The 144,179-nt window shown below is 35.1% G+C and overlaps 5 protein-coding genes across 10 annotated transcripts in view; 4 read left to right on the forward strand and 1 right to left on the reverse strand.

The window, feature by feature from the left end:
- Nucleotides 1–12,022: 12,022 nt before the first annotated feature.
- Nucleotides 12,023–27,755, forward strand: LOC128214782 (mucin-4-like). The gene is made up of 8 exons (XM_052921425.1): nt 12,023–12,103; nt 16,681–17,041; nt 17,315–17,513; nt 17,571–17,709; nt 17,943–18,434; nt 25,675–26,035; nt 26,308–26,702; nt 26,937–27,755. The coding sequence occupies exons 1-8, from the start codon at nt 12,041–12,043 to the stop codon at nt 27,444–27,446; spliced, it is 2,520 nt and encodes an 839-aa protein (XP_052777385.1). The 5' UTR covers nt 12,023–12,040; the 3' UTR covers nt 27,447–27,755.
- Nucleotides 27,756–35,968: 8,213 nt separating this feature from the next.
- Nucleotides 35,969–41,093, forward strand: LOC128219683 (uncharacterized). 2 transcript variants are annotated; one of them, XM_052927593.1, is made up of 2 exons: nt 35,969–36,086; nt 39,500–41,093. In XM_052927593.1, exons 1-2 carry the CDS (start codon nt 36,063–36,065, stop codon nt 40,466–40,468), a joined length of 993 nt encoding a protein of 330 aa, XP_052783553.1. In that variant the 5' UTR covers nt 35,969–36,062; the 3' UTR covers nt 40,469–41,093. The 2 variants fall into 2 exon arrangements, with proteins under 2 accessions (XP_052783553.1, XP_052783562.1); XM_052927602.1 differs by lacking the exon at nt 35,969–36,086 and adding an exon at nt 36,321–36,515.
- A 7,700-nt stretch (nt 41,094–48,793) lies between these two features.
- On the reverse strand, nt 48,794–51,525 carry LOC128214789 (pituitary homeobox 2-like). Its single transcript, XM_052921438.1, has 4 exons — nt 51,517–51,525; nt 50,658–51,009; nt 49,665–50,056; nt 48,794–49,453 (listed from the first exon to the last, which is right to left on the reverse strand). Exons 1-4 carry the CDS (start codon nt 51,523–51,525, stop codon nt 48,794–48,796), a joined length of 1,413 nt encoding a protein of 470 aa, XP_052777398.1.
- Nucleotides 51,526–57,260: 5,735 nt separating this feature from the next.
- On the forward strand, nt 57,261–91,516 carry LOC128206932 (rab11 family-interacting protein 4A-like). Of its 4 annotated transcripts, XM_052909676.1 has the most exons (17): nt 57,266–57,508; nt 60,188–60,287; nt 60,785–60,873; nt 62,677–62,840; nt 65,594–65,662; nt 66,096–66,146; nt 69,684–69,719; nt 70,672–70,753; nt 71,248–71,351; nt 71,903–71,914; nt 74,360–74,450; nt 75,172–75,300; nt 76,585–76,701; nt 80,260–80,406; nt 82,227–82,259; nt 84,249–84,383; nt 85,711–91,516. In XM_052909676.1, exons 1-17 carry the CDS (start codon nt 57,380–57,382, stop codon nt 85,822–85,824), a joined length of 1,602 nt encoding a protein of 533 aa, XP_052765636.1. In that variant the 5' UTR covers nt 57,266–57,379; the 3' UTR covers nt 85,825–91,516. The 4 variants fall into 4 exon arrangements, with proteins under 4 accessions (XP_052765659.1, XP_052765636.1, XP_052765644.1 ...); XM_052909699.1 differs by lacking the exon at nt 66,096–66,146 and having other exon boundaries at nt 57,261–57,508; XM_052909684.1 differs by lacking the exon at nt 71,903–71,914 and having other exon boundaries at nt 57,267–57,508.
- A 5,827-nt stretch (nt 91,517–97,343) lies between these two features.
- LOC128207750 (uncharacterized) overlaps nt 97,344–144,179 on the forward strand; it is a 61,937-nt gene continuing 15,101 nt past the window's right edge. Inside the window, exons 1-64 of one of the 2 annotated variants that reach the window (XM_052910879.1) lie at nt 97,344–97,626; nt 99,414–99,528; nt 100,894–100,987; nt 101,563–101,689; nt 103,791–104,061; nt 104,499–104,696; nt 106,048–106,256; nt 106,684–106,811; nt 109,320–109,665; nt 110,171–110,304; nt 110,679–110,812; nt 111,082–111,246; nt 112,178–112,434; nt 112,776–112,906; nt 113,228–113,325; nt 113,506–113,703; nt 114,558–114,769; nt 114,996–115,150; nt 115,375–115,505; nt 115,777–115,968; nt 116,434–116,657; nt 117,117–117,274; nt 117,498–117,637; nt 118,280–118,474; nt 118,819–119,027; nt 119,697–119,806; nt 120,001–120,131; nt 120,339–120,530; nt 120,850–121,043; nt 121,357–121,466; nt 122,336–122,433; nt 122,935–123,132; nt 123,447–123,607; nt 124,174–124,292; nt 124,576–124,700; nt 124,996–125,190; nt 125,552–125,736; nt 126,060–126,193; nt 126,618–126,712; nt 127,099–127,292; nt 127,770–127,909; nt 128,248–128,375; nt 128,703–128,876; nt 129,454–129,671; nt 129,874–130,007; nt 130,384–130,502; nt 130,902–131,102; nt 131,400–131,580; nt 131,941–132,087; nt 132,787–132,926; nt 133,091–133,201; nt 133,798–134,050; nt 134,479–134,794; nt 135,825–135,942; nt 136,600–136,790; nt 137,075–137,213; nt 137,904–138,108; nt 138,499–138,609; nt 138,936–139,107; nt 139,248–139,367; nt 139,665–139,748; nt 140,196–140,392; nt 140,859–140,873; nt 143,626–143,790. In XM_052910879.1, coding sequence (XP_052766839.1) covers nt 99,463–99,528; nt 100,894–100,987; nt 101,563–101,689; nt 103,791–104,061; nt 104,499–104,696; nt 106,048–106,256; nt 106,684–106,811; nt 109,320–109,665; nt 110,171–110,304; nt 110,679–110,812; nt 111,082–111,246; nt 112,178–112,434; nt 112,776–112,906; nt 113,228–113,325; nt 113,506–113,703; nt 114,558–114,769; nt 114,996–115,150; nt 115,375–115,505; nt 115,777–115,968; nt 116,434–116,657; nt 117,117–117,274; nt 117,498–117,637; nt 118,280–118,474; nt 118,819–119,027; nt 119,697–119,806; nt 120,001–120,131; nt 120,339–120,530; nt 120,850–121,043; nt 121,357–121,466; nt 122,336–122,433; nt 122,935–123,132; nt 123,447–123,607; nt 124,174–124,292; nt 124,576–124,700; nt 124,996–125,190; nt 125,552–125,736; nt 126,060–126,193; nt 126,618–126,712; nt 127,099–127,292; nt 127,770–127,909; nt 128,248–128,375; nt 128,703–128,876; nt 129,454–129,671; nt 129,874–130,007; nt 130,384–130,502; nt 130,902–131,102; nt 131,400–131,580; nt 131,941–132,087; nt 132,787–132,926; nt 133,091–133,201; nt 133,798–134,050; nt 134,479–134,794; nt 135,825–135,942; nt 136,600–136,790; nt 137,075–137,213; nt 137,904–138,108; nt 138,499–138,609; nt 138,936–139,107; nt 139,248–139,367; nt 139,665–139,748; nt 140,196–140,392; nt 140,859–140,873; nt 143,626–143,790 — 10,192 coding nt within the window. In that variant the 5' untranslated portion in view covers nt 97,344–97,626; nt 99,414–99,462. The remainder of the gene's footprint in view (nt 97,627–99,413; nt 99,529–100,893; nt 100,988–101,562; nt 101,690–103,790; nt 104,062–104,498; nt 104,697–106,047; nt 106,257–106,683; nt 106,812–109,319; nt 109,666–110,170; nt 110,305–110,678; nt 110,813–111,081; nt 111,247–112,177; nt 112,435–112,775; nt 112,907–113,227; nt 113,326–113,505; nt 113,704–114,557; nt 114,770–114,995; nt 115,151–115,374; nt 115,506–115,776; nt 115,969–116,433; nt 116,658–117,116; nt 117,275–117,497; nt 117,638–118,279; nt 118,475–118,818; nt 119,028–119,696; nt 119,807–120,000; nt 120,132–120,338; nt 120,531–120,849; nt 121,044–121,356; nt 121,467–122,335; nt 122,434–122,934; nt 123,133–123,446; nt 123,608–124,173; nt 124,293–124,575; nt 124,701–124,995; nt 125,191–125,551; nt 125,737–126,059; nt 126,194–126,617; nt 126,713–127,098; nt 127,293–127,769; nt 127,910–128,247; nt 128,376–128,702; nt 128,877–129,453; nt 129,672–129,873; nt 130,008–130,383; nt 130,503–130,901; nt 131,103–131,399; nt 131,581–131,940; nt 132,088–132,786; nt 132,927–133,090; nt 133,202–133,797; nt 134,051–134,478; nt 134,795–135,824; nt 135,943–136,599; nt 136,791–137,074; nt 137,214–137,903; nt 138,109–138,498; nt 138,610–138,935; nt 139,108–139,247; nt 139,368–139,664; nt 139,749–140,195; nt 140,393–140,858; nt 140,874–143,625; nt 143,791–144,179) is intronic. The other variant, XM_052910886.1, reaches the window with a different exon arrangement.

The raw sequence follows: 144,179 nt of genomic DNA on the forward strand, positions 1-144,179 counted from the left end.
GTTTTTCCATATTTGGGCTGTGTGACCTAGATTTTGAACCCGAATGACCCATATTCGAAATTGAGCTAGAAATCATCGAAACAACCTTTCTGACAAATTTCCAGTTCTAAAAATATTATTTTTAAACTATGTTAATCGTTAGAAATTTATTGGTGTGTTTTTGCCATATTTTTGCCGTTAATGGCAAATTTGTAAAGCAAAAAATTCAAGAACCCATCACTTGCTCGTAATATTTTCGACCTTTAATCTTTAGTTTATAGACCCATGTTATTAATAACCTAAATCAATTAACAAAAATCAAGTCTCTCATTTCTGATAATAAGAAACGTTTGAATAATAAGAGCTCATGATTGCTGAAACAAAGCGACTATTATTCACTCATCACAGTTCTGAATATTGCCAGCAGTTAACAGTTTGCGCGAGCAAACGAGTTCACTCAAAAAGAGTGACAAGGACATTTGGCCAAGCCCATTATATAAGTGATGAATAATTCCAAGCCAAATCAGAATCAATTCATTCTAGTTGAAACAATTAAAATCGAGGCAAACAGATTAGGAAAAAAGCTGAGAAAATTGTGAAAAATCAAAATGTACGAACATGTAAGTAAAATTATTTTGTTTCACTTTCGCATTTATTGTTGGTATTTTTTTAAGTCAACGTTTATTGGCAAACGTCATATAATTAATTTGTACAAAATATTAACTAAGAACTAAACAAATACATCTCTTTGCTAGCCAGTGCGCATGTGCACATTTCTAAATAATCCACTAACAAACAATGAATGACTGAACAGTATTTTCTTACAAAACTTGTTCTCAAAATACCTTGCTTGTTACATTGGACAGATAGCGTATTAATCGATTAAAAATTATCAAAATTACCAATATTTCTAACAGAGTTAAAAAAAACAAGCAATCGCATGGTTCCGCATTATTTGGTAAAAGGCGACTCTACCTTTGCAACTAATTTGACATATAATACGTCTCTTATAATTATTTTAAAGAATGTGTTATGTGTAGATATGTGTATGTATTATAATGTTAGACTGAAATAAACTATGAATCTTTATAAATGAGTTGGGACAAATCCAATGGTTAAATATGAATTTGATTGTCCCCAGATCCAACAGTTTACCAGGGGCCACACTGAACAGCCCAGCAATGGCGGCCTTTCCGCCTTAGACGGGTTTCCGCGGAAGGCTTCCACAATCGTCCAAACCATGCCGGAACTTTCAGCTGCCAGGACACCTGATACGGATACCCTGACGCTCAAAGCCAAAAGCATTTGTCCTGTCTTGCCAGGAACAGGAGGTTTCACTCACAACGTGACGCGCATGCTCAGTGAGACCGGCGAAATGGGGCACCACGAGGGGAAGCTCTCAAGCAAGGACGCACGTGCAAAACGATTTTCCCCATACAGTACCTCCCACTTCCTGTCTTACAGACAAAATATGTTGCAACAAAACACCAATAAACAAAATGGTAAGCTTTTGAATTTTTTAAAAGATAGAATACTTTTCAATTGCTAAGGGCGTATTTTCTACTTGACGCTCGCAAAATATGTACATAATCCATTATATAACTGACTACCATGGTTTGCATGAATTGCGGGATATGATTTTTTTAATTTTCAAATGTAATTTCCCGGCAAGTTTCAAAGAAATCAGCTGGTTAGTTGTCATGTGTAGGTACACATGTAATGAATGAGTAACATCTAAAGCATCGAACATTATCACAAAGCTGTTACCCCTTTTAGTAGAACATCTGGAAGGCGCCGAACAGTACGGAGCGGAAGACGCAGCCATGACAGATTCTTCGATGACCACGCAGGGTTCCGCCTCTCCACAATCGTCTGCATCCACGTCATCTCCTTCCGGTATCAGTTTAACATCACCCGGAAGTGGCGTCGATGCAGCCTCTAGCCCGGAAACTGAATTCACTAGCCATGAAATACAGTCAACCAGTCCTGAAACAGATTCAGTTAGCCCGGAAACGATACAAGAGACCAAAAGGAAAAAGCTCGTGCGCACGTGTTACACGAATGAGCAGATTCAGATCCTGATGAAGATGTTCCACGAGAATCCCTACCCAGACTCAGAACAGATGGAGGATATGGCAAAAGAGTTTGGAGTTCCGGACAATAAAATCAAGGTTCGTCGATCCATTAAATGTATAAACTATCACTACATTAAAATCAATGTTGTTTCTACGTCCCCCTTGTCTAAACTAGACAAAAGGCATACTTTAACCTATTTCATTTTCTGTATTTCAAACCAGTACAAGTGAACTAAAAATGTGTACGCATACGTAAACAAAATATATTAAAAAAATAAAGCTATAGATAAAATTACAATAAAAGTCAACTTATGGTGTTGTTCTTTCAGATCTGGTTTCAGAACAAGCGTGCCCGCTGGAGGCGCCGCGTCAACAACTCTATGAACAGCTACACGGCTGGCCTGGTTCCCAGGACGCCCGCAATGTCGCCCGTACATCCCTACAGCTACATGACTCCCGGTCACATGGTGGTGACTTCTTCCCCTCAGCATGTGGCCTCCGGCTACTTTAATCCGTGGATTCAAAAGAGCTCCATCAGTCCGAACAACAACCGCAGTGCCCAATTTCCGGTGAACCCTGCCCAGCCACGTCTTTCTCCGACGCCGACGACGCTCAAATCGGCTTCTCTGTCTAACATGGCGTACCCATCAGTAACCATGACACCGGGCACTGTTTCTCCATTTCCATCTGATCCGACGCTTTACCCGATAAGGACGTCATCGCATCAAGAGATGGCGTCACAACTTCCGTCAGTTTCACCAAATAATAACTCATACTTGTCGTCTACAAATTTATCATACCCGAGAACGTCACCACACCAAGTAATGGCGTCACAATTACTGTCGGCGACGATTTCACAAAATAACAACTCTTACTTATCGTCTGCTTTATTGTCGTACCCGAGAACGTCACAGGTCACTCCGTCCTACCAGTATTATGGACAAGGAGTTTCCGGTTACAGTGGCTATGCAAATCCTCCGGCAGTCAATTGAATGTCCGTGTACATAATCAACTTGATACATGTGACATTACATTTTATTAACGTAAACATTATTTAGTATGTAGTTTGTTTCTGCATGTGCTTGTTATCTATTGTTGTTGTTGTTGTTGTTTCAATTTCAAATTTTATCATTGTAATTTTGACCGTCCAATTCATGTTCAATCCATTGACACTGAATCACTGAAAGATGTGCTCTTTCATCATTTAACAATGTACCTTTAATATTATAAAATAAACATGTGAATAATTATTATCTTCGTTGTATTAGATTGTTGCTCGCTAGGCATATATAATTTTAACCGTACATTGGAATATACCATCGTGGAATCGACATAACAGTTTTAACATTTGATGGATTCATGCACCTACCGGCTCATCAACCCAGCCTTGTTAACATTACCAAAGAACTAGCTACGGAGCTGCGTTATGCACATGAGTAGCTGTTCAAGTAGCGCTTTAATGAATAGTAAAAAAAACATGTTTTTCGGTTAAGAATAGTGCGAATGAACTGCTTATTTGCGTAATTACGCAATTTATTTAAGTTTTACTTTATCCATTTGTATTGAGTCACGGTGCTCTTTCATCATCTAACTATGTACCTTTCGTTTTCTTATCTTCGTTGTTCGATAGGAAGTTAAACAAGTTAATAATCTAGAAGTTGTATTAACTAGCGGTGGATCATTTATGCAAGTTACGAAACTAGGGGTCGAGATTTATCCACTCTTTGATGGCGCTAGATCGTTATATCATAGTTCCAATAAATATAATGTTTAATATTTTTATGGATGCGTATCATCAGATCTTAAATATGGTTCTGCATTATGGGGTTATGTGAATTCTGGCGTTGTAGAAAGAGTCCACAAGATGTTCTGTAAATAGGTGTTAAATGTGAAGCAGTCTACCAATACTTTGGCTTTGTACTGAGAGTTGGGCAGGTTTCCTTTGTACACTGAAAGACATATTAGAATAGTTAAGTATATGTTAAAACTTGACTTAGCAAAGCAAGATCATTGTATTTAAAATGCTATATTGCAGGATCAAATTTATAGTCTTCAACAAACTTGGTATGAAAAGTTCAGAAGAGCATCTGGTCTTTATATTGTGAATTGTGTGATTAAATTAAGGACTCTATGTATAGTAAGCTTCTATATAAGTCTATTAAGATAAGCTATGATACTAGAAGTTGTAACATCAACAAAAAGCACAGACCAGGCAAACCTTGGTGGAGTAAGAAACTGTATGGTATAATATGTGTACTGCGGAGAAAGCTTGGCTTGGCTCTGTTTGTTAAAGTGAATAATGTGTATTAAAGACTGATTATATTAGAAAATGCTAGAAAATGTTTTGACAAAGAGGTACAGAGAGCTAAACGATTCTACTGGAACAATATGCAAAATGAAATCTGAAACGAGAATGTTACAAGTTTGGGAAATCTATTGGTAAAATAGGAATTAACCAAGAAAGGATGAAGCGTATTCCAATGGAAACTTGATGATGGTTCTATATGTCATGATGTTAACGTTGCACATGATAAATGGAAATCAAGTTTTAGTACTTTGTTCAATACGCATAATTATGATGTCTCAGCGCTAAACACTAATACTCTAAGAGATGATGCTCAGTTTTCATTTTATTCAAATATCTCTGTTATGGTAGTAAAAAGGGCTATATACAAAGCTGAAACGGATAAAACCATTGGTGCAGACAATATAATTATACTGTGAAGCTTTAAAAATGATTCTGCAATTTTGTTCATGCATTCCTTATTTAACGTTTGTTTCAATTTTACTACGGTGCCAAGTATTTGGAATAAATGTATCGTTAACCCAATACCGAAGTCATCAAGTACGGACCCTAGAGATCCGTCATCATATAAAGGAATTAGTCTTGCATCATCGCTGTATAAAATTAGTTGTACTGTGTTAAATGATCGCCTTGGTTATTGGGTTGAAAATCAAAAGTTATTAGAGGACGAATAGGGCGGTTTTCGTAAAAACAGAAGTACAATAGACCAAATCTCTAGTCTTACTAGCATAATATTGGTACCAGGAAAAAAACGCAAAACTGCTTTACTGCTTATATTTATTTTAAAAAAGCTAATGATTTTATACACAGGGATAAGTTGTGGACAAGGTTATTTGGACTGGGTATATCTGGTAAAATGCTTAAGTCTGTTATGTCGCTCTATTCCTCGATCAGTTCCTGTGTATTTGTTAACTCTCTTTGTACAGACTGGTTTAATGTTTCTAGTGGCAAGGTTGCATCCTGTCGCAAATATTGTTTAATCTATTTTTAGATGACCTAGTTAAGTACTTAAAAAATAGATGTTGGGATTTCTATTGAAGATGAGAAAATGTATGTTTTATTATATGCATATGCCATTGTTCTACTAGCTTCAAGCGAAGCTGATTTACAGGTACATTTAACTGCTTTAACTGATTGGTGTAATATTAATGACATGACTATTAATACAACAAAAAGTAATATAGTTCCCATTCGTACTCAATCTGTACAACGTACACATTTCAACTTTTATATGAGCCAATGACAGTTTATATGCAGTTGATAAGTATACTTACCTTGGCATTATTATCAATGAATTTCTTGATAATAATGTGACTGCTGAAGCCGTTGCTCAGAGTGCTAGCCGTGCACTCGGGCTTCTTATTGTTAAATGTAAAATCGTTGGTGGTATGCCGTGTGACGCATACTCTAAATTATATGACTATTGTTTGGCCGTTCAGTTACGGTGCATCTGGGGTGTAAAATCGTTTTCCTAACACACCTAACGATGCTGTTTCAGACGAAATGGCATGTGTACCACCGATTATCCGTCAGTGGAAGTCTATAGTCGGACATTGGTCTAGGTTGTGTAATACACCTGTGTCTCATATTAATAAATGAATAGCACTTTGGGCAAACGGCATTCACTGCTGTTAGCCAATTATATGATAAAATGATGTCAGCGTATGTCAATGATTGGCACGATTCTATAAATAGACCAAATGATGTGGAAGGGGTGGAAATAAGTTAAGAAACTATTGCAAGTATAAAACTAACTTTTTTGTTGAAACTTGTAATTTGATTATGCCGCCAAAAATAGGGCAGCCTTAAGTAAAATTAAATGCGGGGTAGCCCTTATCCGAGTGGAAATGGGCCGATATGAAAAACTTGCCCTAAATAATCGTCTTGCCCTTTTTGCAACTCTGTTGAATCAGAAATCCATGTGCTATTCTAATGTAGGTTGTATAATTATAATATACGAATGCCATTGTTAGAAAAGGCGAACACAAATAATCCATTATTTCGAAGTGTGTCCGATATAGAAGTCTTATATCTTAGCAAATAACATGTAGTAAAGACTTTGTGCCAAAACCTGCAAACGATATTCTTAATTATGGGATGTTTTATTTGTGTAAGTAATGCTGCTGTTATTTTAAAACTTAAATTATTGTGTCATTTTACGGTTTATAATTTACACGTACCTCAGTAACAACCCATGTATTTGATTTAAATGTTTTAAGGCTTTTAATGACATATAATATATTTAGGTATGTGTCAATTGTTTTATACACTAGGCAGAACAGAGCAGGGAGACATCTCATTTTTAGGAATGTTTTCATAGAATAAAAAGTCTGTCAACAAAGTGTTATTGATTTATGTTCTAAAAAATATTATTTTAAAAACTATGTTAAACGTAAGAAATCTGTTGGTGTGTTTTTGCCATATTTATGTCGTTAATGGCAATTTTGTAAAGCAGAAAATTCAAGAACCCATCACTTGCTCATAATATTTACGACTCTTTAAACCATAGTTTATAGACCCATGTTATTAATAACCTAATTTAATTAACAAAAATCAAGTCTCTCATTTCTGATAATAAGAAACGTTTGAATAATAAGAGCTCATGATTGCTGAAACAAAGCGACTATTATTCACTCATCACAGTTCTGAATACTGCCAGCAGTTAACAGTTTGCGCGAGCAAACGAGTTCACTCAAAAAGAGTGACAAGGACATTTGTCCAAGCCCATTATATAAGTGATGAATAATTCCAAGCCAAATCAGAATCAATCCACTCCAGTTGAAGCAATTAAAATCGAAGCAAACAGATTACGAAAAAAAGCTGAGAAAATTGTGAAAAATCAAAATGCACGAACATGTAAGTAAAATTATTTTTCACTTTCGCATTTATTGTTGGTATTTTTTCAAGTCAACGTTTATTTGCAAACGTCATAATTAATTTGTACAAAATGTAAACTAAGAACTAAACAAATATATCTCTTTGCTAGCCAGTGCGCATGTGCACATTTCTAAATAATCCACTAACAAACAATAAATGACTAAATGGTATTTTCTTACAAAATACCTTGCTTGTTACATTATACAGATAGTGTATTAATCGATTAAAAATTATCAAAATTACCAATATTTCTAACAGAGTTACGCAATCGCACGGTACCGCATCATTTGGAAATAGGCGACATACATTGTTCACTAAATATATGAACCTCTACCTTAGCAACTAATTTGACATATAATACGTCTCTTATAATTATTTTAAAGAATGTGTTATGTGTAGATATGTGTATGTATTATAATGTTATAATGAAATAAACTATGAATCTTTATAAATGAGTTGGGACAAATCCAATGGTTAAATATGAATTTGATTGTCCCCAGATCCAACAGTTTATCAGGGGCCACACAGAACAGCCCAGCAATGGCGGCCTTTCCGCCTTAGACGGGTTTCCGCGGAAGGCTTCCACAATCGTCCAAACCATGCCGGAACTTTCAGCTGCCAGGACACCTGATACGGATACCCTGACGCTCAAAGCCAAAAGCATTTGTCCTGTCTTGCCAGGAACAGGAAGTTTCACTCACAACGTGACGCGCATGCTCAGTGAGACCGGCGAAATGGGGCACCGCGAGGGGAAGCTCTCAAGCAAGGACGCACGTGCAAAACGATTTTCCCCATACAGTACCTCCCACTTCCTGTCTTACAGACAAAATATGTTGCAACAAAACACCAATAAACAAAATGGTAAGCTTTTAATTTTTTTAAAAGATAGAATACTTATCAATTGCTAAGGGCGTATTTTCTACTTGACGCTCGCAAAATATGTACATAATCCATTATATAACTGCCTACCATGGTTTGCATGAATTGCGGGATATGATTTTTTTAATTTTCAAATGTAATTTCCCGGCAAGTTTCAAAGAAATCAGCTGGTTAGTTGTCATGTGTAGGTACACATGTAATGAATGAGTAACATCTAAAGCATCGAACATTATCACAAAGCTGTTACCCCTTTTAGTAGAACATCTGGAAGGCGCCGAACAGTACGGAGCGGAAGACGCAACCATGACAGATTCTTCGATGACCACGCAGGGTTCCGCCTTTCCACAATCGTCTGCATCCACGTCATCTCCTTCCGGTATCAGTTTTACATCACCCGGAAGTGGCGTCGATGCAGCCTCTAGCCCGGAAACTGAATTCACTAGCCATGAAATACAGTCAACCAGTCCTGAAACAGATTCAGTTAGCCCGGAAACGATACAAGAGACCAAAAGGAAAAAGCTCGTGCGCACGTGTTACACGAATGAGCAGATTCAGATCCTGATGAAGATGTTCCACGAGAATCCCTACCCAGACTCAGAACAGATGGAGGATATGGCAAAAGAGTTTGGAGTTCCGGACAATAAGATCAAGGTTCGTCGATCCATTAAATGTATAAACTATCACTACATTAAAATCAATGTTGTTTCTACGTCCCCCTTGTCTAAACTAGACAAAAGGCATACTTTAACCTATTTCATTTTCTGTATTTTAAACCAGTACAAGTGAACTAAAAATGTGTACGCATACGTAAACAAAATATATTAAAAAAAACAAAGATATAGATAAAATTACAATAAAAGTCAACTTATGGTGTTGTTCTTTCAGATCTGGTTTCAGAACAAGCGTGCCCGCTGGAGGCGCCGCGTCAACAACTCTATGAACAGCTACACGGCTGGCCTGGTTCCCAGGACGCCCGCAATGTCGCCCGTACATCCCTACAGCTACATGACTCCCGGTCACATGGTGGTGACTTCTTCCCCTCAGCATGTGGCCTCCGGCTACATTAATCCATGGTTTCAAAAGAGCTCCATCAGTCCGAACAACAACCGCAGTGCCCAATTTCCGGTGAACCCTACCCAGCCACGTCTTTCTCCGACGCCGACGACGCTCAAATCGGCTTCTCTGTCTAACATGGCGTACCCATCAGTAACCATGACACCGGGCACTGTTTCTCCATTTCCATCTGATCCGACGCTTTACCCGATAAGGACGTCACCGCATCAAGAGATGGCGTCACAACTTCCGTCAGTTTCACCAAATAACAACTCATACTTGTCGTCTACAAATTTATCATACCCGAGAACGTCACCACACCAAGTAATGGCTTCACAATTACTGTCGGCGACGATTTCACAGAATAACAACTCTTACTTATCGTCTGCTTTATTGTCGTACCCGAGAACGTCACAGGTCACTCGGTCCTACCAGTATTATGGACAAGGAGTTTCCGGTTACAGTGGCTATGCAAATCCTCCGGCAGTCAATTGAATATCCGTGTACATAATCAACTTGATACATGTGACATTACATTTTATTAACGTAAACATTATTTAGTATGTAGTTTGTTTCTGCATGTGCTTGTTATCTATTGTTGTTGTTGTTGTTGTTGTTTCAATTTCAAATTTTATCATTGTAATTTTGACCGTCCAATTCATGTTCAATCCATTGACACTGAATCACTGAAAGATGTGCTCTTTCATCATTTAACAATGTACCTTTAATATTATAAAATAAACATGAGAATAATTATTATCTTCGTTGTATTAGATTGTTGCTCGCTAGGCATACATAATTTTAATCGTACATTGGAATATACCATCGTGGAATCGACATAACAGTTTTAACATTTGATGGATTCATGCACCTACCGGCTCATCAACCCAGCCTTGTTAACATTACCAAAGAACTAGCTACGGAGCTGTGTTATGCACATGAGTAGCTGTTCAAGTAGCGCTTTAATAAATAGTAAAAAAAACATGTTTTTCGGTTAAGAATAGTGCGAATGAACTGCTTATTTGCGTAATTACGCAATTTATTTAAGTTTTACTTTATCCATTTGTATTGAGTTACGGTGCTCTTTCATCATCTAACTATGTACCTTTCGTTTTCTTACCTTCGTTGTTCGATAGGAAGTTAAACAAGTTAATAATCTAGAAGTTGTATTAACTAGCGGTGGATCATTTATGCAAGTTACGAAACTAAAGCTGAATAGGGGTCGAGATTTATCCACTCTTTGATGGCGCTAGATCGTTATATCATAGTTCCAATAAATATAATGTTTAATATTTTTATGGATGCGTATCATCAGATCTTAAATATGGATCTGAATTATGGGGTTATGTGAATTCTGGCGTTGTAGAAAGAGTCCACAAGAAGTTCTGTAAATAGGTGTTAAATGTGAAGCAGTCTACCAATACTTTGGCTTTGTACTGAGAGTTGGGCAGGTTTCCTTTGTACACTGAAAGACATATTAGAATAGTTAAGTATTTCTTCAAACTTCACTTAGCAAAGCAAGATCATTGTATTAAAAATGCTATATTGCAGGATCAAATTTATAGTCTTCAACAAACTTGGTATGAAAAGTTCAGAAGAGCATCTGGTCTTTATATTTTAAATTGTGTGATTAAATTAAGGACTCTATGTATAGTAAGCTTCTATATAAGTCTATTAAGATAAGCTATGATACTAGAAGTTGTAACATCAACAAAAATCACAGACCAGGCAAACCTTGGTGGAGTAAGAAACTGTATGGTATAATATGTGTACTGCGGAGAAAGCTTGGCTTGGCTCTGTTTGTTAAAGTGAATAATGTGTATTAAAGACTGATTATATTAGAAAATGCTAGAAAATGTTTTGACAAAGAGGTACAGAGAGCTAAACGATTCTACTGGAACAATATGCAAAATGAAATCTGAAACGAGAATGTTACAAGTTTGGGAAATCTATTGGTAAAATAGGAATTAACCAAGAAAGGAAGAAGCGTATTCCAATGGAAACTTGATGATGGTTCTATATGTCATGATGTTAACGTTGCACATGATAAATGGAAATCAAGTTTTAGTACTTTGTTCAATACGCATAATTATGATGTCTCTGCGCTAAACACTAATACTCTAAGAGATGATGCTCAGTTTTCATTTAATTCAAATATCTCTGTTATGGTAGTGAAAAGGGCTATAGACAAAGCTGAAACGGATAAAACCATTGGTGCAGACAATATAATTATATTGTGAAGCTTTAAAAAATGATTCTGCAATTTTGTTTATGCATTCCTTATTTAACATTTGTTTCAATTTTAGTACGGTGCCAAGTATTTGGAATAAATGTATCGTTAACCCAATACCAAAGTCATCAAGTACGGACCCTAGAGATCCGTCATCATATAGAGGAATTAGTCTTGCATCATCGCTGTATAAAATTAGTTGTACTGTGTTAAATGATCGCCTTGGTTATTGGGTTGAAAATCAAAAGTTATTAGAGGACGAACAGGGTGGTTTTCGTAAAAACAGAAGTACAATAGACCAAATCTCTTGTCTTACAAGCATAATATTGGTACCAGCAAAAAACGCAAAACTGCTTTACAGCTTATATTTTATTTTAAAAAAGCTTATGATTTTATACACAGGGATAAGTTGTGGACAAGGTTATTTGGACTGGGTATATCTGGTAAAATGCTTAAGGCTGTTATGTCGCTCTATTCCTCCGTCAGTTCCTGTGTATGTGTTAACTCTCATTGTACAGACTGGTTTAATGTTTCTAGTGGCAAGGTTGCATCCTGTCGCCAGTATTGTTTAATCTATTTTTAGATGACCTAGTTAAGTACTTAAAAAAAATAGATGTTGGGATTTCTATTGAAGATGAGAAAATGTATGTTTTATTATATGCATATGCCATTGTTCTACTAGCTTCAAGCGAAGCTGATTTACAGGTACTTTTAACTGCTTTAACTGATTGGTGTAATATTAATGACATGACTATTAATACAACAAAAAGTAATATAGTTCACATTCGTACTCAATCTGTACAACGTACACATTTCAACTTTTATATGAGCCAATGACAGTTTATATGCAGTTGATAAGTATACTTACCTTGGCATTATTATCAATGAATTTCTTGATAATAATGTGACTGCTGAAGCCGTTGCTCAGAGTGCTAGCCGTGCACTCGGGCTTCTTATTGTTAAATGTAAAATCGTTGGTGGTATGCCGTATGACGCATACTCTAAATTATATGACTATTGTTTGGCCGTTCAGTTACGGTGCATCTATCTGGGGTGTAAAATCGTTTTCCTAACACACCTCACAATGCTGTTTCAGACGAAATGGCATGGGTACCACCGATTATCCGTCAGTGGAAGTCTATAGTCGGACATTGGTCTAGGTTGTGTAATACACCTGTGTCTCATATTAATAAATGAATAGCACTTTGGGCAAACGGCATTCACTGCTGTTAGCCAATTATATGATAAAATGATGTCAGCGTATGTCAATGATTGGCACGATTCTATAAATAGACCAAATGATGTGGAAGGGGTGGAAATAAGTTAAGAAACTATTGCAAGTATAAAACTAACTTTTTTGTTGAAACTTGTAATTTGATTATGCCGCCAAAAATAGGGCAGCCTTAAGTAAAATTAAATGCGGGGTAGCCCTTATCCGAGTGGAAATGGGCCGATATGAAAAACTTGCCCTAAATAATCGTCTTGCCCTTTTTGCAACTCTGTTAAATCAGAAATCCATGTGCTATTCTAATGTAGGTTGTATAATTATAATATACGAATGCCATTGTTAGAAAAGGCGAACACAAATAATCCATTATTTCGAAGTGTGTCCGATATAGATAAGTCTTATATCTTAGCAAATAACATGAAGTAAAGACTTTGTGCCAAAACCTGCAAACGATATTCTTAATTATGGGATGTTTTATTTGTTTAAGTAATGCTGCTGTTATTTTAAAACTTAAATTTATTGTGTCATTTTACGGTTTATATTTTACACGTACCTCAGTAACAACCCATGTATTTGATTTAAATGTGTTTAAGGCTTTTAATGACATATAATATATTTAGGTATGTGTCAATTGTTTTATACACTAGGCAGAACAGAGCAGGGAGACATCTCATTTTTAGAAATGTTTTCATAGAATAAAAAGTCTGTCAACAAAGTGTTATTGATTTATGTTCTAAATAATATTATTTTAAAAACTATGTTAAACGTTAGAAATCTGTTGGTGTGTTTTTGCCATATTTATGTCGTTAATGGCAATTTTGTAAAGCAGAAAATTCAAGAACCCATCACTTGCTCATAATATTTACGACTCTTTAAACCATAGTTTATAGACCCATGTTATTAATAACAGAACAGAACAGAACAGAACAGATATTTTATTAGACTTATACAATTGTACATCGTCTTAATACATATAGTTATACATAAGTTCATGTCATTTCTCTAAACAAACTAAGAGGATTTTTTAACAAATTTAAGGCATGTTGTCAAGCAAAAGTCAAGAATTGATTTCTAAGTAACTAACCTTATAGTATGTATTACTTGATAACATTGGCAGTGAGGACAATTATCTTTAGTAGTGTACTTATGTCATGTTATTAATTATTGAGTTGCGTATAACAAATGCTTGTTTCATATATTTACAGACATTCATAATTTCAGTCTTGTCATACGAAGTCAGTAATTTATGAAACTTAAAAACAGATGGATTTACATAATACAGTGGTTTTATAAAAAGTTTACGTATTTGCGAATAGCACCTACAAACACAAATGAAATGAAATTCATCTTCAATATCTAAGTCATTACAACATAGGCAATAACGTTCATTGCGAGATATATTGTTGCGTGCATATCTTCCGGTTTGTATTCTCAACGGATGTACAGAAACTCTAAGCTTGACAAAGTATAAACGTAAATTTTTAGGCGCTAAATCTAGATATTTTTCATACTCGAAAGAGGTTTTAAATAGTCTATACATGTCTAAAACAGTACTCTTACTAATATTTCCGTACCACTCTTGTTTAAAAGTATCTATCACTCTACACTTAAATTCGCATATGAATGTGTTAACACATATAGCACTTGGGTTATCAAATACATATGCAAATCCATAATCGTTTAACAATTTTTTAACATTAGAGACCCAGTTTACACACCCTTTATTACAATCATTAATAGCCTGGGTGTAAACATATTGGATAATAATATTAGTACTACGATTAAGTTTGAAAAAGTATTTTATAATTCTGACATACCTATTGATATATAAGGGATATCTCCCGAGTTCTCCATATACTGTAGCATTACATGTGTTTATTTTAACTTGCATCAATCGCTTACAGAATTTTAAATGTATACGTTCTATTTCTTTTGACTTAGTATAACCCCATATTTCACATGCATAATTCAATATCGAACCAACAAAAGCATCAAATAATTGACAAAACAGTTTAGGACTTAGATCATATTCTTTGCATTTATATAATAATATATTCATAGCTTTAAGGGCTTTCCCAACCAAATGCTCTTGGTTAAATGTATAACTTCCAGTATAATTTATTACAGTTCCTAAATAGTTAAAGTTATCAACTACTTCGATAGTATGACCATTATATAACCAATTCTCATCTTGACGTAGTCCACCGCGTTTATGAAAAACCATTATCTTAGTCTTAGATGTATTTACTTTTAGACCCCATGCATTGCAATACAAATAGAGGTTATCTAAATGGGATTGGACTTCCTGTGGAGACTTGCCTAAAATGGCCATATCATCTGCAAATAGCAACATAATCAATACAATATCATCAATATTTAAACCAGAATTATTGTTATCTTGCATGAATAGTTCTAGGTCCTCCACGAACAAAGAAAAAAGTATCGGGGACATAACCTCCCCTTGACGCAGGCCTACAGCGTAACTAAAATAGTCAGAGTAAGATGCACATGATTTAACACCTGACTTAACATTTACATATCTTTAACTACTCTAAGTAGTTTACCTTTTATACCAGTATTATATAGTTTTAGCCATAATGCATTGCGATAAATACTATCAAAGCATTTAAGCAAATCAACATAAATTACATATAGTCGTTTATTTTCATTAATATACTTTTGCACAATAGAAATAAGAATATAAATAGCATCAACAGTTGAGCAACCTTTTCGAAATCCGAATTGCGCATCCGAAATAGTGGCATTAGCTTCGCAAAATGATTCGATGCGTTTGTTTAAAATTGTTGTAAATACTTTTGAAAAACAGCTTACAAGTGTAATTCCTCTATAATTGTTAACGTCATCAATAGATCCTTTTTTATGTAAAGGAATAATTACACCTTCTGTCCACTTTTCCGGATAGAAACCCGATGATAAAATGCTATTAAATATGTCACAACAGTGGCTAGATAATATATCAACACATTCAATAAAATACTCATTTAAAATACAATCGCTACCAGTCGATTTATTACGTTTCAAATGTTTAATTGCGCAATTTACTTCGTTGACTGAAATAGGTTCATCTAACTCTGGAAATGTTAAGTTACTTTCGTCAAAGTCGTGATTCGAACAAAAATTTTCAGCCTCAGCATTATTACAATCAGACGTATTGTTACTAAGATTTTCAAAAAAAATCTTGATAAATAACCTAATTTAATTAACAAAAATCAAGTCTCTCATTTCTGATAATAAGAAACGTGTGAATAATAAGAGCTCATGATTGCTGAAACAAAGCGACTATTATTCACTCATCACAGTTCTGAATACTGCCAGCAGTTAACAGTTTGCGCGAGCAAACGAGTTCACTCAAAAAGAATGACAAGGACATTTGTCCAAGCCCATTATATAAGTGATGAATAATTCCAAGCCAAATCAGAATCAATCCACTCCAGTTGAAGCAATTAAAATCGAAGCAAACAGATTACGAAAAAAAGCTGAGAAAATTGTGAAAAATCAAAATGCACGAACATGTAAGTAAAATTATTTTTCACTTTCGCATTTATTGTTGGTATTTTTTCAAGTCAACGTTTATTTGCAAACGTCATAATTAATTTGTACAAAATGTAAACTAAGAACTAAACAAATATATCTCTTTGCTAGCCAGTGCGCATGTGCACATTTCTAAATAATCCACTAACAAACAATAAATGACTAAATGGTATTTTCTTACAAAATACCTTGCTTGTTACATTATACAGATAGTGTATTAATCGATTAAAAATTATCAAAATTACCAATATTTCTAACAGAGTTACGCAATCGCACGGTACCGCATCATTTGGAAATAGGCGACATACATTGTTCACTAAATATATGAACCTCTACCTTAGCAACTAATTTGACATATAATACGTCTCTTATAACTATTTTAAAGAATGTGTTATGTGTAGATATGTGTATGTATTATAATGTTATAATGAAATAAACTATGAATCTTTATAAATGAGTTGGGACCAATCCAATGGTTAAATATGAATTTGATTGTCCCCAGATCCAACAGTTTATCAGGGGCCACACAGAACAGCCCAGCAATGGCGGCCTTTCCGCCTTAGACGGGTTTCCGCGGAAGGCTTCCACAATCGTCCAAACCATGCCGGAACTTTCAGCTGCCAGGACACCTGATACGGATACCCTGACGCTCAAAGCCAAAAGCATTTATCCTGTCTTGCCAGGAACAGGAAGTTTCACTCACAACGTGACGCGCATGCTCAGTGAGACCGGCGAAATGGGGCACCGCGAGGAGAAGCTCTCAAGCAAGGACGCACGTGCAAAACGATTTTCCCCATACAGTACCTCCCACTTCCTGTCTTACAGACAAAATATGTTGCAACAAAACACCAATAAACAAAATGGTAAGCTTTTGAATTTTTTAAAAGAAAAAATACTTTTCCATTCCTAAGGGCGTATTTTCTACTTGACGCTCGCAAAATATGTACATAATCCATTATATAACTGCCTACCATGGTTTGCATGAATTGCGGGATATGATTTTTTAATTTTCAAATGTAATTTCCCGCCAAGTTTCAAAGAAATCAGCTGGTTAGTTGTCATGTGTAGGTACACATGTAATGAATGAGTAACATCTAAAGCATCAAACATTATCACAAAGCTGTTACCCCTTTTAGTAGAACATCTGGAAGGCGCCGAACAGTACGGAGCGGAAGACGCAGCCATGACAGATTCTTCGATGACCACGCCGGGTTCCGCCTCTCCACAATCGTCTGCATCCACGTCATCTCCTTCCGGTATCAGTTTTACATCACCCGGAAGTGGCGTCGATGCAGCCTCTAGCCCGGAAACTGAATTCACTAGCCATGAAATACAGTCAACCAGTCCTGAAACAGATTCAGTTAGCCCGGAAACGATACAAGAGACCAAAAGGAAAAAGCTCGTGCGCACGTGTTACACGAATGAGCAGATTCAGATCCTGATGAAGATGTTCCACGAGAATCCCTACCCAGACTCAGAACAGATGGAGGATATGGCAAAAGAGTTTGGAGTTCCGGACAATAAAATCAAGGTTCGTCGATCCATTAAATGTATAAACTATCACTACATTAAAATCAATGTTGTTTCTACGTCCCCCTTGTCTAAACTAGACAAAAGGCATACTTTAACCTATTTCATTTTCTGTATTTTAAACCAGTACAAGTGAACTAAAAATGTGTACGCATACGTAAACAAAATATATTAAAAAAATAAAGCTATAGATAAAATTACAATAAAAGTCAACTTATGGTGTTGTTCTTTCAGATCTGGTTTCAGAACAAGCGTGCCCGCTGGAGGCGCCGCGTCAACAACTCTATGAACAGCTACACGGCTGGCCTGGTTCCCAGGACGCCCGCAATGTCGCCCGTACATCCCTACAGCTACATGACTCCCGGTCACATGGTGGTGACTTCTTCCCCTCAGCATGTGGCCTACGGCTACTTTAATCCGTGGATTCAAAAGAGCTCCATCAGTCCGAACAACAACCGCAGTGCCCAATTTCCGGTGAACCCTGCCCAGCCACGTCTTTCTCCGACGCCGACGACGCTCAAATCGGCTTCTCTGTCTAACATGGCGTACCCATCAGTAACCATGACACCGGGCACTGTTTCTCCATTTCCATCTGATCCGACGCTTTACCCGATAAGGACGTCACCGCATCAAGAGATGGCGTCACAACTTCCGTCAGTTTCACCAAATAATAACTCATACTTGTCGTCTACAAATTTATCATACCCGAGAACGTCACCACACCAAGTAATGGCGTCACAATTACTGTCGGCGACGATTTCACAAAATAACAACTCTTACTTATCGTCTGCTTTATTGTCGTACCCGAGAACGTCACAGGTCACTCCGTCCTACCAGTATTATGGACAAGGAGTTTCCGGTTACAGTGGCTATGCAAATCCTCCGGCAGTCAATTGAATGTCCGTGTACATAATCAACTTGATACATGTGACATTACATTTTATTAACGTAAACATTATTTAGTATGTAGTTTGTTTCTGCATGTGCTTGTTATCTATTGTTGTTGTTGTTGTTGTTTCAATTTCAAATTTTATCATTGTAATTTTGACCGTCCAATTCATGTTCAATCCATTGACACTGAATCACTGAAAGATGTGCTCTTTCATCATTTAACAATGTACCTTTAATATTATAAAATAAACATGAGAATAATTATTATCTTCGTTGTATTAGATTGTTGCTCGCTAGGCATATATATATATTTTAACCGTACATTGGAATATACCATCGTGGAATCGACATAACAGTTTTAACATTTGATGGATTCATGCACCTACCGGCTCATCAACCCAGCCTTGTTAACATTACCAAAGAACTAGCTACGGAGCTGTGTTATGCACATGAGTAGCTGTTCAAGTAGCGCTTTAATGAATAGTAAAAAACATGTTTTTCGGTTAAGAATAGTGCGAATGAACTGCTTATTTGCGTAATTACGCAATTTATTTAAGTTTTACTTTATCCATTTGTATTGAGTCACGGTGCTCTTTCATCATCTAACTATGTACCTTTCGTTTTCTTATCTTCGTTGTTCGATAGGAAGTTAAACAAGTTAATACTCTAGAAGTTGTATTAACTAGCGGTGGATCATTTATGCAAGTTACGAAACTAAAGCTGAATAGGGGTCGAGATTTATCCACTCTTTGATGGCGCTAGATCGTTATATCATAGTTCCAATAAATATAATGTTTAATATTTTTATGGATGCGTATCATCAGATCTTAAATATGGTTCTGCATTATGGGGTTATGTGAATTCTGGCGTTGTAGAAAGAGTCCACAAGAAGTTCTGTAAATAGGTGTTAAATGTGAAGCAGTCTACCAATACTTTGGCTTTGTACTGAGAGTTGGGCAGGTTTCCTTTGTACACTGAAAGACATATTAGAATAGTTAAGTATTTCTTAAAACTTCACTTAGCAAAGCAAGATCATTGTATTTAAAATGCTATATTGCAGGATCAAATTTATAGTCTTCAACAAACTTGGTATGAAAAGTTTAGAAGAGCATCTAGTCTTTATATTGTGAATTGTGTGATTAAATTAAGGACTCTATGTATAGTAAGCTTCTATATAAGTCTATTAAGATAAGCTATGATACTAGAAGTTGTAACATCAACAAAAAGCACAGACCAGGCAAACCTTGGTGGAGTAAGAAACTGTATGGTATAATATGTGTACTGCGGAGAAAGCTTGGCTTGGCTCTGTTTGTTAAAGTGAATAATGTGTATTAAAGACTGATTATATTAGAAAATGCTAGAAAATGTTTTGACAAAGAGGTACAGAGAGCTAAACGATTCTACTGGAACAACATGCAAAATGAAATCTGAAACGAGAATGTTACAAGTTTGGGAAATCTATTGGTAAAATAGGAATTAACCAAGAAAGGAAAAAGCGTATTCCAATGGAAACTTGATGATGGTTCTATATGTCATGATGTTAACGTTGCACATGATAAATGGAAATCAAGTTTTAGTACTTTGTTCAATACGCATAATTATGATGTCTCTGCGCTAAACACTAATACTCTAAGAGATGATGCTCAGTTTTCATTTTATTCAAATATCTCTGTTATGGTAGTAAAAAGGGCTATAGACAAAGCTGAAACGGATAAAACCATTGGTGTAGACAATATAATTATATTGTGAAGCTTTAAAAAATGATTCTGCAATTTTGTTCATGCATTCCTTATTTAACGTTTGTTTCAATTTTACTACGGTGCCAAGTATTTGGAATAAATGTATCGTTAACCCAATACCGAAGTCATCAAGTACGGACCCTAGAGATCCGTCATCATATAAAGGAATTAGTCTTGCATCATCGCTGTATAAAAATAGTTGTACTGTGTTAAATGATCGCCTTGGTTATTGGGTTGAAAATCAAAAGTTATTCGAGGACGAATAGGGCGGTTTTCGTAAAAACAGAAGTACAATAGACCATCTCTCTAGTCTTACTAGCATAATATTGGTACCAGGAAAAAAAAACGCAAAACTGCTTTACAGCTTATATTTATTTTAAAAAAGCTAATGATTTTATACACAGGGATAATTTGTGGACAAGGTTATTTGGACTGGGTATATCTGGTAAAATGCTTAAGGCTGTTATGTCGCTCTATTCCTCCGTCAGTTCCTCTGTATGTGTTAACTCTCTTTGTACAGACTGGTTTAATGTTTCTAGTGGCAAGGTTGCATCCTGTCGCCAGTATTGTTTAATCTATTTTTAGATGACCTAGTTAAGTACTTAAAAAAAATAGATGTTGGGATTTCTATTGAAGATGAGAAAATGTATGTTTTATTATATGCATATGCCATTGTTCTACTAGCTTCAAGCGAAGCTGATTTACAGGTACTTTTAAATGCTTTAACTGATTGGTGTAATATTAATGACATGACTGTTAATACAACAAAGAGTAATATAGTTCACATTCGTACTCAATCTGTACAACGTACACATTTCAACTTTTATATGAGTCAAAGACAGTTTATATGCAGTTGATAAGTATACTTACCTTGGCATTATTATCAATGAATTTCTTGATAATAATGTGACTTCTGAAGCCGTTGCTCAGAGTGCTAGCCGTGCACTCGGGCTTCTTATTGTTAAATGTAAAATCGTTGGTGGTATGCCGTATGACGCATACTCTAAATTATATGACTATTGTTTGGCAGTTCAGTTACGGTGCATCTGGGGTGTAAAATCGTTTTCCTAACACACCTAACGATGCTGTTTCAGACGAAATGGCATGGGTACCACCGATTATCCGTCAGTGGAAGTCTATAGTCGGACATTGGTCTAGGTTGTGTAATACACCTGTGTCTCATATTAATAAATGAATAGCACTTTGGGGAAACGGCATCCACTGCTGTTAGCCAATTATATGATAAAATGATGTCAGCGTATGTCAATGATTGGCACGATTCTATAAATAGACCAAATGATGTGGAAGGGGTGGAAATAAGTTAAGAAACTATTGCAAGTATAAAACTAACGTTTTCGTTGAAACTTATTGTAAATTGATTATGCCGCCAAAAATAGGGCAGCTTTAAGTAAAATTAAATGCGGGGTAGCCCTTATCCGAGTGGAAATGGGCCGATATGAAAACCTTGCCCTAAATAATCGTCTTGCCCTTTTTGCAACTCTGTTGAATCAGAAATCCATGTGCTATTCTAATGTAGGTTGTATAATTATAATATACGACTGCCATTGTTAGAAAAAGGCGAACACAAATAATCCATTATTTCGAAGTGTGTCCGATATAGATAAGTCTTATATATTAGCAAATAACATGTTGTAAAGACTTTGTGCCAAAACCTGCAAACGATATTCTTAATTATGGGATGTTTTATTTTGTGTAAGTAATGCTGCTGTTATTTTAAAACTTAAATTATTGTGTCATTTTACGGTTTATATTTCATACGTACCTCAGTAACAACCCATGTATTTGATTTAAATGTTTTTAAAGTTTTTTAATGACATATAATATATTTAGGTATGTGTCAATTGTTTTATACACTAGGCAGAACAGAGCAAGGAGACATCTCATTTTAGAAATGTTTTCATAGAATAAAAAGTCTGTCAACAAAGTGTTATTGATTTATGTTCTAAAAAATATTATTTTAAAAACTATGTTAAACGTTAGAAATCTGTTGGTCTGTTTTTTGCCATATTTATGTCGTTAATGGCAATTTTGTAAAGCAAAAAATTCAAGAACCCATCACTTGCTCATAATATTTACGACTCTTTAAACCATAGTTTATAGACCCATGTTATTAATAACCTAATTTAATTAACAAAAATCAAGTCTCTCATTTCTGATAATAGGAAACGTGTGAATAATAAGAGCTCATGATTGCTGAAACAAAGCGACTATTATTCACTCATCACAGTTCATAATAATGCCAGCAGTTAACAGTTTGCGCGAGCAAACGAGTTCACTCAAAAAGAGTGACAAGGATTTTTGTCCAAGCCCATTATATAAGTGATGAATAATTCCAAGCCAAATCAAAATCAATCCACTCCAGTCGAAACAATTAAAATCGAAGCAAACAGATTAGGAAAAAAAAGCTGAGAAAATTGTGAAAAATCAAAATGCATGAACATGTAAGTAAAATTATTTTTCACTTTCGCATTTATTATTGGTATTTTTTCAAGTCAACGTTTATTTGCAAACGTCATATAATTAATTTGTACAAAATGTTAACTAAGAACTAAACAAATATATCTCTTTGCTAGCCAGTGCGCATGTGCACATTTTCTAAATAATCCACTAACAAACAATAAATGACTAAATGGTATTTTCTTACAAAACTTGTTCTCAAAATACCTTGCTTGTTACATTGGACAGATAGTGTATTAATCGATTAAAAATTATCAAAATTACCAATATTTCTAACGGAGTTAAAAACGCAATCGCACGGTATCGCATCATTTGGAAATCGCACGGTACCGCATCATTTGGAAATAGGCGACATACATTGTTCACTAAATATATGAACCTCTACCTTAGCAACTAATTTGACACATAATACGTCTCTTATAATTATTAGCTCCACTGGCCGAAGGCCATGGAGCTTATGTCGTCACAGATTCTCCTCTGAAACGGTTCGGCAGATTTTGATGAAACTTGACAGTAATGTTCCTTGGGTGGTCCTTTATTAAAATTGCTCAAATGGTTCTGGTCCATTGCACAATATGGCCGCCACAGCTAAAAATAGCAAAATCTTTAAACGACATCTCCTCTGAAACGGATAGGCAGATTTTGATGAAACTTGACAGAATTGTTCCTTGGGTGGTCCTTAACCAAAATTGCTCAAATGGTTCCGGTCCGCTGCACAACATGGCTGCCAGGGCAAAAAAATAGAAAAACCTTTAAAGAACATCTTCTCAGAAACCGATGATCAGATTTTGATGAAACTTAATAGAAATGTTCCTTGGATGGTCCTTTATCAAATTTGCTTCAATGGTTTCGGTCCACTGCACAAGATGGCCCCCAGAGGTAAAAATAGAAAAACCTTTAAACGACTTCTCCTCAGAAACCGATGATCGTATTGCAATGAAACTTGACAGAAATGTTACTTGGGTAGTCCTTAACCAAAATAGCCCAAACAGTTCTGGTCTGCTGCACAACATAGGCACCAGAGCTAAGAATAGAAAAAAAACATTAAACTACATCTTCTCAGAAACCGATTATCAGATTTTGATGAAAGTTTACATAAATGTTCATCGGGATGCCCTTTAACCAAAATTGCCCAAATGGTTCCGGTCCGCTGCACAACATGGCTGCGAGAGTTAAAAATAGAAAAACCTTTAAGGACTTCTCGTCCGCAGTCTTCACGACATTTTAACCTACTAGCCAGTTGGACTAGCATAATGGCATATTTTACTAGTCCGAATGACAATCTAGTAGTCCGACTATTTTGCCACATTATAAAACTGTATGCTTGAGGTAAATACCTATTTCAATTGAGCAGCTTGCAGTTTGAGTAAACATTTCTTTATTATGATGCTCATGCAGTGATAGGGAGTGACATCCTTCTGTTGGGAATAGTGCTCCTTGTTTTTCAGAACCTATGGGTACTATGTAAAAACAAAAGGCATCTTGCTTGAATAGACTGTTATAATATCAACATGGTTAGAAAAGAAATGCCATGCTTTAATAGCTTTGATTACATTTTACTACTGAATTACCTCCCTTTAATAGAAAAAAAAATAATGTCTTAATTTTTCACGTATAGCATCTTTAAATAATTTTTAAACAATAATAATTTATGAGTAAACATATAAGCATAAAGTTCTCACAATAAGATCAATTTAAAAACCTTACATTTATACATAGGAAAGTATATATAGACTGAACATTAATTTTCGTTTAAGTGACATTCTGAAAGTTTATGACACAGCTGACATTATGAAACAGCTATTTTTAGTAACTTAAATGGCCGAAAAGTGTAAGTGAAACACCAAGTCGATTCTATCTCGTCAGTTCTTGTTCAGGTTAGATATTTGCTTCATAATCTATTCAGATTAAATGTTTATTAATTGTTTAACTTTTAAGCATTATTTTGGGTCGATATTTATAGTTTAAAGGAAAAACTTATATCTTAAACAGCGACAACGTGTCGCGAGTGGCAAAAGACCCGACATCACATCAGGAGTGAAAAAAGATGGTCTTATGCAGGACTAAGTGGATGCGTGTTGAATGCTGCTTGTATAAATATATTTTGATAAACAGTAACTAGTGATTAAAATCGATATCACTTAAGTTAAAAACTAAAAAGACAGTAAATGCTTATATTACTTCAGGTTGAGGGTTCTTTTCTGTTGTTGTTGGTTTTTGTCGGTTTTTAGTGACAGCGATTATTCGGAACGTCTCGTCGATTTCCAGATAATTTCCCGCGGAAAAACAAGCATGGCTGCGAAAAGAAAACGTGAAAATGACTCGGTAACGGGTTATTTAAAAGACGTGTCGCCATTAAAAGTCGCAAAAAACAATAATAAATACTTCTTCGCGTCAATTCAACCATCTAATACTACTGTCAAGAAGATTATCTCATTCTCACCATGGCTGCCAGAGCTAAAAAATAAAAAAAACTTTATACGACTTGTCGTCGAAACCGATGACCTTTTTTCGATAAAACTTGACAGAAATGTTTGTTTGGTGCTCCTTTACTCAAATTGCCCAAATCATTTCGGTCCACTGCACAACATGGCAGCCAGAGCTATTAAAGTAAAACAATTTTTTAAATAACTTCTCCTCAAAAATTGATGATTGTATTTCTATGAAACTTGACGAAAATGTTCGTTAGGTGGTCTTTGCTTGAACCTTTTGGCCAGTGGAGCACAGGCACTGATGTGCCTCTTGTTTTAAAGAATGTGTTATGTGTAGTTATGTGTATGTATTATAATGTTAGACTGAATCTTTATAAATGAGTTGGGACAAATCCAATGGTTAAATATGAATTTGATTGTCCCCAGATCCAACAGTTTATCAGATGCCACAGAGAACAGCCCAGCAATGGCGGCCTTTCCGCCTTAGACGGGTTTCCGCGGAGGGCTTCCACAATCGTCCAAACCATGCCGGAACTTTCAGCTGCCAGGACACCTGATACGGATACCCTGACGCTCAAAGCCAAAAGCATTTATCCTGTCTTGCCAGGAACAGGAAGTTTCACTCACAACGTGACGCGCATGCTCAGTGAGACCGGCGAAATGGGGCACCGCGAGGAGAAGCTCTCAAGCAAGGACGCACGTGCAAAACGATTTTCCCCATACAGTACCTCCCACTTCCTGTCTTACAGACAAAATATGTTGCAACAAAACACCAATAAACAAAATGGTAAGCTTTTGAATTTTTTAAAAGATAAAATACTTTTCAATTGCTAAGGGCGTATTTTCTTCTTGACGCTCGCAAAATATGTACATAATCCATTATATAACTAAATACCATGGTTTGCATGAATTGCGGGATATGATTTTTTAATTTTCAAATGTAATTTCCCGGCAAGTTTCAAAGAAATCAGCTGGTTAGTTGTCATGTGTAGGTACACATGCAATGAATGAGTAACATCTAAAGCATCGAAAGTATCACAAAACTGTTACCCCTTTTAGTAGAACATCTGGAAGGCGCCGAACAGTACGGAGCGGAAGACGCAGCCATGACAGATTCTTCGATGACCACGCCGGGTTCCGCCTCTCCACAATCGTCTGCATCCGTGTCATCTCCTTCCGGTAGCAGCTTTACATCACCCGGAAGTGGCGTCGATGCAGCCTCTAGCCCGGAAACTGAATTCACTAGCCATGAAATACAGTCAACCAGTCCTGAAACAGATTCAGTTAGCCCGGAAACGACACAAGAGACCAAAAAGAAAAAGCTCGTGCGCACGTGTTACACGAATGAGCAGATTCAGATTCTGATGAAGATGTTCCACGAGAATCCCTACCCAGACTCAGAAAAGATGGAGGATATGGCAAAAGAGTTTGGAGTTCCGGACAATAAGATCAAGGTTCGTCGATCCATTAAATGTATAAACTATCACTATCACTAAAATCAATGTTGTTTCTACGTCCCCCTTGTCTAAACTAGATAAAAGGCATACTGTAACCTATTTCATTTTCTGTATTTTAAACCAGTACAAGTGAACTAAAAATGTGTACACATACGCAAACAAAATATATTAAAAAAACAAAGCTATAGATAAAATTACAATAACAGTCAACTTATGGTGTTGTTCTTTCAGATCTGGTTTCAGAACAAGCGTGCCCGCTGGAGGCGCCGCGTCAACAACTCTATGAACAGCTACACGGCTGGCCTGGTTCCCAGGACGCCCGCAATGTCGCCCGTACATCCCTACAGCTACATGACTCCCGGTCACATGGTGGCGACTTCTTCCCCTCAGCATGTGGCCTCCGACTACTTTAATCCGTGGATTCAAACGAGCTCCATCCGTCCGAACAAAAACCACAGTGCCCAATTTCCGGTGAACCCTGCCCAGCCACGTCTTTCTCCGACGCCGACGACGCTCAAATCGGCTTCTCTGTCTAACATGGCGTACCCATCAGTAACCATGACACCGGGCAATGTTTCTCCATTTCCATCTGATCCGACGCTTTACCCGATAAGGACGTCACCGCATCAAGAGATGGCGTCACAACTTCCGTCAGTTTCACCAAATAACAACTCATACTTGTCGTCTACAAATTTATCATACCCGAGAACGTCACCAGTCGGCGACGATTTCACAAAATAACAACTCTTGCTTATCGCCTGCTGCATTGTCATACCCGAGAACGTCGCAGGTCACTCCTTCTTACCAGTGTTTTGGACAAGGTGCCCCTAATTACAGTGGCTTTGCAAATCCTCGATCAGTCAATTGAATGTCCGGGTACTTGATACATGTGACAATAAATTTAATTACCGTAAATATTATTTATTATGTATTATTATGTATTTTGTTTCTGTCTGTGCTCATTGTTATATATTGTTGTTGTTGCAATTTCAAATTGTTATCATTGTAAATATGACCGTAATAGTACTGTTTAATCCATTGATACTGAGTCACGGAAAAATCTACCCTTCCATCATTGAACGATGTAACTTAACTATTATAAAATAAACATGAAAATCTTTGTTGTTTTAGATTGTTGGTCGCTAGGTCTACATACCTTTTGACCGTACATTGTAATCTACCATCGTGGAATCATTATAACAGTTTTAACATCTAACGAATTCATGCGCCTACCGGCGTATCAACCCCAGTGCTGTTAGAATTGTGGTGGTCAATAGCCAAATTTACACTACCAAACTATTAGCTACGGAGCTGCGTTTATGCACATGGGTAGCTGCTTCGGTAGCGCTGTAATGAATATGCATAAAATGTTTATCGGATAAGAATAGCGCGAATAAGCTGCTTATTTGCGTAATTACGCAATTTAATTAAGTACTATTTTATTCATTTGTACCGAGTCACGAACACAGGTGCTCGTTGATAATCTGACTATGTACCTTTCGTTACATTTTCTTCGTTGTTCTTACGAAAGTGAAAAATTAAAATCCTTTGAAACATTTCAAATATAAACCCTCTTTAAAACACAAGGTAAGGACCTTAACGACACTAAACGAGAGATACAAACGTACATACGCCACAAACAGACACACGCATCAAAATAGAACTCGCTAATGACAAATGCAGTTACATTTTTAACTTTATTTTTACATATTTCATTGAACCCTCAAATGCTATATATATCTCTCCATCATCATGGAATGATAATTGTTCCCGACTGTTGACTAAAAGGACCCGGGCTCGGTGCCCGGTGTCGGCAAATTATTATTTTTTAATTAGATAAAACATGATACCCGTTTTTGTAATTATATTCAAAAACATGTTGTCAAGTTTTAACTTATCACTTTCATATGTTTTTCTCTTCACAAAAATGTGCTTATTGGATTTAATTAAACAGAAACTAATTGTCCTTGAATGTGTTATTTTAAAAATTTAATATTTTCACAATAATATCGTTGTGAAATATATCAATCAAACATGTAATTATAGACTTTTTATCCGGTTGTAAATTAACGATATTGTTATTGTTAGATAGCATGAGGTCATAAGAACATTTGTATGAAGATCTAGTAACTTTTGTTTTGATAGGGCAATTTTGTTTTTATTTCTTAAGGTAGATTACTAGAATAAACCGGCGCAGTCCGCAAGTGTTGTGTGCATTGCGTTGATGATTCGGATATGTGACCTTCATTTTCTTTCTAGGAGCTGACAATAAATGCAATGCTCATTTCCAAGTCTCAGAACAGTGATCTGACCTTGAAACTTGTGAGCTTTTTATAAAACATTTTGACTAAATTAATGTTCGTTTATTTGTTGCAAATTAGAATGTAATATAAATGTAAACGATGTTACGCAAGAGGTGTATGATAAAAATGGAAGTGAATTATCCAGAGTCTTTGTTGGCAGTGCAGAAGTGTATTAGGATGTTAAATGTCGACAATAACGGTTACAACGGTAAATCTTATTAAAATTGGGTTGTACAATATAAGTACTATGATTGCCTGACAAAATTTCAACATGAATCATAAATCAAACACAATAGTATACAAATTCTGAGTTATTAAAAGGCTAGGACTGTTAAATATTTATATCAATTTTATGATTGATTTATTAATAGAAATTATGTTATAATTGTCACATGCCATGCATTATTTCTATACATATTGTTGTGACGATGAGCTTTTTATGCTTAAGTCGAATAAAATTTCTGTTCTGTTCTGTTCTGTTAATTGTATAATTATTTCCAAAATGCAAACCAGGCATTAGTCTGGAGTTCCTTCCCCTTACACCATTGTACTGCACGGACTATCAGTAAGCTGAGAACCAGACAAACCAGGCATACGTTAATCATAAACAGACAGAAACGATAATCAAACTGGTGCAACCCCTGATTGCAACTATCTAAAATGCGCAAATATTACAAAATATTAGCTCAGAACTAGAGTTTAAAACGGTACATATAGAACAACAGGATTTTAAATTGTTTGCTAATATCTTTTTACAATTTTAGTAATGTGTTTTAAATCCTAGCTGCAAACAGGAGTGTCCTTAAATCAAGATTTGACTGTGATATACATTTTTTATGACTCAATAGTACTTTTAAACATGCTTATATTTATGTCCGCCTCTCTATGTCATGCCGCCAATACAAAGGACCACAATGGAAATAAGGGCTTGCCCTTTTTTGTGTTATCCTTGGTGTTGGTGTGTATATCATAGTTTTCTCGTATGTGATATAGTATTTAATAATGCTCATTATTTTATCCTATGTTATGTTGTGAACTATGTATATGCTTCCTATGCCGAAATAAGTTAATATAGTGTTTATGTTCACGAATATGATACATGGAAATTTGGAAACATATTAAAAAGTACAGCTTTATTTTGTTAACACATTTAAACATACAATCCAGAACATCACACAATGGCGATTGGGAGACTGGAGACTTTAATATTCAAATTGACAAAAAATGAGACATAAAGATTTATAATTTAAAGCAGATCTCGATTGATATCAGACAATTAAGCTGTCTACAAAAAAAGAACAATGTATAATTCCGTTTATATCAGAGAAAAGAAAACCATGGTTATCAGATAAAACTAGCTGAATTAACAATAAAAAACAAACAAACAATATAGCTGAATTAACAATAAAACAAACAAAAAAATATATCAATTAAGACCGGCATCTATAATTGAACTTGCTTATCACATACATTAAATAAAAGCAGATCAGTCGATTGTTTTCAAGTTAAAAAATATGGTACAATACAATGAAATACATACATATAACATCAATATACGATTTATGGAAGTTATTAACATAAATTTATTATGAGTTAGGTTCATTTATGGTGTTTATTTGTTAAAGGTGTTAGGTAATCTTTAAAATGATAAGTATATGCTTCCCTGTGTTACCGTCAATTTCACCTAAGCTTGATTCTTAGTAATTCATTTATATTGCACTGTATTTATTTCAACAAAACTAACAAAGAAAATTTACACAAAACCAATGTTAACTTTGGTGTGTTTAATATCATTGGTCGTGGTTTCTTGTACGCGCTGGGTTGGTGAACTTGATTGAAATACATGGTAGTTGAATTCCTTGTGAATATTAAACAGGATTTATTAGGATGCAAAGTACCAAAGCGTCGCGAATGTTGGTGAAGCAAGACTTAAAGAAAGCGGATGCAGTTAACTAACATACCAAGTTTGATGTACCTGGATACAAGCATGTTCAGTTATTAGATGAAAACGGATATTCAGCTCAAGGTCACCACAACTTCGATCTTAGCCTAAATGACTTAAAAAAGTTAGGACGCTGGTCATGTTTGAATGAAATCTTCCAAGTTCGAGGTTTCCAGGCCTATCCCAATTTCTGTTATTGAGGACACTGTGTATTTTCAGCTTACGGTCACAAAGACCATGGCATTTGGTCCATTGACCATAAAAGCAAAGGGGCTCATCTATTTAGGATCAACCTGCCTAGAACATTTAGAGGTCACCGGGCAATTAAAAAGTATTCAAAATATTGATCATAAACGGATTTTCAGTTTAAGGTCTTCACCAACTTGACCTTTGTTCCAATAGCCTTAAAACATATGGTTCATCGACAGGTTATGATACATCTCACTACCAGGTTTCAGGGCCTTTAGCCAAAGCTTTCAGAAATTGAATGTTAACTGTTGGGACGGACGGGAGGAAAGACGACCAGATTACTGTATGCCACCCTTATGGGCATGTAAATCCCAGGTGTGGTAATACTACCAATCATAAACTTAAGGTGTAAAGTTTTTAGTTATGTGTCAAGTTTGGCACAAGCTTCAGATTAATAAGGGGAATAGTATACTTTTCCAGTTTATAACGGGTAAGATAATAGGTCCATGTATAAGGCAAGATGGTCCTATATCGATCTCCTGAGTAAATCTTAAATATCTATAATTAAAGGATGATATATATTGAGTGACCTGAGCGGTATGGCTGGTTATCCAACTTGTCCATCATAGTATGCCCACATAACCTCTGACCAAATTTGGTGATAATTGGACAAAGGCTGCTTAAGAAATTTCTAGGACAATACCTTTTTAAGATAATTTCTTAAAATGAAGGGCAATTACTCTCGAGTGATATGGCTGGTTAAAGACATTGTCCATGACAGTATGCCCATTCAAATTATGATCAAATTTGGTCATGATTGGACAAAGGATTATAAAGGTTTTGATCCGACAACATATCGGACGCTGCCCAATAGCATGCCCAACTGCTTGTAACCCGCAGGTGAAACTATAATAAGTTGCTTTTTTTAAAACGGTTGTATAAAACAGAACATTAACAATATGTATTTCCTAAAAGAGTTACAAAGGACTCTTACAATATTTAAATCGGAGTAATATATCTTGCCGCAAAAGTACACCTTGTAACTGTGAATTAGTTCATGAAGTTTGAAGTTGATATCTTCAAAGACTGCTAAACAAATTCATTATAAAAAATGTATATATTAAAGATGCACTCCTATTCCCAAATAAGATTCACTACAATTAAAACAATTGTTTCAATTTACCAAAAAGGATGAATAAATGTCGAAAACAATGGTTCTTTTGAAGGATACCGAGTTTAATTTGAGAGAAAGGTACAGAAAACAAGGTTTTTATACCTTATGACACGATAGAAGATCACTTTAAATCTTTTAGCATTCACCAATCATTTAATATTTTTGCGTTTTTAGCTTTTATATACACGGTTACAATCTTGTTATCAGGCCTCAATATTTTTCATAAATACATTATTTAGTTAGTAGTTAAAAGTTTATCTTTCAAAATTTATGTTTGTTATACATTGTGTATACATTGATTTTCAATAAGAGTGTCACTTTAATAATATTGATAAAAGGGTCACACTGGAAACCTTTTTTTGAAAATAATTTAAAATCCGGCCAATGATTTCTCAAAAGGATGTTTTTCAAAGTTTTCGATACATATAGTGGTAACTAGCACCGCCCTTGGCAACCATGTTTTTTACGAATTGACATGAGGTAAAGGGATTTGACAGAGAGCTAAAATGAAAGTGATTATGACAAGTTTAATGTTCTTCATTATAAAAAAATGAGCATTAAGGATAATTTACATAAATTTCATATGATTTATACTCAACAATTAGCAAGAATACAATGTTCCGACTCTGATTAAACTACTTGATCTGTATTGAGAGGAATGTTTGAAGCACAACAGAACAGAACAGAACAGAACAGAACAAAATGCTTCTTATGTTAACCATATACAGCAAATCAATTAATCAATATAAAGTTTAAAAAATACAACATGACCAATATATATATATATGAAACATCTCTTCTAAAGCGTGTTAGTTGTTCATACCGGGAGGTCATCTTCTGTTCCAGCTGAGCGTTCTGTACTGTTGATCAAAACATATCGAGTGGACATACCCCTAAAAAGAAGAAAACTACTTAACAAGTTTAAATATAAAAATGTGATGTCTTTTTTCAGACTCGAAACCTAAAGAAGACACCAGTGATGTTGTACAATGATGTTGTGCTTTTTCGAACAGTTAGTTAATTTCCATGAAACTTTACTGTCTTCAATAACTTAAAGCGACAGTCCGCAAAAGTAACCGTATTTCAAAAGTTTTTAATAAGTTCCACATTGTTTCAGACCGACTGAACCGCAATTATTTTTTAAAAAATCGCTTTAATAACTTAGATTTAACAAATTGAAAATTGCCGAAAGTTGCTATTTTTAGACGGCAAAAGAGAAAGTAGGTCTACGGTTTTTCCGACTACTCTTGGGGGCGATACTATTTCCCGGTCCCGGTCTCCTCCGGTCTCTGTTTTATAGTAGCTATCGGGCGTGATCAAAAAGGTGTTAATGACCGCGGGGGGTAATAGGATTACAAAAGATTACAGTTGATTAAAACATTAGATATTTGATGATAATTATGTCACTATTTATTTCAAATTTTATATCAATAAAACATAAAATAAATTTAGGCAAAGATAAAAACATGAAATATGCACATGTACTGAAATTAATGTCATGAATAACAAACACATTGAGTGTGTGTTTTTTTCATATTAAATTCAGTTATAAGTATACTATTGATAATAGTAATACAAAAAATAACAATGCTTGACTACATGTAAATCAGATATGAGTCGGATATGCAAACATGGAATTTTTCAATTGTAATCATTTATGCTTAAAAATTTTTATGTCGGGGGGGGGGGGGGGGGTAAACATAAAAGGAAGAACAATAACATAACATAACATAATTTAAAAGGTGCAATTCTAAGTTACTTCATACTCTAGCCGTCCTCAATCTTTTATGCAAAAAACATGAGCATTTGTACTGCATCGCATCTTTCTCTACACCTTTAACACGAATTGCATAAATAGTGTATACCTATAACAAATTGCATAAATTAAGACATTATGTTTATATTATGAGAATTATAAGACCGGATGAGACCGGATTTTACGAGGAAAGACCGGGAAATAGTATCGCCCTGCGCATGCGCAAGAACTTTGGAATCCCACTGTTTTTTCTATTTATATAACCGTTAACTCTCGGGGGCCGATAGTTAAGAAGAGATATTGAAAATGACACGAAAAACTCATTTCTAGGTCGATTTGAACCAAAAAAATTTTGGATTCGTCAGTCAGGAATGCTTATCAACACATAGATGAATTTTAAATGTATTTAATTTCACTTGTGATCATAAAAAACTACATTTTCACTTGTGGCTTCGCCACTCGTGAAAATATGTTTTTCTATGACACTCGTGAAATAAAATACGATCTTACACTGAAATAAACAAATATCCTCTATATCTTTCATGCTTTTCGATGAGATATGGAGTTTTATGAGTGAATTAACAACAGTGAAAATATCAATTCCATATTTTCACTGCAAACTAAAGAGTTAAAATATCAATTTCAAGAACTACATCTTATCCATTGCAGCTACTCTCATTTGATCAAAACTCAACACATCACTTTTGAACCAGAAAATGTTGCCAAAAATAATGATCTAATTTTTGAAAAAAGGAAGCATGATTTGAAATATATATATAATTGAAAAAAAAACTTACAGTTTATTAGAAAAATGGTAATCCTGTTTTTGAAACGTGTTTTAAACTTTGAAGCTGAATGTTCAAAAATTTGCTTTCATACAAAACAAATTTCAGACGAAAACAACTGCTCGGACATAAATACGATGGTACATGCTTATCTCCAATCATTTATCTTTTGAACTGTTTTGTCTTTGCAATACAAATTTTCCGGAAAAATCGCACACTAATTAATAGATGCTCGGGCGGTGACCATGCTTTCGGCAGTCTCCTAGCGCTGATCCCGTGGCGGACAGCCTATTATATATATCATCATCGGTAGCAGCTCCAGCTGCAACATAAAAATACGGTGATACTCATTATAATCATTATAGCTTGATGTAAAACTATGCACTCTACTTAATTATACACTACCAGTACAAGATCATGATTTGATATAGAGGAGGCGTACAAAATAGCTTCAAAAAAAGAAACTTTTATGATACCCCATCCCCCCACCCCCCGTTGAATATTGTTTGAGGATGTTGTTCGTTATCCTATAGCGGTTTCAGGGGTCACGGTGAGTACCTATGGCATGGAACACCTCTAAAATTGCTGAATTTACCTTTACATGATAATTGGAAGAAAAACAAATCCAAAATCTTCACCAGTTTAAACCAATATTGGACATATCCAATTAATGTGATCATACATGTGTATGCATACCGGACTCGTTAATGGTTTTAATAACCTTCGCCTTTACAATAGGACGAGGGGCTGGCATGCCCTGGTTGGCCATGTATGACAGGTAATTGGAAAGGACAATTATGTCGTCATGAACAGGTTCTCGTCCCCCCCCCCCCCCCCCCTCTGCTGCCTTACACATTGCCTTCCTTTGCCATAACATGCTCGTGGGGCGTTGATTTTGGCGAACCATATTGCAATGATGCCCCTTTCAAATTATGTTCCTTCCTGCGCACGACAGACACCACCAGGTCAATGTCATCCTTACTGTTTGAATTCGTGTATTGGTAAGACATACTGATCTTAAAAAACGCAAATAAACTATCAATTAGTGTGCACATTTTAACAAGGAAAACAACTATATTGTAATGTTGATATAGTGAGTGTTTCAGTAAACTCCCTTGCTTTAAAAATGTGAGAAATCCACTCTATTTCTGAAACTAGAAAAAGCCAAAAACAGAATTTGCAGAAAACAGAAATGGTTTTCACGCCAAATGCTGCACAATACAAAAACAATGGTATGATTATTTTATTTATACTTTATATGAATTTTTGCATTGTGTTTTGTAATTGACGATAAGGTACAAACTTCGTAAAGTAGGTCAAGATACCACTGTCGAAATAGTTGCTCAATTTTTATCTAATGATTTGTTTATAAAGGTTGTTTTTATCAAACATATATCATTGTTTTATTTTACGATAATACGGTTGGCTGGTCCGTTTTGGTCACATGATTACCAATGTTACAAACATTGAATTCTGTTCCTCGCGACGTCCATAAAGCTTTGCATGACGTCTCGTGAATACATGAATGGAATTATTCCTGGTTTCGGTTGAATTGAATGGTTGTAAAATAATATATCACTCTCAGTAAACACTCTAGTGGGATTTTTGCATTTATTTTACATTAATTGGTATTTACTGAGTGGTGAGGAAGGCTTAAAAGGGTAAGTTGATTTATGAGCATATACATGTATCTCTATTAGGCAAATGATATATATGTATAAGTTACAGTTTATTTTGGCGATTTAAAGAAAAGAAAGCGATTATAGCGAGGCACCTGGTAGAGAAAGCTCGTTAAAATTCAACAAATTGAAGATATTTTAAATCAACTGGGATGACATTTTATCATTCATTGTATGCGGTTTTAAACTACGTTTTATACTTCCTGGTCTGTGAGAATAAATATCAACAAACAAAAGCACATTCAGAACGGTTTTGTGCTTACTTTGTTGTATGCATTATAAAGAAAATAATGAAAGAAGTAGAGGATCTCATGTAAATGCTTACCTTTTATTTGAATATTGTTACATAAATATATTGATAGTGTGCTAAATTCGATTCTATAAATGATTGCACATCATTTTAAAATTCGGGTTCATATAAACGTATGTCTCAACTGCCTCCAGAAAACCGAGCTGTCAATTATAGTTAATTGTCGCACTTGCAGAGGGAACTATGGAAAATAGACGAATGTATCGAAAAATAAAGACTGACAAAATAAACACTACGAAAATAAGTATTAATATTAACCGTCGGATCTATTCTACATGATATTGAGCTTTAGCAATTTGGACCATTGCCCCATAATTATGTGTGAACACAAAATAAAATAATAAACATACATGTATAACTAAATGCGTTCCTTAATTACACGGGAGGAGTTCATAATCATATGATATCATGGAGGTGTAATGTTAAGTTCAGGGGATTTTTAAATAGATCATAGCTTAATACCTTTTGTGGATATTACGTATAAAGAAAATGTCATTAATATGTTTTAAAGGAGTTATAGATGATTTGCGAAGACGATTCATTGCGAGAACTCTTGCGAATAAACTGAAAAGAATTGATTGTTATGATCGTGACTCTGTCTCACCTCCTTATTCGCGTTTTGTTTAAAGGCATTCTTTCATTATGTCGAACGGTACAATACAATTATCGAATAGATCAACTGTTTTTAATTGGTGCAAAGATTAAAACTGCTTGATTGTGTAATATATTATGATTGCGTTTTAATGACCATTGGTGCGAAACAAAAAGGTCGCCTATAATATATTTGTAATGTTTACATGATTGATAGTAGGGGGTGAAGTACATGTTAAAATATCGATATTTAGAAGTTATTTAAACAATAAAAATAATATCAAATAAGTACAAAGTAGAGGTGAAATATGGCGAAACAATACCCCAGTTACACATGGTTACATGCAACTAATATTTAAACTAAAAAAAACGAACGTACTTTGAAGTATAAAAATTCAATAATAAAAAAAATAATATCTTTATGATCGAATTAATTTTAGGCTTGAACTAAATATAGGTTAGACTTGCATTATGATTTCATTGCATGATGTAAGGAAAACTATAAAGTATTCTTTTAGACAATTCATCAACAATGTTTTCTGCTACGGTGACTTATCGTTTTCTAAAGGTGAATCCACAAAAACGTGACAAACTGTTAAAAATGTTCATAAAATGAATTGTGTGTTCTCTTTAATTTTGCTTAGGAAAGAACAAAAATATTTTCTATATTCTTGCCGTGTTTGAATATACATGGAAACCAGTTAAATAAGACTGCTGACAAAAAATAGATCGCAGATGATTTTTACATTAAAGTTAAAACCCGATATTTTATGCATTTTTCTTAAAACGTTAGTAACGGTTGACAGCAAACTTATATCATTGGTTTGCAAAAAAATCTCTTTCCAAGACAAAAAATAAAAAAAGTTTTAAAATGGTGTATCTATGAGAGTGCAGCTTTAAAGCAAAATAGTTCTTGAAAATTTCATGACCTGTTCTTTATTAATAACCAACTTAAACCTATTCAAATATGCAAACAAAATGTTTTGCTGTCTTGTTTAAAGAAACAGAGTTTAAAATTCCAATTTACCTATTTCAACCTGCAAGTAATAAAATTTCATTACTTTTTAATAAAAATAGAATGTAAAATGCTGTACAAATGTGTTAGCTTATATGTAAACAACGAAGAAAAACAGAAAAAAACGTGTCAGTGCTTCTGGGTGGATTGGAACCACTTATGATTAAATAATTAGAGAGAAACAACAAAGTTGGTATATAACTACGATAAAGTGTCTGATAAATTCGTGTTGCTTTATAAAAATAGTATGAGAAACACCAACGATATTCCAAGCTGGTCCACTGACTTTCTATATGTTTATGAGTAGATAAGTTGGAAGACCATAGCATCAATGTTGTTTAGTGAAAAATCACTGTTTTATGTTATTGTAAAATACAGTTTTTGTGTATAATAAAATGAAGTGTGGCGAACCATTGAGAGTGTTGAAACTAAGCTACTAAAAGCATGAATCATTCAGCAAATGTCGATTTGCTCAAATATCATTTTTGAGGACCGTAATTATCATACAAATTATCGTCAACGGCTTTGTTTTGTAGTGCATTTTATTATTATTTTCTTGAAATTACCCTAAGTGGTTTCGAATCCCAATAAAACCAACTGAATTCGTTTCTGCAATTTTTATATAATATAGTAAAATAATGATAAAAAGTGTTTTCAGATGAATAACAGGAAAACTCTTTAAACCGAAAACTTATTTGTTAAAAATGAAAATCCTTGGCATTCAAAAAGTCACGTGAGGACGTTATGCGCACTTAATTTAGATCAGCTCTGGGTTTAGTCGCAATTTGTATTTGCGATAAATGCATTTCTCATCATTTTGGGGGTGAAAAAAGATTAAATGAGAAGAGTAGTCATTTGGATATGCATACAAATGAATAAGTTTACATCGCAAACACATATTGAGATTTTGAGAAATGTATTAATGTTCTGAAAACATATGCAGTAAATCCACTGGTTTCTTATTCACAAGGAAATTATATAGTAAATTCTAACTCTCATGTACATTATTTCGAACGTATAGCTATATTGGTACATACTTATATGTTACAGATGTCGGACAGTCTAAAACAAATCTATAGAAAGGCAGCTAAGGTTTACAAGAAAGATAGAGAGTCATATGAACGGTTTGCCAACTTGCTTTTAGACAGTACTGATGAAGGTCGAGAATCGTTTGTTCCCGGTCTGATGGCGGTGATTGACGATGACGATTTATTCAAAGCGACAGCAAACAGTTTTGTTTCGGATGCAAAGCGACCAGAAAATGATAAACCATACAGAGAGGCAATGCAAGCGATGTTGAACTTACAGTTGAGAGAAAGCGACAATAAATGTCTTAAGCAACGCGATGTATCAGCAGTGGCTGTTCATGAAAAACATATGTCGGCTATTAAGGAAAACAATTTCGTTAATGCTGTCAAACATCTTCCTCTGGATCAGTATGAAGCATTTCAAAATCATGCACTTACCCATGTTTGCAAAATGCAGACCGTTGTACAAAAGGCTAGATCATGCAAACAAGTAACAAGGGTAGCATTGGCTGCTAGTGTTCTTGCTAAAGACGTATTACTTAATATTCAACGTTGGTGGAAAGGTGAAATATCAGGTAAAAGATGCGTTAAGAATATACTTGATTGCGGCGTTACCGTTGCAGCCGGCCTTGTCGGTGGTGCCATAGGTGAGGTTTTAGGGGGTGCAGTTGGTGGTGCGGTGTTTGGACCAGTTGGAGCAGCATGTGGGGCTATTATTGGAGCTGTTACCGCTGGTGCAACTGCTGCAAATTATAGTAAAACTATAACGGATGCTTTAACGAGCTCTTTTTTTGACCTACCAAAATCGGAAGCGCTCGAAAACGCGTATCGTTTCCTTGACTGTTCTCCATCTGCTAGTAACAGTACCATCAATTCAAGGTACCGAAAACTTGCTTTACGTTTCCATCCGGATAAAGGTGGTGATAGACAGAAGTGGACTCGTCTTCAGTATGCAATTGAAATAGTTCGAGAAGCTCGGGAAGAAAAATAAAAGATTCTGTTCCTGTCTTGTTTACGTGGGGTTCAAAGTTTCAGATGCGAGGACTTTGGATTGATGTACATGTATATAACTGAACATGCTAAAACATCGATATAACAACTATTGGTATAAAAGTATTAACTGTCATAAACCAGAAGGAATATATTTACTTAAAACAACCAATATTTGCAAAATAAGACTGTATTAATGTATTGAAATATTCTTTGACCTAAACAGGTCCCTATATTCATTTGCATTAAAGTGCATGTAAAGTATTTTATTGTGAGTGCAGTTAGCATGTATCTATATGTATTTACATTGTAATATTTAAACTGTTTGTGCATTTGGATAACTTTGAGCATATCGGGCTCTTTGCTGAAGGATTGCCACCTGCAAAGCATGTACAATCATAACACTGTTATGTATTTTGACCAGAAGATTGCAGTTATGTGATAATGTGATTTAATGGTGAGTCTGAAGCACCTTAGGCTCCTGATATATATTTGCACTAATCACTGACTTTTGTTTATACAACAATAGATCGTTGTTAAATGACAATCTGGCTGTTTTTAGAAAACAGGAGAAGATAATAGAACCTTATCATCGGTACCTTCTATAAAATCTTTTTTGAAGTGTTTGAAGTGTTTTTGCAATAATGAAACTGACGTTCCTTTTGCCCGTTAAGTCTTCTCGCTCATATTGGGTAAGAAGTAATTGTTTGTCGTGGGATAGCCTCCAAACTCCGTAGCACATCTTAACCCATATTGTTTTGTGTACGGGGGGTTTATCCTTTTTTAAGCGATGAACGATAAATGGTAGAACGTAGTAAAAATAATGTTGGATACTTTATTTCTTTCAAAAGTTAAAGATACCGATAGCAATGGCATCATAATGCGAACTATGTTGTTGTTGATTTTAGATCTGGTTTAAGAATATGCGTGCTCGCTGGAGGCGCTGCGTAAACGAATCCATGATCAGCAGGCCGGTTGGCTCCATTCCAATGACGCCTGTAATGTCGCCCGTACATTCCTACAGTTATATAGATTCCAGTTATATGTTGGGACCACTTCCCATCAACTTGTGGTCATCAGCTACTTTAATCCCTTATTTCAGACGAACTCCATAGTTTTAATCAACAGCAGACGCGCCCAGTTCCGGTGAACCCTATCCAGTCACGACTTTCGCCAATCCCACGTTTCTGCCCAACCAGACGTACCCATCCGTTACCATGACACCGGGCACTGTTTCTTCTGTCTCACATCTGCTCCAATGATTTACCCGATACATGTTCCTCCCGATTGTTTGTCTGTATTTCCCGATTATTTGTCTGTATTTCCCGATTATTTGTTTTTGTCTGTAATTTATAGGCGTCTACATGTCCCTCCCGAATTAGTGTCTGAAGTATCCGATTGTTTATTGTATTTCCCAGGTGTCTTCATACCCTCCCGCTTTTGTGTCTTTTTTCCCTATTGTTTCTCTGTATTTCCCGGGTGTCTACAAGTCCTTTAAGCGTGTCAGTCTATGTAATCAAGTTATCAACGCATATTTCTCAAATGTTTACATGTATTTCCATGTCCCCTACTGTTTTTCCCGAGTTTCTACTTGTCCCATCCCGAGATTTGCCTGTATTCCCTATTGTCTGTCCGTATTTCACGGTAAAAAGCATGCCCTTCTCGAATATATGTATTTTTTCCCCAATTTTCTGTCCGTAGTACCCGAGCTTCTGTCTGTTATTCTCGATTGATAACTGTATAAGCCATATGTTGACATGTCCCTCGCGAGTGTCTGTCTGTACTTCCCGAGTGACTTTATTTCCCATTTACAAAGTGTCAACCCGTATTTTATAAGATATTTTTTCATTGTCAGTAGACAACGAAAAATGCATGTTTACCCCTGATATAAAGTACAGATAAACACTCAGAAATATAGATCAGCACTTTTATATAATACAGATGGACACCGGGAAATTCAGTGTTGCCCTTGTATATAATACAGGTATGCACCGAAAAATACAGTGTTGCACCGATAAATAATACAGGTAGACACCGAGGAAAACAGTGTTGCACCGATAAATAATACAGGTAGACACCGAGGAAAACAGTGTTGCACCGATAAATAATACAGGTAGACACCGAGGAAAACAGTGTTGCACCGATAAATAATACAGGTAGACGCCGAGGAAAACAGTGTTGCACCGATAAATAATACAGGTAGACACCGAGGAAAACAGTGTTGCACCGATAAATAATACAGGTAGACGCCGAGGAAAACAGTGTTGCACCGATAAATAATACAGGTAGACACCGAGGAAAACAGTGTTGCACCGATAAATAATACAGGTAGACACCGAGGAAAACAGTGTTGCACCGATAAATAATACAGGTAGACACCGAGGAAAACAGTGTTGCACCGATAAATAATACAGGTAGACACCGAGGAAAACAGTGTTGCACCGATAAATAATACAGGTAGACGCCGAGGAAAACAGTGTTGCACCGATAAATAATACAGGTAGACGCCGAGGAAAACAGTGTTGCACCGATAAATAATACAGGTAGACACCGAGGAAAACAGTGCTGCACCGATAAATAATACAGGTAGACACCGAGGAAAACAGTGTTGCACCGATAAATAATACAGGTAGACACCGAGGAAAACAGTGTTGCACCGATAAATAATACAGGTAGACACCGAGAAAAACAGTACTGCACCGATAAATAATACAGGTAGACACCGAGGAAAACAGTGTTGCACCGATAAATAATACAGGTAGACACCGAGAAAAACAGTACTGCACCGATAAATAATACAGGTAGACACCGAGGAAAACAGTGTTGCACCGATAAATAATACAGGTAGACACCGAGGAAAACAGTACTGCACCGATAAATAATACAGGTAGACACCGAGGAAAACAGTGTTGCACCGATAAATAATACAGGTAGACACCGAGAAAACAGTACTGCACCGATAAATAATACAGGTAGACACCGAGGAAAACAGTGCTGCACCGATAAATAATACAGGTAGACACCGAGGAAAACAGTGCTGCACCGATAAATAATACAGGTAGACACCGAGGAAAACAGTGCTGCACCGATAAATAATACAGGTAGACACCGAGGAAAACAGTGCTGCACCGATAAATAATACAGGTAGACACCGAGGAAAACAGTGCTGCACCGATAAATAATACAGGTAGACACCGAGGAAAACAGTGCTGCACCGATAAATAATACAGGTAGACACCGAGGAAAACAGTGCTGCACCGATAAATAATACAGGTAGACACCGAGGAAAACAGTGTTGCACCGATAAATAATACAGATAGACACCGAGGAAAACAGTGTTGCACCGATAAATAATACAGGTAGACACCGAGGAAAACAGTGCTGCACCGATAAATAATACAGGTAGACACCGAGGAAAACAGTGCTGCACCGATAAATAATACAGGTAGACACCGAGGAAAACAGTGCTGCACCGATAAATAATACAGGTAGACACCGAGGAAAACAGTGCTGCACCGATAAATAATACAGGTAGACACCGAGGAAAACAGTGTTGCACCGATAAATAATACAGGTAGACACCGAGGAAAACAGTGCTGCACCGATAAATAATACAGGTAGACGCCGAGGAAAACAGTGTTGCACCGATAAATAATACAGGTAGACGCCGAGGAAAACAGTGCTGCACCGATAAATAATACAGGTAGACACCGAGGAAAACAGTGTTGCACCGATAAATAATACAGGTAGACACCGAGGAAAACAGTGTTGCACCGATAAATAATACAGGTAGACGCCGAGGAAAACAGTGTTGCACCGATAAATAATACAGGTAGACGCCGAGGAAAACAGTGTTGCACCGATAAATAATACAGGTAGACGCCGAGGAAAACAGTGTTGCACCGATAAATAATACAGGTAGACGCCGAGGAAAACAGTGCTGCACCGATAAATAATACAGGTAGACGCCGAGGAAAACAGTGCTGCACCGATAAATAATACAGGTAGACACCGAGGAAAACAGTGCTGCACCGATAAAAAATGCAGGTAGACACCGAGGAAAACAGTGTTGCACCGATAAATAATACAGGTAGCCACCGAGGAATACAGTGTTGCCCTAGTATATAATACAGGTATGCACCGAGAAATACAGTGTTGCCCTTGTATATAACACAGGTAGACACCGAGGAATACAGTGTTGCCCTTGTATATAATACAGGTAGACAACGAGAAATTCAGTGTTGCCCTGGTATATAATACAGATAGACACCGAGAAATACAGCGTTGCCCTGGTATATAATACAGGTAGCCACCGAGGAATACAGTGTTGCCCTAGTATATAATACAGGTATGCACCGAGAAATACAGTGTTGCCCTTGTATATAACACAGGTAGACACCGAGGAATACAGTGTTGCCCTAGTATATAATACAGGTAGCCACCGAGGAATACAGTGTTGCCCTAGTATATAATACAGGTATGCACCGAGAAATACAGTGTTGCCCTTGTATATAACACAGGTAGACACCGAGGAATACAGTGTTGCCCTTGTATATAATACAGGTAGACAACGAGAAATTCAGTGTTGCCCTGGTATATAATACAGATAGACACCGAGAAATACAGCGTTGCCCTGGTATATAATACAGGTAGACACCGATAAATAAAGTGTTGCCCTGGTATATAATACAGGTAGACACCGAGAAATACAGCGTTGCCCTGGTATATAATACAGGTAGACACCGATAAATAAAGTGTTGCCCTGGTATATAATACAGGTAGACACCGAGAAATACAGTGTTGCCCTTGTATATAATACAGGTAGATACCGAGAAATTCAGTGTTGCCCTTGTATATAATACAGGTAGATACCGAGAAATTCAGTGTTGCCCTGGTATATAATACAGATAGACACCGATAAATACAGTGTTGCCCTGGTATATAATACAGGTATACACCGATAAATAAAGTGTTGCTCTGTATACACCTAGAAGTACAGTGTTGCCCTTGTATATAATACAGGTATACACCTAGAAATACATTGTTGCCCTTGTATATAATACAGGTATACACCTAGAAATACATTGTTACCCTAGTATATAATACAGGTAGACACCGAGAAATACAGTGTTGCCCTGGTATATAATACAGGTATACACCTAGAAGTACAGTGTTGCCCTTGTATATAATACAGGTATACACCTAGAAATACATTGTTACCCTAGTATATAATACAGGTAGACACCGAGAAATACAGTGTTGCCCTGGTATATAATACAGGTAGACACCGATAAATACAGTGTTGCCCTGGTATATAATACAGGTATACACCTAGAAGTACAGTGTTGCCCTTGTACATAATTCAAGTAGGCACTCAGGAAATAAAAATAGAATGGCAACAAGGGACGACATAGGAACAGGAATCAATAATTTGTCAATAGGTTGATGCTGGAAACCTGCGATCCTGACGTCTAACATTTATTAAGCTGCATTTTATATAAGCTTAAAAATGAATGGCCTACTTATATTAGCTAAGCACTTTTTGTTCGATCAGTGTGTTTGCTTATTAAATATGAGAAGCTGCCTATCAGTAGTAATAACATCGTTAAAGTGAAATTTGCAGTTGCACATACATTTTGGCAAAGGCTTAGTATATAACCCCGCGGAAGATCCCGGATATTTTTTTTAATTTTGACAAAAAGCGATTTGGCATACAGTGCTTACAGAGGGAAGGGTAAATTATGCTGACCCATATGCACACTTGTGACCCGAGATGATCCATATTCACACTGGTGACACGAGATGACCCATGTTCACACTGGTGACCCGAGATAACCCATATTCACACTTGTAATCCGAGATGACCAATATTCACACTTGTGACCCGAGATAACCAATATTCACACTGGTGACCCGAGATAACCAATATTCACACTGTTGACCCGAGATGACCCATATTCACGTTGGTGACCCGAGATGACCCATATCCACATTGACGACCGGAGATGACCCATATTCACACTGGTGACCCGAGATGACCCATATTCACACTGGTGACCCGAGATGATTCTTATTCACAGTGGTGACCAAATGATCCATATTCACTCTGGTCGTAAATATGAGGACGACAGATATTCTGACCGAGTTCCATGAAGATTAGTTCGCATATGGTTAAGGAGCTTACAAAGCGAAAAAATATAAGCGTACAATTTATTTTCTTTAGTTTCTTGTAGGGAGTAAAACATACATCCTTTGCGACATGTTTGGTGTAATAAGAAGGTGACCAAACTTTACTAAAAAAAAATTTATCAGATTTTATAAGTCCGCAATTCACACATAACAAGTATGTCCACATGAATTCCAATCAAATCTACCGCCAGATGAAACAACCAGTCAGTATCCATACAATATTATTTTCCAGAAGTAATCACATCCTTTGAAATATTGAAGGTAAATAGTTAGATATTTCATAGTTAAAATAAAACATTTATTCTCAGCTCTTCTATGTTACATGCAAGCACTAACTTGTTCAAATAAAGGGAAATAATAAACAACACAAATTGATAGTCAAATGAATTGCTTACTTGTCGAACCTTCATCTAGAATTACCATTTTCTTTCAAAAGAATTATATAATTTGACTGCTTATTGTGACATAAAACTGAAATGAAATAACATAATATCTAAGAAACATAATCAAATACTCATTTAAATGAAAATGGCTACAGCTTACTTCCCCTAAATTAAACTGACCTCTAACAAGTTTACTATAATTTTGAAATGACTGGTAGTAAATAATTTCTAAAACGATTAATACCTTCGAAATTCAAATGAATATCTATATGAAAAACTACAGAAACAAGCTCAGTTGCAAAAACTTTAAACATAAACCCCGTTTATGGCACAGGGTAAACGCCAAAGACATACAACAACAAAAAACTCACAAACAAGAAACACTGAACAACAGCACAAAACTCAACAAACAACACAGTGTATATAAACTATATAAAAAATACTAGGTATGTTTATCAAGGATTGTTAGGTACTGCCTTGGAACGGTCAGTAAAATGTAAAATTACTGGTGGGTTTAACCACATTACGTGCACAAACCTCAAACTTATCCCAACAGTCCTGAATTAAGTAAAAATGTAAAAAGTAAATCTTATCAAAGTATAGTGCTTCAATGATTAGGGATCACAACCTTATCAGCAGACGAAGGAATACAATTCAGAGTACCTAATCACCGGTGATGAGAAAAAAAAAGTCACGTGACCACAAATGCAAACGCCAGTAGTATTTTGGCTCGATTGATCGTCAATCAAGGTAAGTTTCTTATCGATATTTTTGTCATTTTTGTTCAAGTGACATAGCGCAAAAAAAGAATGCATTGTTTTGTCTTTTGATCGGTTCATCACCGGTGCTAATGCAAGATACGATGTTGTTATTGTTTGAAACTTTGAAGTCCTCAATCTAAACGAGCAAACATATATCTTTTAACTCCTCCTTTGTATCAAAATGGCCTATACGACCTGACAAATTAAAATCTCAAATCTTTGATGATATGACCTTTTCTAAGTATGAATTTAAACCGTTAATAAAGCATTTAGACGTCATCCAACGGTCGAGGGAGCACTGAAGAAACCATCACACGAATGTTTAGATAACGGGATCTAATTCCCCCTATTAGATCGGCAAAGGCACTACCCATGAATCGAATGCTCTCGCCCATAGCCACTATATCTGTACCAACATGAATCAAAATAAACCTAAATTGAAGCAATCTAATTTCAGCAATTAGTCCCGCCAGCCTTGAAATAATTATCCCCTGAATTGAATTTGGGTCTACATCCTCAATTGGTGATAAATGCTTGATTATGGAATCTCCAACAATTATACCCCTACGGGCTTCTGAAAAACACATACAAGAAAACATGATCTTATGGGCACTGGGGTTGATACGCCGCTGGGCGCATGAAATCGTCAGATTTTACAAAAGTTATGACGATTCCACGATGGAAGATTCCGATGTACAGCCTTAAAACAACCTTAAAACAACGAAGATAACATTTACATTTTTATTTTATAATGTTAAAGGTACATAGATCAATTACCAAAGAGCCCATCTATCCGTTACTCAGTATCAGTGGATTATTGGATAAACAGTACTCTTGACGGTCATATTTACAATGATAAACTTTGAAATTGCAACAAAAACAACAATAGATAACAATGAGCACAGACAGATAAATAAATACAAACATGTAATGAATAGTATCTACGTTTACATGCAATGTCACATGTATCAAGTTGATTCAGTGCCCGGACATTCAATTGACTGCCCGAGGATTAGCATAGCCACTGTAGTCAGGAGTACCTTGTCCAAAATACTGGTAGGACGGAGTGACATGTGACGTTCTCGGGTTTGACAATGCAGCAGCCGATAAGTAAGAGTTGTTATTTTGTGAAATCGTCGCCGACAGTAATTGTGAGGTATTCACTTGTTGTGGTGACGTTCTCGTGTATGATACATTTGAAGACGACAAGTAGGAGTTGTTATTTGGTGAAACCGACAGATGTGAGGCCATCACTTGATGCGGCGACGTCCTTATCGGGTAGAGCGTTGGAGCATATGGTAATGAAGAAACAGTGCCCGGTGTCATGGTAGCTGATGGGTATGTCTGGTTGGACATAGAAGCAGATATGAGCGTCGTCGATGTCGGCGAAAGACGTGACTGAGTGGGGTTCACCGGAAGTTGGGCACTGCTGTTGCTGTCCGGATTGATGGAGTTCGTTTGAATCCACGGATTAAAGTAGCCAGTGAAAACATGCTGAGGGGAAGAAGTCGCCACCATGTGACCGGGAGTCATATAGCTGTAAGGATGTACGGGCGACATTGCGGGCGTCATGGGAACGAGGCCAGCCGGGTAGCTGTTCATAGATTCATTGACGCGGCGCCTCCAGCGGGCACGCTTGTTCTGAAACCAGATCTGAAAAAAAATACACAATTATTTTACTGATTATGTTTTGGGGCATATATAAGTATGTTCAAAGTTTGCTTATGCATACACATGTTAGTTCACTTCTTCTTCTTTTTTATACTGAAAAGAAAATCTTTGTTATAGCCATTTATCTTTGACAATTTTAACAAAGATGGACGTTAAAACAACATGGTTTATTCCTTTTAATGGATTGACGTACCTTGATCTTATTGTCTGGGACTCCAAACTCTTTTGCCATTTCCTCCATTTGTTCTGAGTCTGGGTAGGGATTCTCGTGGAACATCTTCATCAGGATCTGAATCTGCTCATTCGTGTAACACGTGCGCACGAGCTTTTTCTTTTTGTTATCTCGTGTGGTTTGCGGGCTGATTGAATCTGTTTCAGGACTGGTTGACTGTGTTTCCTGGCTGGTGAATTCAGTTTCCGGGCTAGAGACGACACCGACGCCACTTCCTGGTGATGTGAAGCTGCTACCGGAAGGAGAAGACGCGGATGCAGACGACTGTGGGGAGGCTGAATCCTGCGAAGGCATGGAAGAATCCGTCAAGGCGGTGTCCACCGTCCCGAGCTGCTCGGTGCTTTCCAGGTGTCCTACTAATATAAGTTATAGCTTTGATGTTCGATGATTTATTTATTTAGATGTTACTTAGTATATGAACACTGAAAATCGGACAACGCTCTATTCAATTATTCGAAATGATTGGAGATGCCATGTCGACCTGTCACCAAGTTCATATTATCAAACCTGATTCATTAAATAGAAATGTTGCCAAAACAATAGTTAAGATAATGTTTTATAAACAAGACAGTCTGACACTATTAGGGACTAAATCTCTACAGAAATTGGTCATTTATTATTGCATTTTTTTCGTTTAGTAATTAAACAAAAATTCCTTACCATTTTGATTTATGATGGTATTTTTTACCTTAATAACGGTACACATTTTTTTCAATCGTAATCGAATAATGTCGGCTTTGTAGGCAACCGATCGGTTCTTATTTCAATATATTCTGGATGATCGTTTATTCTCTACTAGGTATGGACGAATTGCAATAAAAATCACATACCGCAATACATGCATACCATGGTATGCATATACAATGTATGTTATTTAATGTATTATGTACATAATTTGTAATGAAGCAAAAACTAATGATTTTTTACTCTATTATTATAAATTCAAAAGCTTACCATTTTGTTTATCGGTATTTTGTTGTAACATATTTTGTCTGTAAGACAGGAAGTGGGAGGTACTGTATGGGGAAAATCGTGTTTCACGTGCTTCCTTCCCTGGGAGCTTTCCCATTTCGCCGGTCTCACTGAGCATGCGAGTCACGTTGTGAGTGAAACTTCCTGTTCCTGGCAGGACAGGAGAAATGTTTATGGCCTTGAGCGTCAGGGAATCCGTCTCAGGTGTCCTGGCGGCTGGTAGTTCCGGCATAGTTTGGAGGATTGTGGACGACTTCCGCCAAAACATCTCGTCCAAGGAGGGCACGCTGCCATTGCTGGGCTGTTCTGTGAGGTCCCTGATATACTGTTGGATCTGGGGACAATCAGATTTATAATTAATAGGACATATGTTTATTCTCAACTCATTAATATGTGTTTCTATGATGCAAAGGTAGAGCATGCACTACATAGCACATTCATGCGTGTGTTCTCATGTGAAAAGGTAAAGCACGCGTTCATTTATAGTGCACAATGTGTGTCTAAATGATGATCAATCATGCGATTGCTATATTTAAACTTTATTAAAATAATAGTGCTTTTCAATACTCAATTTATACCATTGAGTCCAATGTAAAAAACAAGTATATAACGAACATGTTTTGTGACAAATTACTATTTAATCATTCATTGTTATTAGGTTTGTTAACAAGAATTGTGCTCTAGCTAGTATTAAGAGATCATTTCTTGAATTACTAATGAGCTCTTAGTAGTTCATACTGCATACTGATTATTTTGATGACGAATTACAAATACACTTTGCCTTGAAAAAAAATACCAACAGTTTATGAGGAAGTGAAAAAGGGGGGGTGGGCTTATTTACCCTCGCCATCGGGTTATACCCATTCGGCGAGCACGCTACGTTTTACAGTATTTCCACAGATTTAATAACATTTAAAACATCTCGTCTTTAATCGTAGCGTGGGTGCTTTGGACTGTATATATATAAATATTCCTACACAGTATGTATAAATCTCCAGGGTTAAAAATTCAATATTTAAATAATATCTTAAGTATCTATCACATACGCATTAAAATCAAACACTTTAAATACATCATATACAAACATTTTAGGCTCAGCCTACATTTTAAAAAAGATGTCTAAATTTTAAAATTCTTTACAAGTGAAAAACTATTTTTACTTACATGTTCATGCATTTTGATTTATCACAATTTTCTCAGCTTTTTGTCCTAATCTGTTTGCTTCGATTTTAATTGTATCGAATGGAATGAATTGATTTTGATTTGGCTTGGAATTATTTATCACTTATATAAGGGCTTGGACAAATGTCCTTGTCACTCTTTTTGAGTGAACTCGTTTGCTCGCGCAAACTGTTAACTGCTGGCAGTATTCAGAACTGTGATGAGTGAATAATAGTCGCTTTGTTTCAGCAATCATAAAATTATATTATTCACACATTTCTTATAATGAGAATTGAGAGACTTGATTTTTGTTAATTGATTTATGGTAATCATTATGAGCAAGTGATTGGTTGCTGAATTTTATTGTTTGTATTATTTTATTTACAATATTGGCTGTCTTTTTTCCAAGAACGTAATTGTTAGGATAATTTAAAAAGGATAATATTTCTGTGTGTTTCGTTGGCATTTTCCGTAGATAACGTTTCGAAAAGGGCAATGAAAGCTGTCCTAAAAAGTAAGAGATGGGCATCATGTCAATTAAAATATAGGAAATGGTGGTTACAAATTTACGTTTTCGATGACAGAAACTGTAATATACGGAAACATTTAGAGTATGTAAAGAACATTCATCCGGTATGCTTCACGAGCATGTTCACGAAATCAGAAACAGCTTGTACATCAAGCCCAAGGTGGAAAGAACAATTACATCAGACACGTTTATTGATATACATAGCATCAATGACAATGGATGAATGATATTCAAAAATTGTTATGACTACATTTAAATTACCAAAAAGTGTATGTGTGTTTTTCAGAAAGATGTCCAGTAGGACAGATATCGTTTAAACAACAGAAAGTTATGTTGCCAATTGTGTTTCTTTTCTGTGATTCTTGTAATATCCCTCTTATTAATCCTTTATAATGTTTACCCAGATGACGTCATGTGTATATCCTCAAATCACGTGTTCGGTCTACATGTTACCAATAACGAAGGGAAGCAACACACTTTAAACTATTTCACGACGGCAAATATAATCAAAAAGATGTAAGTATATATTGGAATTTACTTATAAAAGGTCATGGCAGAACACATAATAGTTTAATTTGTCAGGTCATATTTGGCAATTTTGTTACAAAGAGGAAGTAAAACGATAGCTGTATGCTCATTTTGATGGAGCACGGAGAAGAAATGAATACAACTTAATCATGTTTTAACAATTAACTAATTACATATAAATTCACATATAACAAGTATATATCGAATTATGTTAACTCACTCTTAAAGGTGACCTATAGGCCCATGGGGCCGGGTGTACTCTCACTGTATAAATTATGTTATTTATTTATTTGTATGATACACATGTCACTATAATAAACAATCTACTACTACTATAACAAGTAAGGATTCCAATCAATGCAACAGCAAATACAACTGTCATTACAACAAATTACATGATCGATGACCCATGATATTTATTAATTTAACCAACACATGCAAAAATAGGCATAGCGCAAAAATGTATATAAATATTGTTACAGTATATTCATTTACACACAATAAAACCTATTATCTCGAACATATTATAGCAGCACATTTTACCTACTTACAAGATCACTAGCCATATAACATAAAATTCCCTGAAAACTTTACTGGAATTTAAATCCATATCTTGTCCAGTGAGTGCAACCATCCCTGAAATTAAAACCCCTTTTCCGTAAGGACAAAGGAAAGAAAGCCTTTCAGAAAACTTCCTTATACTCACTCATTTGCGGATCATCATGTTTTGGGGCCACATATTTTCCTTCTCTTACTTTGTCATGCAATGAATATTGTAGATATGACTTATTTACCCCTGACCGCCAATGCCCCACATTCAGAATCACATCGGCCGGCAGTCCCAAACACTCTCCTTTCATTATGGTCTTGTACCATATAAAGCGAACTATAAACAAGCTAGACTCTGTAACCAACACATCTTATGATAATACGTAGATCTTTTAAATCTCTATTAAAAGTAGGAACTAAATTTGATTGTCTTGCCATTAGAAAAAAGGCAAATTAAAATAAACACCATCAGGATCTGACACATTCATTACGTCTAACAATGTTAAACTGATTTTAGGAGTCATAGGCTCCGCTCTCTTAGCCATATGTAATTTATCTCTACTTAAAACTTCTTATGACAAATTCACCAGAAAATTATAAATATGATCTATGTAAGCACCTAACAAAAGATGCATGGTTTTTACAACACAACACTACAATAATTTCTTATGGCTTCAGCTAACTCAAAAGAGCGACTCAAAAATGAGAGTATAATTGTAATGTTTCTGTTGAAACTGGTCAAAATGTTAGCCCAAAATATGTAGAAAACTCTCGATTTGAATCCTTAAATTAGTTTTAGTGCCTGCCGCATAAGCCCTTTAATTAGAGCTGATCAAATCCCCTCGCAGCTGCTTCATTTCAGCCTTTGTGATATATATATATTGCACGTCACATTAAAATCATACATCACTTTTGAAATTAACATGAAGAATCAGACAATTTACCACTGATTCCAAATACAAAAGTCTTTATTCTTCAGTAGCTCAAAGTCCTTAAATTTGAAATCATTGCATATGTTCTTATGCCACCTGGAGAAATCTCTATATCAACTATCCTTTTCTCACTCGAAGACAGGTGCTTTGCCTAAACCTCAAACTCATTTACAGAAGCAAAACAACAAATTTCCCTTATAAACAATCTTGTAAGAAGAGACATCTAGTCTTTCCTACATTTAATGCAATAAAAACTGCCTGATTATCACACGTCATAAAACTCTTATTTTCAAACTTGTTGCCCCACAAGTGTAAATAAATCACTTATCATGAACAACATTTCTCGAGCCTCTAGAATTAAATAGCAATAACATCTAGCATAACTCTTCTAAATATAGATAAAATTATTATATGCCTTTAAGGCTTGTTCATTAAGCATTTTATCAGCATCATTGAAAGTACCATTGTAGTTAAATAATACCCAAGTACGTAAAACGGTCAACTATTTCTATGTTCTGACAATTCAATGACCAGACAAAATAAGCTATTTTTTCTTTTGAAAAATGCATAACTTTGTTTTATAGAAATTAATTTTTAATCTCCACTTACTTGATTAATTGTTTATAAAACTAAGTTGTAACTGTATGCTATTAGGATCGGTGGTTAATAAGGCAATATCATCAGTAAATAATAACATATATAATGACAATTATTTAACCGATCAATATCGTTACGGATGAGGTTGTTGAAATCTAAACTCTCTCGAATATCATTGATAAAAGGAAATAGCAGTGGGGAAAGGGGTTCTCCTTGTCTCACCCCTAAGGACACATCAAAGAAAGTTGAATTTGACATGTTTTCAATATATTTCACACCGTGACAAGATTTAACATTTCGGTGTATTGGTTTAAGCATATTTATATACTAGATTGGATTTTTTTCCCACAGAGCATCTTGAATTGACAGTGTCGAATGCCTTTTCGTAGTCAATAAAGGCGCAATAGAGTTTTATTTCATTTGCTTATACATTTTGTATAACAGTATGAAGAATAAAAGAGATTCACCAGTACTACAGTTTTCTTTAAATCCATATTGAGCATCATCAAATTTGGTTTCACTTTCGCATCACTTATTTATACGATTGCGTAATACTTTAGCCATAATAATTACTTGTGTTATGCAACAAAATATTTAATAAAGAGAGGAAGAACAATAGGTCACTTTTGAAACATATCTTAAAATATACAATTTTAAGTCACCACGTACTTACGCTTGTCTTCCGCAAACTTCATATATTTTCTTTTTAATAAAATTACATGAGCATTGTTTACTGTAATCGCATCTTAGTTAACATCTATGACAAATTTCATAAGACCGGATAATACGAGGCGAAAACGGGAAATACAATTGGAACACCTCGGCCAGTATCAAACAGAATTGACTTCGGAACACCTCGGCCAGTATCAAACAGAATTGACTATCTCGAAGCTTGCCGAAGTTGGCCGAGATGCTAAGACTCAATCGTTACAACTCGGCCATCTCCGGCAAGCTTCAATTCCCAATTCTGGCCGAGGAGTTCCAATTGGGTACGATTGCGGGAAACATTCGGAGCTCCTCGGCCATTTTATCGAAAACAACCTCGGATGTATGCCGGTACATCTGTTGAAGTAGTTCGTAAAATTTTGAATTATATCATTGGTTAAATGTAGTGTTTTAGAGTTGTATTTATTGATCTAAGTTTAAATTTATTGTCATTAAATTGTATTATAGCAAACATAATGAAGAATCCCAAGAGTTAAGTCACAAAGTTTAACTGCTAAATAAAATTACTACGCGATCTACTTGCAGCAGACTTAAACGTACCACTTTTTGAGTGTGTAAACCATCCAAATACATCCGAGGTTGTTTTCGATAAAATGGCCGAGGAGTTCCGAATGTGCGGGAAATAGTATCGTTGGTAGCACACAACAGTTTCCATCCTAAAATTATTTCAAACGTGGAAGACTCCTCCAAATATCTTTGAGAAAATAATTATTACATATTTACTCTCTATAACAACCACGAAATGATATCTAATCTATATATTTTAAAAATGGCACGATAGCAAAGCGAGCTACAACACTTAGAGTGCGAGCGAAAGTTTATGCATTTCACAGCCTAATATATTATACTTTTAGTGTGTATATATTCTATATATAATATACTCCCAGCACTTTAACGTACACTCATGTATTTTCTTCTCGAAAATGTTTACATACGGTATTGACAATTAACGTGTATATCGAAGTCCTTACATATTGTCAATTTTGGGTAGCTAGTTTTCTTATGGAATCCGAATCCAGTTTGCTCTATGCGTAAATATTATAACTGGCATCGGCACCCGAAATACCGCGCTTAAATGGCCCGGAATCTAAATTATGTTTGATCAATATATTGTCTTAAATAATTACAACGTATTTGAAAATGTGAAAATCGCAACTAATATACACAAATAATCATACAATTACGATATGCCACGAACCTATAAACCAGGTCAATATGTATGTGGCCAGATATCTTATCAAACTAACTATTATTATAACCGAAATAAAGGGACACTGTTGATGGCGAGGTTTGTAATACCTTAAATCAGAGCTATTTTTATTTTAGCTTTTTTTTCATAGTACATGCTGTGCATATATGCATTCTATTTAAACACGTCACAACTGCATTCCATCTGAAACAGTCAACCAATCAATAGAAATAGTCCCAGGTAAATTGACACCTGTCAACATGCTGTATTAATACGCCGTTATAATAATCTGTGTCACCTAAATAACATACTATATTTCGACCGCGATATAAAAAGACAAACAAATACTGGTTAAATAAAAAATCGCTGGGTATAATATGTTAAAATATAAATACTGTCTTCATATAAGGAACAGTTTTGTGGGAGATTGCAGGCACTTCTTTGTTTTATTCATTGACTTCCTGTTGTACAGGTAAATAGTAATCAATGGACGATGGAGGTGGATTTTACTGAAAAAATAAAAAGTGTTTTTGACGTTTGTGATACAGAAGGAACTGGATATATAACTGTTGATCATTTGAAAGATTTAGCTAAAGAACATTTTGGGGCTGACAACGAAGAGGTCAGTTCAGTTAAATTCGTGTTATGTTAAATTTAGTCTTTTGTTAAAGTGAGTGCATCTGTTAGTTTGCCAGGTGGGTGGGGAGTACTATTGTTTATAATGAAATGAAGCTGTGTTTTGTATTACAAATGATGATTTATTGCTTGATCATTTAAGGTTATTTATTGTTTATTGAGAAATGACTGTCAACTACATTGTATATCTGTTAAACTTCATTTGATAGATATATAACATACTTGTGCATGAATGTTTTCTTGGTTGATAATCATGGATTACATTGTGTTTTTGTGGTATTGCTTGTAAGAGCCCAAGAAGCAGTGGGGTTTTACAACACACATTCTTGTGAAATGAATGATCACCAACACTTACAGCTGTTACTAAACTTTTAAACATGGACCGCTACAATAATGAGCGATCAGGGATACTTTTTTAATTATTTTGACATTTCTTATGTATCCCTGTAACGCTACAACTCTCTACCATTTAACACTGGGCGAAAGAATATATAGTAATATAATGCATCAATGTTGAATAATAATAACAAAGTTGTTCAAAATATTCCCGACAGTGATCTAAACTGGATTTAATTTGTCATTAGAGTCTATATTTTCACACTTGTATATTCTTGGTCATTAATACTGTAATACATGAACACAACCTGTCAGATTTGTCCCAGATTTACAGATATCGAGATACTTGTTAAACAATCGACACATGAAGTGTTTTATGATATCTGAACATGTTTTTTTTTTGCATAATGACATAAATAAAAATGTGTTTAATAGTAGGCAATAATATTTTCGTAGGAATTTGAATTTAATGGAGATAATTTTAAAATTGTGGGTGACGATTCTCTACACAAGGACTTTTGGCTACTTTTTGCTGGGATGGTGGATGTCACGAGTCTGCCATAGTAAAATAAAATCATCAAAAGACTCATTGCCGGCCATTTAGATGGACTAAACATGGACCATACGCCAAAATCAGCGATAAGATGGGCAACTTATCTGTTTGTACAATGTATAATAATTGTCTGCCTTGCCGTCCACATTTTTATTAAACATTTAATGCCAATAAAACACATTAAATTGACATTTTTCATTTATATTTGAATTGTATACATAGCTTTATAATGAAAACATCTATTAAATTTCAATGTAATAATACTTTTCTGAATGAGGATTATAGTAGATGGCAGGGCAGGCTTTAGTACAGACAATGGGGTGGTCTTATCTCTGAAATAGGGTACAGCTCATTATCATCCGATCAAGAATTTTAGTTAGAAAGTATGTCAATGTCACAAAATCAATTGCAATTTAAAGTCTTACTTGCACTTTAAAGTATGATTTGTCTGACGTGAACATTCAAAATATTAATTCCAAAATAAAATTTTACTGGCTAAATTTCCGGGTCAAGGGGAAGAGGACGCACAAGAAAAGTTGTACCCCTCAACCATCAAATCCTAAACATGTCACTGTTATTAGTATTTAAATGATCTTAACGATACAATTATCAGTTAGAGTGTGATTTCATAAAACACAGTGCAATGTAGTATTACACTGTGGAACCAGCAGAGATATAATCATGTTATAACATGCTTGTACTGCTCAATTTCCTTGTCTTCCATAAGAACAGATTGATCAGTGATAAGATAATGAGATTACAATTTGAGAATGAAAGGCCACATTATCTAGAATAAGAATTACAAATGTCATTTACTCCATGTGGTAAGAGGTCAAGCCTTGATCTAAAGGCTGTTAAAAGCTTGATTAAGGTTTATTATTACTTTATACTAGCTAATCTTTTAATCTTTATAGACCATTTGTGCTGTATAAACTGTTTTATAGTTTGTTTTTGCAGACGCAGGGCGCTATTTATTTAGGGAACAATAGATATTATGGCGTTGATTGATCAAATTATTCAGCAAAATTGACAGAGTAAAATATTTCTATGTACCAGAGCCTTTTAAATTCAGTTCATTAATTCATTAAGTACAGGTATTATGCTGCTGCAATAAATCTCTGTCTGTGGTTCAAAAGTTTGGTGCTGCTTGAATGTTCCTACCAGCCACTTTCAAGAACACAACCGTAACCTTTAAAACTGTTTACTGCTTTAATGAATTATAAACAATCGCACTGTTGAACAACAGTGAAAACTTTCAAGTGCATTATAATATAAACATTGTAAGATCTAGACAAGCAATGTTGACTTTCACAAAATTTTGCAGAGCAAATTCTAAACATGATTACTAATATTTGTGTAAAACCATGCTTTGATGTTATGTGCATGAGCAAAGTTATTTTATTTTTGCATGTGCAAGGACAAAGCTGCTTTATGTAAGTAAAGGGCAAAGGATGAAACACAAAACTTCCCGGTTTCGTAATATTTTAGGCAACACTAAAGATCATCCAGTACCTGAACCTGGAGTGAAATGTTTCCAAATAAAGGCCTCATGTCATGTGTGTGATGATAATGTACCAATTTGCTTTTATTATTAAATAGTCCTACAATTGTGTCTACTGTTTTGGTCTGTATGCATGCTAACTGCATGGAAGTCAGTCCACATTACAGTTGCTGAATCCACAGGGGAAAGGTCAATGAGCTTTCTCTCTTTCTAGATTAGCTACTTAAGGCTGTGTTTTTTTGTGAAACTGATTCCAAGTTTTTTCTGTGTTTCAGGAGACTGTAGGTATTATCCAGCTGTTGGACCCGGAGGGGAGAGGTCGTGTCAGCTTTCAGGACTTCTGTACAGGCGTACAACAGATCCTCGAGGTTCAGGGTATGTACACATTATGCCCTTATATAGGTCAGGTCTACCTATGTAGATCAATTCACAATGTACATGATAATAAATCAGATCAAGACCGCCATTGATATTTAGCTTCTTTGTTTAAACTTTATAGAATATATATTGAATCCAAGTCTACATGCATTTGTTTGTCCATTGTAACAATCATCATATTACTAATAAATCTCTTCATGTTATTCTGGTGAAAGCAAAATTATTGCTCATCTTCATTACATACCCGGTAGTTGATTGCTTAAATACGGTAAGAACGAGGGTGAGGTGGGTAGCATAGTGGTACAGATGGTCATATTTCTCACACCTGATGTCATGTGTTTGAGTCTACCGGGGGGGGGGGGTTATATACTGAATCTTCTGTATTTTCTAAGGCAAATCGGTAAATGAATTTTTAATGAATTATTTTAAGTTTTTAAACCTAAAAGCTAAGCTATATATCTTTTTTTTATAATTATTTCACTTATATACTTCAGCATCATCAAAGCAGTCCACACCCACAAACTCTGGAAACCACTCAGACTTCATCAGCTCATTTCACGTCACGGAGCATTCAACACCTGAGGTAAGAGAGTTGAAGAGTTAATGCAGGGGCGTAGCTAGATTAGTACAGATGAGCAGGCCCTTCATACATTGAGGGTCTGGGGCTTGCTACTCCTGGATTTTGTGTATTCTATGTATGTAGAAACCTTTTACTGCATACATTAAGGGGAAGAAACACAAATTCTGGAAACGATCAACCGCCCTGGCCTACAGACCCCATATGGAGTTATGCCAGCATAATAGCCTTTAATGGCCACATTACAGTTCTGCTCTGTGGTACATTCTTTTTCAGCTGAACTGTTTTTGGTTAAAGAAAACGATAGGGTGGTCAAAGACATTAATATTATGATAATATCATGTTAATATCGTAATTGTCGTTAATGTAAATCATTGCCATGCTCTTGCCAAAACTGGTGAAGAAGCTAGGCTGTTTGAAAACAGTAATAATACACATAATGTACCAGTACCAACAATATATAATATGGGTAGCTAAGTTCCATTACTGTAACTTGAATACTGGTATTTGTTGAGTTAAGCCCCTTCTTCTGCTTCAAAAAACTTACAGTTAAGTTTAAGAAATATGCTTGCTGATATTAAAAAAGGTAAATGAAAAAGTGGAAGTCAAACATATTTGAAACCAAGTCAAATGCACTAGCTTGAGCTATATGCATGATCATGTTGTCAGGGAATGGGAATGTGCTTGTCAGTTTCAATGTGCATGTAAGTGAGTTTTGCATGCTTACAAGTACCAGATGTAAAACCTTGTGAATAATTGAAAATATTCTATCAGATCGTCACTGGAAACTGATCCTTTCCCGTATATATGTACTGGTAGTCAGAACGATAATAAGAACGATAATAGATATATACAATCGATCCATGTTCATACAAATCTGCCTTTCTGTACTTTGGTATTAAATTAAATAAATATATCTGAATCATTTTCAAAGATAACTTGCATAATGAATGATTTGGGAAAGTACATTTTTGTTGTTTTAGCTTCTGACTTCATTTTTTCACCTAATGTAATTACTTGATGGTTGTCATTGATTTTTAATTACCAAGGTGTGTTTTCCAATAACCAACTTATCTACTGGGAGTATTTTTCAAAAACAATGCCTTTGGCCATGAATGCTTGCAAAAACAGATATAATGCAATTACCAAGCATTATCTGATGAATATTATAACATATATAATATTATATATATAATTTGATATTGTATTTTATTGATAAAACTTCTACCTTGGGGCCAACTTGGTGCAACAGAATAAACTAATATAGCCAAGGAAAACAGAACGAACTGTGCAATGGTATTGATCACTCTTTAGATTTTCACATCTCAAACATTCTCTGTGCCTCTTTCTCCGATTATTGGGATAAATTTCAAGCTTACTTGTTGCATCCTTCCCAGAAAATTCCACTTGTGTGTTGGCATTGTGTGACATTTAGATAAAACAAATAATTCGAAGGGCGTATTGAGTGACATGATATATTACCTTGCAAATGAATTTAGATGAAATCTGACAGATTTTTCTCTGGAACTGAATGAGAGTTTATTAATATAAAATCGATCATAACTGAGAAAGTGAAAGAATTGAGTTAATGACCTGTAAATACTGGGTGTCATTATTGCCATGACATCGGAGAATGAAAAGGTAAGTTGTGCTGAGTACGCTGTTTTATTCTTCATATCTGTGATGCTGTCCTTGTAATGAGTTAGTTTCTTTATTAATCAGATATTAAATGTCACACTGTCTAAATTATATAAGAACATGCGTATTCAATATGGTTTAGTTTTCGTAAATAGTTATCCTTAACTTCAGGCTCAAGACACATCGGAAGCCAGTGCCTTCACATATAACGAGTACGACACCAACACAGATGAGGATGGGGGCCAGTTGTTGATCGACTTCTCCACCCCCGAAACATCAAGACGCCACCTTGCCCCCTCCCACGGTCATAGCAGCGGCAGGTCCTCTGTTACAAGGTTAGTGAATAGGCTAATATTCATTAAAGTTGAGCAAGGCAAGGCAAGAGTAGCTTGCATAGCTTTTTTTACTGACTATATCTAGTGAATGTAGTTCTGATTTTAGCAAAAGAAAAAAGTGAGTGATGTTACTTTACCCCAAAAGTCATTGAATGACAACATTTTGTGCACAGATAATGGTAGATGGACCAATTATTGTTAACAAATGAAACAAGTATTATCTCAGACATTGACACACTGACATAGGCATGGAAGCTAGGCACCATTTTAAAGACATAAACATGGAGGCTAGGCACCATTTAATACAGGCATAGCCAAGGAAGTTTGGCACCATTTATAGACATAGCCTTTGAAGCCGGGCACCATTTAATATAGGCATAGCCATGGAAGTTTGGCACAATTTATAGACATAGCCTTTGAAGCCATGCACCATGTATAGATTCATATTTTAAATGGCAATTGATCATCTTAAAGACTTTTACAGATGCTTGAAACTCATAACTGTATGACATTTTATGAACATTGATTTTGTGCTGAGCATTTGATTTAGCAGCTCATTAAGTTCCTGGTACTCGTTAAATACCTTGATTACAGTGAAAATCTAGGGTAAAACATGGACAAATTATTCATAGTTTTCAATTTCTTTCCCTTTAGAAGTACATGAATGAGGGAATGCCAGTACATTGATAAATATATGTTTTTCCATGGCTGTGATGAAATGAATAAATATTTATTTTAATGTTTTTTATTTTAGTAATGTCAGAATGAAAGTTATATGTTTTTGAATGATTATGTTGGTTAATAACACACCCATGTCTCTTTTTGATCTTTGAATATATATAATTATGACCTCATATTTGTGTAAAGCAAATTAAATTGATATCAAATTTAACGATATTACCGGGTACCTGTACTGGAACTAAAGAATTTGAAACAGGTTTTACTTAAAATGTTATAAAGCTATTCACATGTTCTTGTTACAGTAAATTTAATATATAACAATGTGTGGATACATACCACTTCAAATGAATGGACTTCTGAATGGACATATAAGTGTTTGGAGATATTTCTCTTGTTTACTGTCAACAAAATTTAACCAGCGTGATAATATGTCAGTTTGTTTCAAAATTTATAAAAACATTTACATAAATTAATAACATATTACTTGACCATATACGATAAGTTGGCAGATAGCTTAAAAAGCTGCTGATTTTACGATACATTAATCTTCATGTGTATTGTTTACTTGGTTGATAACCCCAAGGCTCATACTGGTTCGAGAGATAGCGAGGCTTATTTAGTGGCTAATGGTGATACAGAGGACTTTCATCTGGACAAACCGTTATTTGTATATGCTGCAGGTCAAATATACAATTTGATAGTCCATCTTTTGGCTCTGTATATCAATGGTTTGTCCCTGCCTTCCTGACATTCTTGGCAGTAGAGACAAACATGCCTAGACAATTAAATTAAAATTAATGAATGTCTGAGTTCTGAGTTCTAATTAAGCTCAAGCCAGGATTGTGTTTTAGGAATAGGAGACTGATTTTAGAGTAGCTGCATTTTCATTAAATTATGTAGACCTGAAATCTACCAAAAACTGCCAGAATTAAATTTCTATTGGGAATTCATGCTGTAAAAGTACTCAGGACCAATAAAAGATGACAATTGCATTAAATATGTGCACTTTTTTGTATAAAATAAGGTTTCTTTTATGGCTCGAGGACATTTCCATTTCTTATTAAATTAATTGCCTCCATCTATGGGGGTATAAGGGGGGGGGGGGTCTGAAAAAAGCATTTTTGTCTTCATCATTGACCTGTTGCAAGATTTTGGCATACAATACAAAACATATAAGATATCTATATATGAAACATGGTAAAAAGTCATATTCGCACAAATTTGCCTATATAACAACAGACCGGCATCTGCTTACGTTGCTGCTGGGTTTTCTCAGTAATATGCTGGTATTCCATGTGCAGGGTGTCCCTTTTCAGCATCAAATTTCCATATATGTTAAAAAACAAACAAGTTAAGTTCCATGTGTCCATGTCAGCTTGTCCAATTGATGTCTGCCTAAATTGCTCACTAGCAGAGGTGATGGCAATTGACAGAAAGGAATTGTTTTGAAAAATACAGAAACATTATTAAAAAACTTTTTATGAACAATTAATGAACAAAAATGCAGAATAACATAGTCATAAAACAAACAATATGGTGAAGGCAACTTTTAAATCTATCTTTGCTCAATATGAATGTTTCTCTACATGGAAATAAAATGACTTTTAAATGATCAGATGAAATTTCTTCTTAGAAATATGATTTGCTCTATTCTTTTGGCAGATACTATTTGACTTCCGTTTTAAAATGCGGGCGACAGATGCAGAATAATGGTATAAGTCTTCTTGGATATAATCTGTCTCTTGAGCGCTTCAACTAAAAGACATTCCTTAGACATTTGAGTCTATGAAGAGGATCAATACATCACTTGGTTCCTCTGGGTGTTTCTATATGTTGTTATGGCTTGTTATTTCTGAATAAATCAAAAAAGAATCTAGCTCATTTGACACAATGGTGTCAATGAATTGTGGCGAGTAATACCATCCATTTATGGCTACTTCAATGTCTAATGTCCACCACTGTCCAGTCATAATTTCATTTCAATCAAAGGGACAGTGGAGGTAAAAAATTCTTTTTTTTAATGTTGATAATTATGAACTATATTGAATTGCGTCTTGTTTTGTGTTTTTCAGTAAAATCGATGACTACGAAGATTATGGAGTAGTTGATCTCGAATCAGATTCTTCTGACGCTAATTTATCGTAAGTAATACCCACCTGTCATGTCTTACCTGTATAAATCAGTGTCACTTCCTTACCTAAAACAGAGTCTTACCATCTCTCCTTATCATCATGCTTTTAAATTGTTTTCTTTTGTATGGCCGTAAATGACAAGAAAAATCCAAATATTTTATCAAAATTCTTTTTAATTTTTCAGTTTCATGTATAGTCAACTTTGTGAAAACAGTGTTAAAGTGATATATATCTGCTATGTGCATACTATAGTTTCTTGCTGTAAGGTCTATTACATGTGTGTATATATTCTTGAAAGAAAAGTTCTCGCTTCATATATCTGCAATATTGAAGCAAAAAGTCATGCACTTGTAACAAACATGGCAGAATTAATTAAGCTTGCATTCATTTCTCACTTCCCAATGTCTGGTCGCCCCTCTCCATTGTTATCTCCCTTTTGCAGCTGCGACAGTTGTCACCGGTCCCGACGAAGTCCCAGACACAGACATAAAGGGTATGGTAGAACGAGTGCAATTGATCATCACCTTTTCCTTAGAAATTCTTAAGTAGAAATTGGTTTTGAAGCAATTTGACAACATGTCGAAAAGACGTGGTGTCTCAGTCAGTGATCAAAGTGTCCTCCATTTAAACCGTTTAGTATTAAAGGCCGCTCAAAGCTTATTTATTATATCATGTTAATATATTTGCTTATTGTCTGATTTCAATCAATTTTTGCATTGCATGCTTTGCGAAAGAATGTCAATAATAGCAATGTGAAGTTCAAAATTTGTTGATAACCAAATTTTGACTTTTTCGATTGACGTTGATGACATCCTGAGAATTCCATTATCATAGTGGCCATATTGAAAAAATTGAATTTTTAAATAGCTGTGATTTCTTTATCAAAGTTCAGGGACCTCAGTTGTCTGCATAATAAGTAGTAATTATTATGATTAAACGGTGTGATTTTCATGACACTTAATTCTTCTTAAGGTACTCTTTTGCAGGCTTGAATTTAGAAAAAAGAACCTGTGTCAGTTAATATTCAATACTTACTGACATTTGTTCAATTATCTCGTTTTATAAGGCAATTTTAATGTCATATAGTTATAAAAGATAGAATCTTAATTTTCACCCTGTCCATTACAAAATATAATTATAACAACCTCTGTACTACCACGAAATACATAAATTACGTAGTGTGAGATCCATTTCCATTTGCATACAGTGGGTCAATTACCTTAACCAAGACTTAGTATTGAAAGTTCAGCGATTATTTTGTGGTATTGATCCTGTGGTATTGAATAATTGATTAACCAACATTCTGTTTTTGGTCTTTATTGGTGATATAACTTAACTCGGTAAATAGAGGTTGTATTATCTTTGTCAATAATTGTTCAGGTTAATTATAAAGCATACTGTTATGTGTATATCTGTGGGTTAAAAGAGAATATATTATACTTAATGTTTTACAAAATACACCAAATACAACTTAAGAACATTTCTTGTCTAAAATAATTCTATATTATTATCATATTGAATGTTACTAAACACCAATTAACCTATGATATACAGTGTTAGTTACCAAACTAGGCTATTCTATATTACAAATGTATATTGCCGGTTACACTGGAGAAATAGCAAATGTTTAATCGCAATTAAAAAAAATTTGAATGTAAATATAAGTATTGATCACTCTTTTCTTGGGTTAATGTGTATGAATGCAGTAGGGGAAGTGAGCATATGACCAAGAAGCGCTTCATTGAATTTTGCTCACGTGCCTCTCTGCGATCATTCAGCATAAACACAAGAAAAAATGCGATCAATCCTTAATAAAATATTCTTTTTATGTAAATATCTTTTATATCAAGCCTGCATTATGTTTTCTGGTGAAAGTCTGTATCGTAATTTGGCAATTCCTGTAAGTGATTATTCAGTTTTAGCTGATCTGTCTTAAACTCAATGAAATAAAGCATGCTTTTTTAAGTATAATTTATTTTTTACTGTTTCTTACATGTTATAGACGTTCAAAATCTCGAGACATGGTGTAAGTGACTAATGCACAAGTGTGAGGTTTCCAATACAGGAAGGGGGAAGAATTGTTTCATATATAAAATATAAGAAACTGTCCTCTGAAAGCATATTTTGTTTGCCTTTCTGTTTTATCGAAGAAAATAACCTAGATATTGTGATTAGCCACTGTGTTGTTGTCAGCGTCATTGTACAAAAACATAAACCTTGCCAATTGTTTAATTGAAAAAGGACTAAAGATCATTATTAAAATAAATTTTAATTATCTTTTTCCCAAAGACAATAAACACAATAAGAGCTCATATCAGCTTTTACAGCTTTTTAGCTAGGCCCAATTTTGATTGCATAATAAACAGACGAGCATAAATGGCATCTTCATGCAGTGCTCTTGTTTCGGAGGTGTGACATGTTAGTACGGAAGAAAGGTTTTGTATTCTGTGTGACATAGTTTCTTCTTCCTAGTTTGGTCTATCGGGTGCACAATGTCGTGTTTCTATAATAATATGGGGCATATTTGCTTGGAGATAACTGATAAAATCATTTGCTTCATTTATGTCTTTTTTGTGTGGAGATAAAGGCAGGCACATGATACTGTCACAAATTAATCTGTAGCCAACAAGGCAAATAATAAGTTTCTGGTTTCAATTTCAACGGTAAACATTCCATTTGATACAATATACTTATGTGATTTTAGGTATACATATATATTCTAAATATCTGATAACCAAAGCCAAAGGCTAATTACATTTACTATCAGATAGGTATATAAAGAAAGAAGATAATATATACATGATCAAGAAGGTGGTGTACTGAATCAATGGGCATAGCATAGCTAGGCCAGTTCTTATGTATTTGCACCATGGGGTCAGGGGCCTTGCCCTCTTTTCCATCAATTGACAATACTGTTCTTTCACTTTTGCAACTAATGTGACACATATTCATATATCTGTGTCACTAGATACAAACAAGAAGTCATTGAAAATAATCAAATCATATTTTGAGGACTTTTAGTATGACCTCATGTACATTAACTTAAAAAAATTGGTATGATTTAACCTGTCCTCTGACATAATGTCCTACGCCCTCTTACTGTCCAACTAATTAAACAATTTGTACCTATAATATGGACAAGGTGGGGAAACTATAATAAGTATAGTGTGTTTATGTAATGACACCCATATCTATACCAGAATCAACTGTCAACATTAAAACTATAGACAAGTACAGGGTTTCTGTCATTTATTTTCCCAGGCGACTGCCCTTTGGCTACAGCAATGTTCATTAGACATTTTATACACTCATTTATTTTTTTGCTGCATTCAAATTAATTGTTTTAAGAGATTGTTAATGTTTGGGTTGTCATTTCAATTGTTTGTTAGGGCCCTTTCTATGACTAGTAGTTGTAAGTTGTGACATTTACAACAATAATAATATTCCCTGTGCTTTTGTTGCCTTGGTTATGTTGTTTTATAGTATAAATAAATGAATTCTAATCATAATTATAAATCATATTCATTTGATACAGTATAATGGTTTCTTATATGAACACTGTTTTCTGAGTTTTGTTCAAATAGTTTTCATCATATTTAGAATATTTTAAAGCAAAATTTCCATAAATTTATTGAATAATTACACAATATAATGTTTCACAATCTATTGACACCCAAGTAAATTGCCCTATAAAAAGGAGTATGAGTAATAATTTAACGCCCTTATTTTATCAGTAGCCAGTGTGTTTTAATGTATATTTTGAGTACTTCTTATGGTTTAATTTACTACATAATCATTTGATTTTAATGCTTCAATAATTCACTGCACGTATTTGAGGGATGTTTATACTAATAATTGAAATAGAAATTAGTCAAGGGAGACAACTTGTGGAGATGCAGGTACAGCATTAACTCAAATACATGTTTATATTGTTGGTTAAGAAACCAGGAAATAAGCTAAATTTAAAAGCTTACTCACATGTACGGATGTACAGATGTGTGTGATTAATTATTTCTTCTCTGTGTTTCAGTCCCAACAGAAGAATTTCTTCAGCAGTGTACGCTAGGTAAGCTCTTGAAAATACATTTAACTGGCTTAAGCACTTCCATTTCCTAGGGAAAAGTTTTAACTTCAAAGTATTACATGATGTTTTGATAAAAAGCAGACTTGAAATCAGGGGCGTAGCTTGTGTAGTAGAGATGTGTCTTCTTGCTTAAAAAGAGGGTTAATAAGCAGGCATCACGAAAACTGTCAGTCTGACTGCCTTGACCGGTATACTGTGACTCGGTCTGACTTAATTTGTAATCGAGTTGGTCCATCTGTCACCAACAGCTTCCTCTTCTAGATGTTAAAAATAAAGAAAATCTAATCTTTATCAATTATCAAACACTGCTTAAAAGTAAGAAATTTTGTTTAATAGATAATCTTTTTGTCAAAGATACTGTTGATTAACCATTTGTTTAGAAATCAGATGTTGTATTCAGGAGTGTAGATGTTGGAATGCCAGTACCACACCAAGTCAACACCATGCAGCATTTGCCTCCTTTTAGCAATATATTACCAAATAATGTAAATTAATGTGTATATTTCGTGCAATGTTTTGATACTGGCATCAGTAATATTTAATTTCAGATCAAAACCTGGCAGAAATAACTGGTTAATATCTTTATATCTTTTTACTTGTTGTCAACATAAAATTAGGAACTATTTTAGGCTTTGAAAAAGCAAGTTTTCAAACAAAATATTGGAGGCAGTCGGTCCGAATGACCGACACTTTTTCTGAACTTTCACCCTGTCTGCTTAAGCCATAATGATTCCCTTGGGAAATTTTCCATCAGAGGAGTTATTCTGGCTTTCGGAAAATACCACATTTTGAGAATTTATGTGCAGTCAGACTGTTTCAAGCCAATAGTGCCAACTAAGCCTGTCCTTTTTCTCACAATGTTAATTATTGAAGTAAACAATGAATACTTGTCTGTATTGTCAATATGATCTGTTCATCATTCTCTTGATTACAGTCAATTGGCTCGTGGAGCGCGAAGTCCGCACGAGGATATTTATGATGACATAGATGGCAGTTTCCAGGAACTCACAGATAGGGTATGTGACTTAGGAGGACTCCTTACATAACTCAAGTACTATCAAATTATGATAACACAGCAATACACATTGTGCTTATCAGTGATACTGGTGACTGGTGACAAGGAATGGTCTAGTGGAAAGGGGTCTTCATTGCACCATGCTTTCGAGTCCGACCATGGGTACTTTCCCTTGGCCTCTCAAGAAGGTCAAAAGAATGGTTTCTACCAAGGAAACGGACATTAGTGTTTCCTTTCACCTTATAATTGTCTTCACAACTGAGCTAAAATAAAGAAGTGTATGCTATAAACCTAGTTTTTAATTGTAAAAACTCGAATATGTGCTTCAATATGATCAAAGTTGGTTTTCATACCTTCAATATTGAAACTGTCAATGTGTGATGGAACCTTATTCCAGGTTGGGGTGCACTTCATTGACAATAATGTCTTAAAAATCAGACTGCTCCATGGCCCATCCAAGCACCGCCAAAACAAGTTGAAATGTTGTATTTCCAGATAAAATCCCTTGAAAAACAACTTGTAAAAGTCTCAGATGAGAAGAGCAATGAAGACAATATCAAACATCGCTTCAAAGATGAAAACAGCATTCTTATTAAAAGGTAAATGACTTTTGGTAAAAACATTCTTAAATGCTAACTACAGGCTTCTTTCTATTATGATGGCTGATGTTTTGTAAAATGGAAGCGAACTACTGTAATGTTGCTATAAGATAAATACAGTTGAACCCTGTTAGCTTGAACTTGCTTGGCAATTCTCGTTGTCTCGAACTGGATGTAAAGGACCGATTTGTTTCCACGGAAGGTAAGCAGTTCAGCTTGGCTCAAATTTCCCGAGGCTCGATGTATTTTCGCCTTTCCCTGGGAGTTTGAGCCATCAGGGTTTGACTGTACAGTATATTTTGTTTTGAGGATTTTTCTATGTTCTTTGGTGTCGATGATTGTAAACAATAACATTGTAATTGTTAATGTTTTAGGTTGATAACTAAGTGCATGATTTTGCAATGCCAGTCATTTTTCCATGTAACTTGTTTGTCCGAACTTTTTTACCAATTGAATTGGACGGATCCAAAATTCATGTATGTCTGATCGTGATTTGTCATGTATGCTGAAATGTTTTAACTAACAGTTTGTTTGTATGAAATTTACAACAGTGTAGTTGACAGGTAAGAATATATTGTAGAAAAAAGTAACACATTCTGAGCATTGTCACTGAAAGTGAATGGTTTACCAAGTGTAAATCACCCGGTATTATCCTTGTAACTGAATATTATTCTCAGCACTATCCTGTGCTTATGTGGAGGTATTCTAGAAATGGAGCGTGGGTGTACATGTGGGCAGAAACCTTTCTAAAGGTTATTAAAATGGTTAATGCCATTTTGAAAAAAAACCTGAAAGACTGATGGTAACAGGAAACAATTGGTGTATTGAAAGTGAAATAAATGGGTTCATTGTGTGAAAACCACTTAAGAAGATGACAATGCTCAGACAGTGTGTTAGGGTGGTTATGCAGTGTTGGTTGTGGTGAATGTATTCAGCTAGCTTGAATTTTCTCTTTTTTTATAATAATTTATCTTTTTTTCAAAGAAAAGGTATTTTTATAGCCTTGGAGTCATTATTGGCTTTGGTTGTGGCATCTTTCAGGAAAAGAGTTATCTTTCGCCATTAGTCAGAAAATGTTTAAGATATTCAAAGAAAACTTGGCAAACATATTGGATTCATATTCATAAAGCATGTTTCCTAACTTAAGTCTTTTTTTTATAAGTTTAGTTTTCTATTATCATATGAGATAATGGTTTAATTATAACTGAATTCCTTCATTATCATTGCATTTATTGAAAATACATGCTTAAATTTTAAAAATATATATATATAATTCTTTAAATTTGTTTTTGAAAATTTTGAGAAATTGACTTAAGTTAAAAAATGACTGGAGATGTTTTATGAATAACGACCCTGGCCCTTAACTCAGGCAGTAATAATTATAAAGTTATATGTCAACTGAAAAACAACAAACATTAGTGTGCTTTGACCTTTGCTCCACAGTGCTCATGTTTCATAGATGACTCCTACTTATCTCTTCTTCTTTAGTTACCTATTACTTGCTTTAATTAATTGATACTATCGAACAAGTTATTCGCTGTACACTCTTATGAATATACTGTACCTTGACTTTGAACACTTTTGACACAAAATCAAATTGAATTTTTTGCCAAATGCAATATGCATGGATATTTATGTTCTGTATGTTATGTTTATTGTTGTGGTTTCAATACCTTCGTTTTATTCTTATCACATTTTATATGCTTGTTGTTGTTTTTTTAACTCAATATCTGCTTATATTTCTTATGCAGTTATTGAGTTATTGCACGAAGGTGACAATATGATAAATTTGCCTGTGGCTGTCAGGGCGGCGGCTGCCGTAATGGGGTAGGGGACTGTGTCTAAGATTTTGTCTATCATTAACTTTAGAAACCTTTGTCCTGTCAACACCAGACTTGGTCAGAATGTGTATAGGCATTATATCTTGGATAAGTTCAATACCTAGCCTAATCACTTAAAAATTATTTCCTGTCTGTTATAGAAATTACCTACAATGGTCTTGTCCGCTCAATAACTTAAGACTTTGTCCAATCTTCACGTAATTCTATATTTGGTCAGAATGTGTATTGGCATAATATCTCAGTTTAATAATCAGCCATGTGGCTCTAGTCGCTCAACAGTTATCACCCATTAATTATAGAAATTAGCTCAAAATCGATCTTGTCGGAACAATAATTTTAGAATCTATTGTCCAATCATCACTGGGTAAGAATGTGTATGGGCTTTATATCTTGGACAAGTTCCATAACCAGCCATATGATTCTATAGTCACTCAAGGGTTATTGCACTTAATGATATTAATAACCTTATAACCAGCCATGTTGACTCAGTCACTCCTGATTGAGTTATGACCCTTGATTAGTCAAAAACTGTATTTACAGTGTCTGCTTTCTACAAACAACTACTTTTCTTCAAATTCACAGTCCTATAATTAGGATGTGTGTATTTTGGTACAGTTCGCTCTTATATTATTTTTACATCTTTGTTTGAAAGAGTTAAAGATCTTTTACATTGAAAAAATCAACACAACAAATCCATGCAGCTTATATACTAAAACATTTTGAAATCACTTTATTTCTTTTGTATTATCACAACCTAATATCACATTTATTCTTAAATCATTCAACTTTGTTCAGGTTCAAGTTTTCTTTCTACAACATTAGTCATATACACTCTCAGTTGTTAATGTGTACTCTTTAATAGCTTTCTCGACAATGACATCAGAAGAAGCAAAGCAGACAGATTATTATGTCAAAATGTCTATATCCTGGAAGATAACCATATGCTTAACTGCATTTTAAAGAATAATTATATATGCAGAGTTATTTATTGCCAACAAAATAATTATTTTAACTAAAATTTAAAAATTTCACCAGATTATTTTTTTAAATCAAATATTAAAAGCTTGATTATGCTGGTTTAATTATAGTTGATGCCTAATGGTGAATTTAGGTAAAAAATTTTAAAGGTTTGACTTTCGGGATGCATGTTTTTTGTTGATGTTTCAGAATCCACTCCCTAGAAGAGCAGCTCAAAGACATGGAGGTCAAGTCTGACGATCGGGTCCGTGCAGAGCAGCGAAAACTGCACGATATTGTGGTGAGTACTGTTAGATCCGTGCATCAATATATCTTATGGGCTTATTGGACATCATCATCACCACTGCAGTTAGAGAGGGGCACACCCTTGAAACATTCAAGTTTACATTAAGACAATATCTGAGAGGAAAGTATTAAAATACTCTCAAAATTCATCATTTCCGAATTTTTAAAAAATGTGGGGGGAGTACACCAAAACTCCCCTGCCATCATTTTAAACCATATAAATTTTTCTGAGGGTCAGAAGCATGTTAAAAGTTACGCCCCTAAGTTAGTCCCCCTTTAATGTAAATGCCTGGGTCCACCCCTGATCATGGGGTCAAGTCTGACACACTTATTGCACAGAGTGACAAAAACAATCCTCTTGGGCACTGTTAAATTGTCTATGGATTGTACCATGTAGATTTAACAATGAACATCAAGGTGTTCCCCACATTGCTTTGAATATCTGAAATAATTGTTAAAGTCTTGCTAAATTGCACAGATTGGAGCAAGTATAACAGTAGATTGCTTACCTGCAGTGACTTCGCTCTTAACAAGCAGTTCAAGGCTTTTTTCCAGTGTTAAATATAAGGAGTTAAAGATTTAAATGTTGCTGGGTAAAACCTTTTGCATCTTACACCAAGCTTCAAAATTCCACTTTCAGAAATATCTATGTCACCCCTATGGTGTGTTCTTTTCATTATGACTTAATCATTATAACCTTTGTATGTTTTATGCAGGCAAAAAATGTGATCGAGAGTGAGAAGATGGATTACCTCACCCTGCGACTGCAAACCGTGGAAAATGAGAATGACCGGCTCAAGACCGACGTGGTGCGGTTAAAAAATGAAAACGACAGGCTCCGAATGGTAAGTGCTGATGAAAATAATGGTTTCTTATACAGGGGGGATGGGCAGTATTCTAAACAAGTACTAAACATGGTAATATGATAAATAATATGATATTCAACATCCAGGATTGGAATTATTGAATAAAGTGTATAAAGTGCCTCTCCTTGTATCAATTTTACACTTGACAGTTAAGGCAGGTAGTATTTAGATAAAACAACATGTACAGTACCACTGCATGTAACAAGCCATAAAGAGGACTGATTGTGAGACAGCAAATATAAATCAATATTATACTATAATATTTTATCTTTAATTGGATTCTTTTCTTAATTGAATTCAAATAAAACTATGGAACCACAAAAGTATGAAAGAATGTACAACATGGTCTAAGTTACCATATATCTGGCTACATTTGAAAAATTGTAAAAGGGATTGTAAATATTTCTTTGAAAGAAAAAAAAGGTTCACTAAGTTGAAATTTCACATTTTGAATTATCAATGCCCAGGGTACCTTTCATCAAAGATCTAAGTTGATTTTAGTTGTAACAGTAATTATCTAATTAATTTATTTATCTTAGTGTCATAGTTTCATTAATTCACTACATATTTCAGTGAAATATTTAAGTTGAGGAAATAAACAAAAATTAAGATAATAAGAACCACAAGCATAAACTTTTTCGGGAAATCGGGTCCACTGATGTGTATGCATGATGACATAATTTCTAATATGTAATATAATAATGCATGTTTCTCATGTGTTCTGTCGATTTTGACCTGTCATTACATCAAATGTCAATATTGTGTATATGGCCCTTGTTATAATCATCATTGATTTTAACCTCAAATCATATTTCAATGGTTATTCATATGGAACAGTTTTATACTATTTCATAAACAACTATAAGCTGATATGAGTAACTCCTAACTCAGTTTCCTGGGTAGATATCAGTTCTAGGGCTCATTATGAGAGGCCATGAGAATGTGGTGCTGGTATTTCTTGGACATGTGACCCCTTAACACTCGTTTTATAACTGGCATTTCGTTGTCTAGTGGTAAGACAATTGACTGTAATCATCTTCCGGGAGGGACGTTAAATGGGGGTCCTGTGTGACAGTGCTAAACACTGGTGAACGTTAAAGAACCTGGGTAGCTCTTGCCAGGGTTACATTCTGTCTGTGCACTTTGCTCCAAAAACCTTATATGACTAACAATCTTATCTGAACACTTGGGCAAGGACCGAGTGGGAGAATAAATAAGCTTACACACACACTTCATAACAGTTCATTTCTTACTCCTCCCCAGGACAAGATGGAGGTGTCAGACCGCCTTGCTGCCATGGAGGAGGATTTTAACAAGGTGTCCGCAGAATACAACGATATCATGTCCAAGTTTGACCGGGAACAGGTCATGACAGGAAATGTAAGTATGACTGGCTCCCTGTAGAGTTATTGCGGTGGAAACAGAACTGAGAATAATTACATTTACATCACATCATAGTAAGATGATACATCAGGGCACGACAATGGATACATGGCATCTATCATTGGTAGAGTAAAGTGATACAATCACTTGTCAATCAGCTTTATTGATAGTAAAGGTTTGTACAATAACCAGTATAATAATCATCTCTAAATGCAGCGATATCTTAACTAGTTGGTGGGCCTGTATCAGAAAATATTATATAAGAAAATAATTAGGAAATATTATAAAAGGAAATATTTCTTTGATGGTAATGATCAATTAGGAGCATTTGCAGAAAATATTATATTAGAAAATAATTAGGAAATATTTTAAAAGAAATATTTCTTTGATGGTAATGATCAATTAGGAACATTTGCCAACCAACCAGTGAAAGATTGCGTTACTGTTTCTAAACATAGCATATAAGGCATATCTGTGATAGAAAACACAAGCTAATATTCTCACTTCTGTTTCCGCAGCAATATTTCCCTTGATTTTGCCTGGATTGTTTGGTATTGTTGTTTTTGCTTTGATATTGAGTCGGTGTTGTAAGCTGTACAAATGGGCTCTATTGTTTTTACACACTTAAGGGAAAACTAAAAATTTGTCTGTGCACACTGACTTTGTTTGTGTCACATTCACTATCATGGTTCAGTCTTATATCTCAAATTACTAAGAGTTTGTTTAAAGTGACACTCTTATTCCAAATGAATACATAAACAACAAACATAAATTTTTACTGATAAACCTTTAACTACTTACTAAATAATGCATTTATGGAAAATATTTACCACTGATAACAAGAATGTAACTGTGAATTTAATAGCAAAAAGTGCAAAATATTAAATGATTGGTGAATGCTAAAAGATTTAATACTGTGGTCTACTATAGTCTCATAAGGTAGAAATACTATGTTTTATGCTTATTTCTTTCTACCGTAGTTAAACTCAATATCCTTCATATGAATCATTGTTTTTTTGAAACATTTATTCATCCTTTGTGGAATATTAAAACAACATTATTTATTGTGGTAAATCTTTTTGGGGAATAAGAGTGCAACTTTAAATCTATTTTTTTATTGTTTCGAGTCATATGCAGCTGACTATGTTATGAGTCATTATTATTGATATAATTATTATAAATTACATGTATTGGTAAATATATTGTTGATGCCCTGTTCTTGTAAACATGAGTGTACAGCATTTTCTTTGGTTTAATTAACAGATGGCCTCTGGGAAGGTATATTTGGTTTGCTTCTCATATTTTCTGTTGTGTGACCTCGTCTGCATTATATCGAGACTGATTTGAATAACTGTCTACACGTAAAATGATACAATTTCATACCTTTAATGATATTACTAGGAAAAAAGGCAGTTGGTGCATACAAATGATATCAATTAAAAGTATACCATTATAAGGCATTATAGCAGTATTTTCTCAAGAACTTACTTGAAGAGGTGTCAGTGATAATGGGGCAGGTTAAGAATGGGTGTCTCATTCCTTTTGTTAGATTTCTTTTTCGCTTACCTTAGTGCAAAGTGATTAAGAGTGAGCTATTGTGATATTTCACTGTCTGCCGTCCATTGTCCATCCATCACGATTATCTCGTTCTCTACCACTTGTCCAATTTCAACCAAACATCTCACAGCAGTGTTCCTTGGTTGAACTTGGTTTACTTCCAAATCCCTTCGTAAAAGATGTTCTATGCAGAAAATCTCCTCGAAAGAAACAGGTGGCCGAATTTCAGCCATTAACAAAATTTATGTAAAAAAATCATGCTCATCAGCTATTGTTTGTCATTTTTACACAAGTCATTTGATATGTTTTTCACATCAGTCGGAGATTTATTGTCGTGTTCAAGGGGAACTACCTCTGTAGGTTTATCAAAGTAATCAAAGATAGATTGTCTCCCTTCCAATGGTAAACGTCAACTCAATTTTAAATTCTGACTTGTTTTCTCTTCCTATATACCTTTAATCGTTTAGCTCTTCTGTTACAGTAGCTTTTAAAAATTCAACTTCCTTAACTCTGTAATTTAAATATCCATTTCCTATAATTTCAATCTAGAATCAGAATTGCACAATGATCAAACATATAGAGTATACAAAAGGTTTGAGATTGCTTATAATTTGTAGATGCTTGCTTACAATTTCGGAGTCACTTCCTTAAAGGAAACGCTATAATTTATAACGTTCAGTCTTTATATCTTTAGGTGTTTTACGCTTGATACAGTTGAAGAATAACAATTAAGTTGTAGATGGTTATTTAGGGGGGCAACTAGTTTTCTATATTTAAATAGATGAAGGTTGCAAAGTAGTTTATGAGAGCTTAGTGTGTGTATTATTGAAGATTTACTTCAACCTGTAGATATTTTGTCATACATTTTGACATACAGAAAGGAATTAATTTACATGAGCTAGAATTTAAACTGCAATTTTGAAATGTATAGTTTTGTATTGTAATTGTTACTACTGTTGGATAAATTTCGAACAGCTTGTGCTTTATTTAGTGCGTGGGTTTAAAAATACACATTGCACTATAGTGCAGATTTATTGAAGACCATTGCATGCCTATATAAGAATATTCTAAAATGTTGTAGTAGACTATCCATGATATGTGTTATATCTTTCGAATCATTGCGCAGATACAGATTTACAAAAGATACTAATGAAACTGCATTGTTGCGCCATTAATGCAAATAATAAGCTTAAAATGTTAAGTATTAAGTTGGAGTCAATTTTGTTTGACTTCAGGTGCCATGATTACGAGCTGTTTCTCATCTGAATTCAGACTGAAGTGGCAAAAGTGCAAATCCTTATTTCATTGTAACTTTCTTTCTAGTTGAGTCTTAATGATGAAATGTGCTGAATTGTATTACTTTTCAAAATTTTACATTTAATCTCATTTATTATGTGGAACGAATTGAATAAACATATTTTTTTGTAATTTTATATAAGAATTTTCCTGAGTCTGAGCCAAGACTTATGACTATGATTTCACAATCTTGTTCCCAGATACTTTCTTTTTTTTATCTAAAACATAGATGACAGCAGGCACAAGAACCTGAACAATTATTAACCCTTTCCCTGATACATACGCCATTCTACTCCTCTATCGATAGCCTGATAGATACGCTTTTCTACTCCTCTATCGATAGCCTCATACATACGCTATTCTACGCTCTATCGATAACCCGATAGATACGCGATTCTACGACTCTCATTTTCAATTGTCAAAATAAACATCATCAACGATCAAAAACGCCTATTAAATGTTACTTATATCACTAATGATACAGAATAAAGTGAATTATGCAATAAAATAACCTTGTCATTATGTAAAGTTGTTGAATAAATTAATCCATTCGCGACATGAGTAAAATCCATACAACAGCACTAAAACATCGATGTTTTCTTTCAGACACACTAGCATATAAATACAGATTTTTTGTTAATTTTGTTAATCTCTATTAAATGCTAGAATGTTTGAAATCAATCCCATAATTCCTCATTTCAGCTATTGGATGAGCTACAGAAGGAGCTAGAGGACCTCCGTCGGTACAAGATTGAGTGTGAGCACCAACACCGACATCCCGCCCGCTCTCCGTCTATCTCAGAGAACGGGCACACACCTCTCCAGTCAGAGATGCAGAAACTTAAGGAGGTATGCTACACCCATTGTTGTCATTTTACACTTTTGAATCTTGTCTTAAACTGACTTAATCAGCTATTATGTGTAAATTTACCATTAAACTTGCTATACATAACAAAAGGATGCAACTACAAGTTAAGATAATAATTTTATATTAAAATATTTTACTGTATGTTTTAAGTAAAAATAGGAATGCTGTTAACGAAGAATAACACTGAATTAATTTAATTCAATTAACATTCGGAACTCTTAGGCCATTTTCCATCAAAAACAACCTTGGATGCATACTGATCCCTCTATAGGTATTGTGAGTGAATAAGCCAAGTAATGCTGTTTGTTTTTTGAAAAAGAACTTTCAAATCAACTGAACAGTGAAAAAAAGGTGTTGAAGCAAAAATACAACTGTTGTTTATTGTTTCCGCCCTGATCTAGTATACAAAACTTTTTTTTTAAAGTAACGACATCACACAAGAACCTGTTTTTTTTAATTAATTGTTTTTGCATATTTATGACTATCATTAATCAGCTGCGTTAACCAAAAAGTAACAGATAATGTGTATTTTATAGCTATAATACACCTACGCATTCAGGGTGTAACCATTTTAAGGGCTTTTGAAGGTGGAAACAACCCCACAAAGGTGTATAGTGCTATAGTAGAGTTTTTCTGAACAAAAATATTCAATAACGATGATGTTTTTATTCTGTTTCATGGATAGTAATCTTTCCAACCAGATAAAAGAAAACGCAAATTTCAAATTTATGTACTATAATATTGAACGGTTTGGTCTTTTCATAGTGGTAACATCCGTCATTCTTTGGTGGTTTTTGTATTTTGCAACACCAACTCTCAAGTTCAGTTTAATGAGAGTTAGAACAGCATTGCAAAATTTTAAAAATTGTCAATCAAGTGGCGACCATTATAATAAATTTATAAAGCAGTCAGGCATAGAAGATATGGCATAGAGGTTTGTCACCTAGTTAACACCACTCTCTGCCTGTCACCTAGTTTACAGCACTCATTGCTCCGCTTATTAACATTTTCAATTAACTAACCTTCATAATATTGTATTGACTGTAGAAAGCTTAAATTTCAAGTTATTAAAACTGCGTTCTTTATACAAAATGAGTTTTGGTAACAAGGTGTTATTTATCCAATAGTTCATTTATTATAGTGAAGATTTCCCAGCCTGAGTCTTTTTACTGGTTTCAATGCCATACTGAGTTATGCACATATGACAAAACTGATTAAACGATCATCGTTCTAGCATGATCTTTCATTGGGATAAATGTCCCGTTATTTTGTCATCAATCTGATACAACTCAGTCACATCATAGCTGTGGCCGCCTCTGTAGTGCGGTAAAGGTATCAACATATGTAAGGCCCATGATGGGTGTGGTCAACAATATAACTCGACATGCTATTGGTTGGGTTTAGAAACAGGCAATTGATAAAATGATAAGGTGGAACCTGTCAGCTGATCAACTCAGCTAGAGTTAACATTGTCAGATATTCAATTACTAATAATCAGCATGTATGTACAGATGGGCAATGTCATTTGTTTGAAGAACACTGGTGGGATATAAAATATACAGCATTTCTTTGATGAAAGTAAAGAATGCTTTAAAATGTACTTAATTAGACATGTACATGAGCGTTTTTGACAACTCTTTGCGGGTTTGTCCATATATTTTGCCAGAGGTGTATTTCGTATAGCAACAGTTGCCAATGATTGTAATTATCCTTCAGCATTCCTGTGCAATGGCTGATTTAATGTGTTTATACTTTCACATCTAAAACCCAAATTAAAGATTACCAATTGCTATTTAAACAGACTTTATGGCTGGAATGGCGCGATGCGGCTCAGGTCTGTATGAGGCAACGGGTGGACAGTATTGGCACAAGGATAAATCCATACTGGAAATTATTTGTTGTTGACTGATTTAGACAAAAGAAGTTCTGTATATAAGGATATAAGATTTGTTTTCCAACTAAGATAATAACACACTTAAGGTATAAAACATTGTTTGCAGATTTCTATGATTGATCACAAGAATGCATCTTGTCTTGTGGAAATGCAATTAAACATCAATTAAACTTGAAAGAAATATTAATTATAGCTTAAAAAACAACAGTCAAGGTCAAATCTAAATGTAATGCAGTTCACCAAGAGTTTAAGTCTTCATGTAACAGTAATTGGTTCACGTTTGTCAAAGTTATATGCTAGTGTGTCTGTTATGTTAAATGACAAAACAGAAGTTGGAGCATTGTGCACGTTGTCAAGATTAATTGAGTTTAACTGTCAGAGGTGTTCAAATTAATCTATTAGGAAATGCAATAATTTACAAAATAAGGTCTCTTCATTTGTCAATTGAATAACAGCCAGCTCCATACTAATTTGCTTAGTCAACTTTATGGTTGTACATCATTGACTTCATTCACTCATATGGACAGTTATTAATAACAAGTAATCTGATTAGCTACATTGTTCTTAGATCCAATTAAGAGTAATATAGAATAGCAGTCCAGAACCAAGTTCTGTCCATCAAAACACCAAATAATTTCCTGTGGGATTTTGTCTTTGCACTTTTATTTTCCCCTGTGTATTATTGTCAGATTTCTTATTGGTGTTGCTGGTTCATTGCATGTAAGATATTTGCATTCATTTCCATATTTTGTTGATAATAATCTGTACTAGAATATCTGTTATGTTCCTATAATTATACCGGTCTTTCAATACCAAAGAGGTTTAAATTATGTATATTTTAATACATGGATTCACTTTTCTCTGCATCCCGTCAGGTCTATCTTTTGGTTCACATCATTCTTAAAATAGAGCATCAGCATTTTTAAGGTGATGGGATGATTGTCCAGATCTTTGTTAAAGTTAACACTGTGGTTAACAACAATCATACTGAATCAGTTGTCTCAATATTTGTGAAAAGTAGTGCAGATCACTTGTTTGTCTATGAAACTTTATAAGTATTAGTTATTTGAAAGGTATCAACAGTCCAGTTAACAATGATGGTAACAATATACTGACCATTCGGCCCAACATGTGCACACATACAAGGCAAGGGACTTTGCCCAGGAGCCAGTTGCTCAAATCCACTGCTAAATATAATACTACGTTACCATAACAGTCCTTTAAATCCCTAACGGATCGTTACTTAACGCTTTGTTAAATATGAGTTGCCCAATACAATTTAACGCTGACGGTAACTAACTCTTATGTCCTCTCCCATAATGCATCATTCAATCCAAAAAATCCCATTCCAAAATGGTGGACTACCAGATTTCTTCAAAATCTGGAAAAAAAGATCATTCTCATGAAATCTGTAAGGCAAAGGAACGCATTCAAGATTGGAAATGGAATCACTGTTATTTTGAGTTTTTGTTTTTGTCTCAAAAACAGTAACTGCATGTTTTGTTTTTCTTGTATATGACTTGACTGTATTGTTTTTGTTTGCTTTTGGTGTTGCTGTTGTTTCTATATGCATTGGTGACTGTTGCACTTAATCAAGTTTGTAAACATAATCAATGCGAGAATAAAATTGAAATAAAAATATACATATTCTTTTTAATGGCAAGGTGTTGTATTTCTGTTATCATCTATGTCTGACTGATTCTAAATGGGCCTTAGTTATATGAACTGCAAAGTAGCACAAGAAAAAAACACACACACAAAAACTGACTTATAGATATCACTGTTGACCAAGGTTGTACTTAATGAAAGCCTTCCTTTAAATATTATCTGCTTTAGTTGTTTTTTTCTGATTTGTAGGAAACATGTTGCATTACCATGTTGGTACTTGGTCATTCATAAATGATAAAACATACCTTCTATTGTTGCCAGGCAAACAAGCATCTAGCTGAGGAGAATGAGGAGTTGAACGCCCAGCTGCTGTACCAGGCTGTACGAGAGGGCCGCAACATGCTGCAGGAGGGCAACTCCCTCGCTGAGGAGCTGGAGCACATGACCAAGGAAGAGGTTAGCACATACTGATTTATACAAATTAACTTGCCCGATTTTATGGAGTAAACAAGTCATGGTATTGTCATAGCCTTGGTTTTGTTGTCGTTGGCATCAACAGCAATGTCATGCAATACCTTTATCCTAAGGCCATTACTTAAAAAAACATTAACATTAAAATTATGATGAAATTTGGTGGGAGGGGGGGGGGGGGACAACCATCTCTTGTTTTTAAATAAAAGTACAGAATGCATATATTACGCAATTTCTTTAAAAATATTTTGAAGAAAAATTGTTTAAATTCATTTATTCAAAATAGAATGTTTAACAGCAACAACTGAGGAAAAAAGAAAAGAAATATTCACACCAAATATTGGTCAAATTTCATTTTGAGACATCATAGATATAAGCAAAATACTGTAAGTAAACATTACTTAGAATTTAGTAACTGGTAGTAAACATTACTTAGAATTTAGTAACTGGTTTTGTGGTTACAAAACAAGCTTTTGAAAACTCATAAAAATGTCACATATAAACTATGAGACATTTGTAATTTGCCAAGAATTGATGTATTTGTTTACTGCTTTACATTGCCGTTGAAGGTGCGCACATGCTTGTCCTGTGATTTCCATGAGGTGAAAATAAATTAAGCGGCATCAGTTATATTTGTCTCCGCTTGATTGAACCCACACTATTACATCAAGTTTATGAATTTTATTACACTTTTGGTTGAAAGGGCAGATATTCACCCATTCATTGTCAACCTTTCTTGGATGTTATGAAAACAAAGAATTAATAATCTCTGATTATGCTAAATGGCAGGAGCATGGCAGACACATGGTGTTAATCTCTGCCCTCAAGCAACGTTTGACCAGATGACTTCAGTTACATAATGACAAATTTATGACTTTACTAGTGTAAAATGCAACTTTAAGGCACTTTAAAAAATAATGTTTCATGTAAGCAATAGAGCGATACGGAGGTCTCAAAAAACTGTACATTTTACCTAACGCCAGATAGAGGTCACATGTCTGAAGGCAGACGAACGATGTTAATCTCTGCCCTGTCTGAATAGGGTCTGCAGTTAAGATTGAACAATTTTATGACCTTACTCGACATCAAATGCCATTTCAAGGCCATTTTTTTTCAAAAGCTGTATATTTCATTGAGAAAATAGTAGTAGATTTTACCTAACCGCCGGTAGAGTTCACATGTCTGCTGAAGATAGAAAGTGACTAATATGATGTTTTATGAATCCAGTCCTCGTGGTGTTTTATTTTAGGGTACATCATATGAACTTCAAATCTATCTATGGTCATACTTGATTGTTTTCAATGTTTTTCAGTTAATGAAGTCCCTGAAGGAGCAACAAGATGTTAACACCAGGCTGAGGCAGTATGTGGACAAAATATTATTAAACATTTTAGAGAAAAACCCGGCCATGCTGGAGATCCACTGAGACTTCACTCAAAACCCATGTGATATTTATCACAAACCGTGCTCATGTGCTTGTATCGCAAACTGATTTTGTGATATCATCACTTTGTGATAGAAACTACAAAATATCACAGTTGTTTGGTGATACGAGATTTTGTTTGGTTTTAAATGGCATTATTTGTGGCGTACATGGGCTTAACGAAGCTAACATAAGAATAATAATAAGAAGCTGAAGCTAAGTTGTGCTAACAGATGCTAGCAGATTTCAGTGTTGCTACCAGAAGATCGCAGATGACAGGATCAGATAGGATTACATGGACAAGTATTTGTAGCATGGAGACTAATAGAGAATAATGAATAATTTTGACTAGTCATGTTAATGAGGGGTAAACATATGTGAAACATATTAGCATTTGTATGGGAGAAGGTTGCAACATGATGGAACCTCAAACTAGTATCAAATGCTTATGGATTTTGTTAAAAAGTTATTCAGAACCATTGAAGAGGTGAATATCAGAATATTTAAATCCATTTTAAGTCCTTTTGAAGGATTCTTATAATACTGCAAGTGTGAAGAATATCTGAGCTGCCTTTGATAAGATTAAGATTTGTAAGTCTTTATAACCAGTGGAACATTGCCAATTTATACACAAAGTCATGTACACTAACCACATGTACACATTTTCTGAAAATGTATTAGTAATTTTAAATAGAGAAGTTGAAGTTTTGGTTATTCTTTTCATCTTTATAATTAACTGCAATTTATATCATTTAATAGCTGTGTACATCTATGTGATATGTTATTCCACTTAAGTTTTTGTTGTAGTGCATTTGGAGAAGAACACTTATTTACACTTTTATACATTCCAGTTTGGCATGACCATGTAATTGTTATTTATCAATTGATTATTTAACATCTGACCAATCATTGTGGGAAAATGTTTTGTTGTGTTCTTTTAATGAAAATGATCATAAGCGAATAATTATGATGATAGAGAATGCAGCCTTTCGCATATTTATATATTATATTTTTCATTGAAGATTGGATATATTTCACCTGTATATTCTCATTTTTAGCTTGTAGTTTTGTTTGAAGAAAAATGAGGTATTGTGATAGCTCTTGTGTTGTTTTTTACTCTGTGTCATAACTTAAAAACTGTTGGAAGATAATTTTATGAAACTTGGTACACATGTTAACAGACATAAAATTCAAACTGTTGAAGATATTCATCTGAAACTTGGTACACATGTAATTTGAAAATCTGTAGCAAGGCCCACGACTCAGCCTTTAATAGTTGTTCAACTAAAAAGTGAAACAACAGACAAGTTGCTTTGGTTAGTGGTGCACTTACGGGTGTTTGATAAAATAATTGAATTGTGAATCAGCTTGTAATGCCAATGTCTAGCTTTCAATTGCTTTTACTGTCTCAAACTTTGAACCTTGTTGTGATATTGGACGCGCCATGTTGATTATTTAGCCTCTATGTTGGTGTAAATGTATTTATAAGAAAGAATACTAGGGACGTGATTTTGAATACGTTTATAAATTTAGATTTATTTGATTATAATTAGCTCTATGTCAATTATTTAAACTGGGCAGGTATTTATTAAACATCTCAAATCATTACTTAACTCAAGGCAAATTCTTAAAATTTTCATAGTTAAATTAATAGAAAAGTGTAAGCCTTCATATCAAATAACCAGTGTGATACTTAACTTAGCAAAATGACTTAATTTCAGAAATGAGTTCAGATGTTTTATGAATATCAGTCCAATGTTTGGCATGTGATGCAGATGTTCGGTTTATAAAGTAGTATGAATATTTTGACACCATTGATCATGAACCAGTGCAGAACTGAATTATATAATAGACATATAGACATGATACATTCCATTTTGTTTGACACCATTTGCGGTTTCTGCAGTGTTTTGTCTTCATACGCCCACACAAATGGTCTTTTTTACCAGACCTTCCTTATGTTATTAGTAACAAATACAATTTAATTTTCTCTTTCTGTAATGTATACTACTGAATTCGCTACCATTCCTTTATTTGCTGAGGATTTCAAAATTGCTGCAGATTTCAAAATGATATACTAAAGGAGTCTGAAGTGTCTTTGTAATAGTTAGATGACATAAAGTAATAATCTTATTATTAGGAATGGGCAGGGTAAGTCTAGCCAACAAGCCCTTCTTGATTAAGAAAATATTACTTCATGTCATCTAACTGTCTTGGAATAACACCTCATTGGCTGAAACATTGTCAACGCAAAATCTGACGCAGGGATAGTGTATGGGATGAGTGGCAGTAGGCAGACATTTAAACAGCCCTGAAAATTTAAATTCTTAATGATTAAACCTAGTACTTAATGATTAATCGCCTTTCTGCAATTTTATTGGCTGAACTTCGTAGGTTGTTTTCTAAACACTTAAAACCACTGTTTTTTCAAATGTAAAATGCATGGATTATGCTGGTGGCCATCATTTACAAAATTACTGTAGTGTTAACTTGACTTGTGGCCTTTATCTGGGTTTTATCGTGACAACCTGCATTTTAAAGTGTTTTTGTCCTCTTTAAATTCAGTCTAAATGACAGTCCATTTAATTGTATTTGTATTTTTGTATTGGGCAACAATAGGATTGTTAACAAAGACTCATGTTTTGCTAGCTTATTTACATTAAGTGACACTGCTAGAAAACCTGAAATAAATGTATTTGTTTTCTAGCTTACAGCCTATTCATCTTCAGGCTGTTTTCCAAACACAATTACTAGTATTTATTTAAGCTCTCATTACATCATTTAATTGCAAACAATACACATAATTATTTGAAAGAGGTCTACATGATCCATTGTCAAGTTCAAGCACTATATGATGGCTCATGTATGCACATTTGGAAGACAAGTAAATTATAACAATAGATATATACTGTAAATTATATATGAATTGTTTTCTTACATAATCTAGTTTGATATTTGCTTATTTGTGACTTTAATAGTACAAAGTTAATATTATACTGTTCATTCAACCAAACTCAAATAATAATTGCATAATGACATAGATCAACCTAAGTTCAAAAGGAAAGAAAAACTGACAAAAAAAACCTGGATATTTATTTATCTTGACATGAAGTTTATTGGGTTGAGTTTTTTTCCACAATTTTACTAATATGATATATTGTCCATAAATGTGCATTTTCTGATGAAAATTGTATTCTAGTCTCCATTCACATAAGTGTTCTTTTTGTATTCTCAAAACTAAATGTGTCCCAGTATATTTATGTTCAAAAATCTGTATAGCATATTTGGAGAGCTCATGTCCCCGAAGGCACCAACACAAAAAAATTGTATCAAGATTTGTGTAGCATTTTTGGAGGGCTAACGTTTATGAATGGAACAACACAGAACTTTGGTATAAAGAATTAAACATTTTGTCAGTCCCTTTAACCCTTAAGCTGCTGATGGCGATTTTAAAGGCTTTGCAAACAGCTTGGAACCAGACCAGGCACCTGGTCAGGTTCCAAGCTGTTTGCCACTCAGTCAATATATCCCCAAAGTTTTAAGTAAATTGAAAGAAATTTAGAATAAACCAGACGACATTTTTGAGGAGATGACAATTTACCCAGCATGCAAAGGGTTAATATATTTTTGTCCCAATTGATCCATTGAAAATCTAAAAAAAGAGAGTGAATGATTGAACCTGATATAAAAGTTCAATAGCATGAAATGGAATTCAGTGTGACATAAAATGTTTCAAAAGCTATACACAAGTCATCGTAGACTGTATTTTGTCATAATTTCTGAACCTGAAATCAGGTTTCTATACAATATACATGTAGTTGTACGTTGAATGTTGAATGTCATGGCAAAGGAAGAATCTGGTAGACTTGCACTTACTCTGCACTCATAAAAGTTCCTATTTTTTAAACAAGACATATCAGTTGGGTTTATGTGAATATTTAATGTTGTGTCAATATTTATTTTTGTGAATTTTGTCGGTGTTTTTTTCTCTACTTGAGAGCAGATATTTAAATGCACGTCTGCTTGCTTTTAGGCGATTTAATTGCAAGCTTGTATGGAATATTTGCATATAGTTGAATTGATAACCTTTTTGAAAAGCATATCCGACCACAATCATCCATTACTTTTTATTTCAATATAGGAAGAAAAAACAAGAAATAAAAAATGCCCTAAATGCATCATTTTGGACAAAAATTTGTTAAAATTTTCTTTGGAGAGTACGCTCAAACCCTCTGCCAACATTTAAAACCAAATAAATTTGGTTGTGAGGCAGGGGTGCAATTCAGAAGGTAACGTTCCTACTTTGTCTCCCCTCAAACATCAAATCCTGGAATCGAACCTGATATCATTTCAAGTTATACAAGCTTCTGTGTGATCAAAGATGGGCCTTTTTAACATAAACTGATACATTATTGTTTGTATTATTTTTCACATGTCATAGTAAACACTTCCATTAGTTTTTTAACACTAAACATTGATAATATGCGCCTTAAAATATTTCTCCACTGCTGTGCTTAAATGATTTCAAGTGTAAAACCAATGATGCCTGTTTTGGTAAATATTTCCATGATGGATTGGGGTTTATGTAATGCAAATATTTATACCAGTGGGTCACAGACATTGTTTAAACCAGTTTTGTAAGGCGTTGGGACCTCGGCTTAATGGCAGATTAGTTTATATTGTAAGGCACATATGCAGATATAAAATATAAATGGAAACACTTCAGTCAATCTCATAGAAATCTAGTTTTAATGATGGAAATGCAAACATTCAAAAAAGGGCTACATAATATTATAAAGACAGTTGTAAAATACTTTATTGAACATTAATGAAAGTTAAAAAGAAAATGAATGCTTTTTTATATACAATTATGAAGCAAGACAGTGTTAAAGTTTTACATCATGGCATTAGATGAAGTTGATAATTTCCAATTTATTAAAGTCTTATGCAAACATGACCTCAACTTTGCATGGTCAAAATATGCATACATGTTCATCAGAAGATGTAATAATGAAACAGAATGTCTGCTTATACTTAAAAAAAACTTGACTAAAGGGATCTGCAATAAGAGTAGCCATGTTTTATCATAGAAAATGCTTACTTTACAGTGGCAGAAAATATCAGGTATTTAGAAAATTTAATTGAGATTCAGTTTCAGATTTTCACTTTAAACAAATCTTCTTTCTGATCTTGCAAAGATTTTGTTTTTGACTTCTAATTCTTAATTGCATACCATTCCTTTAATACCATTGAATGTCATTAATACCAGGTTTCTATTAAGAGACTCAGACTCTCTTCTTCTTCATCCCTGTTTCATGAAGCAAACTTTTATTTACTACTCGGGACCAAGAAAAGAGGGGAAAAGGGATAAAAAGGACTTTTTCATCATAAGTATTGATTCTGTTTGTAAAACAATAAAATGAGTTGAATAGGTTATAAGTGATGATCATGGTATGGTTTATCTGTATTTTTAACAGAGTCATTTTGAAAAGGCATGATTTGGGGGTTTTAAAGTAAAGTTTCTTACGAACATATGTTTACTTAGAAATTGTATTTCAATATGTTCACCAATGTGGCATTATACGCCTTATCTTTTTTGACATGAAGTCTCATGTGTTAGTACTTGTAATGATCATTATTTCATATTTATTAACAAATATGAGTTGTTGCTTGATTGTTTGAATAAAACTTGAAATCTGAATTGCTTTGGGTTTGAAAATCAAAGAAATACCAGTAATGGCATTTGAAGTTATGAATTTCAGTGTCAAACCTATCATGTTACCATAAAATACCTGTGCCATAATATTTTTAGATTCTCTGTTATTCGCTTTTTTATATTGTAATTTTGCCAAAGCCTTGGTTTCGGTGGGATCGGGGTCATTCAGCATTTTTTAATTTGGTCATTCTCCAAATAAAAAACATTCAACCTATTCACATAAAACTTGGGTTTCCTGGTTTCAATGGAAATGCATCTTTATATATAAATATATATATATATATATATATATATATATATATATATATAAATTATTCATATGTTACAAATCCCTTCACCCTGGCTATGCCCCTTCACTATGTTACAGACGAGCAGTATTAATAATATCTCACTATAAATCATTAAAAAATGAATGCTATCAGGTTTGTTTACTTGGATTAAAAAAGAGGTCAATGTCCTTTGCTTTGGGAAAATAGATCCTACCTGCAGACTGGAGACAAATATAATATTTAATTTGGGAGTTTGTTATTAGTCCCTGATTTAATATAAAAGCCTGTCTTCATTGTATGTGATGGGTGTAATAAAGCAAGGACAACACCTGTTACGGCAACAACAATAATAAGATTATTAAACAGCATCATCATCATCATCATCAACACCAAAACATAATAATCACCATCATCATCCATCATCATCATCCATCATAAATCATCATCATCATCATCAATCATCATCATCAACATTATAATAAATACCCAAAATAGAAAAATGTTCATGTTAATATTTCTTCCAAAAAAAATGTCATTGGTGATCATCATTTTTTTGACGATTTATGACAATTACTTTGCCGCGCTCATGTTTTCATAGCTACCTCGGATTTGGTCCCGATTTATTTTACGACATGCATAGTGCCTGTTTTAAAACTGCCTGTGTTTGTTTAGAAAACAAGTAAGAATAATCAAACTTTTCTTTATTTACTGTCCATAAAGATTTCACGTTAGTATATAAACAAGTTGGAATAATGATGATGTCATTTCAATTATGTACATTACTAAAGTGTTTGACGTTAAATTAAATTCAAAATGCGCAATTGCAATTCATTATGCATGGTCCTACCTGCACTCACGCAATTTTCGCAATTTTAGAGATATCATCATGACTTTATCCGGAGAAGTCCTATCTTGATAACCAGATATAGAGCTGGTGGCTATGTGGCTAATATATCAACATACACAATATACGAACACAACAAATGGAAATACATTACAAAGGTTAGATAATATCTTAATTGGCAAAACTAGAAGTTTAATTAAATATAAGATTGCCCCTGTAATAAAACAATTACGATTAAGGCAACATGGATGAGTATGGCGGTGGATACGATGACGATGATTACAGTTGATGGCCTTTACGTCCAATCAAGGTATGTTGATGATGATGATGGAAATGATGAATTTCTCAAAACTCTTAAAATGCATCCCAGTGCACGATCCAGAATTTGTAATATGAACGCTTGCGAATCACAGTACTTGTACGGTACCGTGTACCGTTTGAATTTATGAACGTATGTTTATACGCTACATCATCAAGATATATGTACATTGTACGCAGACGACAGCTCGAGAAAATAAATTTAAGGAACTATCCGCGAGCCTATATTAAAAAAAAATGTAAACGAGTTTTTAACTCAACTATTTTTACTTGTATGCAAATTTATAGGCAAAAACCCGAATAACCAAACTGGACCGTACACTATGGTTTAATAAGGACAATAACAGAGTATCAAGTTGTCAACAGCTACGGCCATCGACACCCACACATTACGCTCGGAACTAGCGTGGCATGTGACGAAATAATTTGTCCGTCCTAGCTCTTGACACTAAATGGGAAGGTCGCGCGTTTCCGTCGATGCCCGTGGGTTTGATTGATACGCTGCATTACCCTCCGGCACAGCCCACTCCTACGCACAGGGCATAGAGGGTAGTCTATTCAGCTCTCTATCTGGTTATCAAATATTGCTCTCGCTGGGCCAATCTATGACAACTGTGCGCAAAAGTGAGTCAGACATTTCTATCGTTTAGTGACATCATGAAATTCTCTGAGCATTTATTATAATAAACTTCTCCAGTTCAAAATCTAAAACACGATTTGTCCATTGAATATTTTGATCAAGTCTGAATAGTAGATTGACAAAATTTCGGTCCGTCATGACAACAAAAGAGTCGTCGAAGCCACAATTGTGAATAGTTATGATAATAGTTTCCCGTCTTGGATTGTAATTGAAAAAATATTTCACAAATAAGTCCCATAGAGAATCCTCAATCGTAACACCCGTGCCGCTTACGGGTATCAGTACACGGTACACCGCAGTACGGCTCGTAACTAGAACCGTGGGGGTATGGTATGTAACCTCGTTCGCGGCGTTTCATAACATGCTTACAACTAGCGGATTCCAAGTTTACTTTTTATTTCAATATAGGAAAAGAAAAGTAATAAAATACGCCCAAAGTGCACCATTTCGGACTAGAAATTTTTAAAATTTTCTTGGTGGAGGACCGCCAAACACCCTGCCAAAACTATAATCCAAATCAATTTCGTTTCTGAGGAAGGGGTGCAAGTTAAAAGGATACGCCCCTAAGTAACGCATCCTCCAACGTCGATTCCTGGATCCGCCCCTGCTTATCATTTTATTTTGTTCGCAGTAATACAGATTCAATATTTCTTATCCCGCTTGTGTCTCAAAAGGGGACTTTCAGTTATTGTCGTCTGATAGCATTTCGAAATCTTTAGTACACAACCATTGAAATACAGGGTCAGGATCCGACATGGCTTGTTGACTCCGCATGCCCTATATTGGCAAAAGCTAGTTATAACATGTTTGTTTACGTTTCTGCGGAGTTGTTTCGAGCTTTTTATTTCAGGCCATTGAAACAAAAATGAATTTAATGCAAAAAGTATGACGAAGAGAAAATGTTCATTAATTTTATTTCATGATCATCCTTTCGTATCTTGAAGCATAACATTACATGAGTCAATGCTGTTAATATACTTAGGGACTTTAGTTTAGCCATTTTCATACGAATTCATCCCATTGTAAATGTAATATTTTCTATTGAGTTATGTCATTGTATATAGAACATTAGTTAATTTTAAACACACTCTTTAGATATTTTCTCCTTAATGACATGTATTTGTAACCTCCTCTCGGATTGGACGTCTGCCGATGCATGTTCGCTACTTATTTGTTTATTTTAGTTTATCAAGGTCTGCCCGCGCATGTTTGCTCCAAGAGGGCTTGACCCCGCCGTGTTGTGCTTAAATGCCATAAGTGAATTCCAAACATAAAAACACTGGCAGAAACAAAATGAGAAACAAGAGATCCAGGAGCGATACCCTAGCTCTTTGCGAAGCGACCCCTTAAATTGGAACCATAACTTGCTTGGTACACGGGATGCAACATCTGCCGCTTGGTTAAACAAGTGCAAGGCAAGGGAGTTACTGAATCCATATTTAACGTCATTCGGTTTGACGGGGTCGCCATTCGGTTTGGTGGTGGTGGATCCGTGGTCTAGTGGTTACACACTTGACCGTCAATCCAGGGGTCGCATGTTCGATTCCTCGAACAAACACGATACATGTATATAACAGTAACGACGTCTTCAGCAAATGAACAAGTAGAGTTGGGAAGGTTTTTTATCGTTCGTCGTACGAAGAGATACACGGCATGTAACGCCTTTTCTGTTTACTTACGCTCAGTCACAAAGTTGGAGGGACGTCATCTATGCATTCACTCCTCAACAAACAGCTGGTGACAAGGCTGACGTAAAACACACCAAAAGCACCAACCATTAGATGGTATTGCGAACTTTGTCTCGGGTACCGTGTACTAAAATTGTACCCGGAAACCCACCAACACGTATCCCGGCCCAAGCCGGTACCCGGGTAGCCGTCCATACCTTAGGCTGTTAACAGAATGTCACTGACACTTGCATACAGTTGTTGTTAACAAAATTCTCTTTCGAAAATGTATAGTTACTGTTTTAAACCTAACTTTGAGCTTAAACACTATTTAGACATTTTAAGAAATGGCAAATACAGGAGTTAAATCACGCAGACGAGGGTGTGTGCGCATAAATATAGAATCGAAACGGGTAGATATGGACAAAACAGGATTAACAAGTATTAGCGAGTGTGTTAGACACAGGAGATAGAAGATGAATTGTATTCTTTTTGAAATGCAACCCTTAAAGTGATACAAGGAAAATACTACTTCATCAGTTATATGAGAGTAAGAGTGCACCTATAACCATGTTAACGGTGAATAGAAACAGCATATATCGTTACAAATTACATCTGAAAATAGCATTCGTTATACCTTTTTATTTGTTTTAATGTTATCAATGTAATGTTAATGCCTGTAAAGACAATTCATTCTTCTTATTGCATTCAACTTCATTGTATTATATTTCTCACTCTTGACATCAAATGTATTACATTTTAACATGTTTATATGTGTGAATATTTTGTAATATATGTTTATGATGACAAAAAACTATGTGTGGTTTAAGTCAATAAACTGTCTCGGATTTTGTTCCGTAAAGGTTTCGTGGAAATTGCGTATGCAAGTTGTTTTGTTCAACGGGACTTTTTATGTGGGCCTAAAAATACATTAGGTTAAGCGACCCTTCCCACGAAACAGGCGCCGACCCTACCGTTTTCAAGACAGTTGGTAAGAAAAATAATAATAATAAATATTGTTTTATGCGTGGGTTTTAATAGGTAGCTTAAAACCTTAAAAGCTTTATACAGAAGCTTACTTTAAAGCTGCACTCTCACAGGTTTACCATTTTTACAACTTTTTTTATTTTAGTATTGCAAAGAGCAATTTTTTGCGTATATATCTGCAAACAAATGATATAAAATTGCTGACAAAATATCAGATCGTAGATTTTCATATTTCCATTCAAAAATGAATACCGTGTAAAAAAATTTGCACAAAACATCAATTTTTGAACTTAAATATAAACATTTGTGATCTAGTTTTTTTGTCAGTCAGCAGTCTTACTTCACTTGTTTCCATGGATTTTCGCAAAAATTGGGTAGTTCCAAGACAAAAAATAAAAAAAGTTGTCAAAACGTTCAATCTGTGAGAGTGCAGCTTTAACACCATTCTTCAATGATGACAATATCCTTCTTACGAAAAGCCTAATGTAATAACATTTTAATTCAAATTGAAATTTTAAAGCTTGCCTTCCCAATCTTTTTTTGAAAAGGATCTAACCCTCACCCAAACCATCATGATCTTGAGCCTGAGCTCGCCATTTCCGCCAACTCACATCTTTGTCAGTTTTATTACGATCACATTCTCTGGCCAGTGACCGTAGCTAAATTGAAATCTTTAACAATGCAAATAATAAAGTATAATACATAATTGTATATATGCATTATGCTGCGAAAGTTTCAAAAGAAAAAAAAATACCGTTCATTTTGTATGACACTCTTTCTTAACTTTAATTTTAATTCAATAATTTTCATCCAATGTGCAGTCAAATTGTTCACTTGAGGGGACGTCAATTCTTATGGCAAAATGTTGTAAACTCGTTTATTTGTTAAGTTTTTTCATGATTACTGTGGCCTTATTTTTACTTTAAAAATCCGATACCACACCCAAGTTAAAATCTAAATGTATGAAATTCGAAATTATTTCGAAATGTACCCACATGACCATAGGTGTTTTGAAACAAGCTGTGGACTTGAACTTGAAACGCATCAATAGGCATCGTAAATACCGTTGAAATACTGTGTATTAGTTATAGTAGACACGACTTGCAAGGTTGTCTTAAAGCTAAAAACAAGGACATACCTGTATAACATTTTTCGATTTTCCGATAGAACTGGTGTTAGCATTCAATATTATTTCTCTTCTTGGATTGATAGGTTTTTAGTTGTCGAATATACTTAAGTGTGAATTCAGGAAAAGAATCTACTGAAAAGTGTTTATTTCTACAGTGTTGCAGAAAGTGATTATATTAATTAAAGATGTAGCTGGCTTTGTTTCGTTTGCATAAAGGATACTGGGTAAAATAAAGGTACGTATATATCCGAACTATAAACAAATCAGGAAGACCCAATGGACCTACACGTAAACATGTATTACTAAAGAAGAACCAACATTATAACTGTAACAATTGATATAGCTGAGAACCATTACTTCAAAACTACAAACGAATCCTTATTACACGTTGGGTATGTTCAATGTTGATTTCTTCTGGAAAGAAACTACAGGGTAACGTTTGTCATACATTCTTATGTGTTGGTTGGTAATAATGGACTGACCAAAGGATGACCTAGCCTAGCTATCTTCCTTGTATCTGATAAACAGTTAAGCATGCAGTGTTTGGGGCTACCATTGTAATTGCTTCCCACTGGCAATACGCGCAATAGCTATCACATCTTTGTATAATGATCTGTACTGCACACATTAATGAACAGTCCAAAATCTTAACTATATAATATAGAAGCGATTGCAATTGGCATATGTGTTCTAATAACAATCTCAGTCCCAGCATTTCCTTTCTGTTATCATTTGCTAGAATCTGCTGTGTACTATTATATCGTAGGCTAGTATTTATAGTTTGATCGCTGCGTATAAACGCTAAGATCTGGATCATGCATAATAGGTGTACCGAGAAAACTTCGCTAGGGATATATCTCTCAATAAATGCAGTTTGTGATTGGAATATTATTTTGAAACGGAACTAAATGTATTCCATGTGGAATAGAATACAGACATTTATTCATTCGTAGACCACGAGGTTATCTTTATATCATTGTGATGATAAGGAAATATTTTTTCCGCAATACTAATACAGATTTGCGCTATCAGTGACTACAAATGGCAAGACTTCGTTTGTTTTATTGTACTATAACTACGTATTTATAAAATAAAATGTTGTATTAAATATTCGTAGAATAACAATATACACAAAATGCATGCAACGTTGTTATAATAAACCGTCGAGGGAGGAGGGAGAGGGAGGGGAGGGGGCAGATATTTGAATATGAACGCCAATACCCTCTTATATAAACTGGTACCCTCTAGATTTGCCTCCTTGGTTATATTTCACATGGGGGGGGGGCATATTGGCATGGGGGTTAGGGTAGTCCCGAAAGAAAATTTGAACAATTTCTGGCCCGAATGGATGCTAATTTGGGGCAAATTTTATGAAGTTTTGTCTCCTATATTGAAATATAAAGTAATCGTGGTCGATTTAAGAGGGGGGGGGGCGGTTGCATCCCCCCGGATTCGATTGCCGTGTTTCATGCCGTCAGATAGCCTCAAAACATGATTTGCTTCTGGGGATTTTTCCAGGGTTTTCAGTAAATATTCGTCATTATTACAACATTTAAGGACGTACATTGGTATAAAAACATATTTCCTCTGCAAATCTAGATTCTAGCACTATGTTTAAGTTTGATTTAACTGTGTCTTTTTGCGTTTTGCTATTTGGTCTTCTTTGAAGCTCATATACAAGATTTAAATTCTACTGCACTCCATTCATCAAATGCATTTGAAAAACATACTAGATTCTACTTTAAATCAATTAAACGGTTAATCAAGCGTGATCAGTTTCTAACAGTCTTACAATACTTGAATGAGCGCAATCACTTATTATAAGTTTCGCTTAATAATTTACGTGACAGTGATGTGAAATATAATAGTAATATATATAAATTATTTTATCGTCAGTCACTTCAAATAACTTTCTAAATGTGATTCATGACTTTTTCTAACATAAAAATTAGGGCAAAGGTTGGTCATAATTATACTCGTCAGTACCGTGCGCACGTGTAACAATCTGTTTTACATTTTCAGAAACACCGAGAACTCCGTACAGTGACTTCCACGTGACCAGACAATAACCATGGGGGTGTGGGGCCAGTTTAAGGCCCTTATCTGGAAAAACTACGTCCTCAGAAAACGACACCCGGTAATAAATAGTTTTAAAATGACCGCTTTGGAGACTCTGTTATGGCGAAATTGTACATTCTTTCAACTGAATGGATGTCCTAGTTTTCCGTCTTAATTTTTGAAAAAAAATATGATATAACATAGATTCCCGTACTCCCAGTATCGAATCTCTATACCAAATTTATTACAGAACACCGGTCTTTGCTTACTGACCGTTTATATAGACTTAATACGTTCGTGTTTGTATAAAGGTTTTATTTTTTTAGAATCTATTACATTTAAAGATGGGTTAGTTTTTGACCTCGTTCTTAAAGCTGCACTCTCATAGATTGAACGTTTTGACAACTTTTTATTTTTTTTGTTTTGGAAAAAGCATTTTTTGCGTAAATATCTGCACACCAATGATAAAAGATTGCTGGCAAAAGATCAGATCGCAGATAGTCATATTTCCGTTCGAAAATTAATGTTTTATGGCTTAAGAAAAGTGCATAAAACATCAACTTTTGAACTTAAATATAAAAATCTGCGATCTAATGTTTTGTCACCAATCGTATATAACTGGTTTTCATGCATTTTCGCAAAAATTGGCTCGTTCCAAGACAAAAAATAAAAAAGGTTCAATCTGTGAGAGTGCAGCTTTAAAATGTGAATTAAACCCTAAAGCACAATTCGTCAATTATCTGAATGCATCAAATATATGAACCATTGTGTTTGAGTGTAAATTGGTTCGAATTTGCAGTTTGTACGAGGTTATAAGGTTATTGCGATGTACAATAATGTGATTTTTCGATGCCCCCTTAATGTTGTTATATCATTTGAAACAAGTGTAATACTATGTATAGACAGAAAATTTGTAAAAGCTTTACCTAAAATAAAAGTACAAGCACACTTTTTAGGCAAGTTCATGTCTGACTTAAGATGAATGAAACAGCAATAATACAGACTGTAACAACTTAATCTGCAATGTACTTTTGGTGATAATATTGATTATTACTAATCAGCAAGCAATACCCTTTCATACCAACATTATAATGGGGTTATTATTAAGTCACTAACTTAAGTGTTCATTGGAGACGCTGGGGTTAAGAACTAAATGGCAGACATTAAAGCATACACGTTGGTACCGTTGCCGGAAATAAATTTACCTTTTGATAATGATAAATCTGGAAAAAAACTGTTGATTTCATGAATATCTTGACCATTCTTGTCAACCAGCCTCTTTCAATTCGAATTTTGGTCCCTGAATTGCTACAATTACCCAAACATAAGAAACTATGATACAGAGAAGTTTCCCACTGTTGTAACTTGATTCAAGGGGTTTGTTTTGTTAATGTAAGTTGATTGATGGCATGAACTAAAGCTGCTCACCATGTTTGTATTTCAGGTGTATTTAGGCCTGGAGACACTGTGGCCCGTGCTCATCTTTGTCGTGCTCGCTTTGATGCGCCTAGGGTTTCCGCCCGACCACAGAGACACATGTAAGACTACTCTCACCAAGAATGATACTAGCAACTTTTTTGTTATAATAACGTTTTCATATCTGTCTTGTTCTTATTTATATTGTATCAGAACTTATGCCTCATAACATTCTAACACTGGCGTGCGCTTCTGGTTGGTGTTATATGGGTATTTTAAGAAATTACAGGTGTGGCTACGGTACATTCATTTTGTAAATTTATTCAACTTTTTAACAAATATATTTCAATAGTCTGTCCGAATGAATGAGTTCAAGACATTTGCTGATGTTCCACCAGTAAGTTTGAATAGTTTCCATTGTCGGGGCAAATGCAATATTTTTCCTGCTACTCAGTAAAATATTCGATGGAACTAATTATGTATTCCATAATTGCATATATATTATAATGAATATATTCCATAATTTCTTGATATAATTTCATATAAAATGATGATTTTCACGTTTTCGTCGCCATTGTATGACCGATGTGATTTTAACGTTTTCGTCGCCATTGTATGACCGATGTGATTTTAACGTTTTCGTCGCCATTGTATGATCGACTATTTTATTTCCAATCCGTGTCGCGCTCTATTCCAGGCCAGTTCCAGTCTCGCTCCCTGCCAAGCGCAGGGATGGTTCCATTCCTTCAGGACTCCATATGCCTCCTTGAAAACAACTGCTCCAACCAGGACTGGCGGGATCAGCGGGACACCGCACAAGCAAGGTCAGGAACTATGCCTCTCATTTTGAATATTACTATTGAAATATTCATTTTGTTCCAATGATAATTGAAAAAAAATATTGTCGCAAATGTTGATAACATAGAGGGGAGAAATATAAATATTATCAGTCCCAGGTGTTTCTAGCAATACAATATCATTGCCAACTTTGGAGCTTATCAGGGTAACGACGGTCTCTATCGATTTCTCCTCTCAGTGCAATAGTAGCGTTAAGATCCGCTAGTTTAGCACTTATTTATCTACTGGACGCAGTGTAAGATTACGGCAGATAGGAAATACAGAATTTATGAGGGTCATAAAGTTGACCCGTCCTTTTATTTTAAATTGCGATAGAAAATTTCAGTTTTGGGGATTTTAGATTTAGCCATTATTAGGTGGGGTTGTTCTATAGGGGAAACGTTAGTTGATTAAGTACTGAAATATCAAATAATCTCTGATAAACTTACTTCTTTTACATATTTTATTCCGTGTCTTTTTGTTGAAGTCTTTAATTGATCGTTTATCAAGACATTAAATTGGGGCCATTTCCACACCTTTATTTTTACAGGTTTGGTAAATTTTCTAACAGTGTAACACAAAATTGGGTGTGAAATATCGGAAAGGAACAGATAAAATAAAATTTTAACTGCAGTTGCTATCATTTAGTACCAGTCTTTAACGATACAAATTAAAATGTCATATATGTTGTATTGACAATAAGTAAATTGTTTATTATTGTGACATGTGCAATTCAAACAAAGTAGTAATAACATATATACAAACATTTGCACCCGATCCATTATTTCGAAAAGTGCATTGGAAAGAGAAAAAAGTTCTGCATCCTAATCCGTCTTACACTAAATGCCACCAGGTACTACACTAAGGACCGTTGTCTATAATAACTTTAAATAGCAAAACAATTTTTAGCTCCTTCTTATTTCAATGTACTTTTAATGACCAACAAAACCCTTAAAAAGGACCAAAATGTAAAAATCATACAATTATTACAAAACCATCATCTTAAAGGGTAAGAATTATTCTAACATATATGTAGGAAGTAAGTTGATCTGTTGAAAGACTAAGTCGTGAGAACTGTTTAACCATATTTTCCCTATATAAATCTATACGCACTTTCGCTTCAGCGGATTTCTCCAAAGTTGGCAATGATTTCGCCGAGTGAGCACCAAAAAGGGTGTTTCATTGTAGCTTCGAGCGAAATATTGACTTTTCCTTATTTCACGAGATGGGCTATTGTATATAAACGCAATTCTTTAAAAAAAATAAAGTACTCTTAAATTTTGGTCGCGAAAATTCGTGGCTGTGATAATAGTATTAGTAGAGTGACACTGAATCATCCGAGATTATATGTGAGTTATGCCCCCTTTTCGCAAAAATGCCAATTTTACAGAAGTAAAATTGATAATTGAATTTCTTCAAGATGCCTGAAATGTCTCAGAATATCTTGACTTGAGTTTCTGGAATTTGATAACAATTCCTTGGGTATTCCAAGTGTCCAATTTTGTGGAAAATGCACATTGTTAATGAATCACATCTTGATAATCATAACAAGAAAATGCACAATAATGCGCGTTGAGGGAATTTTTTAACATTTGGAAATTTATTATGTTCCCTTAACGTTAAATCGCCGAAACTAAATCGTCAAAGACTCTGAAGCGGCTGTTTATATGGACTAATTTTCCTGCATGCTATTGAACATGTACACTGGGACCAATAAAAAAAAATGTAATCCTACTTCCAGATCATGTACAGTATTGTTAATACTAGTTTCATCTGTTTGTACAAGCTGGCATGTAATGAGCCTTATATATCATTGTTTACTTTCCTATCAGTAGTTTATAAAATCACTAAAATATGTTGTAGTATTAAGTATGTTCAAAGTCAGAGTAAAATATAATTTTATTCATTAATTTGATAAAAAAGGTACTGTAATTGTACTGTTAAAAGCGATCATACAATATATTTTTATAAGATTGTTTATCAATTGTTTACCAGATGCTCATTCTTGCCCTTTCTTTGTAATGAAATAACTAAACACCAAATTTGTAAATGTTTTCATCCATTCAAGTAAACTACTTTTTTCTTCAGTTTTCGAGCCCTTGTCCAGGGGGTCACACCGATATTGGAGAGAGATTCTACAGTGGAAGCCTTTCGAGCATTACCCAAGTTGAATGAAATTCTGAAAGCAGTGAAAAACTTTGCAAATAAAACAGACTTAGAGGAGTTGGATAAGAAATTAAAACTGAAAAATATGTTCAAAGATCCAAGTAAAGTTGTTGACATTATTGCAGTGAAATACAACATAATGTCAGTTCGTATGACTGAATATGTCTTGGAATCTACTCTTAACCCAGTTTCAGTAAGTATGCTTTAAATTTACGTTCATAAAGTAGTTTTAAGTACAATATAATATTGAACAATAAAAAAAGACATCTTACAAGTTACTTTGTAGTGACTTTGATTTGATTTACTATTTGGTCACTCTTGTCACCATATTATTAGGGTCCCTATTTTTTGTGGATGCTCAATAGCAATTGAAATTATGACTTTTTTTGTTTATGTCATCTACTAATTATAAATACTGTTACCATGATATCATACAGTTCAAATCAATGTGCAGTGTATTTGTCTAAGTTAATACTTTTAAAATAGTTTGAATTTGTTATTAGATATTTTTTCTACAGTTGCCGCACACTACTGTTAAAGTTATACCTTTATATGTCAAATGACTGTATCAGTTCTAAAGATTTCATTTTCAACCAATGCCATCATGAAACTTATCTTTATTTACTGCAGGTTCTTGACAAAATTGGCAACCTAGATTTCAAGGACACAGTGTGTGATCCTACCAAGCTGACCAAGTATCTGATTGTGTACCCCAAGGTGAACAAGTACACATTATCCACTCAGCTGTGCAAAATTGATGACAGTCTAATCTCCAACATCACTAATGAACTCCTTGGGCAGCTCGATATTGGAAACCTCATTAGGCTGGTAGGTTCAAAACAAGGTTACCATAGTTTTTTAACACATAAAATTATTAAAAATACATCACTTAAAACAGCTTCATGGCCAAATATTAGTAAAACAGGATGAATGAATACAAAAAATACATGGTTCACAGCTAGACCCAATAAGATATGTGGGTCAGATATATGGGCACAGAGAAATTGTTGTTATAAATTGCCCCCTCTTGAGGAGTGTTCTCCTGACATAAAGACCAAAAAAAAGCATGTGCTTGTTTGAACTGTATGTTAATCTTTAAGCTCTTCGGTAAATCTGGAAACCGACCTATATACAGGTCCAAGGTCTTGTTACTCTTGTAAGATTTATGAATGACTAAATATTCTTTCAATACAGTAAAACTGCGATCGCTCCAGGTCGCCGGGGACCGAGCTTAAACCTCAAGGGAACCGATGTTTCGAACGACCCGATTTTTAATTCTCCAGTCTGTTATGAAATATATTTCAGTGTATTTCAAGTATAAAGTATTCTGTTTACTAAGACACCAATTATGTGTGGCGTTGTTGAATCGCTCATATGTTCAAAGGCTGTCGTTTACTATATGTATATACTAAATATAAAATGTAAAAGAAATATCAATAAATCGATTTTTTTTTACAAAATGGCCATATTGCAAAGCAAAGTGACAAAAAGGGATTCTTTTCAGAGATTCCGATATTGGATCGTCTTTAATCATATTTTTATTTCTCATTTACATTTTTCACAATTAACTTCTCGTCATTAACTTCTCATAATTATCTTTTAAAATGCCCATATCAACAAATATTGGCCATGCGTTAACAGTTTTAAACGGTTTCTCACACCTTATCAATTGCCTTTCAACTGTCATTTCAAATTTTACAACATGCGAAAATTTTAATACCTAGCAATTGTTTGTTTATTTTGGAACACGCGATCGGGAAAAAGTGTGAAATTATGACCTCGAGGGATCCATAAGGTTTTGTGCATGATTTTTGTACTTGGGACCGAGAATTTTGACATTACTCCTTGACATAATTAGGTTTCGATGTAGCGTAGGTATATTTTATATGTAAATAGAACGTAAAAAGTTCGGGACCAAGCTCCGACCTCGAGGGAACGCCTGTTCTCGAACAACCGCTTGTTCGAACGACTGCAGTTTTACTGTATATGTTTTTTTTAATTTGACAAGGATTTGTAAAACAAGTTTTTTATATGTTGTTATTCTAATAAATTGAATTATGTTAGTGCTTTATTTGTTCACACTTGTGTGTACTTTTTTAAACTATTAACTGCGGGTACATAAACCATGCTGTTTATACAATCAGCATCTGATATAACTCCCTATTGTACCAATTTCCAGGGACAAGACCTAATGGAGGTATCGGGAATGGTTGACTATTCACAGCTGATTGGTGATGTGGCTGCCCTGGTGGAAAGATACATGGACGAAGGCAGCCTCTTTTCTGTGCTGTCTGACATTCCTGATCTGACCGCCATTCCCGGGGCCATGCGAGTCCTGGCGGATATACTGCCCTCCTTGATGGACCTCACCTCAGTCAACTTTGAAAAGTAGGTTTAATCTAATCTATCCAGGACATTTATTTCAGTGTGGCGGGACAGTGCCTGTGTCCATAACAGGGGGAATTTTCACATTGTTCCCTTTTAAGAGGAAATTTGAAAGCATACAACATTAAACATATATACATAACATTTATTTAAAGAAATCAATTTTGAAACAATCTTTGTAAGCAGATCATGTTTAGACCCATGATGATTAAAGTATAATTGAATCAATATGTTTTCGTTTAAGTAGAATGTTTTTCAGAATGGGACCAAATTTGGCCAAAACTAGTCATCAAAACTCCTTACAAATGTCTGATTTGCATCTAACTGAATTAAAAAGATTTTGTATGATATTAAATTGCTTGATTTGCATTTACGTGCATTATGGTATATGTTTTAATGACATTTATATGAGTGTGAGTTTGTGTTTAAGTTTCCAGCAGCTGTACCAGATGTTGTATGAAGTGATTCAACCATTGATGGGACAGTTGGGGGACGCGAGCCTTACCACTGACATTGACAAAATGCTCAAAGGGGTCGGAGACATTCTCAAAAAGATAGGTACTGCACTATGGTTGTACACTTAGGGCAACTAGGTTCTACACTTGGGACCACTAGGTACTGCACTGAGGTATTATACTTAGGGTCACTAAGTACTACACTAAGGGCCACTAGGTATGACTCCAAGGGCCACCAGGTACTACACTTAGGGCCATTTGGTACTACACCAAGGGTCACTAGGTCCTACACTAAGGGCCACTAGGTCCTACACTAAGGACCACTAGGTCCTACACTAAGGGTCACTAGGAACTACACTAAGGGCCACAAGGTACTACACTTAGGGCCACCAGGTACTACTCTAAGGGCCACCTGGTACTACACTAAGGACCACCAGGTACTACACTTAGGGACATTTGGTACTACACCTAGGGTCACCAGGTACTAAACTAAGGGCCACAAGGAACAACACTTAGGACCACTAGGTACTTCACTTAGGGCAACCAGGTCCTACACTTAGGGCCATTTGGTACTACACTTAGGGCCACAAGGTACTACACTTAGGTCAACAATGTACTCCACTTAGGACCACTAGGTACTACACTAAGGACCACTAGGTACTTCACTTAGGGCAACCAGGTCCTACACTAATTGCCACCAGGTACTACACTAAGGACCACTAGGTACTACACTAAGGACCACTAGGTACTTCACTAAGGGCAACCAGGTTCTACACTAAATGCCACCAGGTGCTACACTAAGGCCCACCAGGTACTACACTTAGGGCCATTTGGTACTACACCTAGGGTCACCAGGTACTACACTAAGGGCCACAAGGAACTACACTAAGGACCACTAGGTACTTCACTTAGGGCAACCAGGTCCTACACTAAATGCCACTAGGTACTAAACTTAGGGCCACCAGGTACTACACTTAGGGCCATTTGGTACTACACCTAGGCCCACAAGGTACTACACTTAGGTCAACAATGTATCCCACTTAGGACCACTAGGCACTACACTTAGGGACACCAGGTACTACACTAAGGACCACAAGGTACTACACTAAGGGCCACCAGGTACTACGCTTAGGACAACCATGTCCTACACTAAGGGCCACCAGGTACTACACTAAAGCCCACTAGGTACTACACTAAGGCCCACAAGGAACTACACTAAGGGCCACCAGGTACTACAATTAGAGACACCAGGTACTGCACTAAGGACCACTAGATACTACACCTAGATCCACAAGGTACTACACTTAGGTCAACAATGTACTCCACTTAGGATCACTAGGCACTACACTTAGGGACACTAGGTACTACACTAAGGACCACTAGGTACTACACATAGGGCCACCAGGTACTACACTACGGACAACCAGTTCCTACACTAAGGGCCACCAGGTACTACACTAAGGCCCACTAGGTACTACACTAAGGGCCACCAGATACTACACTTAGGGACACCAGGTACTACACTCAAGACCACTAGGTACTACACTTAGGGCCACCAGGTACTACACTAAGGACCACTAGGTACTACACTAAGGACCACTAAGTATTACTCTAAGGGCCACCAGGTACTACACTTAGGGTCACCAGGTACTACACTTAGGGCCACCAGGTTCTACACTAAGGGTCACCAGGTACTACACTTAGGGCCACCAGGTTCTACACTAAGGGCCACCAGGTACTACACTTAGGGACACCAGGTACTACACTCAAGACCACTTGGTACTACACTTAGGGCCACCAGGTACTACACTTAGGGCCACCAGCTCCTACACTAAGGGCCACCAGGTTCTACACTAAGGACCACCAGGTACTACACTAAGGACCACTAGGTATTACTCTAAGGGCCACCAGGTACTACACTAAGGGCCACCAGGTACTACACTAAGGGCCACCAGGTACTACACTAAGGACCACTAGGTACTACACTAAGGACCACTAGGTATTACTCTAAGGGCCACCAGGCACTACACTTAGGGTCACCAGGTACTACACTTAGGGCCACCAGGTTCTACACTAAGGGCCACCAGGTACTACACTTAGGGCCACCAGGTTCTACACTTAGGGCCACTTGGCATTACACTTGGGGCGACTTGTCACTACACTAAGGGTAATTTTAGGACCACCAGGTACTACACTTAGGACCACCAGGTACTACACTTAGGACCACCAGGTACTACACTCAAGACCACCATGTACTACACTTAGGTCTCTAGGGGTTCTAGGTACTACTCATTGGGCCATTTTTTTGGGTTCAAAATCCCTTAACTGACTGGACTGACTATAGGGAAATATTGACTGAATATGGAAATATTTGGTTAATAGTTAATAATACTACATGTATTTGAATGGCATAATTTTATCATTTTTAGAAACATTTTTTTTGTATGTTGCAAAAGCTGTACTTTGCTTATCACAGAATTTGCAACCCCCTTCATCTTTTCATACATTTAAACATGAAACCCTTCATGTAGTCTCTTGAGAAGAATTATATTCTAATTCAATATATGCTCAATGAGTCACAATGATGTAAGGTTATGATCTGTTATTTCAGAATCCTCTGGTGAAAATATATTTGAAGTTCTACCTGAGATGTTGCCTGGGTTACTGGACCAGAGCGAGTTGCTAAAAAACATCTCAGAGATGGTTGACTTTGAGTTGGCCGGAAACCTTGTAAGCCCTGAGCTGATACGACTCATAGAGATCATGATTGGAAACCTGACGGAGGGGGACCCAGGGAAAATCTTTTACACACTTGGAGATCACGTGCCTGAGATTATGAAGAAGTCAGGACTGGAGAAATGGTTGATGGACATGTTGCAGATTACCGAGATACCATATGATGATCTGTTTGGCGCTTATGACAATGCCGTGGGAAGTGCTAGTGGAACAAATGAAATGTAAACACAGATATTTGGTTTCTTTCTTTAGAATGCGTAATTTTGTTTTCATAGTGTAATATTGCACTTACTTAATTGCAAAGAGCTAAAAGGCAATCTAATGCCATTCTTTTGAAGTAAGTTTCAACAATAAATTGTAAATGGTAGCAATGGTTATATGTCAAAACTCTCTTTTATTTTATTGACCTTTGGTGGCATGACTGAACATAAGGATCGCAATCATGTTCATTGGTAAAAACTACAAAAAAGAAAAGAAAAAAGATTAAATCTTTCTCATAAAGCAGTATCAGCAATTTCTTTTTCAACCATTGAAAATGCTAAAATGGGCGACATAACCTTTTCATAATTTACCAATCGGAGGGACCTGGGGATGGTTTTGCTCCAAGGATTTTTTTTATCAAAATGTCCCCTGGATGTGTCTTTTTAGGTCTCTATCAACTGTAATGTTTGTAATGCAAACATAGAGAATATGTAATATATCCTATCTACTCCACTCTCCCTCTAGGGATCTGGATGCCTCACTTGACAGCCTGGAAGAGTCTATGCGACAGATAATGGGGAATGACTCAACCAACATGGTTATAGCCCTTTCCAACACCGTCATGGACTTGGTAGACCAGAATAATGTGTTCTATAAAGGTATTGATTGAGTGAACTTGTTATAAGTCTAGTTAAGTGTGTAACATGCCATGCTTTTGTTTTGGTTTTTATTGTTACTTGGCAACATTCAATAATATTATGTCTCATTTTCATGCACTTGAAATCATGTATCTTAATGAAATTGAGAATAATTCTTTTCATCACTGTTATGTATATAGTTACCATTATTATTATAATATACTTCTATTTTTAGACCACAGTGTAAACTAATGCTAAAAAATAACTCTTAAGAAATAACTTGTTTACACTCTCACATTTTTAGTGTAGATATTTGATAAGTAAGCAACTTAACTAACAATTGCTGACAATTTCCGTGTACTTAATTAGTAATCTGTATGTTTGTTAATTTGCAGACCTGCGTTCAGAACTGCAGTACACGGTTATCAACACACCCGAGGTGAATGTGGCGCTGGACAGCCTGATAGAGTTTGGACCAGAAACAGCAACTGATATAGTCACCAGCATCACTAACATGGAAAATGTTTATGTATGTTTATAGTAAATAATTAAAGTCCGAATTTATAGCCAAATTATTCATTAAACATGTCTGTTTTAATGACATAATGACATAAATGAGAGCAACTTTATTGTATTGCATTTAATATTTTCTTATTCTTTATAACTTAGATTAGTTATTCAAAGAATGCAATAATGTTGACTGCCAGGTTCCATTCAAACCAGCTTAGCAAATGTACAAGATATGGTCACATTTCAACTACATAATGATTTAATCACCCATATTCATTTGTTCAACAGAATGTGATGACTGGGGCCTCCACCATGCAGGAAGTGTGTGTTTCGGTGCTTGAAGGGGTCACATACACTGGCAGCCCCCAAACAGGGGCCGTATGTAGTCCTGGAGCAACAGGGGCCATAGAGACTGTCCTCACAGGTGGACTCATGCAGGAACAAGAATCCAAGGTCAGTTATTGGATGGTTTAAAATGTTAAGTAAGTGAAAGGGGTCATTAGCCCAACAGTCACATGAGCCACAGGGTCATTCAGACTGTCCTCACAGATGGATGTATGCAAGAGAAGGAATCCAAGGTCAGTGCTCAGCTAAGAAATGTTTCTTTAACGAAAGGGTTCATGTACCAGGACAGACACAATTTCTTCAGTGGGGATACATCTGATACTTAGGCTACAGGCGGCTGTTTGACTGTTTGGCTGTCCTCAAAGATGGTCAAATGGTACAGCAGGATCCATGGTCAGGAATTGGATGGTTAAAGATGTTTCATCTAAGAGGTAAGAAGGATAAAGAGAAAAAACATACTGTATTCTGTACACTTAGATGTAGTAAAAAAATAAATCATGTTTTATATGTCTGAAATGTAGTGAGTCACAAAAAGCATGACCCACATTCACAAAATTCTTTTGTCTGAGTTTGGGACTTAGTGTTGGTTTAGCAAATGTTTGAATTTTATGAAATATATGTAAAAATCTTGGAATGTGTTTTTCATAGCATATTTAGCTATTTCCACCATAATTGCTCTTGTCAATGGAATTTTACAATGGCATTATGATTTTAAATTTGAATCCTGGCCCCAATTCCTCCAACTCCAAGTCCCTCTTAACAGGATCATGCTTAGCAAACTAGTTTTGTTTTGATATAAATAGTGTAATTTTCTCTTTTAAAAGGGGTTTGAGTCCTTTAAAAAAAAATGAGAGCAACAAGATAAACTACTTTTTGTTTTATAAAACATAATTAAGTAAGTTATTTTGCTAAATGAAATATGATACTTAAGTGAGTTACGCTTAAGAACTTTTGTGAATTTGGGACCTGAGTCTCAAATTTGGACTCAAGACTAGAGTGAATATGTGTCCAGTTCAACTAGAATTTATTCTCTTTCCAGATGGTGGCTCTAATGAACCAGATGGACACCATAATGTCTGGGGATATTCCCATGCAGTATGAGAACAGTACCATGAAGTCGATGTATGCGCGCGCCTCGTCCATGGTGGAAGACATGATCACTCCCCTTACCAACAACCTTGATGGGTGGTATACGCTGTTCCAGAATAGCCCCAACATGTTGATCGCTATTCAGGACAATTCCGTCTGGACAAATGCATGGATTGACATGGAAACGGAGTTCACTTACAATGAAAGGTGCCTGTTGTTTGTGAAAACAATTGATTTTAGTATGAATAGGCAAAAACAATGTATATTATATTCTGGAAACGAAGCATGTATTTGGTAATTTTTGAAGAATGTTATTTTCAAACACAATCTCTTTGATATTTGATTTTATGACTCTAAGTTTTGACATGCTTTTGGAATATTTTATACTTTTGAAAACATCCCCAGTACAAATTCTGGGAAGTTGATATATGATAATAAGTTTCTTTCAAATTAAAGTTTGTTTGTTAATATTAAAACAAGGAAATTGATTTTTTTAATATAATTATAATTTGTGCAAATGTTTACTGAGTTGAATTGATTTTCATTAGGATAATGTTGAGCGTACAGATGGCCCTCAAGTCAATGGAGGCAAGCTCGATGTGGGGGTATGTGACACCTGGCATGGACGTTGCTATGGCAACTGTCAACACACTCGTGGACAGACTTAAACATATGCAAGGTGAGGGAAATTTCCGTTTCGATTCAACAAAATTTTAATATTTCATACAAACTCTTAACACAATCTTGAGCTTTTTAACAAAGCAACAGTTTACCATGTAGTACTGGTGTAGTTTAAGGTTATTCAATATCAAAAGAGTAGAAAGAGAACATGTGTATTTAATTAACATCAAGTAAAGCACATTGGTGTTCACAGGCCATTTTTTTTAAATGTTTGAAAACTTGCCGCCGAAAATATATTAAGTGGCAAAAAAAAACATGACAAGATTTCGTTTGCATGTTGTCATAAATTCATTGGCCCCCTTTACTTGTTCCTATACAGCTCTGGAGGCCAATGATATGACGATATCTAACATGGCTGCCTACTACCCGTATCTTCCTCAGATCCTCACCTCGGCTGTAGGAACAGATATCTCCAGGGTAACTTGCACATTTCAACAATTTTAACCGCTAGCCAAAGATCTCACAAAATTAGAGCAATCTACGGTTGTTGATATGTTTGTATTATGCCTGGCCACCTTATAATTATATTCCTTGCTTCTTTGTCAGCCTCGTGCTTGTACTAGGCTTATCCACTAAAAAATGCCAATATTATTTCAGGTATCAGAGTTGACATCATACTTAAATGACACGGGCAAACTGGTTGCTATGGTTTGCAGAGAAACAGACTGGTTTGGTATGAACCTGACTGGTTATGTGAACAGGACGGAGCTACGCGACTACTTCTGTACACTGGACATAGACGGCCTCGCGAGTGATCTGACCACAATGTTTGATATGACCGGGTTCATCAATAAGGTAAGATATTCCTTAAAGAGGCTGTACTCAGTATGATGAAATAGCAAAGAAAAAAGAGAAAATGTGGAAAACTGACATAAACTTGGTAACGTTGTGTACAATGCATTGAAACTTATCTAAAGTACCACATAGTTTACAATTAATTTATTTTTCACAGCTTTTTCGTATTTTTCCATTAAAAAAAGATTACTAGGTATGTCTATCTTGTAGAATTTGTTCCTTATGGGTGACTGGCTAGTCGATGTTATCACATGAAAGCTTAAATATTCCAACTGCAATTTTGGCGACACCGGTTCGAACCCGGTCTCCGACTCAATTTTTTCTTTTACATTTTGGTATTTTTTTACAATTATGATATCACAGAGTAAAACATTTTATTAAATAATTGTCCTGAGATTTGTTACAGAAAAAAAAAATCGGTGTCAATCTGGTGTACAGTCCCTTTAAAGTTTTGCTTTTTTTCTGAGTAGTTCTCTGAATTGTCTACGGTCGTTAGTGACTGAGCCCAGACTGTATTCTTATGTTGTATACATATTATACATGTATAGTAATGGTGATTAAAAGCTTTTTTGAATACATGAGTACGAGGCTAACACTTGGAAGATTTTGTCTCATATCAGTGATTTATTTTGTTTTGCATCAAGAGTCCTATATTGATTGTTTTTAATGATGATCAATTACTTCTATACATGTGCGTCGGCACAGTATCATGAGCATATAACTATGCCTCAGACTTTTGCTTAGAAACATGCTCATGCATGCTTGAAAATGAATCATTACTCAGATATTGAGACAGAATGCAAGCATTTGAATGCTCCTGAAGCAATCAATGGAAATTCTGGATATATTTTCAGGTGACCGAGATGCTAAATGGCACACAGACTACTGGAATTGACTGGACGCGGATAGCCACTGACATGCAGTTTCTTTACGGGACAGTCTCAGGAGGGAATAACGTGGGAGATCTATTCTGGAAACTCTTGAACATCGACATTAATATGATCACCTCGTACAGTGATGTCTTTGAAGGATTGCTTAACAACATGATGATGGACAATATGATGGAGTGAGGATGACCTTGTATTTCTAAAGTTAACACGCATAAGATTCATTTACAATCCACATGGTGCCCAAAGAGTTAATGCTTAAATATATGGTTTGACGATTTTTTAAATTCCACCATTTTACCATTGCTGACTTAAATAAAAGTTGTCTTATTTGTCTTAAAGGTTGCACCATTTTAAAATGAGCTATGTAAGTTTATTTTACATGAGAAATCATTCTTTTTCCAGAAGTATGTCAGCTGCAGGGGATGACCTTGCATCCATGTTTGAGAACATTGACACCGCCCTAAAGGAGGTGCCAATATGGAACAGGGTGAAGCACTATATTGCCACATGGACATCATTTGCTGAGTTCATGATTGAGTATTCGCATTTCATTGATGGTAGGTGGTATACTTAAAAAAACTCTTTTTTTAGAATAATTATTTTTTGACATAAATTGCCTTTTTGCAAAAAGTATTTTATAGTGATTTGGTAAAGCAAATTTAATATTTCTTTGATAATTCAGTTTGTACCCTGACACTAATTCTGATTTAAGAAGAAAAAAAAAACAGTCATGATGTAATTTTCAATTTTATTAATTTTGAATTCTATTCCCTTGTTTCAGATGGTAACTTCACCATAGGGGAGTATGCTAAGCAGATTTCTCCCACAATGGGAGGGTACCTGTCCGATGCCACGTTCACTGTTCCAGACCTTTTAAAAAACATAGAGGATAGCCTCAAAAACCCGCAACAGGTGAAATACAAATTTAATCTACAGCAGAAATGACAATGTAGTGAAACATTTTGGTTCAATTTTTGCCATTCCTTAAAAAAATTGTTACAGCCCATGATAAATAATTTTGATGTTTAAAGCTTGTACAAAAAGCACACTATAAAATGATATGCACGCCTGTCATAGAGTGTTATTTCTTTTTAAAGTAAGATAATTAGGCGGAACATTCCAAATAAAAATCAACATACTTATGTTTTGACATGTTATCTTAATGTTCGACCTACCCTTACAGATGATTGAGCGTATATTAGGAGCGGACTACAGTGGTTTGTGTGTGAAGTCAGGAAGCCTGCTGGACATTCTGGGTGTAGCCCCCACCCCCGAGTTTGTGGCCTGGGAGCAGGGCCTGTGTGCCCTCAACTGGACCCAAGTTCTACAGGAGCTGGAGGATAGCAACAGTAAAGTTTCAGCCTTCATGTCCCAGGTGTGTATACCCTGATCACTAACCCCCTGTCAGCTAGGGGGTCAGATTCTTGACTTAGAGGACCTTTCGTAAAGAAACAATAAGAAACAACAGTCTTTAATTAAGTCGGCAAGTAAGCAAATTTAACAACAAAAGCTCTGAAGAGCTTATTTTAAACGACTAATGTGATACTAAAAAACAATGTATTTCAATGAAAAAGATTACTTACTAATTCATTTAATTTGGTAGATATTATGTAGTTATTGTATTGATAGAATTCCACTTAAACGGAATACATGACAATTAAAATTTACAATCATTCTTTCAATTCTACTTAAAGATGTGCATGAGAGTAGCATTGTATCACTGTCTGTCAATGTACACATTGTGTTATTCCTTCAAAGAACTGTTGTTTCTATCATTGTTCCCTAAGGTATCCTTTATTGTCTAGATGAGTTGTTGAAATCATCTTGTTACTGTTTTTAGTTTGACCTCATCCTGACCTCCAGTACTAATGAACTACCTATGATCACAATGATGAACTGGACTGCAGTGATCAAGATCTCAGAGGAGTTTTTCAGGATAGCGGACAGCTCACTGTTCACTGACAGTATGCTTGATTTTCCCGACCTGGGCATTGACCGGTTTAACCAGTCTGGGGTCAACTTGATTGATGCTCTGCAGAACACATGGGCACTGGATCTAACAAAGTAAATATAAATTCCTTTCTGTATGTTTTTTGTTGAGAAAAGTTGGATCTTTGAAAATGATCTTAGAGTATATATCTCATTGTATATTTCTTTATTATGTATATCGTTATGTTGTATGAACAATTGAAACTGAATTATTAAATTGACATTACTTCAATCATCATTAGTTGCAAATTTGTTTTGAATTTTTGACTCGTCTTATACTTTTAAGGATATACTGGTAGTCATGTTCACAATGACAAAAAGCACAAACATATAATTTTTGCTTAAGTATTTTTGAAGTTATGCCCCTTGATCTCTTGATAAACACAGATGAGTGCTCATCTCTTTATTACCTTTGTTTATAGACAAATGTCCAATATTGAAAAAATACAAAACTTAAAATGCATTTTATTCGTATTTTACATACATGCTATGGGTCTTATGTAGAATGACAATTTTCTATATTTTGATATTCAGGGTGTCGTCTGGTATAGACCAGTTGATCAAGCTTCTTTATGGGACAGACATGGGGAAAGACTCTGTATTTACCATGTTCCAGTACACGATCGCCCAACAGAGCTTCTTCAACTACCGCTTTGTAACCTTCGCTAACTACCATCTCGACATAATCAACAGTCAGTACAGTGACATAATCAAATTATTGTCAAGAATGTAGTGCAGTATTGTTCATTTATCTGCTCTATGAATAAAATCTCAATAATCAGCAACCTTACCATGGTTAACATAATACTGGTAGAAGTACTACTTTACAACTACTGTAAGTCTATATATAGGTTATGCTACCATATTTGTGATAATTTTTCAATACAATTGCATTGTAACTTTTACACTTTTCAGGAACGAGTGTTTTTGATGTTCGTGCCCATGTGGAGAACTCTCCCGAACTTGACCGTCTGCTCTCATTCCTGGAACGGTCCACCGATGTCAATGCTGTCCTCCTCGACACTTTTAAACTTGCCCTCGAGAATAACACACAGGTATAAGCTACATTTTTTTTTATGATAATAAAAGGTTTATTATTCATCTGTAGCAATGATGAAAAGATGTTTGAAATTTTATGTGTATCATATCTCAATTTTTCAAAGTATATAGAAACAAAAAGTTAAGGTAGGAAGTCATCAGATGATTAAAGTCTAAACCTGGTCATCCTGCCACCTATTATTAGTGGAAACCTTTAAGCAACCACTCCAAGTTCCTCCAATAAATGTACACCTGTCTAATATAGCCACGATCACTTATATTTGATCCCATTAAGCCATATCAGCAACCTTTTAAAGGCTTCTTGTGAATATCATACTGTGTTTATTTTAGAATGATGGTTTTTCAATTCTCTTTGTTTTGTTTGCTTAAACATCATTGGAAGATTTTATATTTGCTTTCAAAGTTCTATTCAAGAAAAAGGTGAACAAAATTGAACAGTCGGTATTCTTGCAAAATATTAACAAAAAGTTATATTTAGAGAATGGTACTGAAAAATTGTTTAGCACCTGCCTCCCAACCAGGGAACAGTCCATTTATTATGCTGACACTTGTCTTAAGTGGCCATCATGGCTGCTTCATGGGGGTGCCTGTGTAAAAAATTGAAGATATGTTAATTTTTAATTAATTTTCCATTTTAGATGTTCAAACTTGTGAGTATGAATGTTACGTCTGTGTGTGAAGATCCAGCCTCAGTAGACTGGATATCCATTCCTAGCAATGTGAACATGACCCAGCGGGAGATTGTGGAAGCAGTCTGCTCTGCCATTGACATCAACAAAATCTTTGATGAGATACTTTCCGGCTTCCATGGCCTTCAGGAGCTGGTAGATGATGTGAGTGATATCTCTAGATAGAAAATCTAGAATTGTTCTATGACTATGATGTCAATTGGGCTTGCAGAATAAGCTATTTCAACTCCAATCATCATGGCTTCCATGATCTAGAATTGTGGCCTGTTAATCTTATGCATGTATTGATTTGATATATTTTTAAACTTAATACAATGCGTTTTTATGTAGGTCATTCAATTCATTGTCAAACGCTTTAAATTTGAGTTATTGAAAGATTCAAGCGTGTCTTCCTTCTGCAACACTTTAACACTTAATCTGTTGATGTTATTAATACTTATCAATTCTGGATTCGGTATTTTAACATGTTACGATGATTTCTCTTATAGCTCATGAATGCGACCAACCTCACCATTGATGACATGACAGTGAACAACACAGATCTGGTAAGGGCCAATGAGCGGATTAGCAGCCTTATTGCTGACCTCACCATGAAACCCATTATGCTGGGCACATCTTGGGATCCAGAGGCCGATATCAATCGTCTGATGGAACAGTTTTTAAACTTCACTCTGGAGATGGCTGAGCAAAACCAACAGTGAGTCAATAGTTATCTTATTTGAATATTAACAGTTATTTGATCATGCATTAATCATTTTTAATGTTTAAATTGAAGAATGACGATAATAGCGACAGAAAAACATTTTTAAATGAAGTTTGTTCATGTTCAACAACCCTGTTTTGACATTACATCCCTCATTATAAATATGTTTCGGACCATCAGATTTTGGGTCAAATTTCATAATTTTACATATTAAAATTCAGACCTGATTTTTTTCTTTTGCATAGACGGTACTCTAATCTTCTCAAACACTCATAAATCCTTCCACAAACACAAAAACGAAACAATTTGTAAGCTATTGTAAAATACTTCTCTCTAAATCTCTGCAAACGCAACACTTACATCCTTTTGCACATTAGGCTGCATCCAATTGATTGACATTGATTAACACCTCATTGATTGGTTTGCGCTTTACAATAGATATTTGCTTTATACATGCCATGACAGCCTTATTAGGCTGATACTAGCACACGGCATGTCATAAAACAGTTTGCCGCAAATGACAGGTTTTTATGAACTGTCTTGTGCGGGAAAAAGTTTGTTGCGACACTTAAGCATATCTGAATGCCAATTCAGCTTTTGAAGGGATTTTGGCACCCCAAAATTAATGGGCCTGATGTTAACCATTGTTATCATATTTCATAGGACTCCACCAGGTGATGCTATGGGGCAGACTGACCCAACCGCAGTGCGAGTACTAGCTACCATGGACCTGGTTCTGGACTATCTTGTGGAAAGAATGCAGCAGTTAACAGGTTTGCTTTTTGTTAAGCAGTAATTTTCTATTTGTTTAAAAAAGCAGATATATGCAATGGGGGCATCTTGTTTGGGAGGCTATGATAAATATCATTAGATCATGAAATGCAATTGAATACAAATGTCAGAAATAATTTAAATTAAGTTAAATTAATTCATCCAATAGTTAGCACTAAAAGTATTTTCTTCTCAGGTGATGTGACAATCGAGGGTATAACAAACAATTCAACCGATATTGTACAACTGTTTGAGGCCCTTGAGAATTTGAAAAAAGCTGCAGATAATGATGGTGCTGACTTTGAATCATCGGTGGACTTTCCAAAGGTATAAAACACCTATCTTTTTTTTTCAAAGACAACAATAAATCTATAAAAATAAAAAATTGTTTGTATTCTTTATAGTATACAATATAATTGATAATAAGATTATCAAAATGAGGTAAGTTTTTGTTTTATAATATATATTTTTTGAAAACATTTTATTTTTTAATCATGCATTATGGTGGTATCTACTTTGCTCAATGTTCAATAGGTGATGGAAGCGTTGTCTAATACCTCCCTGTTACGTGACCATTGTGAAAGTGCAACCCTGGCGACATACATCTCAGTGGGTGGGGTCGTCTCTACTGTAACAGAGGCCCTGCAGGAGGTCATGTGCATCAACATTGACATGCTGGAAAGTGTACTCAACGACCAGACACAGATGAAACGTTTTGAGGAAGAGGTAATTTAATGAATGATGTTCCACCCATATCTTTTTTAGATATACTAATGGAAAAAAATCACATTCATTCACAAATGCTGATTTGTACATGATATGTTGTATTTTCTGTTCAGAAGCATATAACTTCATGTATAAAGGGCTCTCTACCATTTAGGCTTCTTAAGTAAACTTGCCTTTGAAACAATACAACAGGGAAACAGGATTGAATAATGCTTTTTTTGGTATAATTCTAGGTGCACAATTTTTCGTTTGAAATAAAGGTAATTATACAATTCGCCATGTTCAATTTATATTTACTGAATTTAATATTTTTGAACAGTTAACACGTATCTGGGACATGAACTCAGAGGTAACATTCAACCAGACTTCCCTAAACAAGAACATGGAGGAGTTTATCCGTCTGTTTGTGGACTGGGCCCAGTCTCCGCCCTCTGTCGGTTCCCAGTTTACGGAGTGGGCCTCATGGTCCGCAGTACTCAACTTCTTGGAGAATTCATACACTGATCCTAAACTGTGAGTGCCTTTAAGTAACTGAGTTACAAGAATCGTATTCAAATTTCAGTTAATGCCTTTTTATTATCATAACATTTTGTGTAGTATTTATTTTTGATGTAACGTAATGAATAATACTTGTGTTTGAGTTTTAACATGAATTTAAATGTAACTGGCACGTTCATGTATTTTTTCTAAAATATGGATTTTATGAAATTTATGAAGAGTTTTAATTACTTAAAAAAGACTGTGCAATAGCATTATTCAAATAAATGAAGAAGGCTTTCACATGCTATGATGGTGACATATGTCATTATCCTATTCTGTTATACAGGTACTTACTGCTGGCTGGAGTCTACAACCCTGTTTTGGCAAATACCGACTTGGCCTCTATGACCGACACCATCTCCGCCCTCATCAACCCTATTATAAAGGAGTTGCAAGGTAGAAATTTAGTCATTTATTAAATAAATAATTCAGTTTGCTGGTGGTACTGTTGTTTTTAAAGCTTTATGGTTTTATTTTAAATTATTTTGTCTCAAACTTTAGATCTTTTTTTGGGCTTTTAAGCATTACTTTTATGAAGATTACTTTGATGGTCTTCAAGTCATAAAAAAATTATATGAGTTTCTTCCATCTACTCTGGTTTGATATAAAGTGCTAGTGTGTTTTGTGTGAATGGACCATCCATCAAGTGTAATAAGTCTAATACTTAGTGTCTTGTTTAACTACTGTTCATAACAAAGAGGTTAAAACTGTACAGAGCTCTGATTTAATGATAGTGTGAGTGTGCGTGTGAGTGTGCGTGTGTACGTAAGCTTATTTATACTCGCACTCGGGCCTTGCCAATTCGGCGAGGGCTCCAGTAAGATTGTTAGTCATTTTAGGATTTTGGAGCAAACTGCACCGACAGAATGTAACCCTGGTCTGAGCTACCCTGGATTTTTAACATGCACCAGTGTATAGCACTGGCACAAGGGACCCCCATTTAACATTCCTGTCTAAAGACAATTAGTTCTTTTTAGTTGTTCGGCAGGAAATCGAACCTATAACCCCTTGATTGACAGTCAGGTGGTGTTACCACTAGACCATGGATCCATCACATCCATTGATGATAGATACCCTTCATAACATATTTACCCTTAATTCATTGGTTTGATAGGAAATAAAACAATCTGGACCTCTGTGTAGTTTAGTGTTTTTCACATAGAAGATTCAGTATGCAAACATCTCCTTATTTATACCAGATATGTTGTTCTGATTGTAATGTTAGTGCCATAGCACATGGTAATTTATTCCTTAACTTTCTCTAGACAGTTCACTTGAGGATTTGATGTCCAACCCTGACAGGCTGGTCAGACTGGTTCAGGACATTATGAGAGCTGATGAGTTCATCACACTTGTTACTGAGGTAAGGGGTAATTTAGACTGGTTTCATATTATCTTGAATTAAGACTAAAGAAGAGTGTGCAATTGTATGAGGCACTGTAATTGTAGAGTTTACATATACAATGTAGTATTGTAAAAAAAGAGTAGTTTGCGCGATACATCAAAGAGTTTCGATATGTCATAAAAAATGTGTGTCCAAGAGTTTCCATATGTCATAAATAATATGTGTCCAAGAGAAACCATATGTTTAAAATAATATGATTCCAAGAGTCTCGATATATATTTCATGTGTAATAAGTGTCCAAGAGTTTCAACATGTGAATCACAGATGTTCAAAAATTGTATTTAAGTCCTTGACTTTGATGATAGAAAATCTTTAAAAGCTGCTGTCTCATGTTACCAAGTTTAATCCGTAGTTTGAGCAAGGTCCTTCCAGTTGAGAATCCTTTCAATATATTGTATCAGTTTATATAATATTGAAGTATTTGAAATAAAAATTGATGGAGATTTTTGTTGTTGCCAGTTGGAGACACCAAGGGAGACTATTCTGATTAACTTCATATGTAACATGACGGCTGTGGAAGAGAAAATGGCCGCTATGAATCTGACATTTCATACCACATTGGTCGAGAAGCTGTGTATGTATGGTTACCAGGAATGGGATGAGTTGCTGTCGGGATATTACCCTAACCAACAAGATATGGATAAAATCAATCACATGGTATGAATATTAATAGTTTTGGTTTATGCAAAATTATGACCATGAGTTGTTTTGATTGGACCTTTAATGTTAGATGAATTTAAGAATAGATATAAAGAAAAAAAGGTTCAGTTTAATTTAGTACCAAACAGTTTGTTCAGTGTGATTAACTGATTGATTTGCTACAATAAAAAAGAAGCCAACTGTGGTTTATAATTTCAGATTAAATGACAATGCTTTAAGTTTGGTAAAGGGTACTTTTCATAAATAACAGCCCCATGAATGTAGATGTACAATTTATATATTGTCTTGTGCTCTTTTTTCCCGCCACCCAGTTTGACGAGATAGTGTCCGAGCACCAGGTGGATGTACGAGCAGACATGTTCGCCATCATACAGGAGGTTGTTGACAGCTTGGACGGCGTAGACCTCAGCTCTGTGTTAAACACAACAATTGAGGATGCCCTTAAAAAGTCACAGGAACAGTCATATGACAAGTAAGATAAGATGATTTATTTCTTAAGCATAATTTCTTAAATTCATTTCTTGATTATTGGAATCTTCCTACCTGCTTTTGAAAATGTATATATTAAAAGTAAATATTGCTCTGTAATAAAATTGCATTAAGCATAACTTTTAATGAAAACACATTTAAAAGTATATTTACTGTAAATAATTATAAAAATAAGTTAATTTCAAATTCATTTGAATTCTTTTTTGTGCTATTCAGATCATTGAAAAATTATGGTATGAACAAATTATTTTGATTCCTAAAAGGGTAAGAGTGGTCTTGTTGTATTGGAGTCCGCCTCTTATCCAAGAGGTTGTTGGTTCTACCACCATCACAGGCATGCTCCCTTGTCATCTAATAAAAGGATACCAATACTGATATTTCTATCCAGGAACATTTTATACCAAAACGAAAATAGTTTGCTGAGTTTGATCCCGTTATAAGGGACTTAAGATGTTTGGAGGAAATGGGGCCAGGAATTAGTTATATTGGCCTACAGTTGTTATCACTATCAAACTGAGATTTATTGAAAAGACAAAAACTTTTTTCTAGCCTGATGCGATTGTTGAAGATTATGGAAGGTAGCGATGACTTTGTCACCATACAGCAAGTGTTCCACACACTGGTCACCGTACAGGAGCACATCAACATGCTCCTTGGTAGAGTCTCAGGTACGTAGTTGGAGCAGTTTCTTTACCCTTTCAAACACATTCAGCTGGACATGTCACATTAGATGAAAACTATTCAGTTTGCCATTCTGAGCAGGAGTGTAATTACGTGTGCCAGACTGTGTTGATAATGTTACAATCTTCAAATACAGAAAGCAACCTAGACTCTATATAAAAATCAGGACCGATTACCTTCTTCCTGAGTTTCAGCTTTTTTGGAAAAGCTGTATATACGTTTTTTCCTGACCGCTTGTGCAAATGTATACATGTAGCTATTTACCCCTAGGAGATGCCTCAATGCCCCTGTTGAGTGCCCTGCCCAGCTCAGATGCAGTCTCCCACCTGATCAGCAAGCTCAACTCTGCCGCTGCCTCTGAATTCTTCATGGTTGCTTCTGTATACCCAGAACAGGTATATTGTGTTTTCTGTATCTTGATGTTATATTTTTGTGATTTTAGAAATATTTCGATCCAAGACTTCAACTTATTTTTGTATTTTGTAGCTTTCACTTTTATCGTATATTTATATAGAATGTATTTTATTATCTAAGACAACAATATAGATTATTCAGTATGTTAGCTTCATAATTATCAAATTAAGAAGTAATTATTCCCCATTATATGTTTGTGTTTCAATAAAAAAAATCTGTATTACACACAAGACTGTTTAACATGGAACTATTTCAACAAGAATGCCATTATTTCAGTTCTATGACCTTGTAATGACGGGAACATGGAAGGATACAGTGTGCAATGTAAGCAAGTTTGATGCAACGTTCACATTCACTGCCGAGGTGGACAGCGTGCACTTACAACAGTTGTTATGTGACACTGCTGTCGAGGATGAGACGTTCATGAGGGAAATATTAGACTCTGTTGAAATTGATTCTCTTATAAACAAGGTGAGACATTGGTTGGTTATTTTATTAGAAATTTTAGAAAAAGAGTTTTTATTTTAACTGGATTATTGCAGATGTCTTCTGACAAACATGCTCAGCATCCAATTTTATTGGTTTGATTTTTGCATCATAAATTATCAGTTTTCCATAAAAGTCAATCTTGTTTGATCTGTTGAATTTTTAAAAATGTTTCGTTTTTAATCATTTTCTTAAACAATCACATTACATAATTACTGTTTTAAAATTCTATATAGTAAGGGATAGTCACATTTCCATCAAATCCATGTTAAAACTTGTACGTATAGTAAAGCAAGCAGATGTCATCTGAAAATACCCATACCATCAATTTATATGACTATTCCAGATTAATGAAATCTACAGTAGCGAAGGCAACATCACAAGGGCTCTGTGGGATCGGATGGGGGAGCTTGTCGAGCAGCTGGTTGAGAGAGTGACTGGCCTGGAAAACGCCAATGTTACTGGCATGGATGCTTGGGTGGAGACCGTCATAAAGGCACTCGAGCGCCTCAATGCTGAACAGCAAGTTAGGTTAGCGGGAATATTTGATCCTTAGATATATTTCTTAGCTTGTCTGTCATGGAAAAAGGTGAGGTTTACGGTCAGTGCACTGTACAACGTAGGTGTTCAACTCCACCCATACCAGGAACAAATTGACCAATGACTCTGCAGGTTACTCACGGACCTCTTAGACTTCATACATAAATCTAGTTTCCTGAATAATATAGCCCCATATGACAATTATCAAAAGATTCCATATGAAACTACTGTTTAATGTAATGGTCTTTTCCTCATTTTGGTCTGTCAATGAGCTATTTAAATCAATAAGTATAACCTTTATTTGTTTGTTGTAGTGTAGAGGATGCTTGCACAACAACCCTGTCATCGCTAGGCAACATGGACTTCTACAAGGACTATGTTCTCCCATACTTAAACTCCGCGGGCACATTCATCGAGATCTCTGATGCCTTCATGTCCCTCCAAGTTGGTGAGTATTGTGTGATGGTGGGGAAGGGGAAGGGGGTATATTGCATTATACATGTATCATCAACTGTCATGAGCGGCAAATAAGGATTTAGAAATTAATATTAAGTACCTGACAACTACTTTTTAAGTATAATTATAAAAAAATAAATATATTAAACCCGATTTTATTTATCCTGACTTTAGAAATGATTAATCTATTGATTTCAGATGTTTTAGTACCTTATTCTATGCTTTCAATTTAATGATGCAATGGAAATCTTTACAAAATGTCTTGTTCAATGTTTTTGAGAGAAAACAATCCAAAATACGGTAAATTTACTGCTATGTTCAATCCATTTGCGCAAAAACCAACACATAGATTCATACTTGTTTGAAGATAATCCTTCTCACTGACTACAATGCATGTCTCTATCTTGTATTTGCAGACATTGATTCAAAAGTTTGTGATGGCAAAAAGAGAAACATTACAGACATCATAACTCTGATGTCTGATTCCGGGGTCTCCAAGAAGCTTGGAAAGGTAAGCAGTTTGATGTGTCCTTCTTATACCATGTAGAAATAAGGTAAAAGAAGATTTATTTGTTTATAATGTTTAAGATTGTGTTTGAATTTTAAATAAGATAATAAACATTGGCTTGAAACAATGTGCTCATGTGAAGTAAGGTCCAAAACTGGTTAAATCTACCAAGTGGGCGACAGAGTTCTTAACACTTATGAATTAAAATAGCTAGTTAAAACCAAGCTGATTGATAGATGAGAATAGAAAAGAGTATGCACCCACCTTAAAACTATTGACGAGGCAGCAAAATTCTAGCCACAAAGACCTAAGTGGCACTATATGCTTAAGTATGTGGCTTAAAATTTGGTCATAGAGCTCTCAAATGTAATGGTATGCTTTGTGACCAGGTATTAGGGCTGATTACTGGTGATAATGAGGATGAGCAGGAGGATTTCAACTGCGTTAAACTTACTGGCTATTACACGTTTGTCGAGAGGCTGATTAGCAACCTGACAGCAGCGTTTGAGGGCTCCTCTAACATCGTGGAGTGTGTGGGCGATATATTCACTGCAGCGGAGGACCTCCTTGAGGATACAAACAAGTAGGTCTTGTTTTGTGTATTGTGTATATAAGAAGTGCTTGAAAATTAACATTCTTTACTTAGTAACTAACCATTTGGCCCTTGTGTTTCTAAACAAACACAAGCCCAAATTTTTTTTTAAATCTTAAGCTAAACCGGTTTAAGTAAGAGATTTTGTTTTATAGTCATACTACTTGCTTCAACTTGAATTAATGACTCAATCGTGATTATGTTTAAAATAATTTCTTTTAAATGTCAAAACTCGTTAAAAGGAAATAATTATACAATTTTTACAAGATTGAAAGTAATGAGCTTTGCTTGTTAAAAGACCTGGAAGGTGAAGAATGTTCCAGAAATTAGGGCAGGGTAATTTCATTGTACTTTCATTTTGGATGCATACCATAAATTGATAGATCCTTGGTACCAGTAATCAGTTTTCAAAGGTATGCAAGCAATAATTGATATGTTCTAGTATATGTTTACGGTTTCTCCCATTAGACTGTTCCGGGCCAGTTCCCAGCTGACCACATTGTTAGGGAATGAAGATTTAAAGAAGTTTCTCCAGGACATGGCCGTCACACCGGAGGTTGCTGACCTGATTAACTCTGCTCTCGAGCTCTTCCGACAGCAGGAACAAGGTACATCAGGCATAGTTCTGCAGACTGCTTTTAACACTGAGGGTCCTTTTTGTGATTGACTATTTTAACTTTTCTGCAAAGTTAAGAATTCAAGATGCCATAATATGAATGGCTTCCATATTTATAATACAGTAGATTTTTCATGAAATTATACAGCTATGTTTTGAATTTGTGCCATGATGATTTTTGGGGATTGAGGGAGCTTTTATTTCAATGTTATTTTATCATGTTGTAAATAAAAAATTAATAAATTAAATCTTATTTGAACAAAATGTACCATAATGATTGAAAAATCGTTTTCATGAGTTTTATAAGAACAATATGTTGTTTTTACTCAGCTGTGAGCAACCTGGAGAAGCTGCTACAGAAAAATGTGTCCGCAACTGAAGCTGTATTTAAGGAGATTTATTCCTTGGCCATGGAAGCGGTTATGCCCTTCTTTGACGAGCTTCTAGGTGAAGCAGTGGTAAGCTATTTCTCATGTATACCAAAGCTCATCATTCAGATTGTTTAAAGGACCATTATTGGCTACAATCCGAACTGGAAGGGTCTCTATATGAAATTCAGTTGCAAGTCAGTGAGTCTATCATATCTTTTTTTTTATTCCCAAGCTGTTTTATGGTGTCATCAATATCCGTTTATTTGACATGTAAGATTAAAAAAATCTAATACATACGCACAGTAAACAACTTTTAAAAACTGTACTTCTTGAAGGAAACAAGTTTTTGATGACATTAAAAAAAGAAATAAACATAATGTTATTCCTTTAACTTGTAAAATATTCTGTTTCCAGGGTAACATGACGGCAGGTGAAGTGATAGATCGGTTCTGCGCCCAGGGTGGGCAGTTGGTGCCCATGTTGAACGTGTCGGTGGCCGAACTGAGTGAAGCACTGTGTGGAAACGACACTGCAGCTGCAAAAAAAGTGGCCAGTGAGATAATACAATATGCTCAGGACCTCAACTCGGTAGGCCTGTATTTGTTGTATTGTACTTAACTGAAAGGTACTGAAAAATATTAAGAATTTTGGTTTGTAAGAAAGAAATTGATAGTAGTAAAACATTTATTTCAAAAGTCCCAGTGTAAATGAAAATCTGGGGCTGAATTCATAAGGCATGCTAGTAAAAAAGTTACCTAAGTGCATATTTTATCATTTTCAACAGTGTTTATTTTAAAACTTTTTTACATTTCATGAAATTTATAAATATAAATTCATAATTTAAACCATTGACTTGCATATTTTCATGTCTTTGTTGTACAGATTTGATGGTTTTCTTTAAATTCAGCTTAGAAAAAGGCACCTAAGTTACTTCATGAATAAGGCCTCGCAGATATTAATGAATATTCAAAACCAAGGCAAAATATGTCAAATACATGTATATAGTTAATTTGTGATGACATGATTTATCAGAACCATTAATTTAAGAGATTATAACAACCAATGAAATGACTGTGTCAGTGAAAAATAAGGTTTGCTCACTCTGTGATTTAGGTTGCTTTTTGCAGTTATTTAAATCACTGTAACAATTTTCCCCATGTTACAGCTGCAAGAGCTTGCACTCTACAACTCTAGTGCATTCTGGGAGACTGTTCTCCGTGACGTAAGTAGTCTCATCGGAAACTTTGAGGGCCTAGCAACACTCTCGAATCTCGCATCAAGCCTCAGCAATATCGACATCGGGACCCTTACCCAGGATAAGGAGCTTATTGACACCCTGAAGACTTTTCTCACAGACAATGGTCCTGATGCAATACTGGAAAAGTAAGATACGAGTCATAGGCATTTATTTTTTGGTGTATTTGATGATTAATGTTCATCATTATTTTATTGGTTTTGTAAATTGGCTTACCGGGGAAATGCTTTTTTGTACACTGGCAACATTTTCGCCATGAAATTATACTTCTATTTACTCTACAAAGGTCTAAAGCAGAAATTTAATGATTCTTTCTCCGTTCTTGTGTAGTTTGAAAAAGCTGCTGGATGATTTCAAGTTACTCGATAACAGTGACGTTAGCAATGCTCTCCTTGACGACATCCACTACCTGGCAGATGGCATCTTCGCTTTCTCATCGCTAAGATCCATGTTCTTTAGTAATGGTCAGTCTCAATTCTGTGTCCTTTAAGTGTATGTTCATGTTTTCCACATGCATTTTGGAGGTTTAAAAATTGTACAAATAAAAGAAAGATTGTTAATTTGAAATTGATAATGCACATTTCCAAGTTTATACTGTATTTCCATGTAGTTATCAATTGTTCTAAGAATTAAGAATGCCTAATCTCTCAACCTATTACAATAGCTATGTGTAGATCAGCTTCATTAATGTAATTCATTTTCCTCACCAAAGAGACTTTAGAACTGGCTTAGGACAGTCATATACCTTGATTGTATCTTCAGTTGCATTCATAGAATACATGTACTTATTCAGCATAAAAATGGTGTCTTTATTTAAACATTGATTGTGCTGTGTTTCAGTGGTAATTAAAGATTTGCTGAAGGATCCAGCCAAGTTTGAAGCCTATCTGACCGAGTCACTAAACCTTGATCCTGAAGTCGCAGAAGCCATCATTGATGGCAGTATCAGTATGGAAATAGTAGGTTGAGATAATGTCATTATCATTTTGGTATTGCAAAACACATGCACACACAGTGTCCAGCATTAATTAGTTCTTTAGACAGTCTTAAATCGAAAGTTAATGATAAAATTCGTTTTTTAGCTCCTCTGCTTGTTGTTATATTAAGATAATCAAGGTATTGTCATATCAAATGCTCTAACCTCAGGCATAACTCTTAAACCATTAAATATATTCAAATTTAACTTGGAACATGTCCAGCAAGGCCCATAACTCTAGCTTTAATAATTGTTAAATAGTGCCCCTTATTCAGCTGAACAACATCAACAGACAAACATTGGCCTCATTTGCTTCTTTCGCTTTTTAATCTGAATAAAACCATTATTACAGTGTATTCAAACTGTTTTTTGTTCTCTGCAGTTGCTGGATTTCGCCAAGACTGACATTGGCGACCTTGTTTGTAACAGCACAGAACTTGCACGCCTACTGTCACGGGAAAATGACACAGACTTTGATGCAGCATATGTGAGCGAGAGTTTCTGTAACCTGGACACGGACACTATCAATAACATGCTGGATGAACTGATAGGGCAGCTGGACATCGGGGATCTTGTGGAAGAGGTCAGTGAAGATTTATACTTATAGTCATTGTAATTTTGCAGGACTTCTCTATACATAAAATAAAGTGATTGAAAAATAGGTTATTGATATTAAGATAATCAGAAAATATTCTAATGATTTTATGTAAAATGAGTGATTATAGTATATCAACTATTTTGAAATAAATAATTTGACATTATAATTTATTGATCAAACTGAGTCAGTGAGAGGTAAATTTTATATTAGTCTAGCATTTTCTGCAAGTTTATTGTATACAGTACATAATGAAAGATTGTAATCTTGATCATTCTTATACAGCTTGTGAATAGTGGAATGGCTGACATTTTGAACGAGGCAGGTGTGACATTGGAAGAAACAAAGGAAGCTCTCACCGCTGTCGTCAATGCCAACGCTGACCTCACTAAGATGACAGAGAGGTTTGATGCATTTGCCAGTGCCAACTCTGCAGCATTCGAGAGTCTTGCCCAGGCCCAGACTGGTATGTGACACATGCAGCAGTCTTCATTTGATCAATATATATTGTTCAGAATGCTGATCAAGGGAAAACTAATGCATTTTCATGAGTGTATACTAGTACAAATGGACTTGAATGTAACGTTGTCATTGAATTCAAATTTTGTCAACTGTATCTATCAAATCTAAGATTTGTGTGCAATAAAGCTGATGCATACAGTATCATTGTTTTTATATTAACATGTATACTATAACACTGTTCAGATCACTCAAATATGCATTTAAATGCTTCTCTCTAGAGATGAAATTTGAGCATTCATAGCAGTTTCTATGATTGGACTCTTAACAAAACCATCATGTTTACATTCATTTATTTCTATCACAGGGGAGGAGTTCGACTCCATGTCCTCTATCATGTGTGGAACAGCCATCCCCACCCTCCCAGATGAGTTCCAGGTCGGGGAATCCCTAACGGAGAATGCCGACCTTACTGACAAGCAGAAAGAAGAGAGAGAGAACCTGGGAAAACTGGGTGAGTAAAAGTTACATTACCAAGGGGTGTGATCTTCCATCATGTGTGGAATGGCCATCCCCTACCTCTCAGATGAGTTCCAGGCCGGGAAGAGGAGAGAGAGAGAGATGTCCTGTGAATACTGGGCGAGGAAATGTTATATTGTAAAGCTTAGAGGGCCTTTATCTCTAACCGACCCATCTTAATGAGTTTCAAGCCCAGGAATCCATACCATAGAATATTGAACTCACGGACATGCAGAAAGAGTACAGAGAGGCCATGTGGAGAGTGGTCTTAAAGTTATATTACTAAACTTTGGCCTCCTGTATTAGATCGCGAAATATTTTGTAGTAAGAATTGCCTATGATCGCACAGGTAGCTTTGAAACAACACAGCAGCAAATCTAGTTTGTGCTTATCATTGACATGTTTCACTCCAATGATTCTTGGAGGAGATGGTCCTTTTCTAAGCTTTCTTACATTAGACTTGTATGCTCTTTGTAGATGATATTTGGCAGAGTCATGATTCTTCCTAAACATATAAAAGTATGACTTGTTAGTGCTTCATCCTCATTACAATTTGTTTTATTCAGATGAAACATCAGTGGAATGTAAGTTGCAGGGAGGAATATATTAATGTTTTATGTAACAATTCGTTTGTCAAAATTTTCTCTCAATCCTTCACGCAGTGGCTCATGTGATGAGAATTTCTTTCATGCAGGCCCAACATGTCAGAGCATGTATGATCGAATAATCAAGGAACAAAATGGGCCGGTGATCTGGGCGTACTTGAAGCCCCTACTGAGGGGGAAGATTCTCTACACTCCTAACACACCTATTGTGGCCACCATTCTACAGAAGGTCAGTGTAAATGTAATGAACAATAAATTGAAAAGATGGGGGTCAAAATTTCTTGAGAACATATATCGAGGAGACACTCAAACTGTATGTCATTATAAGGTCTTTTATATCATTACATGTTTATTTATTGTCAAAGCAATGACTGTATTTTCCCCTTATTTCAGGCTAACAGTACATTCTCTCAGCTGGAGAACTTTACAAATATAGCCGTAGACTGGGCTAACGGCTCTAAGGTCCTAGAAGATCTATCTGGACAAGCTGGCAAGGAAATAAAGGTAAACAATTGAGATCATGCAGAACACAAATACTTGAATTATAGGGTATAATTATGAACAGTTGAGTTACTATCCTTATTTACTATTTATCAAGTTATGATGTTTGAGATTTGTCATATTATTTGCTAAGACGTACTTGGATCATACTTTCAATCTCTGTTTTAAAATGCCATTGGGATCCCTTTTCATTACAGGAACTTTGTCATAGCTTACAAAATATTAAATCTGTAGGTATGTCACAGATGGCAGCAAATTTTTTTTTTTCATTTTCTTGACTTTGTTTTCAACTTTTCAAAATGGTTTAAGCTCTATTCACATCAGTATGTGGCAAATAATAAAAATATGGCACTAAGATAATTTGACTTTACAACTAATGTCTTTATTGAAAGAGCCCCTTGTTTCAGTCTAAAAACTATGGCATCACATTGATAATCCTGCTCCCTCCATCAAGCAATTCCTTGAATTATACCTTGGTGATTATGGCATATATGCATAGATCCCTTTGGGGTAAAATTCATGAAGAAAATATGTCATATGTTGGTAATTGAAAATGTCAGTTTTTATCTAAGTTTTGACACTTTGTCTCTTGTTTTCAGGATCTCTTTGACAGCAAGTTGGTGCGCTCGTTCATGATGGAGATTGGGAACATAGCGTCAAGCGACCTTGACAACATCCTTTACACCCTGCAGGATGCTGATACAAGCTTGTCCACCTCCGTGAGCAAGGTGGCTACCCTCGTGTCTGACTACGTTGGCTGTATCGAGATGAACCGTTTCATTGGTTATGAAAGTGAGAGCGAGATGGAAAAGGCTGCCATTAGACTGAACAGGGACAACGAGCTCATGGCTGGTATGGCGGTTTTCTTGTATGTTTCAATATAATTCTAAATGCATCTGTTTTAACATTTTTGATATATTTCGGGAAATGAGGCTCCAAAAGTAGAAATGTGTAATTTGATGTGGTTTTAATTTTGTTAATTTTTTCTTTTCTTTTTGCGTTTGCCTATTATTATATTTTTGTAGTTTCTTTCAAAATAAAATGAAAATTCAGTTATGTTAAACAATAGTAAATATATCAAGATGGGGCATATTTTCTTATTTAAGGTTATTTCATTGACAAGTCAAACATTAACTTTTCTCACAGGATTTTTATCAGGATCTTTTTTCTAAATATGTTTTTAATTTAAAAACAGAAAATTATTCATGAAATGTATGCGTAATACTGGAGTAAAACAACCATTAAATTTATTGATTTCATCTGTTACTTTTGGTTTGTAGGTCTGGTTTTCAAAGTCTCCGATTCTGGCAGTAGAAAGAAACGTCAGTCAAACACTGTTCCCCCTCACATCACATATACCATCAGGATGGATCTTGATAATGTGCCGCGCACTGACAGAATCACAGATCGTATGTGGCGGCCCCAGCCAGAGGACCATTTTTTCAACGAGATGCGTTATTTCCGCGGATTTCTGCAGCTACAGGACATAGTTGATTCAGCATTGATCTCTTTCTTTGCGGAGGAGTGGGGCATGGACTTCACCCCTCCCAAGGTCACCACTCAACAGTTCCCCTTTCCATGTCACACTTTGGACACGTGAGTTGGTTTATACAGGGGTGTTAAAAAACAGGAGGAAAAGTACTCTCATTTCTTCAAATTTAAAGTGACACTCTTATTCAAAATCAGTACATACACATGTATAACAAACATATATTTTGACTGATAAACCTTTAACAACTTACCAAAAAATGCATTTATGGAAATTATTAATTACTAATAATAAGATTGTAACCATGTATTTGATAGCTGAATATGCAAAAATATTAAATGATTGGTGAATGCTAAAAGAATTACTCTGATCTGATATCATCTCATAAGGTAGAAATACTGTGTTTTATGCACATTTCTTTCAAAGTAAATTCAGTATCCTTCATAAGAATCATTGTTTTTGACATTTATTTATCCTTTTTGGTATATTAAAACAATTGTATTAATTGTGGTTAATCTTATTTGGGAGGAAGAGTGCATCTTCAATTGAAATGCACTGAAGCTCGGATATATGTGGATTAGAATAGTGACGTAAAAGAACTGATAGTCATAGGTCTGTTTATAATCAGAAGGCAGTCTGTATAGCAATGCAGGGTTATCAATAAGTTTCGGTTGAACCGTCTCAAATAGTTAAGTAACTGACCAGCTTCTACTTATTCTTCTTAAAATCCATTTAGTTTTCCAAATTTTAACCGGCCCAATTGCCATTTGAACCGTCCATTTTGGCCGGCAGCCGGTTCTTATTGAGAACACTGGCAATGTCACTCAACCCTATTGAATTTGCTTTGGACATTTTTGTGTGAATGGATCAAACTATTTATGGTGTAATTTTGACAATAAATGAACTTGACAAATTGAAATTCAGTGAAAATATTGAAAAAATGTAATTCACACCCTTGGCAATAATCAAAATGGGTTATCTTTTTGGCTTGGTTAGATAAAATAAAAATGAATGTTCTATTACATTATAGATTATCTCTCAATTCCATTCATATTCCAGGAATAATAGCCCAGAAAAGGCTGTTCACATGTTTTATTTTTAAATAAATTATTGAAATCTTTGTCTTCCAACCTGCAGATTTGTGAACACAATAGCTGGATACCTGTTGCCTGTGATGATGACTGTGTCGTGGATCGCAGGTATTGCTGTTGCCGTGTACAACCTCGTATATGATAGGGAGCGCGGACAGGAAGAGGTACGGGGATATCAGTGCATGTGTTTACATTGGTTTTTATTCTTACATGAAAATAAATGGTTGAGGCACTTATTGAGATGTTGGAATGTTTGACGGCCCCCAGGGATTTCAAGGAACGTCGCAAATGAGATTTATAACGAATGAGACAAATAACAGTGTCTGAATCTCACGTGTGTTCAACCCTTGCCTTTTCTTCATCTAATGTCAGGGTTAAACTTGGAAAATTAATCGTTACACTATTTTCATTACTTTTACATACAATAGCTGAAACATCATTTTAAAAGACAGAAACTTTTATTTTCAACCAACTGTCACAGGCTCAGAAAGGTATGCAAGTAACTAGGAGATCTTACATGGTACCCCCTGCTTGCAAGCCAGGTGCTCTACCAACTGAGCTAATCGGACCAGATAACTCACATACTTTCTGACCTGTGCAAGCCAGTACCGTGATGCTATATAGCAGTTTCATCCCTCATAAAATAGACACATAACATGTTGACGGAAATTTTGTATTTCAATTAATTTTGTTGAGAATCTTTTCTAATGCAGACACTGAACATCATAGCTGCAGTCTCAACATCTGTGCGCTCATGCCATTTCAAAGTTGATAGAAACTTTATAATTCAACAAATCATGTTTTGTTCATTCATTACACAGACACTGAACATCATGGGTCTCAAGTGCGGCCTCAACTTCTGGGCATGGCTACTCAGCTCGATGATCCTGATGGCGATTGTAGCGGTAATCGACGTTGTTATTCTCAAGTATGGGAACGTCTTTGCGGAGACCAATGGGTTTATTGTCTGGCTCTTCTTCATTGATTTTGCCTTCTCCACGCTCATGCTGTGGTAAGTTACTTGAGTTCTCATCTATTTTTAGTAACATCTGTGACCTTATGAAATAGTGAAACCTTATTATTGATTATAATTTTTGGTGTGAAATTGTTATATAATATGCTCTACCAAAGTAATTTGTTACAGCTTACAATAGTGTAATGTTATTAAAGTATTATTATTTAAATAATGTTATATGACTTTGATTTTTTCTATGATATAAGCTATGGGTAATCCTCATGATAAAAGTCCCCATGACCTTGAATGTGTGTAAATTTACTTTACATATTTCACTTCAGTTACTTTGTGAGTGCGTTCTTCACGCGTACATCTCTGGCCATCTTGACGTGTCTGATTGTGTACTGCATTAGTTACCTCCCCTTTGTTGTTCTATACACACTGGAGGTGGACATGAAGTTCTGGCAGAAAACACTTGCTGTGAGTTGACAATGTTATTGTATGTGGGGATTTTTGAAGGGAATATTTTTTATTGTTTATCATTTTGTCCCCACCACAGTTTGGGGACTTTTCTTTTTGAGACCGCATAAAAGCCCTTTCATTTTCCTGTACACATTTTACCAGGGGTCGGGGGTATAGTTTGGATATTATTAAAATGCTATGGTCATAATTTTATTTGTGTGTGAAGCTAGCTAGACTTAAGTGTGTTTATGTATCTATGCAAGTGAGTGTGTGTGTCTAGCTAGTGAATGAAAATAAGAACAGGTGCACATATGTGCACATTGCAGTGAGTTAAATATGCCGGCCTGGAAGAGGGCCGTAACTGATGTTGGCAAAAGTCTTGGCCCAATCCCTTTGCATGCTTGATTTTATAATGTCGGTTAAATATTTTGTTAAAATTTGCATTGATATTCTCATTGTCAAATGTGTTCTCATGCAATAAAATATTATTAAATCAGTAAATCAGTTAAATATGCAAGTTCATTGATACAGAAATTTTAGCAAGCTCAGCCCCTTCATGTGATTATTCGCTATGCAACACTTAATTGAATGACAAATATATTTATTTCATGATATTTTTAATGTCTTTCAAATGATTGTAGAGGGAGCTCAGAGCAGTAAGTATATTCAAAATCATAAAAGTTACACTGTTTTTCCAAACAATTTCAGTGCCTGTCCTCCACCACTGCATTCAGTTACGCAGCACAGTACATCGCACGATATGAGGAGCAAATGGTTGGTCTGCAATGGTCAAACATTCGAGATGGCCCATTCAACGACGATGACTTCAGTTTCCACTGGTGTTGTATCATGATAATCATCGATGCCGGTATATACTTCATACTCGGCTGGTACGTCAGGAATGTCAAACCAGGTATGATCTGCTTTTTATTTCGGGCTTTGGCTATTTGACAACACTAAAGTACTTTTTATAAAATATATTCATTAAATGTATATATTTTGGGAAGTTTTTTGATATCACAAAGAAAAAAGTGAATCAAATATATTAGTTAAACAAGAATTAAAAACTTGTTCAAATGAACTAGTAAAATACACATATGTATCTGGTTAAGACGTTTACAATTATTTTGCATCAATAGGGTAAAAGCCAATGTAAAGCATCTTTAAAGTTAGCTTATAACAGTGTATTTGTTTGTTTTTATGTTAATCAAAATAAATGATTAAAAAGTGTATTTGTTTGTTTTTATGTTAATCAAAATAAATGATTAAAAATGACTATGTTTTTGTGTACATGTACTTTCAGGGAAGTTTGGTGTGTCTGCTCCGTGGTATTTCCCGTTATCTCCATCCTACTGGTGCTGTTCCCTCGGTGGGGGGCGGGAGGAGGCCTACACACCCTCACAAAGTGAACAGAGTTAGTGACTTGACATTCCTTTTTGTTGATGTATCCTGACTTTAATAGTTTTTAAATGAAAGATTGATGATTTTACTTGATGGAGTCGATTTTAGTCGATTTTACTTACATAAATATTCAATTAAAAATGACATACCGGTACCATTTATCTAACTGAAAGCAATTATGATAATTCAATCTATTATATGTGCTGAGAAAAAATATCATTGTCAATTTAACTAACACTTATTGTATCTCCTTCTGTGCATGAATCAATGATTTCAGCTGTGGAATTAAATACCCCCCCCCCCCTTCCCCCAATTATAATACAGTCACCATCGTTACAGACATATTCAGCGAGCCCGTACAGAAGACAAGCCCGGTGGTATTGTCGGCCCGTGGACTCAGTAAGACATACTCAGATGGAACGCGGGCGGTGACCAATCTGAACCTGGACATCCACAGTGGGGATATCACCACCCTTCTAGGGCACAACGGGGCTGCTAAAACTACTACTATGTGAGCTTCTTTCTGATCTGATGGATGTCTTGTAAAAGGACTAATTATTAATTAGGATTGTTTGTAGTATCTATATCTAGTAGCCGCTTTATTGTAAAATTCAGTTTGTCAATGATTTTATTTTCATGGGAATATTTCAGGAACATGTTGGTAGGTCTGCTGGAACCGACCAATGGAAATGTGCGTCTGCTGAATCGACCACTCGGGGAGATGAGGGGCAGCATTGGCATGTGCTCCCAAGGAAATGCCCTCTATGAATAGTGTGTTATGTTCACCTTTCTTCATATTTAAGACTGAGCTATCAAGTAATGCTGTCCTTTTTTATTTTGAATTGCTGTGTGAAAATCTTCCAATCCCCTTATATTTAGACAAAAAAAGACTGTAGTTGACAAATTTAATCCAGTAGGTAAGACCTGTTCATATGAGGCTTCAAAATAAGTTCACTAAAAAGAATATGAGGCTAGAAGACATTGAAACATGAGTATTTAAATATGTTTTGCTAGATGTTAAACTTGTAGCTCATACTAGTATTTAACATAATACTATGGTCATTCCAGCATGACAGTGAAGGAGCACATGCAGTTTTACAGTTCCATCAAGGATTCGTACAATGCCCTGTCTGCCAAGGATGAAATTAGACAGTAAGTTGTTTGTATTAAGTTTTTACTCATTAATTTAACTTGATAGTGTTAACTTTTAGCTGGTATGAATCACTCTCAAGACTGTTCCTATGGTAAACACCATTACTTGGTCCTTTTTGAGAGGTCAAGAGAGCATACTTTTGGTGGGGCTCGCACCCACAACCTCATTGGTTAGAAGCAGACACCTTTACCACTACCCCACTCTCTCCCTTTGTTTGCACTTGATGAAATATAAGAACATATTTTGGCATTTCTAACCGTTATTTGTAAGAGTCTTCAACCAAGGGTTATTTTAGTGGGTTGATTACTGACCGCAAAGATTAATTTTATGATATAAGCTCACATTATAGAAGATTAAGATCACAGTTCTTACTTCAAATAAAAGCAACACTATTATACCATTTACAAATTAACTTTTTATTAACATAAAATTCTCTAATAAACTAGGTTACTCAAAGATGTTGACCTTTACTACTGCCGTCACACATTGGTCAAGAACCTGTCAGGAGGCATGCAACGTCGTCTCAGTATCGCCCTCGCTTTCGTTGGTGGGTCAAAGGTAGTCATTCTTGATGAGCCCACCAGTGGGGTCGATCCCAGCGGTCGTAGAGCCATATGGAATCTGATTATTCGTAGAAAGGATGGTGAGTGATCACGGATTTACTATCTGAAGAAAATAAATTTAGTCTTTTACACCATATCTTAACACGATTTTGCAAGTTTAGTATCTAGTTAAATTAATAACATCTATCATCATAGTTGTTACAAACTTGTGTGAAATTAATGTAAATATGACAGATTATGCATGTTCTTGAAGTTTTTGAAATATAATAGTCAGATATTGCCCTTATATGTTCACTTACTAAATGTGAATTTTGGTTTCTAACATTTCTATTTGCTTATTCACACGATTTTAGCTAGTAAAGGCTTTTTAGTACGGAAATTATCATTCTAAACTCCACTACTTCAATGGTTTCTAACTTAGGCCTTGTCTTACATATTATTCATCTAAATATTTTATATAATTACATGTATGTAGGGTGCATCTAACTTGAGCCATGCTCAAACTGCTTATAACTGCATTGTTGCAATTTTTATCACTTTTTATAGGAAAAGATACCGGAGGTAATGCTTTCTTTAGTTAAACATACTTAGTTTTAGTAACGCTTATAATATTTGCATGCAAACCCTGTAATCATCTACTATTCTAGAAATACGCATGTTGGGTGGATCTAGACTGTTGCCCAGAGTGCAATGAGCTTTCAAAAATATAATTCCGAAATCGCAATATAAAACTTGTCCATTGTTTGAGTTTGTTTTTTGTTTTTTTCATCAAAATCAATAATGAATTGATATCAATTTTGAAAATTGTGCCAAGTTTTAGCAAAATGATAGCATTTATTTTTTTCTTCCCGGTACTGTTAGATAATGTTCCTTTATGACAGTGAAACGGCTAAAATAAGTGAATCTGTGAATTCATTTTCTGATAAACACAATTCAGTTTTAAAGAATGAGTTTATCAAAATATAATAAATTATTTTTATAAAGCTTTGAATAACATTAAATAAACCGTCATCAAAACTCATTTTGATATTTTTATTTGCATAGCCATAAACAGGAAGTATCATTTTTATTTCTTTAATTATCAAAGTAACAGAATTGAAATTCACCATTTTGTTCTCATTTTTAGTGCTTCTTTTTTCAAGGAAAATAATTCATAGTATTGTGACAGTGTTTGTGTTATTGTCAGAGACATCAATGGCAGGCAAAAACCTTGAACTTTGCCATAACTAATAAAAACGTGGTACACATATTGCTAGTGATAAAACACACATGTGTAGCAATGCCAAGAACTCTGGCTTTAATGATTATTGAGTTATGCCCCATTTTTCACTGAGAAAAACAAAATGTTTGATGGCTTCCATTTGTTAAGTTCTGATTGCTCTGGGCTATGATAAGAATATAGCTATTATAACCTATAGCTGTGTAGTTTAGATTTGGGTGTACTAACCATTTATGTTGTTCAACAAACTGGTATGGAAAAAGATATGCCACAAAACAAAATCACCATGTACATAATGTTGTAATGCCTGTTGATACAAATGTACTTGGAATTACACCTTTTGGTATTGAAAATAACTTTTAACTTATTGCAGTAACATCATAATTACTCTTTTTAACCACCTGATTTATAGTGATGAAATGTTTGTAACATCATATCAAATGCTTTCTTTACATAAAAAGAAACAGTGAACTACTTTAAAAGTACTCATCACCTTTAAAAGTACTTTCCATGGGGGCCGCCATTGGGCACTGCCGTTCTTTTCCAGTCATAATAAAATGTGCCATCATATTTGAAATGATATGATGATTTATATAGAAGCATAAATAAAGATCGTATGGTAGTGATATGTTGATTGATCAGAACTCCCTGGTCTAATGCCAAAATCCCCTGGTCTAATGTAAAAATCCCTTGGTATAATATCAAAATCCCCCAGCCTAATGCCAAAATTCCTTGGTCTGATGTCAAAATCCCCCAGTCTTATGTCAAAATGGCGGCGGCGGCGGCGGCGTCCGCGTCCCATTTTCGCTTGTCCGGGGTATATCTCCTAAACTATTAGTGGTATCAACTTGAAACTTCATATGTAGATAGATCTAATTGAGGGCAAGTGCAGTGCACAAGAACTGTTGCTCTTGCTTCCATATTTTTTAGAGTTATTGCCCTTTGTTATTTTTCATGCTTAAAGTTTTGTCCGGGGCATATCTTGTACAATATAAGAGTTATCAACTTGAAACTTTATATGTAGATAGATCTCATGGAGGGCAAGTGCAGTGCACAATAACAGTAACTCTTGCTTTCTTAGTTTTAAAATTATTGCCCTTTGTTAATTTTCATGCTTAAAGTTTTGTCCGGGGCATATCTTAAAGAATATAAGAGGTATCAACTTGAAACTTCATAGCTAGATAGATCTCATGGAGGGCAAGTGCAGTGCACAATAACAGTAACTCTTTATTTCTTAGTTTTAAAGTTATTGCCCTTTGTTAGTTTTCATGCTTAAAGTTTTGTCCGGGGCATATCTTGAAGAATATAAGAGGTATCAACTTGAAACTTCATAGCTAGATAGATCTCATTGAGGGCAAGTGCAGTGCACAATAACAGTAACTCTTGCTTTCTTAGTTTTAAAGTTATTGCCCTTTGTTAATTTTCATGCTTATAGTTTTGTCCGGGGCATATCTTGAAGAATATAAGAGGTATCAACATGAAACTTCATAGCTAGATAGATCTCATTGAGCTCATCTTGCTGCCATATTTTTAGAGTTATTGCCCTTTGTTAATTTTCTTGCTTAGGTTTTGTCCGTGGCATATCTCGTAAACTATAGGAGGTTTCAACCTGAAACTTATTCCGTAGGTATATCTGATTGAGGGTTCAAATGCCACCTACACTTGAAAGTTAAATGGCAACATCATTGTCTATAAATGAATAAAATGCCAATCTAACAGCTATAATGTCGACAGTAAATAATTCATCAGGCGACACATCCGACTCGCGGAGTTCTAGTTTCATTATGGGTGGTTGTTCTTGTGTTTTTGTTATTTCTTATGAAAGGAATATATAGAGTAAAAACATTACAGATTTTCTATCCAAGGTTCTACAGAATGATGATTTGGCAATATAAAGTTTACTCATAACTCCAAGGTTTACAAATTCATGTTTGTTTTGGAGCATTTCATATTAAGTCATTAAATGCTCTTTTATACATCAACATTTTGATCATAAAAACTGCATCTATAATTCACTGTATTTAATAAACCATCTCATGTCAAGAGTTGCATTTGTATTCTACCAACTCTTATACCCACTGTTGTGTTCCCCAGGTGTTGCAATCCTGCTGTCGACCCACCATTTAGACGAGGCTGACATCATCAGTGATCAGATTGCTGTGTTACACGAGGGTCGTCTCCTGTGTCACGGCTCCCCCATGTACCTCAAACAGCACCTTGCTAGCGGACATCGCATCATCGTCACCTCCTTGTCAGATAGTATGTGACTTTACAAATAATTTTAGAAAATCTATGCTGTTCATTAGAATGTATTGGAAGTTTCCATGTTACAGGAATGATAAGAATGATCCTTATGTGTTATGGTCAGCCCTCTGCTTCAAATTCTAGTAGCTCATTCAACAATGGTTGTTTTTCATACAATTTTGCTGAAGTAGTGTACTGATTTACTGATTTTTACTGATTAATCGTACAAGTCCATATTACCATATTTCAGTGGTGCTTGAGTCCTTGACTTACTTAGATTTCAATGCACCGTCAGTATTATTTATTTTATATGAAAATAGAACAAATAATGGTAGGGACTATGCCTTTTCCTTGACCCATTGCCATGTCTGGAAAGACCACCTGTTCAAACGATCACAATTTTA

This window comes from Mya arenaria, chromosome 2, assembly GCF_026914265.1.
Source record: "Mya arenaria isolate MELC-2E11 chromosome 2, ASM2691426v1".
NCBI lineage: Eukaryota > Metazoa > Mollusca > Bivalvia > Myida > Myidae > Mya > Mya arenaria.

Excerpts from the sequence above, each read along its gene's own strand:
- LOC128214782 (XM_052921425.1), top strand. The coding sequence starts at position 12,041 with ATGTATGTTTTATTATATGCATATGCCATTGTTCTACTAGCTTCAAGC. Across the intron at positions 17,042-17,314 it reads AAACACCAATAAACAAAATG|TAGAACATCTGGAAGGCGCC; the intron begins GTAAGCTTTTGA and ends TACCCCTTTTAG. Across the intron at positions 26,036-26,307 it reads AAACACCAATAAACAAAATG|TAGAACATCTGGAAGGCGCC; the intron begins GTAAGCTTTTGA and ends TACCCCTTTTAG.
- LOC128219683 (XM_052927593.1), top strand. The coding sequence starts at position 36,063 with ATGCTGCACAATACAAAAACAATG. Across the intron at positions 36,087-39,499 it reads TGCACAATACAAAAACAATG|ATGTCGGACAGTCTAAAACA; the intron begins GTATGATTATTT and ends TATATGTTACAG.
- LOC128214789 (XM_052921438.1), bottom strand. Across the intron at positions 50,057-50,657 it reads AAATACCGATAAACAAAATG|GACACCTGGAAAGCACCGAG; the intron begins GTAAGCTTTTGA and ends TTATATTAGTAG. Across the intron at positions 49,454-49,664 it reads TCCCAGACAATAAGATCAAG|ATCTGGTTTCAGAACAAGCG; the intron begins GTACGTCAATCC and ends ATTTTTTTTCAG.
- LOC128206932 (XM_052909676.1), top strand. The coding sequence starts at position 57,380 with ATGGAGGTGGATTTTACTGAAAAAATAAAAAGTGTTTTTGACGTTTGT. Across the intron at positions 60,874-62,676 it reads CGGAGCATTCAACACCTGAG|GCTCAAGACACATCGGAAGC; the intron begins GTAAGAGAGTTG and ends CCTTAACTTCAG. Across the intron at positions 75,301-76,584 it reads AAAACGACAGGCTCCGAATG|GACAAGATGGAGGTGTCAGA; the intron begins GTAAGTGCTGAT and ends ACTCCTCCCCAG.